The sequence below is a fragment of the Sciurus vulgaris genome (assembly GCF_902686455.1).
Source record: "Sciurus vulgaris genome assembly, chromosome: 3".
Lineage (NCBI taxonomy): Eukaryota > Metazoa > Chordata > Mammalia > Rodentia > Sciuridae > Sciurus > Sciurus vulgaris.
In genome coordinates this window covers 121,529,159-121,673,337 of record NC_136463.1, presented here as the reverse complement: position 1 = coordinate 121,673,337, position 144,179 = coordinate 121,529,159, and the positions used below count along the sequence as shown (strand labels likewise).

The window sequence follows — 144,179 nt, the reverse complement described above, 5'->3', positions numbered from 1 at the left end:
TTTCATTTCTTAAAAATTTATCTATTAAATATTTCAATTAAGGTTCAAAAGAGGTATATCACACTATCATAACAGAGTTCTTCATGAATGTGCATAATGTATTCTAATAATATTCAAGAGATATAATTTATTAAGTGTTCATGTTTTGGAGAGATTTTGCAATTTAATGGACACACTTTACTTGAGCCATGAAAAAGCTCTGTAATTAAAAATGGATAGTCAACATATAACAACCCACTTAGGTAGATTTAAGAGAGTTTTATTAGGATATGAGCTTATATATTCATATAATTTACACAAAATATCTTTTCTATCCTTATTTATGAGAAGGAGGAAGTCCAGAATCTTGAAGGGTTTTAAAATACAAGATATAACTATGATTCAGTCAACATAAATGTCCTACAATATTTCAATAGCCCAAGTTAACAGCTTTGTCACTCAGGAAAAAAGCCAGGTGCAGTGACGCAAGCCTAAAACCCAGCTACTCCAGAAGCTAAGAAGGAGGATTGTAAGTCTGGGCAATTTAGTAAGACCCTGTCTTGAAATGAAAAAAATGAAAGGGCTGGGGATGTAGCTCAGTGGCAACGCCCCCTGAGTTCCATTCTCAGTATTAAAAAATACTTTTTTTTTCCATAGAAAAATATTTCCTATTTACATGCAAGCTGAGACAACATATGAATTTTAATAAAAGTGATAATTTAAAATAGTAAATAAATGGTTATTCACAGTTTTGAGTATTTTGGCTTTTGAAAATAACAAAATAAATCCATAGTTTGATTCCATGCAAACAATTAATTTGGCAAAACCATGAGTAGTACATCAACTCCTGAACAAATTATGTCTTTATTAGAAGAGCTAGTGAACATATACAACCAGAGGAAGATTTGTTACAGAACAGAGTGGCACATACCAATTAGTTACAATGTTCATACAAGTCAAAGTAAAATTGCATATGCTAGTCACAGTGACTGGTTAAGTCTGCTGCTGGTAGGAAACCAGGTTAAATTATTACAGGGCAAAGATATTGTTTGAGCAATTTTCTCTCCCCTCTCAAGACACTCTTCAATTTCTTAGCAGCTAGCCAAATTTCCCCAAACTTTCTTTTTAAAAATTTCATTTTTCAATATTTTAAATCTGGAAATAAATACCAAGCAGCATTTATATATACACAAGTACAGAACATTTTAAAACGTTCATTGTTAAGCTCAGTTCGAAAGTCCCTCGCTCTAATATTGTTGACAATGTTTCTTGTGCATGAAGAATTAAGACCCTCCAATCTCCCAGCCTGTGAAGTTCATAATACAATATGATCTGGCTGAGGATGTTAACCTAATGACAAAGCCACGTTTCCATTAGTGGGTGTAGAGTGAGAAAAGATACTCTAATACTGCAGGATTCAAACACTGCAATCAGGAGAGTCAAGTGCACTTTTCTTTGTTCAAGGAGGAAAACTGGTAAAAGAAAATCTAAGTGGGGACAAGTAACCTGGGCTTTGGCAGGTCTGCATAAGAAGGACATTTTTTGTTAGGAAAGCTAACTTGCTTTGCATCCATCAGGGTCACAGTGATAGAAAAGATAACTGATAAACAGAAATAGGACCAAAGATCACAGATAAGACAGTCCCAAATCAAGTTAGGCCATATAACAGTATCCAAACAGTGGACTGAGAACCTGCTTTAATCAGGTCAAAAAACAAACTGGATTGTAGGCAAGACAGGGACACTCTACCTGACCCCTTAGACTAGGGTCTTCGAATAACCAGAATCCCCAGAGTCCTCTTGAAATGGAAGATTCAGCTTGGATTTAGATACCTAAAATACCCTTAGTCTTTCTATATAGATAGTGATAGATTTATGTTTAAATTAAAACTGTTTTATTAATCATTAACCATGTTGATCACAGTCAAGAACAGTCTGTTATTTATTTTTTTTTTTTTGGTAAGGTTATTTAAAACATGCTTAGTCATTTACTTAATGATGGATTAAGAATTGAGATATGGACATCAAAATATGTCCATTGTTTTCACTTATTCAAAAGGTGGGAAAAGGTAGGCAAAAATGCATAGCAGGTCAGTCGAAAGGGAGGGTTAGTTCCAGAAGATAACCATAGAAAAGAGACAAAGTGATGGTAACTGGCTTTTCATGAAAGAGAGGAAAATCAGAATGTGATAAAGCCAAGACACTAGCAAATGAAATACTCTGCCAAATCATCATACTGGGACATTTAAACAAGAGCATTTAATAAGTTTACATTTTATGTCATTATCAACATAGTTGGTTATGCTTGTACCACCTCTGATTTCTATTTGTCTCTGTGGTTCTGTGTTATTGTTTCTCTCATAATTTTGGTCTATTTTTAGACTGAATATTATCTTTAATTATCATTTCACTTTATCTCTGACATTATGCAGTTTTCTATTCTCTTCAATTTAGTCTAGAAATTATAGCATGCATCCTTAACTTATCAAATACTTATATCCCTGTTCAGACAATTCAAGGACCAAAGAACCAATTTAACTTCATTTAGTTTCTCTTTGACTCATATTATTTTTGTTGTATATTTTAGTTCCTTCAATTAAATTCATTCCAGTTCAACATTATTTTATGAGATCAAATTTCATTTAGATGTATCCACAATTCTATCACCCTCTTTGCTCTTTATTGCTTCCTGTCTGTCTGGGATAATAGTCCTATAAAGTAGCTAGTTAGCATAGGTTCACCAGTGACAAACAGGAGTGTTTTATTTTTTCTTTTTGTCTAAGATGGATCATATTCTTTTTTTGTTTTGCTGTTGTTGTACTGCTTTAAGAACATTTCTACTGATTATAAATGTACAGTTTCCTAGTCATTTTTATTCAGTACACTGAACATAACATTTCACTGTATCCTGGCTTCCACTAATATTCTTGATGTCAAAATCTAACTGTTGGAGAAAATTTGTTTTTCTGTTGTATTTCTGGTTTTGCAGTGTAAGTATGATGTGCCTCAGCATAGTCTGCTTTCACTTCCTTTTTTTCTTTTCTTTTTAAATGAACTCTGATTCCACGTACTTGTTAAATCTTTGGGTTTTTTAAAACTGTTCTGGTCAGTCATTATTCTATTACATATTGCTTCTTTCTTCCTCTCCTTCTGAAATTCCAATTAAATGCATGTAAGTTCCTCTCACTGTTTCTTTTCTTACTTTTGTTTTAGATCTTCATGCTACAATCATTGTTGTTCTGTCTATTCCTCTTCAGCTAATTCTCTCTGCTGTTGTGTCTAATTTGCTGTTATAATCATTCAATGAAATCTTAGTTTCAATTATTGTATTTAAATTTGAAATTTCAATATGATTATTTTACAAATCTGCTTGTCACCTTTACATATCAAGTTTGGGTTTAACTCTCAATAAAAATAATAAATACGTACTTTTATAATAGTTTATTATAGCTTACATCTGATCATTTCAATGTTTTAAGTCCTAATGGGTCTATTTTTTCTTTTTAATTTGTTTTGAAAAAAAAAAAAAATCTTTAAATGATGATTTTTTTTAAGAGAACAGTAGATAGGACACCTACTTAACCTTTCCTTGATTCAAATACTGTTAACACTTTCCCTTTTTGCATTAGCATTCTATCTATAGACATTATATAGTAGATATTATGTGGCAGATAATACACAACTGAGAATTAAGTCAACCAGAAACAAAAAGAATACAAAAATTCAGGGTGAGAGAGATACTGCTTCATCATTAGATTCTGATGATAGATACCTGAACCTTTGATCCGTGCTTCAATGGACTCTGTGGATTGCCCAGCTTTGCAAACCAATACATTCTTCTAAGTTATTTTGAATTAGACTTCTATTTTTTGTCACTCAGATTCTGTACTGATTCAAAAGTTTAAAACTCTGTACACAAAAAGCTTTTGTGTATAACCTACAGTGTTTCTCTCCTTTCAATATTTGCAGGTGAGCAAACAATAATCAAATGAAGAAGAGAAGGCATACTAAATGATAATCAGTAAAGTCAGAATTAATTCTATGGAGAAAAGATGGAAATGCTAATCAGCACATTTAATTTTTATGTAGTCAAATCTTTTAACATTTTAATTATTGATAAGTAGCCTTTGGAAAAGTAAAATGCACATACACGATAAACGCATGAAACTGCTTTTAAATGAGTCTACAGCACCTTGGTATCTGCATTGTCCTTACATAAAGTGTTGTGTCAAAAGTGAGACATTAGCCAACAAAATAAATAACTTCCATTAGTACTTGAACACAGCTGAGAAGTTTTTAGTCTAAGCCTCCAAAGCTGCCATATCTCTCACCAATGTCTCTGAAATAAACTGTTTCTAGAGGGCTCTTCTTTCCTTGTTTCTGATTATCAGTTCTACACATGACAGTCACCTTCTACCTTCCCATTCAAAACCATTAACAGAACAAACACTAAAATCCTTTCTACAGCCTACAAAGGGCTCAGTAGTGGGTTCAGGCTATCCCCAACCTCACTTCCTGTCACTATTCCTCACTCATTCCATTCCAGGGATACTGGATGACTTGAAGTGCCTCTGACATGCCAGAATGATTTCTTCTCAGCAACTGTCTGTAGAATTCATTCTCGGACATTCACATGGCTTGGCCCTCTTTTAACCCAGGTCTCTACTCAAAGCTCATATCTTCCAGTAACTGTTGTTAACCCTAATGAAAATATACTGCCCAGCCATCCTCCAGGCTCTTGGGCCTTCCTCTGTCTTCCTTCACTCACAGCAAACACCCTCTCTGAGGTGTGGTCTCGTTTATATGTTGGTCATCTCTCTCTGTCCCAGAATGTGCGTCTCAGAAGAGCACAAGAGGACTTTTTTTTCTCACTGCTATTTTCCCAGACCCTGGAGTAGTACCTGATGTCCAAGGCACCAAACAAATGATAGTTGAGTATTTAACTGTAATTAATTGAATTACAATAACAACTCCAAAGTACTGAATTCAAAAGGCAATGTTTTGACTTGTTTTGTTTTTGCTTATGTTGTTAGGGATGGAACCAGAGTCTTCTGCATACTGGTCAAGTGCTCTACCACTGGGCTAACTCCCTAGCCCTTTTTCATTTTATTTTAAGACAGCATCTCACCAAGTTGCCTAGTCTTCTCACAAACTTGCCATCCTCCTGCTTTAGCCTCCTGAGTAGCTGGGATTATAGGCAGGTATATGTCACTACTCTCAACTTAAATTACTTACTCTTCAGATAGACAAATAAATAAATAAATAAAATAAAAATAAAACAACGCTCTACAAGTGAAATACAGATTCAGAAGTACAAATACATTACTCAGATAAAATCCCATTAAAATATATATCATAAACAATATTACTTGCTAAAAGGAATTAATTTGATTTTGATCTCTACTCAGAAAATCTTTCATATGTTTTTCTATTTTTTTCTATACTGCTTTTGTAGTAGGTATACGACATTTCTTTTTAAATTTAGTAATGTATTGCATGCATGGAGTATACAAATATTTGGTCTGATAATTATTAATTTAGTTGAGTTGTGACTTTTGCCTATTTTGGACAGTTATGAAAAATAACATTGAATAAAAAAATGAGCATTTTTAAATTGTGAAGGCCTATTTAAAAATAAAAATGTGTCATATTACTAGGTTTACTAAATATGTATTTTCCTACTTAAATTTTTCAAAACCATCCCTGTAATTTTTTTACAAATTGTTTTTATCATTTTACCCTTTACTGTTACTGAAATGGGTTCTTGGATAACAACATAATTTCACAGATATAAGAGAATAGATGCTAAGTATTTTCTAACTCATTAGATATCCAAAATTACCAAATGCCCTAAATAATTATTAAACGTGAGATTAATGTAGCTATGGAACTCCACAAGGACATATGATTATATGATGATCTTGGCAGTGATGTCTGTGAAGGGCACAGCAGAGGAGAAAGAAGTTTAGCACCACATAAGCAAAATGGATTAACTAAATTGCATGTGTTCTCTGATGATAGTGTTGGTAACATACACTGATTCTGCCACACAGAGAAAAGTGTGTTCATGAATATAAAATAATACCAAAGAAGTATGTAATTTTAAGGCTCATAAACTCTTTTTATCTTTTCTATACTCATATACTATTTCTTTATTCTCAGAAATTCTCAACTCTTGCTAATTTTTTCAAATTTTGCAGTCCATTAATTTAGCTTAGAACTAGCAGTCAATCTATAAAAAGTAACTGGAAGAATGCAAAGCAAATGTAGGGAAAGAAAAATTGAGCAATAATGATTAATGCCAAATCTAACCTTTCTGCTCTACAGCATCTAATGTCAAATTTAGATGAAGTAACTTTTAATAGTTTCTGCTATGATTTCCTTTAATCATAAGCTATGAGAAGTCAATTTCTTGAATTAAATCACTAATATATTAGTAAAAAACCCAAAAGAACTCATAATTGAGATTTATGCTGCCCTGTTAAACCAGATATTACTGGCTAAATTAGTTTTGTAACTGGTAAAGTTGAAGATAAAAATATGACAATGAATACAATTTTAAAATAACTAGGAACAAGTTTCTAGTATGTCTCCAGTTCAAATAAGTTAATCACCGAGTTTCTGAATTTTGAAATCCTGGCTTTAGACAATTTTAGTTATTTTTCAATATTTCACACAGATGGAAAACATCTATCATCATAAAAATAATTAAGAGGAAAAATTATCAACATAAAATGAGCCACTCCCCCTGCCAATCTATTAGTAGAAATGAACTCAGCTCCTCACCACTCATTTATCCAAAACAGCTTTGGTTTGCACCCAAACCTCTCAATTTCATTTTTAAACTGATGATATGGAAGGAATCTCTTTGGAAGGTTTGTCAATTTGACTTTAAAATGTCGGTTACTTTATTTCCATGATTTTAAATTGAAATGTAAAATAATAGAATAGCATAGCATATGACAGAAGATGAACATAGGAAAGAAGACATGAATAACAGAAATTACAGCCAATGCCTAAGGGAGATGAGGCAATCTCATTAATTGTTATATTGTGGGTCTGTGCTTTACAGTGACAGACATAGATATACATACATCTAATCATACACATATGTGATCATGAGGAGTATGTGTTTGTATTTGAAATATCTCCTTCTTTATCAGGTTTGTTTAGCAGAGTGGAAAAGAATGAAAATCAATCACTATTCCAAAAGCAAACAAATGAAAGCAGTGCACTTTTTGATTGGGGTTCTGGTATTGGATTTTTGGAAATGTTATGTAACCTATTTCTTGTTCTCCATTTCAATACCTGTAAAATGTAGTTATTAATAGTATTCACCTCTACATGTGTTGCTACATGTTGATAATATAACACCTGTAAAATGATTAGCAATTCTATATCTAATACATGACACTCCAAAAATTACTGTTATTCTTACTATTTTCCTATTTACTAAAATGACATTTGAACTTCATTTTTAATTCTTTTGTAGTGCTAGGTATTAATCCTAGGGCCTTGCACATGCTGGGCAAATGCTCTACCACTGAGCCACATCCTCATCCCTCATCAAACTTTGTTATATCATCCCTACTCCTTATAATGGACTGAATGCTGAACTATAAATGGAATTTTAAATGAATATGTTTCTATAACTTGGAAAGCTGTTACAAGTCTTTTCTGTGAGACAGAGGGGTAGTGGAAATTGAACCAAGGGGTGCTGAGTCACATTCCCAGCCCCTTTTTTAAAATTTTGTTTAGCACCTCACTCAATTGTTGAGGCTGGCTTTGAAATTGCAATCCTCCTGGCTGGGATTACAGGTATGCAACATGACACCAGACTTGTTTAAAGTATTTTTAATGAAGAGATTCATAACTATTTTAACTATCAACTGGTGTTGATGCAGAATTTGGAACAGCAAACAATGAAATTTCTGAGTTTGAATAAGAAAAGAAGAAGGGAAGATGATATTGGCAGTGATGTCCCTGGAGGGCACATCAGAGAGAGAAAGAAGTTTAGCACCACATAAGCAAAATGGATTTTCTAAATTGCATGTGTTCTCTGATGATAGTCCTGGTAAACTATGGAAAAGGGATGGGAAAAGCAAGTATTTGGACCACAACCCCCAACTCCCAACATGACTTCAAAATGAGCCCATTTACTCGTTAGTGCTCTGACTTGGAAAATAACATCTTTATTATGGAGAAATTCAAAATTAATTCATTTGACAGGAAAGATAAGTACATAACACTGTAAAATATAGTGCTTCAAATAAGAAATGACACTCTTATTCTCATTGTATTCTCTTGGAAATTAACTGTGAACTTAATACTTTGAAGATAATGTGATAATCAACTGGAAAAGATAACAAGATAGACTATGCTATAAAATGCATTTCAATAAAAAGATATAATGTCACATTCATTTCCCAGAATAAGAGGGGAAAGATACATATTTCACACCGTTTCTCCCTATTTTCCTGTAAGTTAACTAATTCATATATAAAAAGGAAACCTTTATTATATTTTAATTATTTGCTTTCTTTCTTTCTTTTTTTTACATATACTGTTAAAGAGGAGACCCTCTGGTGGAGATACAGAGGTCCCTGCCCCAGATTCTTGTCTTCTTGCTTGAAAGGGCTCCAAACAAGACACAAGACTTAGTAAAGAATAGCAAAATTTATCAGAAGGAACAGGAAAAGGGAACACTCTTAAGGGAGAGAGTGGGTCCTCTCAGAAAGGAGATGGATGGCTTGCTCTTCCTGCCTTCCAGCTTTATTGGAGGTCCCAGAGAATTTTTAAGAGTCCTACCAAGTTGACCTCAACTTCTGACTAACAGTAGCATTACTTCAACTTCCAAGTCCCTACTACTCATGGTTAAGGTCCAGGACAACTCTAGGTCACTTTGGCTGATGCTCATGGGTTCTAATTGGAACTGGTACTTACAGATTTTATAGTTATCTTTATCTTTATCTACCTGAGTGTTGAGATCTGGTCTGGGTAAGGATCACAAAAATCACTCCCTTAAGGGTAACTGTTCTTATAAGGCCTGCACTTCTGCAGATTATAGCTTGTTTGCTGGGGAATGTAACTTATCCTATTGATTTAAGCCAGGCAGAGCTTCAGGCAAATTGTTTTTTAAAAGGAAGCATGCGGGGATCAGCACAGTGGGCACAGTTTATAGAATTATTCCCTTAACTCAATGTCCCCACCACTTAAGTCTGTCTCCCCTATTATTACCACTACCACAGGTAATCTTATCTACTAAGTATCTGTTCTACCAGATAGGTATATTTGTATACATGGTATTTTTCTACTTTATTAATTTCCCCAAGTTTAAATTAATGTAATATGTAGAACTAAATAATTGGAAGACAGTCAAATTGGGTAATTGGGTAAACTTTTTTTTTTTTTAATTCATCATAGTTGTCTTTTTTTCCAACTAGTTTTTTTTAATAAGAGATTACCACTTATAAGAGATAGGATATCTCTTTAAAACATTAAAAAAAAATCATGAGATTCTGTTTTTGAGGAAATGAAAACTCAGCATGATAAGAGCTTAGAACACAAGGGAAGAACGCTAGAGTAATTTGAGAAGCGGGTAGGACGTAAACTCAAGAATGTTGGAAATATTTGAGTTTGTTCTTCTAAAAAAAATGGATATCATGAGGAATGTGATTAACAGGAAGTTCATGATTAAGATGTCCTTTGATATACAGAAAGAGGTGAGAGAACACTTCTGAAAAACTTGGTTAGGTTGCAAATTCTGGAATGAACTTGCCTGTACAAAAAAAGATAAGATGAAAAACCTCATGCTATTAAATAGTGGCAAAGAAGTTGGAACTACCAAGAGCTGATACCAATATTCAGTACAAAAGCATTAAGGACCAAAGGGAAAATCAAGTGTGGGTTTTGTTTCCATTTTCAAAATTCAAAAAGTCATAAAATATAGAAGACAGGAACTAGACAGATAAGGAAGAAATAATCTGTTTTCCTACCATTTCAGAGAACATTATCATAGTTTTTATGTGTTTTACCTAGTTATAAAACTTGCATACTTTTCTACCACATTTCCCCTAAGAAACATTATAGCTTACGTTTTTTACTTATTTTAATTCTCATATTTACTTGCAATGATTGTATATAATCCTCAAATGTATGTGCATAAGTGTATTGTTGGCCATTTGAGTTACTTCTGATATTTTATTATACATAATATATCCATCAACATCTTCAAACATATGACCTTTTTTACATTTTGTACTATTTCTTTAGGATAGATTCCCAGAAGTGATACTAATAGATCAGACAGTACGAATACTTTTATAGGTTTTTTTTTTTCTCTCCATGCTGCCAAATTGCTTTCCAAAAGGGCTGTGCCAATTTTAATTGCAATGAACAGTGTCTGATAGCACCAGATTCATATATCCTTGCCAACATGGGACATGATTATTTTTAATATTATCATTTTTAGTAGGTGTATAACTAGCACTCACATCTTTCAAACTAGTAAATCACAGAATGGGAAAAGAGAATATTCAAAATTTAAAAAAAATACTATTTGACAACAGCTTTCTATTCAAGTGGCTACATTTGTAGTCAAGATGGTTAAATAGATGCTGGAAGATCACCACATGATTTTATTTCATAATAAATTACATACACAGAAGGAATATTCATTCATAGATCAATGCTGTCTTGGGCAGGGGTTTCTAGGGAAATGCCATCAAACCAGGTTTTTGGTCCTATTCACACTATTTACTACTGTGACTAAAGAACCCGACCAGAACACCTTTTTTTTTTTTTTTTTTTTTTTCCTGCAGTGCTGGGGATTGAACTCAGGGCATTGTGCTTGGGAGGCAAGCACTCTACCAACTGAGCTATCTCTCCAGCCCCTATTCACACTATTAATCATGCAACTGAAGTTAAAGAAGACAAGATAAGCAAATGTGAAAATGAACAAATGTACATTTCCATGTAAAGAAGCACATATACATTTTAAATGAGCAATTCCTTTGCTAGGTCCTACAGATTTTCATACAAGATTAGTCATTACACAATTTGAATTTGTTCTTCTGAGAGAGAAGACTATGTTTAAAAAATACAATTGTTCATCAAGAACACCTAATAAATAAATTTTGGTATTTTAACAAATGTTATATTATAGAGTTGTAAAAATAAATGAGTAAGCTCTTTATAAATGTGGATATTTCTCCTAGGTTGTTGAGTTTTAAAAGCAAGAAGCAAAGTATACATATATGTTGCCATTTGTATGAAAAATTGGGGGGAAAGGAAAAAATTAGTGTTTGGTATGTGAAAAGACAATCTCTGGAAAGATACTGTAATGCTTAATTTCCTGTGTCAACTTCTGACTGAGCTGAAGGATGTCCAAATAGCTGGTAAAATATTACTTACTACTCAGTGTGTTTTTGAGGTAACTCTGTAAGAGATTGCATTTAATTAGTATAATGAGTAAAGATAACCTTTACCAGTGTCAATAGCACTATCCAATTCTTAGAGGGCCAGAATAGAAAATAAAGATGTAGAAAGGGTGAATTTGTTTTCCTCTTGAGTTAGACTCAGACCTAGACTTATGCCACTGACTCTCAGACCTTCGACTCAAATCTGGATTACACCACTAGTTTTCCTGGTTGTCCAGATTGCAGATGGAAGATCATCAGCCTCCATATTCATATAAGCCAACTCTCAAAATAATATCTATACCTATATCTATCTTTTATAAATATCCCTTACTTATACAGATTTGGTTACTAAGAGTAGATCTAGAGGAACAGAATTTTAAGGATGAGTTATCTAAATTGGTTCTTAGATTTTTAGAATTGGTTCTAAAATCTGATTTGATTTTAAAATGATATTCACTATTTCAAGAAGTAAAGAGAGTACTGATGTTTATGGCATGAAAGGCAAGAGAGATAATATCAAATATTTGTATTAGATACTCCTAATTAATCACTTATAGAAAGCAAGGAGCTAAATGGCTCTGTATATGATACTTCCACACAATTCTTATAAAACTAAGGAATATAATGATGTTGGTTGGTTAGTCTTAAGATGTTTCTGGGTGAATTAGTGAAAGAAAAGAATGAGCTTCTAGATTCGAATTCTGGATCAAACCCCATACCTAAGAGCTTTTAGGTATGCCCTAAAGTAAAACTTATTTCCTGTGACTGCAGAGTTGAAATTGCTGAAAATCAAACACAGAACTTCATCTTGGGATTGGCTGAGCTACAATACAATTTGAATTTCTAAACTTGCCTGATGTCTGCTGATAGAGTGAGGTTATTGATTGGGAAAAGGATGGAGTTGTAATTTGGGATGAGTAAGTGTAGGAAGACCCTGAAGAAACTGTAATACTGAGTTTCTAAAGTCTGAGGCGTCTTCTTTCCCAACGGTATTTCAACACCAGAGGTATCTGAGAGAATTAACCCTGCATTGCCTGAGATAGTGATGAACTCTGTATACACACACACACACACACACACACACACACACACACACACACACACACACATATATGAGATTCATTACAGGTTAAGCTTATGCAGTTATTGAGGCATGAAAAGTCCCATGATCTGCAACTCACAACCTAGAAAACTACAAAAAAAAGTCAATTATATAACTCACTGAGGGCCCAAAGTCCTGAGAATTGAAAAAGAGAGAGGACAATGCTTGAAGTTCCTGAGTTCCAAAGCCTCAAATCCAGGAAAGCTTATGTCCAAGCATCAGAGAAAACGGACTGTCTCAGCTCAAGCAGAGTGAATTTCCCCTTTCCTACATTTTTGTTCTGCTCCAGCTCTCAAGGGATCCCAGTGAGCTCACCCACTGGATGGTCTGGGTGGTCTTCTTTACTCAGTCTATCAATTCAAATGTTAATCTCTTCTGGAGATACCTCACACCCTTAGTCAAATCAGACTGACACATAAAATGAATCAAGAAAAATACCAAGAAATTATAGCAGTGGTTGCCTATTTGAGGGGATGATACTGGGTATATGGTAGAGGGATAAAGGAAAAAGAAATTTTGCTGTGTATTTTTGGTACCATGTTTGTATTACCTATTAAAAATTAAATCAATCAATTTAACAAAGGAAAACGTTAACAACACAATTTGCCCTACCTTATACATTAAAATAGAATTAGCTGTTGGATTGCACGTTCCAATGAATTACAGGAAGACAATGACTGTAACAATGAACCAGTGATCAACCAATTTCCTTTTTCTTGTTCTATTCATTTCCAATAATTTCATTATTTACTCAAGAACAGTTCATGAGATCATCAAAATTATCCTGTGCAGAGTTGGGTCAATCTACATAAGTAAATTGTTGCTCAAAAGTACATTACATGAGAATCATGATAAACAGCTAAAGACACAGCAAAAATTGTTGAGTGTTAATTACATGGTCACACAGACAACTGGCCCATATAAATCTGACTTTAACTTAAGAACAAATTTTAAATTAGGTGCTATTATTAACTATATACCTGTGACAATAGTAAAATATTTCATATGTCGATTTTCTATAGACATTTAGGCTGTAAATAAACTCACATGAGCAACATAAAAATTAAATTACAAGAACAACACACTCGTGCTCCTCAAATAATTCCACTCATCCCTATATCCAGACCCCTTTGTTGTTCTTTAGAAGTTATAATTTATGATCTGTAGGTTTGAACTAAGAGTAAAGAATATTCAAAATCTTAACATACTCAAAATCTATTTTTATTTTTTGACCTATATAAAAACATGGTTTTCAGTCTTATTATAATCAAATTTAATGGAATCTTTAATTGCACTTCATAGAGAACAGACCTAGACTATAGCTTATGCTCTTAAGATATAATAGGTACTGGGAGTGACGGTGCATGCCTGTAATTCCAGTGGCAAGGGAGGCTGAAGCAGAAGGATGGTGAGTTCAGAGCCAGCCTCAGCAACTTAGCGAGTCCCTAAGCAACTCAGTGAGGCCCTAAGCAACTCGGAAAGACCCAGGGTAATGATAAAACATGTGTAATTATTTTTATTATTTTGCAAAAATAATTCTTTCCATCCACAAAATGAAAATACATTTTAATTTGAGATAGATTTGAAAAGCAAACTCCAAAATTACTCCTGAAAAATTACCCAACTAGGAAACTAGTCAAATTTCACTTGATATATATTTATTTAATGTGGAAAAAAAGAATTACTATTAATTCTCTTTTTTCCTAAATTAAGTTTATCGGCCTGTCTGAAAGCCCCAACCCACAATTATTTTTCTACCTATTCTTTTGTTTGTTTTAGTATAGATTTTTATTGGCTATTAAAGTAATGTCTGTTCTGAGCAAAAGCATTTATATACTTGGGCTGGGACGCAGCTCAGCGGTAGAGCACCTCACACACACCAGGCCTTGGGCTCAGTCCCAGTTCTGAAAAATAAAATGACATTTATATACATATTTGGTATTTTTATTTTGTAAATTTCTCCACTTATTGACATTTATTGTAAATGTCCCTGAGTAAAATTTTGAGTTTTAATATCTTGGCTATGATAAAATTAGAAGAGTATTTTAGGCAGCATTGAAATAATTGTAACATTTAAAATGTAAAGTTTATATATATGTGTGTGTGTGTGTGTGTGTGTGTGTGTGTGTGTGTGTGCGCGTATGTGGCTATATCTCCATATATATATGGAGAGAGGGAAGGAACCAACAAAGAAAGACTATTTTTAGCTGACTTAAAGCAATTTTAAGATTGGCCTATTTTGTATTTTAGTCAGCAACTTTAGAAACTGAGGATTGTCTTTTTTTTTGATAAAGGAAATTAGGCCAAAATAATGACTAAAATAATTTTATCTATACCATCCATTGTGTGTTAGTTGTTGCTTATTTTAAATATAGCACCTCTCCTGTCTATAATTAGGTAAGCTGTGTTCACTTGGGGAAATAACATATTATTTATATTTGATTCATCTAACTCCTCAAAAATTGGAAGTCAATCAATCAGCGATGCTACCGGTATTTCACAGACATGAACCTAAAGCAGTGATACGCTGTGATGCTTAATCTCTAGACTACTACTGGCATGGATACATGCAGAATCCAGGAAGCCTATTCACAAAGCCATGGCAACTTGTATACATTTAACGTAATTTTTTCAAGTCTAGTAGCAACTAAATTTATAATTAATTGTATACAAAGAAACTGCCTCTGGCAACTGAGTGCTAGAACCCTGGAAAAAGTTGCCTGCATGTCTTGTTCAGTGAAGAACTGGTATAGCCCTGATGTTATAAAAGCACTCCATAGCTGAAGAATAAACAAAATGCTAATTACTCAGAACTAAGTGCAGTACATCATTTTTAAAACATCTCTTCAGTTAAAAATTTACATTTTATGACAATGATTTGCCTCTTCATATCTATGCAGGAGGAGTCTTCTGATGGAATGTAGCAATAGTTTTTCTTTTCTTTGACTACCAAAAGAAAGGCTCAAGTTCTTTAAAATCTTTTAATCATCTATATAGGTTTTCCCTCTCTATTCTGATGATTCTTGTTCTCTCTGTGTGTGTGTGTGTGTGTGTGTGTGTGTGTGTGTCTGTATGTTTGTGTTGTTTTATAGAACCAACTTAGAGCAGTAACTTTTAAACTTTTCTTAACCATATTTCCTTATTCTAGAGCATTCAAGAACTATTAAAGCTTGTAAATAATTTGGGAATTTCTGGAGTCCCTGAAGCTCATTATCATTCTCTTTGAATTAATTCTGTATACCTTAGGAATTAGAAAATTCTGGTTTAAAGATTTTAGTCTATAAACTAGATTCTATAGAATATATAGATATACCTCTATGGAGTATATATGTCTATATTCTATAGACATAAGAAAGGAATTAAATACAAGTGTTTTACTTGCAAAGTTACCCCAGTCATATAAATCTTAGCATTTCTAAATGCATCCCTATTTATCTTTCTTTGGCTTTTGTTCCAACATAATATTAATGCAGTATAACATTATGTTAAATATTAAAATAGTACATGCACAAATAGATGCAGTCATTTCTCCTTACATGACTATTTTACAAAATATAGATCCATGTAATGAGTAACTGGCAGGGGGTAAACATATGTACTTAGCAGTAACAAACAGTGTTTTTAGACCTGTTCCACATTCAACTAACTTTCGGCAACTGATTCAACTTCCTAGAGTAGTAGTCTTCCTTATGCATAGAAGTTGGGCTAATGACCTGATTCTTCCCAGCTCAGAACATCAGATTCTGTTTAGCTCTTGTCAATTTCATAATCAAACATGGTTGTCCTTGTATACTTTTGCTTACTTTAGTTGTCATTTTTTTTTAATTCTTTTCCTAAAATTTTGCACTGGGATCAGAAAAGAGAAAAATCAAGAAAAAAAATGGCAAAAGTTTAAGTGAGTGATTTATTTATTCTCAACTCTGGAGAAATGAATTATTGAGATGACAATCTCAGAATGATTTCTTCATTTCCTAAACCTGGATTGTATCACAGAAATCTTGAATCCTATCTAGGATGATAGAAATTCATTCAGAAATGAGTCAGCATTGTGTGCCCTGTACTAATAATCCTAGCACATTAGAATGTAAGAAGTGGTTGGCATTAAATGATTATGTAGTAGAGCTTCTAGTTAGTATAATTTCAGCTTTCCTCTAATATGAAAATATTATTCACAAACTAGTTTTTAAAAATCAAACTAGGCTCTCATTCTTCATATGAGGTGGAGTAATAATTTTCTTCTTCTTCTTCTTCTTTTGTAATGGGGATTGAACCCAGTGTTGCTTTACCACTGAACTAAGTCCCCAGTACTTTTTAATTTTTTTGAGACAAGTTCTCTAAGTTGCTAAGGCTGACCTCAAACTTGTGTTCCTCCTGTCTCAGCCTTTATAGTTGCTGGGATTATAAGCAGGCATGCAAGACTGCACCTCAGTAATAATTCTTTTGATATGCAAGCTAAAGATGATAAAGAAAATAATGAAATGGAAGAAAAATTTAAAAATTGAAATCATAATTGCCAACTTTTATACCTAAGGGAACAGAACCTAGATAAATTTTACCAAGTTTTATTCATAATTGGACTGTCTGGATAACCATATTGATTTGTTTGTTTTTGGTTTTTGCTTTGTTTTGTTTTTGTGATACTGGCTATCTGACCCATAGACTCCTGCAATCTACCACTAAACTACATCTCTATTCCCTCAAATTAATATTTAACTAAAGGCAAACTTAGTCGGAAAAATTTTAGAAAAACTCTGACCTGAAACACTAGGGTTTTTGATCAATTTTTACAGAGGTACATGAATGTGAGGCTTTTAATGCAGAAAATGAAAATATTTCTCACCTGAATTATGCTTTTGAATTCATCCTTATCAATACCAACTCACTTATCTCCTTTGGATGAGGTTACATAGACTTGACTTTGGATAGTCATAATCATAAATGCCTTTTAATATGTTGTTTATTTGAAATGGATATGTTAAAGGATAAACATTTTCACCCTAGTTTCTCTGAACAAAATTTTGGTTTGATTTTGAAGATATTTTAAAGGACAGATACATTTTCTTTCATTGTTTAATCATCTTGGAATCCCTCCCTTTTGCCTGTAACCCTCATATCAAATGCAGTGTTTTTGTGTCCTCCTGCAGAGGTTCAGGAGCAACATGCTTTGGATTATCATTGTGATTACTTTTGAGTGCTTACATTAATTTGAGCATATTTGTGTAGCCATATATACATTAGCTGGAGAGAAAATGAAATGCAAAGAGATTGAGCCATGGAATAGAAGGTTTAGAAATAGATTATTGATAGGAGATAATTATTTTATATTCGTTATAATTCCATTTTTATTATCTATTTTATCTTCAATAGAACATAAATCTCATGAGGGCAGGGTTCTTTTTCAGAGTTATTCTGTGATATATAATAAGCAACTAGAACAGAGGCCTACACAGAATAGGAACACAGTACAAATTATTGTATTTTAATTGAATAAACCAGTATCATAATTAATTAATTGATTACTAAGGACAATGAAATATTCCCCTATTATGGACACTCACCATTCAGAGTGGGCTTTGGAATTCATTTCTGGTTATATTCTGTGCCTCTGTGCTTGTATGTATGTGTGTGTGTGAGAGAGAGAGAGAGAGAGAGAGAGAGAGAGAGAGAGAGAGAGAGAGAGAGAGGCGGACAGACACAGGTAAGCAGGCAGACAGAAGAGATAGGGAGATATTGAGAATGAATTTCTGATTTAATACTGGGTGAGGGCTGTAATTCCCTTAAAATTGTTCCTTTTAGAAAAAGAATGACTTCAACATGAATAAAAACAAATTGCTATAAAAGAAAAACAAACCTCATCATCTTAATTATCCACATACGAACTCTAATTTGACAAGTACTATTTCCAAAGATAATGTTATCTATTGCATTGCCTTTTATATGAAGTATGATCTTTTTAGAAAAGTTGATCAGTAAGTGCTGAAATTAAAATTTGGTATAGGTCAAAAAGTGAATTTCGGGGCCTAGAGCTTTGACAAGTTGACATTTACTTGAGTTACTAAAATCCATCCAGAATATATGGCACTCTAAGTTGATGGGCTACCCTGCAGCAAAACAAGTCAAAATTGAAGTGCATTAGCAGAACCAGCAGAACTTTAATTGCTTGTATAAACTAAGTAACTAGCACTACACATTACCACCCATAAACCTGTGCCCCACCCTGACCCTCACACCCTGAATTATTTCTGCTTACACTTAGACATACCCCCTGTTTGATCCCAATATTTAGGCCAATTGACACATTTATCTATACTTCATTATATATGAAAAATACATTTAATTATCTGCAAAATTATTTCTCAAAGTCCCTCCTTAAAAAAAGACCACCTTAAAATGAGTACAAAGACCCATTTCCTTTTAAGATATGTGGTTTACCCCAATACATAATGTAGTAGATTTATAAGATGTTCCCTGATATCAAAGTGAAAAGCACTTCCTTAGTCAATTAGTTACAATTTTCTTTAGAAGCAACATTTTTAGTATTGGCTGTTATTGGTAACTTAGTTTTAATTTAAGCTTATCTACAAATTATTTATTAATAACATATAGCACATTTTAATCCAATTTCCATCATAAAAACCCATGAGGGGATACAGTTTTTACCAGCCCACAGGACTGCATAAATGAAACACAAAACCAAAACCAACAGCTTAATGTGCTTAATAACCTTAACAATGTCCTGAACAAATGTTTCAATTGCTACAATAGCAGTATCATGTGAAGGGAGATCAATGTTGTATTGAAACCTAACAACCTCTATACTTTAATTATATCAGAAAAACAGACTTTTTAGCCAGATATGATAAATTCTAAGAAGAAATATTTAGCACCTATTTTCTACTAACCTAAATGCAATATGCGGTTAACTAAGATCATACAAAAATTACATTTACAGCTCATCAAATAAGTGAGTAAAAAGAAGAAAAGAACACTCAACAGTTTTCAGACACCAAACAAACATCACTGCTAGTTTACTGTAAGTTATTTATCTGCTTTAGAATAACTTAGTTACTAAATTGGGGGAAACAGACTCTTTGCAATTAAACAAACAAACAAAAAACATCAAAACAGCCTGACGTTTTGGACAGCTCCCTCCTGACTTTCTACAGTATTTCTATTAGGTGCCTTACTTTCATTTTCTCTGTTTTCTCAAATAAAAAATGATCCTAGCCAAAGTGGTTCCTACGGTTTAGATTTGGGTCTTTTTGTGTCGAGATTTGTTTTGGTTTTTGAACAAATGTTTCCTCCAGTGAAAGAAATTATGAAGCGACGTAGGTAAAGTATAGTTCCCAGTTCAGAATCTGGCCGATTTTCGTTTTACAAGAGCTGCCAGGGAGGGAGCTGCCCTCTCCACCTCCATTCCTTCCTGAAACCCCCATCGCCTCTGTGAAAGACCTAAGCTTCCCATCTGAGCCAGGAAGGGGTCAGCTTCTTAGTACCAAGATACCGCAAAAAGTTTTTCTAGCAAAGATTTCTACGGAGACAAAAGGGTCACATAGGAAATAATCGCCAAGACTAAGTTTGTACGTCCTGAACAGGGATGGAGAAACCACTGCACTAAGCCACCGAGATCTGGACTTAGCCCTACAGCATGATTCGTTAGGAGCAGCGCATAAACGTCGCCTTCTGCGGAAAGGGTTGCAGCGTACATGGAATTCCTAGTGGCTTTATAAGATAAAATAATGTGATGGGAAATAAAAGCAAAATATCTCTGGAGGAAGCTAGGTACATAAACCAGGTTACCTTTGGTGGTTAACGTGCTCAAGGTCTGGGTTGCGGGTTTGAACTTTCTTGGAGGGCGGAGCCTCCCACCTGGCATTTGACAGCTGCAGAAGCACTTCGGGCTGGTCCCAACACCGGAGGGCACTCGGGTTAAGGCGGCCTGGGGAGGCAGTGGGTTCACCTGGACACCTGGTTATCGCGCACCAGAGCCCCACTCCGCCTCTGCTGACTTGTCGGGTCTCGGACACCTGCACCCTACGGCGCCACCGGGCGGGAGGAGCCTCTGCCAGTCCCTCAGAGCTGAATTCTTTCCACTTTCAAATCTGCACTCCAGAAAGTGTAGTGAGCATCCTACAAGGAGCTTCAGACACCTAAAAGTCGCCACTCCCCAAGTCTACACTGCCCCCCGCCCCGATTTCTCTTTCCTCCTTTTCTTCAGCGAGACGAACCAACCGTTACTTTCCTTTTCTCCTCCCAAGTCCCCGGCGCAAAGTGGGACTTTGGGGAGCCTCAGTGAACGCGCCTCTTCCCTGGCGCGCTAGATCCACAGCTCATTTTCATTAAGGCAATAAAGTTCAATTTGCCCGGCTTTTTACGAGCCACGGCAGACTTTTCTGTGGGCTCTGTGAATTATCTCTCCTGCTGAGCCAAGAGCATCCTATTCACTCCACCCCAGCCTGGATCCCTGAAGGACATTGGTCCAAGAAAGGGGACCCATCGCTCTCCCTGCAAAGTGCCCCGAACCGCGTGCGTGCGCGCGCATACACACATACACATACATACACTCACACACAATGCCAGCCACGCGCTGTCAAAGTCTGTCAACGCGGAACGGAGAACACACAAGCTGGAGCCGCAAGAGCACCGGCATCAGCCTTGCCTGGCGTCGGGACTCGCTGTCCGGGTCCCAAACACCCTTGTATGATGCCCCGGCCACTGAGAGCCTCATAACCCTCAAAGATCACAGAAGCGGTCCTGGGGGCCGCACCTTACCCGCCCGGCGCGTGGTCTTTGGCGGCTGGACTGGCCCACGGGCCACAGGGACGCTGCAGCCAGGGTCCCGAAGATGCTGCTGCTCCGCTGCCTTTGCCCGGATCCCCGGCGCCAGCATCACTTCTCCGCCGCCTCCGCCTCCTCGTGCTCAGCTCTCTCGGCCGCCCCTCCCCGGTGGCCTCCTGCAAGACCGGCAGCGACGGCGGCGCGGCGGGGTGGGCAGCAGCGGAGGCGGCGGTGGAAGAGCCCGCGCGAGCTCGCTCAGCTGCACCAGTCGTGCAGCCGCGGCGGCAGCCGGAGCACCCGAGCCCGGCTGCGCTTCCCCGGCGATGGCTCTGGCCTCGGCGACTGACAACGCCCGGCAGCCAATCGCAGCCTCGCCCCGCGCGGCTAGGGGAGACCAATCAGAGCGGAAGGCCCAAGGTTTTCCTCCGCCTTTGCTCAGCAGGCTTGTTTCCGGGAGTGGCGGCGTTGTGCTGCTGGGGCTTGGAATGGGGGAGGAGCGGGAGAGGGGCGTTGTGAGGGGCTTTTGGCACCAGATCCTTAGGTGCGGTAAGAAAGCCCTGTCCACCGAGCTGGGCCTGGGGCGCTTTCTGACATCCAGCAGCGCGCGTCCTGTGGCAGGAAAGGGCGTCCCGGGGTGACACTGTCCCCAGAGCCTCGGCCCGGAGGTTCAGAGCTTTGGCATCGCCATGTGGCGGTCGTGGGACTCAAGCACCAAAGGCACTCTTGGAGAGCGAATCCCAGGGGGTGGTCGCCTCCTTGAAGGAATCGCGCAGTCACTAGACAGCGCCCCCGTCCTCCCTTCGGCAGCTGAAAAGAGTGGTACTTCTCAACCTTCCTCCTAGTAATAAGCCCAGAAGTGTGCCCGAGCTTTGAAAGAAACCCAAGGCAGCAATGTTCTTAAAAGTTGTAGGTAGAGCAGCGGACCTTCCTCATCTTCGCTCCAAATAAACTTCCGCCAACTGCACCCCCCTCCAACCAAACAAAAATAAATTAATAAATAAGAGGTTTTATTTATTTATTTTTGGCTTTTATTTTGTTTTTAGTGTGTATCTTTGACTCAACAGCAGCAAAGTGATGTTATTTAGCAAGAAAAGATAAAGTGACAAACTCTTCTCCCATGCCACTCTCCTCAAAACGGTAATGATTTTTCCTTGTGGATCATTTTAAGTCCCTTCAGTGCAAATACGTGTGAATGGTCCAAAGTTCCAGTAAGTCTATGCACCACATTCTAGGGGAAAAAAATAAATAAAAATCCAGTTCCTCTGAAGGTGTTAATAGGCAAGGGGTCTTCCCCAAGAGACCTCACTATCTGAAGAGAAGAGTCATATCCACCTTACCAGGTTGTCCTGAGGGTCAACAATCAAGTATATAAATCAGCTACGTAGTAGTCTGACAAGTACTTGGAATTTACTATGTTTTAGCTATGCGCTGCAGCTATTACCAATTATATTTTAAGTGATCTTTTTGTAATAATCACCTCTTTTTCACTTAGCTTCCTTTAAACACAAAGAACCCTCATGTATACTGTGATTTCCAAAACAAACCGCTGAATAAATTTTATTAGCAGTAGGAAAAAAAAATGTTATTGTGGTATATACTTGTATATTGCCATTTTTTCATAGAATAGGAAATACATGCATATCTTCATTGTTCTTCCCAGTTTTCTTGTGCTTTTCACTCTTTCAGTCAGACTGAATCTAACTTAGGAACCTGACCTACTCTTCTAAAAAAATTGGCTCTACTATACAGATAATAAGTTCATTTTTAAACGCTAAAAATAGAGATGTGGACCACATCTCTTTGAATTTTTAAAGTGAAGAAGGTTTTACTGTTGTTTGTTGAGTTTTTCAAAATTACTTATGTAGTTCTTGCTAATATTGTGTAACTTGAAATAAAATCAACACCCTCAATGACCCTATGAGGAAATCAATAAAGAAATGAAGTTTAAGTCTGGGAGAGAAAGACAAATGTGTGCTTTATTCAAACTTCAAAGGGGAAGCTGTAGAAGTTTGTAAAATGTACAAATCTAAAAATTTAAACCTAATTACATTAATTAAAATGCAATGACAATCTAGAAATATCCCTGATAAAAGATAAATTTGATACAATCTTCAAAGAAAAGCTAATCTTGATTTTAGAGTTGGAAGAAACTTGCAGAGATGTCCATACACAAATATCTATATAATTTTTACCCAATATGTTATTTTCCAGTATTTTATAATACTTTTCCATGTTATCTAATATTTTGCAAGTTATCCCTGAAAATAGATAGTACTATTACAAACCTTATTCCTTAGTGATTAAGATAAACGCTACTTACAGAATAAAGAACCTAATAAAAATCAACAGCTGATATGTAGGTATAATGCTAATATTCACACCACTGGCCCTATTTATGAGCAGCTCTGAGCAAAACGAATCTGTACAGTTAACACCCAACTTACTGACAGTGAAAATGTTGAAATATTTAAAAGTCAATGAAGATGAAAACAAAGAAAAAATTTTTAGAAGTAACTGAAAAGATTTCACATATTGATGCTAGGTGATCATGCATGTTATGAATTTCATGGAATGGACAGAAAATCCAGTGTTAGTTAATTATATGGCTGTTTAACAGCCATATAACTTAATTAAATTAACAATTGTATTCAATTAAATAACTGTTTTATGTTTTTTGTTTTTGTTTCCTACTTAGACATGTCTCTTTTTCCTCCCTGTGCAGTGACAGAACTCACTCCCCTTATTAGTAGAAGAAGAAATTTGCTTGGTCACTGTTTTTATCAATAATAACTAATCATGAAAATGTCAAATAATTTTACATTAACTGATAAGAAAAATCTATATTTATTAAGAATAGGAACTGTATTACTTCTCTGGAGTCAGTTATGACAAAAGTTACATCCAGTGGACAGAAAAGTAAATAAGCGAGAGAAACCAGCCAAATTCCACTTCTGGTTATGTCTGAGTGAGTAATCTTAGGCCGGTCATTTAAACTTTCACAGGATGCCTTATCTGTAAAATAGAGATTAAAAACAAAATCAAACCTATACCTGCCTTTCTCAGATGTGAGGATTAACTTATAATTGGAACTGTAAGCCACAATGGGCTCTGGCAGCAAAGCCCTTCTAAAAAGGTGGAGAACTGGAATTTAATGATAATATTACCTTCTCTTGACTGTGAATTAATTTAATTCTCTCAATAGCCCTGTTCATTATGGGCAGATAATACCTATTTCTAAAGATGAATGTAGTTCTTTTGCCAATTTTATGATAAATTTACTACCTGGTATGCTTTATCCGTTTATGTTGTCCAGCTAGGAATTTTACGCTCTTAGTTCCTTTCCTGTGCCACTTCTAATATGATTGAAATATGCAAGTTTAAAGGTTTGCATCTTACTTTAAATGAAGTGCAAAAACTTAAAAATTTCGTGTCAGTTACACCTTCAATAAATCTGTTTGCCCAAATAATGTAATAACTCCAAACAGAAAACTTTATATTTAAAACTCTAAAGTCATCTGTAACAATGGGTATTATTTGTGCTTATATTAAAAGATTGCTACTTAAGTTTGTGTGTGTGTGTGTGTATGTGTGTGTGTGTGCAAAGAGTAAAGCAAAATCAGTAAAAGAAAACAACAGAAACTAGCAGATAGAATTGAATTCTTCAGGTTACATCATAACTAGTGTTCTTTAAAATGTACTTCATTACTAGAACATATGCACACACATTCACACTTAATGACTAACAAAAGTTGCTCACCAAAACTTTACAGGAAACAAGATTCCCAAAAGGCAGGTGTTCAGACTCCTCTCTCTCAAAGCTCTTGTCACATCATACTTGAGATTTGGGAACCATCAACAGAGAGAAATCACAGAATCCAAGCTATCGTAAAAGAATCCAAGGACAAAATGGAGCAGAGAACAGGCCTGGGAGACCATTTATATTTGGGAGAAAGCAGGGATAGTGTTAATTTTTGTGTGGAGGGGGGAGGGATTAATCTGAAATCTAATGAAAAGTAATTTTGTATTGCAAAATATAAAAAAAGGGAAATAAGATTGTTGAAGCTCTGGAAGGTGAACAATATTAACTTAACAATATTAACTTAATTAACTATATTGACTGTAAGTATTGACAAGAGCTCATGAGACTGGTGAGAAGACCTTTGGTCTCTTTTGAAAGGAGAATTGTGGTAGAGAGATTAGGGCAAAAAGCGTTTGATCCACATAGAATGAAGAAAGGCTAATTCAAGGGGGATTTAATTTCATATCAGAAAAAAGTGAGGTTATTTTAAGTTCAATGTTTTGAAACAGAGGTGGACTAATGATTTATGCAGTAGAACGTATACTGTACAAGAACTTTGACCTAAAGTCTGTCATTCCTGGCAGTCTTTACTGCTGATATCGTTAATGTAATATTTCAATAAGTGTTTGTTTATAATGTTATAGAAATCACACCATTACCAATATTGCAACAAAGATACTTCTTTGCCTTATTAGATTCCATTTTCTATTTTTATAATTAAGAATTAGGTTATTTGTTTAACTAAAAGAATTCAAACTTGCTTTTTTCCTTTTAACCTTGATTGCTAAAAGCACCTGCTCATTACACTGGTCCAACATGAAGTGGGACAGTGAAAGGAGGCTGTGCATACAAGTGTGTTTGTGTGTGTTACAGGGGAAGTAAGAGAGGAGAAGGAGTATGAGAAAGAGAAAAGTTTTCAAATTATTTGTGCAGCCATTCTTTATGTTTCATTTAATCAATCCTTGCTTCAGGAGCCACTTAAAACATTTATTTTAAAAAATAATTTTAAAAAATTAATGACTTCTGTATTACCATAACAGAATGCTATTTAAGTGCCTAGTATTGTGCTAGAAGCTCAATAAATGTTTGATCAAGGAAAAATGAATTCATAAATGTTACATGGGGTTTTAGAGCAAGGAGAGAAGTAAATGCCGCTACAAGTTAAAACCAGCTGATAGCACTTAAACATATTTTTTGTACCTATGGCTATTTTAACTTTACCTAACTCAAATTTTAACATGTAAATTGTTTTCCAGGGTTTCCAGGACTGCTAACCAGACTAACAATCAGGTGCTTTCTCCCCTTAGACTGAATCTTCACTTTCCCTTAGCATACTAGCCCCTCACCCTGACTTTTAACTGATTCTCCAAGTGTTTTAGGGTGATTAGGAAGTATGCCTAGAGAATGATCCTACTTGCCTTGGGAGAGAAGTGCTAATGAAAGGTCAAAGCTGAGTTCCTAGGGACCAGGCCTGTTGAAGCCAATAGCATGAATCATCATTAGCTTTTACTGATGCCAAGTCATGCAAGTCTGTGAAGTTCATACAGAAAGAGAAATTTGGATCAATAGGACTTTATGCTGCCATGCAGCTTGATAATTACTTTCTAGAAATAAAGTTTGCAAAGCTCTTTTTTTTTTTAAAATCTTTCTTTGCTCTAAAAGCCTGCCTTAATATTTGTACCTGTAGTGCAAGATAAACCTGAAGTATTATCTTTTAGCAATTTCTTTTTGTTATTGTTTGTCATATTGTGATGGAGGTTGGCTGCATGTATATGTTATATTCCATTCATAAACTGTGCTATTTATCAATGGACTGATATTTTATAACAGTATATATTTTAAATCCATGTCTCTAAATGGTTATAACACCAAGTTGCAAAAAATTATTTCAGTATATTTTTGCAGTCTGCTAGTGTACTAACTAACTGTTGACCTGGTGATGTTAGTGGGAGGTAAGCTACGCTGTTTAGTTGGTAAGTGAAGCATGCAAAGCCATTGCTGCTTTTGTTTTATTGCATGTTGACTACACAGAGAGCCAGTGAGCACCATGGAACACTTTTACATTCACTGAGAAAAATGTAATAGACTTGCACATCTCCCTGTTGAAGCCCTAAAATAAAAACACCCAACAAAATATTTTATGCCCCTGCTATGTCAAGAATCTTTGAGGCTTTAAAATAAACTAGGAAGTTGAGAGCATGTTTATGAGCTTAATACCATATAATGTACCATTTGCCTCTAGCTGCTAGCAGAAAGGACTTATAACTGTGATTAGAAGCAAAAGTGGAAGTAAATTTTTTAAAAGTGGTAGTAAAATCTAATTTCCTTAGTAATATTCATTTAATCATAAAGTGAAAATCTGCTTTCCCATTTCAGAATTTTTAAAAAATCTGACTTATGTGAATTAGAATATTGTAAATTTTATCACCCAGATCCTCATGTTCCAGTCTTACAATCCTGTCTGAAATTACTTACAAATCTATTCTTTTACAGATGATCTTTCTTTCTTAAGAGATGAGAATTATTAATGGTTTCACAAGAATATCTCCAAACACAAAACCCATTATTTCACAATTTTTAAAATTTTTTTGAAATTGCAGTTATAACAACTTTTATTTTTTATTATTCAATGTTTTGATTAAAATATGTTATGAGTATTCACTGTATTCAGTTTTTTCTTAATTATACTCACCATTTAGACCTATATAGTACTTGATTCAAGTCAAGTACTTCATTCTTAGAAAAGCAATTCAGGTTCTCATCAAGCACTTTTCAATTGAGACATTAATTATAAATATTTATAACAAGAACATTGAGAAACATGGCTGCATAGGGTAAGATAAGTCAGATTCTCAACATGATACATTTTAAACATCTTTATTAGGTTTTAGGTACTCTAGAAATGTCACATTATAATTAATCTTATTTTGTATGAGAAAACTAGATGTCAATGTATTTTCCTTGCATTTGACTATTTATCTTGCCCCACCATGTCCTGCTTGATCAGCTCTCATTGAGCCACTGCCCTATAGTTTTTAAGTCTTCAGTGGAAATCTCTCTGAGAAATCCAGTGCCAAGCCACATGTCATCTTAAGTCCTTCTAACAGCACCCTAGGGTCACAGCACCTGGTCAAGTAAAAATGTTGTGGCAACTTGGAAATCCCTTAATAGTACACACTCAGAAATTTTAATGGAACTAATTAATGTCATTTTAGCCTTTGAAAAAAATCGTTGTTTCTAGGAATGGAACCAGAACCCCTGAAATCTAAAAACAACAGACCGAATTTGAGCTGGAAGATAATTTCCAACAGCTGGTATTGGCATTAGACCATAGATTCTCCTTGTTGGGCTTTAGCCTCTGGGGGCAAGAACATCATAATTTTCTAGAGAGTAACAAAATAATTACATGAAGCACAATTTCAGATTGGCCAAAAGAAGTGGGGGAGGGCTTAAAATGTGTGCAGGTATGTTTCTGTGCTTGATTTTCTCAAGAGACAAATGAAAATTAGTCATGTGTTATGTCTATATTCACTGAAGTACAGTGGTTAGTGTAAACTGACAAACATAGATGAGATATGTATTTTATGGGTTTTTCTGTTATTAACTGACTGATAATGGTGCATTAAGATGAGTGTTGTTTTTAGTGATCAACTAAAAATATATTTAATGGAAGTACGATTTGGATCATTTTGGAACATTCAACCTCAAGACTTCAATCATCATATGTACATTTTCATTCATATCTAATGGGTAATAGCAGGGAAATTTTAAACTGTTTAGCTTTCTAAATGTTGAAATGAAATAAGCATTATGAATTTAGTTTACTCTCTGTATATCAGTTGAAAATTTTAAAAATATAAAAAATAAAAAGTATGGATTTGAGGGACAGATATGAGTTACAATTTTAAGTCTACATCATAGGAGATGTTAAATAAAGGCAAGTTACTTATATCTCTATGTCTTAATTTCCTCACTGGTAAAATGGGTATAACAATAAAGTTACTAGAGTATCTTGAAGATAAATGCTCAACTTATACTTGCCATGTAGGCAATCATCATTATTATTAACTAATATATTAGATCATGAATCATCATAAAGTTGAACTTGTTGACTTGACACCATGTCCTTACATGCTTTTAAAGCTCAATCCTGTCTCAAGATTTTTGCTCATTTTTCATGGTAATATACATATGTTTCTTCATTGCAAGAGAAATTCGGGTTCCATTTCATTTTTTTTTTTTCTTTTTCTGGAAAGTTTTTCCTGAAGTATTTAATAGGGTAACTACCTTGCAACAGAAGAATCCCAATATATCAATGTTTTAATACTATAGAAAATTTGCTTTCTTGTTTTGTTGGTGTAGTGAGAAGGCAATGAAGTGGTTTGCTCCATGCTGTCATTCAGGCTCTTTCATTTTCAATACATAGATTTTAAACTCATTCTGAGAATCAAAATACAGAGGAATGCAAGAAGGATCACTCGTGTGTCATTTACACTAACATTTTATTGGCTAGAACTCAATGATATATGCATATCAACTGGACAGGAATCTGGAAATAGCAATCTAGCCATGTACCCAGGAGGAAAGAGAGATGCTTTCAATGAACATCTCATCAGTTTCTACTATAGCTCGCCCCTTTCTTTTTTATTCCACTCAAAATCAAGATGTGCTGCACATTATTCTCCATCAGATTTGATTTGCCTCCTCATAAACTATAACTAAAAGACAATTTCCTGCACCTGCATACCCAACACACAACAGTATGCATTGCAGTAATTAAAAATGGCCTTCTTAGAAGTGGCCATAGTGGGAGACACCAAGGAAATACTGTTCCATAATAACTGAGAAAGCATTATTTTAATCCCAGCAGCTCAGAAGACTGAAGTAGGAGGATTGTGAGTTCAAAACCAGTGTCAGCAAAAGCAAGGCACTAAGCAACTCAGTGAGACCATCTCTAAATAAAATACAAAATATAAATAGGGCTGGGGATGTAACTTGGTGGTTGAGTGCCCCTGAGTTCAATCCCCACTACCTCCCACCAAAAAAAGAAAACATTATTGTGGAGTGAAGAAACCTCCCATTCTGGGTGAGGGGAAGATCCTTTATGAGACTCTATTCCACTTTCTGGGAGGAATTTTCTTGTACCCTTCTTCCACTGCAGGAACTTCTTCCTTGTAAACTATCCTCAGTGATGCTATGTGAGGCTGGTGATGAGGCATAAGCCATCTTTGTATAGCCTTTTTCTTGCTGGTGGAAATTTGGGAATTTGATGGTTGTTTAAGTCCTGAACTTTTGTTGTTGTCATGGTTGTTCTAAAAACCAGAACGTCTGATTTTCTGACAATGTAAGTTATCAAACATACAATATGCTTTTGTCTTGTTTCTACATGGTCAGGTGTGTCAGTCTTCAGTCTTGAAGTTCTCCTCAGACATAATTCTTAAACCTTATTTATTTGTTTTTAATCTTTGCCCTTCTGGTCCTGACTTTCAACCCAGTGGAAACTTCTTTGACATCAACAGAAATGGGGAGGGTAGATACACTTACAATTCAATTTAATTAACCAAGGTGCGCAATGTGTTTTCAAATTATAATTCTTAATATGTATGAACTAGAACCAACATGAATGATTAAAGAAAAGATGGTGTTTATATGCAATGGAGTTTTATTCAGCCACAAAGAATAACAAAATTATATCATATGCAAGAAAATGAATGCAACTTGAGAACATTATTTGGAACTAAGCCAAACTCAGAAAGTGGAGGATCATATGTTTTCTCTCATGTTGAAGCTAGAGAAAAAAATGGAAAAAAAAAAAAAGTAGGGAATATTATCAAAACAGAGTAAAGGAAGGGGATCATTACAGTGGATGAAGGGATGGGGGCTGGGAGAGGAGAGGAGGGAAAGAGGAGGTAAATGGGAATGAAAGTAGCTAAATTTTGTTGCATGTATGTATGAATACATAACAATGAATCCTGTTATTAGGTATAATTATAATGCACCAATAAAAATTTATTTTAAAAAGAGTAAAAAAATATCTTGCTAAATTTAACTATTAAAAATATTGCACACTATTAATAATTGCATTTCACAACTTCTCCTGTTTCTAAAGGCTTGGTAGGTACTTGGTATTATTCATTTGATTGCAGACAACAATTTTTCCAAACATTTTGGCTTTTATGTTATCATTATAAAATTTACTAACTCATGATACTAATTTTCTTGCAGTCTCCTGTCCAATATATTTTATTTTTTATGTCTGTCCACATATTTTAGGTTTTTGTTTGTAGCAACCCACTTCTCGTTTCAATTTATGTGTTAGTCAAGGTAAGGTAACAGTAACAGATGTGACAGACAAATTTGGAAATATTACTAGCTTGGCAGAGTGGAGTGGAAAGTCCCTTTTTTGTACTGATGAAGTCTGATCAGGGGTAGGCAGCACTTACTACTAAGTATTCAAGAATACAGTCTGACAGAAGCACAGAGAAAGAAAGAGAGAGATCATCTAGGTGTTTTTTATGGATCAGGCCTGGAAATGATATGCAGTCATGGTCAGAATAACTATAAGAGGCTGAGAAGTGTAGTCCAGCTGTCCAGAAGGAAAGGAAATCAGCTTATTAAACAGATTACTACTTCTTCCTCCCCATTTATTTCAGTTCTGCCTGGCTTCTCCTTACACTTGCTATCATATCATATGAGGTGTTTCCTCCCATATCAAGAGCTATATGTGTGTCCCACCCAAATGAGGAGTATTCATGTCAGCATATGACACACTTGGTTCTGCGTGATAATATTTCTGTACGGTTTGTTGAGAAAGCACATGCTTTTCTATCAGTCAGGCCTTCATTCGAAACCCAGCTCCACCATATTAGCTATTACATCAGATCCCTGAATTTTCTGTAGCATCCATTTTTCTCATTTATAAAGTGGAATAATATTAGTTCCTCTGAAGGGAAATCGTGAAAATTATAGGAGGTAATGGCACAAGGCAAGGTATCTTTTTTTTTGGGGGGGGGGTGCATATTTCATACTAATTTACTTGATTAACATTACCAGAAATGAAAGACAGTTTGTGTGCAAATTCTAGAGTGGAATAATAAATGCAAGGCTTTAATTAGTAGTAAGACTCCTTGTCCTGATTATTATCAATCAAGAGTGATCCAAAAGGCTCAAACAATCCATAGTCTTGAATTTGATTTTAAATTTCATCTTTAAATTCAGTAATTCTATCACTCAGATCCACTTCCACACTGTCATTTCCTCTCTGAAGTCTCATTGTTAGATTTAAAAGCTTTTTATTTTGTATCAGAGAACTGGGCTATCCTTTAAGAAGCCTAACCAAAGACATGGTGAAATTCTGATTATCTTTAAACATCTGCATTGACATTGTAACAAGAGTAATAGCAGATTAGAAATTAACTTAAGGAGAAATAATTAGAAAAATAGGAAAAATGTAAATTGTGTTTGAAATAACATTTATTTATAAAATTGATATTTTATAAAATTATATTTTATAGAATAGTTTTTCCACTTTTATACTAGATGAACTTAGAAAGCACTCCTTTCTCATTTTTCACTGTGCTTGGAAGTATTTTTTATGTTTTTTTGAAAGTAAAAATGTATATTTATTACAAGACTTATGTTTGAAACACATTAAGAGGAAATATCAGGTTAAATAAACGAACTTGATCCATGAAAGAGAAACACTGATAAGTTGAACTTCACTAAAATTAAAATTTATGCTCTATAAAACATCCAGTAGAGAAAATGAGAAGACAAGCCATGTACTCAGAGAGAAGATTGCCAAAGACATATTTGATAAAGGGTTTGTATCTGAACTATGCAAAGAACTCTTAAAACTGAATAGGAAAACAGCTCAATTTTCAAATGAACAAAAGTTCCAAACAAAAGATCTCACCAAAGAAGATACATAGAGGACAAACAAGCCCCTGAAACATGTTCAGCGTCATATGTCCTGAGGGAATTATGAATTAAAACAGCAATGAGATGTCATTACACTCATATTACAGTGACTTGAAATCCCAAACCCGACAGCACTGAGGATGGATGAAGAAGATGTACTATGGCCCTCCCACTCACTGTTGATGGGAATGCAATGGTGTTGCCTCTGTGCAAGGCAGTGTGGCCATTTCTTATAAGGCTAAGCATAGTCTGAAAATTTGATCTAGCAATTACACTCCTTGGCATCTATTATTCACCATGATCAAGTGGAATTCATCCCAGGGATATGAGGTGGTTCAACATACACAAATCAATCAACATGACACAGCATATCAGCAGAATGAAGGACAAAAGCCACCAATAGCTGCACAAAAGATGCTTGATAAAATGCATCATTCCTTTCTGATTAAAACACTGAAAAAACTGATTTGAAAAGTCATGCCTACACACAAATATCTGTAGTAATTTTATTCACAATCAGAAACTTAAAGTGACCCAAATGGTCTTAAATAAATGAGTGGATAAAAAGACTATAATATCCCTAGAATGGAATGCTATTCAGAGATGAAAAATAAAGACAATAAGCTAACAACCTACAGAAAGATATAAATGAAACTTAAATTCATGTTGCTAACTAAAAGAAGCCAGTCTTCAAAGGTTACATACTGTGTTATTCCATATTTATGACATTCTAGAAAAGGCAAAAGTATAGAAATAGTAAACAAACAGTGGTTGCCAGGGATTTAGTTTGGGATTGCTCAATATGGTAGTATTTTTTAGGGCAGTGAAACTATTCTCTATGAAATTACAATGGTGGTTACATGACACATTTCTTAAAACTCACAGAGATATTTACAACAGAAACAGAGAGATTTAATCTATGCAAGCTAGAATGAAATCATTTATGAGTTTGGTCCATCTCTGCAAATATGTGCACGTGTGTGCATGTGTGTATGTGTCTATGTTTATGAAAAATATATAAAAATTTTATTTATGCATTATATGTAAATCTGTAGTTTTATGTATATATTACATATATAAAACTGCACAGCATGTTATGCAATATATATAAACTATACACAAGATATGTGTATATAATTTATATATTCTTTACATATTCTGAAAATGGCACCAAGTATCACTTGATGATGAGATTACATTGACTTTTTTTGAAAATAGTTCTAATTATTTCAAAACAAGAAAAACAAGAAAAGTAAGCATCCTTATCAAAATTCTAAATCCTGTTTGAAGCATTTCTTGGCTGATACAACTTCTACTACTCAAAATTCAGGAAGATTTTCCCCAACCCTCAAACACTCAAGTCTACTTTTAACACCACTTCTTACCAGGATTGACACACTCAAAGTGACACTCACCATCAGCACAGCACACCTCTCATTTCTGTCCATATCTTCTAAGTGACAAACAGGAAGTGGACTCCCTCTTCTCTGTTGCCCACTCCCCCTGCCTAATACTACTGTCCCTCCCTCCAGTCTCCCAAGTACAATCTTATTTGACTCCCAGCTTTCTCCTACTGTACAGCAGCAAACTGCAACTGCCAAGGCCGTCTACACTTTTGCTGGTGCCAGAGCTGCTGGATATCTCTCTGCTCTGATTTGTCCTGACTGCCCAGCAGCTTCTGGCAGAGGAGATCCTCACTTAATACTAAATGTCCTCTTAGCTTGGCTATAGGATACTGGACTCTATTGGCTTTTTGACTATCTTTTTATTTTTTATTTTTTTGACTTCTTAAAAATGATGCAGATCTTGTCTTGGAATGTTAGACTACCTGCCACTATATTGAGGGATCTGTTACCCCAGAATCTCTCAATACCTCTTTAAGACTAAATATTTTGGTGATTTTGACATATTTTGTGTCTATACTTCTAGAAAATAAATCACAAAGGTATATTTTTCTTACTGCTGCACCTAAATCCTCAATCTTTCTTCCTTCCATTTGTTTGTTTTGTTCTTAAATAATTATTAATGCTAAAAATAATTGAAGTTTCCAATAATAAAATAAGAGAGGGAGATTTAATGAACGTTTGTCAGTTTTCAAATGTAAAACTAGTCCAAACAATATTCCTCTCTCTACCTCTCCTTGACTAGCTGTCAAAATCTGCTCATTGCTTTAATTTCATACCTTTTTTGGATGGATATGTCTAGTACTATCAATATCCTTATGCTAGAAATCACAGCTTTCTTTTGGGTCTTAATACATGTTTTCTCTAGCCATTCAGTGCTTTACGACTACTTAAAATGCTGTTAGCAATATAAAAATTTAAATTTCTGGCTTATTGCTTTATAAAGTTGATTGTCTGCCAACAATGGGTCCACTTTCTAGAAAGTAACAGAAATCTAGCACTGAGAAGAGCTTCCCCTTTACAATGACTTCACACTCCCCTCTACCCGTCTCCTGAAAGATGAGCATTAGTGACCATTTAGGACTAAGCTTACACTCTTCTACCAAATCTTGTATTATTCAGAAGCCCTGATTGAGTTCATGGGCATTTGTATTTCCTCCCCCACAATGTGTATTTTCAAACATGAAAGGGAGATTAAAGCAGTGAGTGACACCTATAGCAGTCTATACATTCTTTGCATCCTAGGACTCTCTATACTGAAGTCTTAGATCCAAAATTTGAAATGAATGAAAATGTGTTCAAATTTCTCACTTTCATCCAAAATGAAGAATATATTTATAAAAGGCATAATGATGGAGTAATATATAAGCTATCTGTTTGATTTTCTTTCTGCTGAGAAAATTCCTGAAAACTCAGAATATTTTCCCCTTTTTAATCAAAAGAAAGTGTAACAGAGTAGTGGAAAGAACACTTGCTTTATATTTAGGAAACATGAACAGACCAATAACAAGTAATGAGACTGAATTAGTAATAAATTCTTCCATCAAAGTAAAAGCCCAGGATCAGATGACTTCAGGATTGAATTCTACTAAATATCTGAAAAAGAAACAATACCAATTCTTTTTAAGTTATTCCAAAACATAGAAAAGGAAGGAATAGTTACAAACACATTTTAGGAGCATAACTATGTTGATACAAAACTAGGTAAAGGCACAAAAATAAATAAGGAAAGAAAAGAAAGAGAGAGAGAGAGAGGGAGAGAGAGAGAGAGGAAGGGAGGTAGGGAGGGAGGGAGGGAGGGAGGAAGGAAGGAAGGAAGGAAAAAACCCTGAAAATTACAGGCCAATATTCTTTATTAATATAGATACAAAATTTGTCAATAAAATACTACCAGACTGAATCTATCAGCACATCAGAAAGGTTGTCATGGTCAAGTAGGATTTATCTGAGGGATATAAAGATGATTCAATATACACAAATTAATACAGCAGATCAACAAACTGAAGGAAAAAACCATAGGTCATCTCAATACATGCAGAGAAGACATCTATTGAATTGATAAAATTCAAATCTTTTCATGAAAAAAACATTGAACAAATTAGGAACAAATTAGGTATAGAAGGAATGTGCCTCAACATAACAAAGGCTATTTATGAGAAGCCAATATCTAACATTATACTGAATGCATAAAAGCTACAAACTTTCCTTCAAAGATGTGAACCACGATGAGGATGCCCACTTTCATCACTCTTATTTAATGCAGTGCTGGAAGTCCCAGCTAGCTCTAACTTCTATTCTGCTACATTGATTCTCATAGTTGTTTTGGTATAGCTGAAATATAATTTAAGGTCCGGTATTGTGATGCTTCTTGCTTCATTTTTCTTACTGAGGATTAATTTGATTATTTTGGGCCTCTTATTTTTCCAAGTGAATTTTATGACTGCTTTTTCTATTTCTATGAAGAACATCATCAGATCTTTAGTAGGAATTGCATTAATTCTGTATAGCACTTTTGGAAATTTGGCCATTTTGACAATATTAATTCTGCCTATCCAAGAACATAGATGATCTTTCCATTTTCCAGGATCTTCTTCAATTTCTTTCTTTAATGTTCTGTAGTTTTCATTGTAGAGGTCTTTCACATCTTTTGTTAGATTGATTCCTCAAGTTTTTTTGAGACTATCGTGAATGGGATAGTTTTCCTAATTTCTCTTTCAGTTGATTCATCACTGGGATATAGGAATGCGATTGACTTATGGATGTTAGTTTTATATCCTGCTACTTTGCTGGATTCATTTATGAGTTCTAGAAGTTTTCTGGTGGAGTTTTTTTGGGTCTTCTAAATATAGAATCATGTCATTGGCAAATAGGGATAGTTTGAGTTCTTCTTTTCCTATTCATATTCCCTAAATTTCTATCTATGTCTAACTGCTCTGGCTAGAGTTTCCAGGGATATGTCGAATAGAAGTGGTGAAAGAGGGCATCCCTGTCTTTTTCTAGATCTTAGAGGTAATGCTTTCAATTTTTCTCCATTTAGAATGATGTTGGCCTTGAGTTTAGCATGCTTTTACAATGTTGAGGTATGTTCCTGCTATCCCTAGTTTTTCTAGTATCTTTTGACATGAATGGATGCTGTACTTTGTCAAATGTCTTTTCTGCATCTATTGGGATAATCATGTGATTCTTGTCTTTAAGTCTATTGATGTGATGAATTGTGTTTATTGATTTCCCAGTGTTGACCCAACATTGCATCCCTGGGATGAACTGCATTTGATTGTGGTGCACTGTCTTTTTAATATGCTTTTGTATGTGATTTGCCAGTATTTTATTAAGAATTTTTGCATCTATGTTCATCATGGATATTGGTCTGAAGTTTTCTTTCTTTGATGTATCTTTATCTAGTTTTGGTATCAGGGTGATAGTAGCTTCACAGACTCAGCTTGGAAGGGTTCTCATCTTTTATATTTCATGGAATAATTTGAGGAAGATTGGCATTAGTTCTTTGAAAGTCTGGCAGAATTCTGCTGAGAATCAATCTGTTTCTGGACTTTTCTTTGTTGGTAGGCTTTTAATGACATCTTCTATTTTATTGCTTAAAACTGATCTGTGTACATTTTCTGTCTTCCTCATTCAATTTGGGTATGTTTTATGTCTCTAGAAATTTGTCAATGGACCCACCTTTTGACCCAGTTATCCCACTCCTCGGTTTATACCCAAAGAACTTAACATTAGCAGACCACAGTAACAAAGCCACATCAATGCTTACAGCAGCTCAATTCACAATAGTTAGATTGTGGAACAAACCTAGATGCCCTTCAATAGACGAATGGATAAAAAAACTGTGGTATATATACACAATGGAATTTTATTCAACCATAAAGAAGAATAATGTTATGGCATTTGCAAATCAATGGGTGAAATTGGAGAATATCACGCTTAGTGTGATAAGCCAAACCCAAAAAACCAAAGGCCAAATGCTTTTCCTGAATGATTATTTATAATAGGGATGGGAGGATGGGAGTGAGAGGAGAATGGAGGAACTTTATGTAGAAGAAAATGGGAGGGATTGGGGTATGAAAAATGGTGGAATGAGACAGACATCATTACCCTATGTACACATATAATTACACAAATGGTGTGAATCTGCATCATGTACAACCATAGAAATGAAATGATGTACCCCATTCGTGTACAATGAATCAAAATACAGTCTGTAAAAAATAAAAAATAAAAAAATAATTTAAAAAATATAAAGTAAAAATTCAAAATATAAAAATAAAAGAATAAAAAACAAACCTGAAATGTATTAATCATTCATTCTGATTCTATAAAAACTGATTCAATGAAAATAACTGGCTTTAAAAAAATGCTAGAAATGAGAAAAAAAGTAATATGAGTATGTATAAATGTCCATGAACCACTAAGGTCACAATTAAACAGATAAAAGAACAAAAGAAAAAGAAAAGAGAGAGGAAAAATAAAATCTTGATGAAAAGTTAAAGAATTGTTTCCACTGGAGTTTGAAAGATTCTCAGCTTCCCCTCTCAGCAGTTTTAGGTGGGGTCTTCTGGAGCCTGATGCTCTATCCTCTGGATTGCTGGAATAAGAGAGGTAATCCCCTACGTGGAGTTTCTGGAGGCAGGGTTTAGGCTTAGGTGGACTCCAGCCCCTTCACTAAATGCCATTTGGTCTGGAAATTTTAAATAAGTGCACCTCCAAGGCCCGGCGATAGCTGGTCAGTCTTGGAAGACTGCACCCCAGGGATCTCCCCTGGGTTCCACTCATGTGGTGGAGGAGCCAATTCTTAGTCCACATGCCCCTGCAGATCCCATGTTTCCTGGTCTTGTGTTCCTTCTCCAAACTCAATCTCTTCCTCCCCTTCCCTTTTGACTTCCGGGTCAGCTTGTCTCTCTCAGCAGGTCCTGCAAGCAGCCGGATCTGAGAATGGATGGGGAGAGTTGGGTGAGTTTCCATGTTGAATATTCCCCTTTGCAAACCTCTCTCCACATTTGATTTTCTCCTGGTCCCTTAGGCACACTCTATGCTGTGCAGTGTGGGTTTTCTAGGCCCTTATTTTGGGCCCAACTCAGGTTTGTCAGAAAGCAGCGCCTTCAGCTGCTGTCCCAGTTTCCGTGAATGCAAAATGGTTCCTTCCTTTCTCTATGCTCCACAAGCCACAGTAGGAGAGATTCAGCTTCTTTGCCACCTGAGGTTTTTGTGCAGTGCGCCTTTCGGTTTAGTCAGGCAGTGTCTTTGATTTCTAATTTCCCTGTATCCAGACACAGCTCGGGTTTTCTAAAACTGTGGCTGCCTTTAATTCCCTTATCCCTCCACTTCGCTCCTGGAGGGACTGCTCGTGGTGATGCCTCTGACTGTGGCAGTGGCTGTGGCACTGGGGATTTCTTCCTTATTGTATTATATCCCACCTCTTGAGTCCCTAATCTGCTTTGAACGTCCAGTTTTTAAAGGCTCCCCCACTTTTTCTGTTTCACTCACCTTACTGAGAAGCTGCCTAATTGCTTTCTTGGTTTCATGGTAGGAAGGAGCCAGGAAAGCAACCTTTTCTATTCCGTCATCTTGAAACCTCCCAAGTAACTTTTTTTTTTTTTTTATATGAAAGACTCTCAAATTTTAACAAATGAATAAAATTCAGAAATCGATCTAATTTTTATTATCCTTTTGTCTCTCTCTGATAGATTAATCCTCTCCCCAATGACACACATGTTCTCATCCTTAGAACCTATTAGTATAGTATTTATATGACTAAAGGGAGAAGTAATTGAGTTAAAGATATTGAAATCATGAGATTACCCTTGATTGCTATTCTGATGCACACCCAAGTCAAACTTTGCAAGAGACCTTTAGAAGCTGCAAAGAGCAGCTTCCCTCCTAGAACCAACAGGAAGAACACAACTCTGTGGATATCTTGATTTGGAAGCTTCTGACCTCCAGAAATGTAAAATCATAAATTTGTGCTATTTTAAGCCACAAAGTTTTTGGTAAATTGGTTAAAGTAGCAATAGGAATCTAAGATATCTGAATAAATCCTCAGAGTCTAAAAATTAATAATGAGAAGAGAACATGCCATAAACAATGTCTTATTTTCTTTATTATTTGAGAATTTGATTACTGTTTTCTTACTCTCAGACCCACCTGACTCTGGCATGTTTACTTTAGCACATTTATTCTTTCTCTGATTATCCTACTCTAATTTGTATAAGTACTATCCTCTTCCTGGCACTACATATCCCTTCCCCAGTATCTTAACTAAATCATTTTTTCTTATTATCTGAATATTTCTTAAAACTTTGCTTCTTATTTTGTCAGCATGAACTAGAGTAATCTCTAAAAGCCTTTTGGGCTGTTCTTATTGTTTTAGACTTATGTTTCTTGTTGAGCATGTATTTTCATGTTTGTTTTATTTGCTCATATTGTATATTTGTTTTTCAGCGTTAAGTGATGCTTGTCTTAAATCCAATGCTCATAAGTACCACATACAAAGTTCAGTACTTTACCTTTCAAACTCAACATATTGCTGTGCTGATATACTCTTCTGATGGTTTCAATCACCAGCCCTTGTGTGTTCTGGATAGGCAGTTTCCTCCACGTCCATACTGATTTTGTTTGGATGAATCCTAGTTCTATGTCCCTTGTTTTCTATCCTTGACCTCCTTTAGTCGTGTAAGTGAAGATACAGACATGGTAAATATACATGTGGAGACCTGGAAATATTTGACTGTTAAGAAGCATAGCAGACAGTCAACTAAGTCAGTCTAGGGTGGGGAAAAATGTTTTCAAATTGAAGTGATGCTTTAATTGATGTTGAGAAACACATGGGTTTAAGTTAATTTAGTCAAAGAAAGAAAAGGGCCTCCATAGAGAAAGGACAGTACAACAGCAGCAGCTGCAGAGAGAGAGAGAGAGAGAGAGAGAGAGAGAGAGAGAGAGAGAGAGAGAGAGAGAGAGAGAGAGAGAGAGAGAGAGAGAGAGAGAGAGAGAGAGAGAGAAGAAGAAGGAGGAGGAAAAGGAGGAGAAGAAGGAAGAGGAGGAGGAGGAAGGGAGGAAGGGAGGAGCAAGAACAATAGAGTCTGTGACTGTCCCATTCAATGAAAACACTTTACTGCGCAGACACACAAACTCACAAGAGAGGAATGTCTATGGAGAATACTTCAACATGCTGTTTTTGAAGTCTTTATGGAAGAGTAAATGATTAGAAACAAAGAATCAGAGCTCAGGAGGAAGGTCCAGTCCTTACAACTGGAGACGGGTCCATGGGATTTATCCACACAAGGTGAATATGGATGTAGATAAATTGTGGAGGCAGAATGTACCGTGACTGAAGGGGAGAGAGAGCTGAACAGAAAAGTCTGTAGAATAGACATTCCACGGAGAGGTAAAAGAGGAGGAGCACGTGGGAAAGGCAGAGAATGAATATCTAAAAAGGAAACAGAACCCTAGATTTCTGTGTGTATCAAAGAAACCAACATAGAAAATTTTTCAATGTGGGAACAGCAAGGATGTCAGATATTGCATAAAATAGGAATGAAGGAACTGGTCCTCCTATTCAGGGGCTGTTTCCATGAATCTAGCTTTGGGAAGAATGTCCACAGTTTGAGGGACCTGTCAGGGATTCCTGCATGAAGAAATATGCCCTAGACAAATGGAGAGGTAAAGTCGAAAAATGAAAAACAAATACCAGGTCCAGGGAATGACTGTATGAAAATAGAGTCCCAGAGCCAGGAGGACAAGGAAAAGCACTTTAGATGACCTGAGTGGTGGTGTTGTAACTTGCAGGGTCAGAGCCAACAGGTTAAAATAGGATTGCTAGGTTCAGTAACTAGGAGGTCATTGGTAAACTGTTTTTTCCCAGTTAACAGTTGGTGAAGCTATGTATGGACAATGAAGCGGAATGAACTGTAACTAAAAATATGTTTTCAGGCAGCTTCATGGTGAAGGAGAGAGCTGTGAGTAGTTGAAGGGAAAAGCCTAAACCAGAGAGTGTGCTTTTTGTTTAAGAAACAAGTAAAGAGAACATGACAGAAAAAGGGAACAGGTCAAAGTTCCAGGAGGCAGGAAGCACAACTGATGAAGTAAAATCCAGGAAAAAGCAGGTTGATGGAAAGGCAAAGAGATGAAGAAAGTTTAGTCACAACTTAGCTCCAGAGACTTTTAACTGAGGGAAAAGAGAAACTTTCATTTGCTCCATTTTGTTCATAATATGATGAAACAAAGTGAAATTTCACAGCACAGTATAAAGGCCTTGCCTCATCATTTAGAGCAGTTTATGCGAAACACATATATATGTCTAAATACAGTGCAATAAAATGTTCAAAATAATAAGCTCATTTAGTGTGACAGATCAACAGTGCACTTTTAAAATCAGCACTGAAGAAGTCAACTCTATAAGGTAAGAACTGAATCTATTAATTTTATCCCTGTTTGGTGCATCATAAATCACTTATTTATTTGATAGGGAAAATTAAAGCTCCCAATCCTCTTCCACAGGCAGAATTTTTTCATTTATTTTCCCTAAACTCTTTCAACTTACTATTCATAATACGTTCTAGTCATTTTATATCTAATAGAATTGAATTAACTTGTTCGTTAATACGTTTGAAGTGTATTTCAACAATTAGAATTCAAATAGGCTTTAGAAAACATCTGTGTCTGACTAGGCATCAAAGCCAGGTATCTCTATAAATATAACTACATTTTAATACTTGAAAGAAAAAAATAATGTAGTCATTTGTATATTAACAATATCTTCTGCTCTGTGTTTCCCAGGCTCTGAAAGAACATTTTTCTATTGTTTTTGCAGGAACAGAATATGCATCTTTCAACATGCATGAAGACATGGATTGAAAGTAAAAACACACCTGCCAAAACATTCCTAGATTTTTCTATTTATAAAACTTAAATAGGCAGAATATTTGAATAAATGGAAGGAAAAAATAAGGGTATACACAGAGTAAAGTATAGGACTAAAGTAAACTGTCTTAGCAAAATATCCAGAGGTGCTCCTGAAGATGGAGGAGGGTTAGATGCAGCAGAAGTGGTAATGCAACAACAACCTAATGTGACCCATGGATCTGTCACATGTCATCGCCTGGTTCCAAATATGTGCCATTGTTCCAACATCTGCTGCAGCCAGTGACAAAGGTCACAGATAATGCAAAGCAGTAGCTAATGCCAGTGTTAGCCCATTCATACTCAGGTTTAGAATGCTTTGCTCCCCAGCACATTTATCTAAAAACACTAGTAACTAACTTTGAAACTTGTCCCTTTTCCCCTTAGAATTTGAGGCTAGAGCTGGAGCTTTGTCAACCCATCCATAAGCTCTATTCTTATCACTGTTCAGTTTTCTGTGTTCTTCCAGGTTTAGCAGTAGTCCTCCAGGCAGTATCAGGACATTTTGAAAAATTCCTGGGTAAGGGGAGTAGCCAGCTCAGTCACATCCCCAGGTCTCATATTGGGATGTTGACTTATTCCAAGTTGCTAATACTCATGCCTTGGACAGCTTGCCCTTTGTGTCCCACCAGGGAGCCTTCTAAACTTTCCAGACACTCAGGTTTTATTGAAATTCCCCTTCCTGATCACCTAGCTTTGATTCTCCAGGTTAAAGGATCCATGCGCCTGGTCTATACTGCACAAATTGTAACTCCTAAAGCTGTGTTCTGTTAGTCTTCTAGAAGATCCTCCAGGTGCCTATTGCCCAACCTCCCAGATGTCTGCTTTGAGTTCACTTCATCTATCCATTTAAAGATATTTATGGAGGTTTGCTAAATTAGACTCTGAACCATAGTTATAAACTTTAAACAATAATATTCAGTTAAAAGCTACCCAAAGATAAATGTGATTGGATTGTCTAGGCACCCATTTCATTGTGGCAGAGGTTCACCCATGTGAATGTTTTATTTTCTTTCTGGACCCAAGATGGAGCACATTTCCCAGTTTCATGTACAGACAGGTGTTCCATGTCATTCTGGTCAATGAAACGTAGGCCACAATGATAAGCACTACCTGTGGCCTGGCTCATAGAAGCCTCACTCAGGTAAGCTTTATTCGTTTTCCTCATGCCTATTCATTTGATGACTTCAGGGCCTCAGGGGAGGGCAGAGCCACTACATGGAAGGACTGAGTTCCTGAAGGATTGTATGAGGCAGTCTCTTTCTGACCAATCCATCCTGGACCAGGCCCTGTGAGAGAATGAAAACTGTCCTAACTTAAACCACAGGGATTTAGGGTTTATCTGTTACACCTTCAGTTACTGCCTCTATTCAGTACATTCCTTTAACTGCCTTTGTTTCTGGGGTTTCAATCTGAGCATCTGAACTTTTTTTTTTTTTTTTTTTTTTTTTTTGCACTTGTTCTCACTGATAAAGTCACAGTAATCTTGTTGCTGCTTTACTTTCCCCCATTCATTACCTCTTTTAAATGAAAAACAAACGTATACTTTAAAAAATGTCTACTTTAAAGCTGTTTCACTGGATGACTTTTTCTTTAATATTTCCCATATAGCTATCTTCCCAAATACCTAAGATTAGGTTCAAGCTTATTAATTTTTACCCAGTGTCCCCATGGTCTCCCACAGCTCACTGTGATCTGCCACAATCTTGGCAGGTGACCTTGGGAAGGCAGTTCTTCAACACTTCAAATTTTGGCAGGATATAATGTCTCAGAAGTATCTTGTCAAAACTAAATGAACATCAGTTACCTCAATTAAAAAATGATAGTAAAATGTATCCTACATATTTTAATATAAGCATCAAATAAATATTGTTTTAGCCAACTGTTTTGCTGCTCTTTCTAAAAGACCCAAGCAGAACAATTGTAGAGGAGGAAAAGTTGATTTGAGGGCTCACAGTTTCAGAGGTCTTAGTCTATAGAAGGCCAGCTCCTTTCCTCTAGTCTCCAGGTGAGGCTGAACATCATCAGGAAGCAGTGAGAATCCATTGGCCAGATACAAATATAGACCCCAAAGTCACACTCCCAAAGCCCCACATTTTCCAGCCATACCCCACCTGCCTCCAGTTAGCACTCAGTTAATCCCATTAGAGATTAATTCGCAGATTAGTTTAAGGCTCTCACAACCTAATCATTCCCTCTCTGAACCCTCTTGCAATGTTTCATATGTGAGTTTTTTGGGGATGCCTCACATACAAGCATAACAAATATGAATAGATTATTATTTTAAACATTTTGAGCTTTGGCGAAATGTAAACATTCTGAAATTATTGCTTCCTTCCCTTCCTTCTTTATTCCCTTACTTTCTATTATTATCTGTATTGAGGGAGAAAGGACTGAAGATTCTTTGGCAAGGTGCTGCCATTTGCTTCCCACAAGAACATAAGACATTCGTTCATCCATTAATATTCATTGAGTACTTGTCATATGCTAGTGTTCAGGTAGACAGAGGTAGAATGCTGGAACTAACGAGAAAAGCTGGAAAAGCTGGCATGGGAATAAGTGACCCCAGGGTCAGCAGAAAGCCGAAAAGGGGGACCATGGGGAAAGCATTTCTCTGGATCTTATAAAAGACTACTGTTGACAGCAGGAGCCGCAGAAATCCAGGTGTGCCAGTTATTCTCACAACTTCCTTCCTTCTGCCTTGGAATAAAAATATCAGTGGAAATTATTCCATAAATGTGGCCATTATGTTTTACTTCTGTTAATACTGAAGTTCATTCTTATTCCCTGAGGACACCAGTGAAGGCAGAGGGAAGCAGTGGTCTGAGCAGGATGGAGATGCCAACCTGGAATTGAACATTTTCTGTAGGCAGTCTTTCCATGGTAATTGAAAGTAGGTTCCTTGAAAACCTAGCGATTTAATAATTTTCTTATGAATTAAAAAAGGCACATTCTCTTCCTTTCTTCTTTAAAAAGTAGCCATTTAAACATTTTCTGGTGTTGGAAGTATTTCTTGCTTAAATATTTTATAACTTTTAAAATGAAAAGGTTTAGTATTTAGGGCAAATAGTTCTGTCCTGTTTCACGTAACCAGGGCTGAAACCTTTAAAGTCCTGACATTTCCTGGCACGGGGACAAATGCTGCCATGTTTTACAGCCTCATGGAGAGTGAGGTAATCACTAGCAGTGGAGGCATTGATGTCTTTCTCTAAGTTATTCACAGTCTTCAGGTCCAACCTCTGCTGCTTCCTACCTGACATCTCTCTGCCACATTCAATTGCTGTTGCTAATTTCATTGATTTTAAAAGAGCAGTTCTGCTTTCTGCTTGTCTTTACGGTAGACAGGAAGACTGATGTATTTCCTTCACATTCATTCTCCGTAGTTGATGACATTCTGAATAAATGCTTTTTTTGTTCTCTGCTTTGCATTCATTATAAGTATATCTCTGGAATATATAGGCATAGGTATCAGGCTGTGTCCACGGTCTATTAGGTTTGCATGGGCATGTGTGCATGTCCAAATACACATATACACACAGATACAATTTCACATATATGGAAATGCACAAAATGCAATGTATACATGCATTATGTATGTCTTCAGTATACTACATAAATATATATATACATATATATATTTATAGGGACCCTACTTATTGGTATTTATATTTATGCATAATGTGAATATTTTGTTTATATAAGAGTTTAATATGCTCAATAAAATGTTAAGAGATCATTTGTATGTGGAAAAGCCTTATTTAGTGGATTTTTGGTCAGTTAGTCTGTGTCTTAGCACTTACAAGTTGAGTAAACTTGTTAAGTAACTTAACCTACCAAATCTAAAGACACTCCACTAGTAATAATAAAACCTATCTCGTACTACTCTAGGAATAATAAAACCTATCTCATATTACACCATGATGCTTTGTCCTTGCTTTGTGCTTGGAACATAGCAAAAGATGAATACATGCTACTGATATATATCAGTGTGTGTGTGTGTGTGTGCAGCTGTATACCATAGTACATATGTTTGTGTATGTACTGGTGTGTGTGTGTGTGTGTATAAGTATATATGTGAATGTGTATATGTGTGTGTGTGTGATTATTTTTGTGAAGCTAGGTATTGAACCCAGAACCTTATGTATGCTAAGCAAGAATTCTATCACTCTACTACCTTATTAGTTGACTTAATATTATTTTTATATAGAAACAGATAGTCATTTTCTAACTGCAATTGGTTCCCTGCTTGTTTGAAATCTCTGGCTAAACAATAGTTAATCCAGACCTCTTATTTTCCTTTTAAATACTTGTTAGAAATCTTCCTAAACCTATGTGGTGCACAGGTTTTCTAATTTTATTTAAATGATTATGGAAATTTCATATATACATTTCTATGGTCAACAAAATAGTGGTGGTATTACCAAATAAATCCTTGTACTTTAGAAAAGGTGAAAGAAGTTACTTCAAAATTCCATCTATAACAGTATTTTATTTATATGTAGGTGTAGTTTTTCAAATGTAGTCTCCAAGTCAAAACTTACTATTCATCTAATATTTGGTTACTCAGCTGAATGTTTTATACAAGTTAGTGTCAAAAAATATTCATGTCAAATTCATGGGAAATGTATACTTTAAGAACTATTATAATAGATATGAACACACATTTCATACATGTTCTTGTGTATATTGTTTATTCTTAAACATTGTATTTAGTTTGGCAACCTTACACATATTTTTCTATAAAATCTGTCTATCCCTATTTGAAATCATAAAATCTACCCATTCATCCACTGTTCTATGTATTATGTGTACTACTTAGATTTATATGGTAAATTCTTCAACAAAATTTGTAAAGGCCTACCATATGCCAAAATATGTAGGAATTGGGGAAATGTGGAGAGTAAAACTAGACCAAATCCTTATCCTGGTAAAGCTTCCAGTTAGTATGGAGGTAGGGGGAGTGTAACTGGCATTAATCAAACAATTTACAAAAATATGCAAAAGGGCAAAAGTGATGTGTGTCAGAATTGAAAAGTGAGATGTAATAAATATCAAGTGGATTTGGCAACAGATTTTAGTTAAGTGTGAACGAAGGAAATTAGGGTGTAAAATATGGCTCCTGGCTTTCTTGTTACAGCAATTGGATGGATAATAGGGCCTGAGACAGGAAATGTTGGAAAATGAAAAACCTTGATGTTGGGAGTGAGTGATGCCTTGATTTTGACATGTTGGACTTAAGGTGCCATCGAAACATTCAAGAGAAACTATCAAGCAGGTGGTTGTCTAAATGATTCAGATGAACTCAGAGAAGAGTCAGAGAGGGTAATTTATATTTGTGAGCCACTGATATTAAGAATTTTCCATATGTATACATATGGGAGCCCAGGGCACAGACAAAAGGGGTAGGAATAGCACAGGTGAGAAATTAAACAGATTAGGAAGAGAGTTTGAGCATATAGTATGGCTATAAGAAATTATGTTAATGGATACACATTTGCTTATAAGCCCAATAACTACAATTAAGAGCAGCAAATCAATGCAGGTATTATCTGAATTGAGGGGAGTAAAATGAATAAACTAAATATTAGCAATGGTAACACAAAAATATTATCCACTTGATCACATATATTTACCCAACTAATGTTTTTATTAATTTATAACAAATTTGTATTCACAGTTACTGACTTTGATGGCATTAAGATTGAATGCCTTGACTAGAAACAGGCTGTACAGCATTGAAAATTGCTGATATTGATATTTTCATAATTGGGATATTAACTATTAAACATACACACATTCACACTTATAAACATACACAGAGTATTATAGCTCAGGGATGAGGCTTTTAAAAGATCATGAGCTAGGGCATGGCATTTAATAAATTTTTTTCATTATTTGTTCTTAGAGATTGTCAGTGTTAATTATGTTTTATATATCATCTCAATTACAAAATCATTGAAGCTTTTATTGAGCAATAAATATTTTAGGTTAGGTAGAGTTCAGGAAATAATGAATTATCTTAGGATTTGCTTTTTAACTAATTTGTTTTAGGAAATCTCTTTATGTGCAAATAAAGACAATGAGAAAGGTGTTTTCACCAGACAATCCTTTTACCAGCCTGCTCTTCTCTTGAAGCAAATGATTTAATAGGAATGATAGGAACAGCATGAAATTTACAAATGAACATCTGCCACCACTTTACAATGCAGGGAATTAGAGTAGAGACAGTAGTGGTCATTACCAATGAGTGTCTGTTTGAACTTTTCAAATCTTCATTTATCGGAAAAGATGCTAATTTAAAATAAAACTTTGAGGGAAGGGTCTAGTACAGCCGAATAACAGCCCCTCATTGCCAAGAAGAACCTTGTGCTGGGTACAGGACTAGCTGGCAAGATCAGGAAGTGCACTGCATACAAAGAGCTTATCCCAGTTCCCTCTGTATCTGTCACATGCAAACCTGTCTCTGAACTGCTTAGCTATGGTGTATCAGTTGCCTTCTGGCACTATCCTCTGCCCACCCCTGTTAGGGTTCTGTATTTTACATATCACAGATTGGGACATCCATTGCAGCAGGAAGAATGTGTGAAATTATACTGCCAGAGTCACCTTTGGAATGATTTTACTGACCATGGGGAACAGACCCATTGTGTGGCCCAGATCTTGTGTATTCTTCCTCCTCTTATTGTAAGTAAATGTTCTAGTACCTAACTAGGTGCCTGTGCTGTGTGTTCTCAATCACCTGGAACTATGCACTGGTCTCTTCCATAGATGGCCCTTACCTGCCTTTTAATCTTAGTTATGCTCATCTTATATTCTATCCTGCAAAACAACCTGACCACCCAATGAAACAAGGTCAATTACACATGAAGAACTAGGCATGTCGTTATTTATAATAAAATGTATTTACTTTTGAATATTTATTGTAATAAATTGCACTAGTGGCCTCCATTCTTTGACCCTCCCTGTATTCACACATTTTGCAATGCTTTCTCACTTTGATTCTTTGAGTACAAGACTTATTTCAACCACCAGGATAAGGCAGCAGCAGTAAATTTTGTGCCAGTTCTGAGCCTGGAATATTTCCCCTTCTCCCTTTCTTCTGCCATTGCTATGGAAAGAGCATGCTCAGAAAAGCTCACTGGTTGCAGGGGGAGGATAAAACTCACCTAGTGTAGAGCAGTCCCAGCTACAGAGCTCCTGTCAAGCACAGCCGAGACACAGACAGCTCTCAACAGACTAGCTGATGCATATAGGTGATAACCCTTAACAAGGAGGAATGGGTCACTTTTGCAAGCTCAGAGGATTCAGAGGACTTTGTGGTTTCTTGGTTGTATTGGTCAACTTATCTCCATTCATGTTTTGGATCCCATTTTTTTTCCCAAAAAATGTCCCTAATTTTGGCCAATAGTTTAACCTGCTGTGAGGCTCAGCTATTCTTACAACAAAATTGTACTCAGCTTTTAATTGTTGATTAATCATGCTCAGCTTTGTTTTCATTTCTCCCCCATTGTTAAATAGGGTTTAACAATGTCCCCCCCAATTCCATTTTCCATGTAATTGCTATTTCCTCTACATGCCCCAAATATTTGATTCATGGAACCAGCTGGACATTTGTTTCGACCAGTGTAGCCATCCTGATGTACTGCTGCTAAGGATTTTAACAATTGCACTGCCACCTTGTGCCCATTTTCAGCCAGGCAGAAAATAATCCAGCTCCAAAAAGTTTCTACTTGTCTTGGGTCACTCCTAAACTAGCTGGTCCAGGATATGTTCTCCAAGAAGTAGATTCTGAGCTAGAGACTAATATGAAGAAGGTTTATCAGGGTGTGCTCTTGATATCAAGGGAATGAAAAGGATGGAAAAGAAGCAGGATTGAACTGAAGTGGAGTTGATATGAAATTTCAAGGGAGGTCTCAGGCAACTCTACAGGGAGTTTGGAACTGGAGTAGCTTTTAATGTGCTCAGTTATCCTTCACTAATCACATAGAATGTATAGTCCACCACAGAGAGGCAGCTAAAGCAATCCTTGTAGGGGCTGACAGTTGAGTTTCCTCTAGGCAGCATTTGTGCAAATAAATCCTTCATTCTTGAAGAGGAATCTTGGATGTGTATCTGAGTCCATAACAGAATTACAACTAAGTAAATTATGAGAAAATGAAGACTTCATTCAGTCAAACACTTTCCACCTGTTTACAATCTTTCAATTTAATAGAATTCTGTGGTTCACATTTTTCTGGGTATCTTGAGTCATATGGAATACTAAAAAGTTTATTTTTTAAATTTTTTGAATGCCTCTTTCTAGTTGGAGAATTTTATATGGAAGACACCATGATTTACCCATATTTTTCTTATTCACTCTGCTACATATACCTTGTAGCTCCATAAATGTTTGTGGATGGCTATTCACTGGGTGATGCCATAGTGTTTATTTTCAGGCCTTTTATCCATTTTCCATTGATTTTACCTTCTAGAAAAGGTACTATGTTAAGGAAAATGACCATCCTGTGGATATTCTACTAGTATTTTCTCTTCAGTACTTCATTTGCATGTGAACATCTACAAATTTTTAAATTTCTTATAAATTTTAGGGTAAGAACATCCACAGCAAATGGACTTTTTAGGTGGCTTAAATAAGCCTTTCCTGTACCCACGTTGAGTTTAAATTACTTTTAGATTATATTTATTCAAAAATATTTTTTGTCCTCTGATTGAGTTAATTTTTAGAGGATTGAGGCTCAGCACTCCTCAGGAATTCTCCAATGTTCTCATGGCTTTTATTTTGAATCCAAGCATCACATCTGTATCCTATTTTTAATCTCTATGTAAGTTGTTTTTCGAAGATGAGATTTCATATTATTGTTAATGCCTGCAGAATTCAAAATTTTTACATTAGATTTGGAAATCATCCTGTTCCTCAGAAACATTTCCAGAGAGAGAGAGAGAGAGAGAGAGAGAGAGAGAGAGAAATATCACATTTCTCTTTTGCTTCAACATCTGTGATTATCTTTTAAAGTTCATTTTCTTCAATTGCATAGTAACCAGCAGTCAGTAACTATCAAAACACAGCAGAGAAAATAATCTTTCCTATTCCAGTTCCTTGAAAAATTAATGTGCCTTTAGAAATTACTCTAGAGATGTTTGTAGAAAATGGTTAGTTTTGGGGAAAATATGCCAGATCCACACTTTGGTTGTACATTTGGGAATGGGTGGCAGGTTTGCATTCTTCGGTTTTACTGCACTGTGGGGAAACCATTGTCCCAATCCATAGAATGTGTTGCCTTGAGCCCCAAATCTGTCACAAGGATTGATTGTGTAGAAGCTGCAAAAGACAATTCAGCACAATATTCTGGGATACAGAATGCTTTACAAGAATCACTGGAAGATCCAGTCTTGAATAAATAATGCAAAATCCTTTATGTGCCAAACTCTACCATGACAGTCTCCTCTGGTATAGTATTTGGTCTATACATGGGCCCGTCTTGATTGCTTTGTAAGAGAATTTTGTTCCTGGAAATAGAATTTTTTACAGCATAAATCTATCTATTATGTATTTCTGTGATGTAAATTGTAAGTGAAAATTATTAGGAGTTATTTCAAAAGAGTAATAGTAATGTATTTAAAACCCTAAAGATTGAATGTGGTTAATGCCTCTTATGGGCTGAACTGTGTTCTTTAAGATTTGTATGCTTAAGTCCTAACCCATGGTATCTCAGAATGTGACTTCATTTGGAAATGGGATCTTTAAAGTTGTAATTAAGATAAAATGAACTCATGAGGGATGGTACTAACCTAATAAGACTGACATCATCATAAGCAGAAAGTTGGACACAGACACAAGGGAAGACCTGTGAAAATACAGGGGGAGGGTGGCATCTAGGCAAAGAGAGGCCTCAGAACAAACTGACCCTGTTGACACCTTGATCTTGTACTTCTAGTCTCCAGAATTGTGAGAAAGTAGATTTCTCTTGATTTAGTCATTCACTGTTCTAATTCCTAAAGCTTGCTACTTAGCTGGAATATTTGTCATAATTAGAGTTAACTCATTACTAAATGCAATGTATTTGAATATTTAAAGCAGTTTTGAATTTTTATAAAACCCTACATGTCATTTAAAAAATATGATGCAACCAACAATTATAATATTGTTTCTGACTTAAAAGATTAAGAAAAATATTTTGCTCTTAAATAAAAGGTAAACAGAAGAACAACTGATATTTTCATTGTTTTCCCTGATGTTGATATTAGCTTATTTTAATGCTAAGTTTTAACATAATTGAACAAAGAACTGGACGCCTAAGATTTAAATGAGCTGAGTCCCAAGAGAGGATTTTTGTAAAGCAATAGTCACTTTAGTAAAAGGATCACTGACGTTAAGAAACTATACTTTAGAATGTTATGTCATGAGCTTTCATAAATTATTCCTTCCTCTATAGAAACCTTTGTGTTGTCTTAGCATAAATGATTGTAGAAATAATGCTGTGTCATTAAGAATACTGAAGAGTAGATCAAGGTGTAGTAATTCCATTTAAATAAAAAATCTGCTGTTGTAGGCCCACGGTTTGCTATTTTTTTGGCAGACTTTCACAGTATTCAATTACATTGGATAAAAATGTGTGTTATGAACTGAACTGAGTTCCTATAAAACTTTTAAGTTGACGCTTTAATACTCAGTATGACTATTGGGAAATAGGGTCTTTAAGAGGTAATTAAAACTAAATGATGTAATACGGGAGGTGTTATGATTTTGATATGAGGTATCTCCCAAAAGGTCATGTATGAGACAATACTAGAATCTTCAGAGGTGAAATGATTATCAGAGCTTCAACCTAATCAAGGCACTAATCCACTAGTGCCTTGATGTGGATTAACTGAGTGGTAACTGAAGTCATGTAGGGTGTGGCTGGAGGAAAATGGTTACTGGGAGCCTGTCTTTGGGATTTCCTTTGGGATTTCTGTTTTGTCCCTGTTGAACAGGGTTCTCTCTGTTTCCTGGTGGCCATGTCCTGAGCTGCTTTCCTCCACCATGCACTTCTGCCATAATGTTCTGCCTCACCTCCAGCCCAGAGCTATGGAGTCAGCCAACCCTGGCCTGAACCTCTGAATCCATGAGCCAAAATAAACTTTTTGTCTTCTACGTTGTTCTTGTCAGGTATGTTGGTCACAGCTAAGCAAAAGTTGACTAGGACAGGTGTTCCATAATCAAATACAAGGGGTCCTTTCAAGAAGAGGAAGAGAAGCCATGATGTGAGTGCAGAGATTAAAGAGCAGAGCATGTGAGATCACAAGGACAGGATAGCCACCTGCGAGTCCAGAAAGCGACCTCAGGGATGACCAACGCCGCCTCCACCTGGACCTTGGACTTCTAGCTTACAAAGCCATGATGAAATACTCTCTTTAGTTTGAACTATCCATTCTGTGGTGTTTTGTTATGACAGCCTTAGTGAACAAATACAATGTAGGTCTTAGATATCCATTGAGAATATTCTAACTCAAAAGAAGAAATTTATTATACTTTCTGTAAAGAAAGAGTTTTCAACACTGCATTTTGTTTTCATATTTATAGAAAGTAAACTGTGTTTATGCAGGAGAATATGGGAGAGGGCCTGTTTTATATATGTATACTTTTAATTTATGAAAACTTACATTCATGAAGTTTTTTTCCTATTAGAATCATCAAATGTATTTGAGGAAAGACAAAGTCAGCAGATAATTTGGGAGCCAAATTTTCAAAAGAATGTTTTCTAAGAAAAAAACATTTATCAAATATGATTTTTAAACATTTGACAAAGGGTCATATGATTTTATACTAATTTATCCCATAGAGTAAGCAATAACATTGTTATATGTATAATTTATTTGAGCAAATTCTGAAAACTTTTCAGTGCAGTTAATTTCTGAGTATGGATTCCATATTCTTCTAGGGGAAAACATATTTTTCTTTGTTTATAGACATATTCTTTGATAGTTTCATATAGTTAATTATTTAAACCATGACAACCCTCTGTAAAATATAGAACACAAAAGAATGAAAATTTTGCATTTCCTATTAATGTCATGGCTTTGGTTTAGTATTTTATTTTTTTCAAGACTATTATGTGTGGGGGGAGGGCATAAATCCTTGCCCCAAGACAAATACTTTTTAAATTTGGAAGAAAACGTAATACTTAGAATGACAGCATGTATTATGGAAAAGTCACAGAAGTATCTTGGTTTGCACCTCAGGTGATTCAGTTTTATTTCAACAGAAATCATAGAGAAGGTATAGGAACTGTGATAAATCTCAGCAGTATAGACTCTCACCCACGACGTAACAGAGGAAATCAGAGTGATATACAAAAGTGATATACAAAGTGCCATTTGAGAGGAAAACAGAGCCATATTGTTTTATCTCTTCATTTCATTCAGAACAAACATGGAGTCAAATGAATTATGAAAAAAATTATGAAGTGTAATACAAGAAATATTCCATTGTGAAGCACATGAGATTTTTGAACATTATGTTGATGATGACAAGCTTTTCGAAGTCCATCAAGTCTTATTTCAGAATGCCAATGTCTCTCCGCACCTGAGTGTGGAAGGCAAAGGACCAGTGCTATTTTACTCGGTGTCACTGTAGCACCTGTTCCTTTTAATCTGCTCTTCCACTGTCAGCTGTTCAGACTGGCCCTCCTTGCTGGGGAGCGAAGACTGCGCTGCATATTCACAGCTCAGAGCATCCAAACTTGTGCTTCTATTACTATGGGCTGCTCCTACTGTTTCACCATGCCAATGATTAGCATTGTTTCCAAATTCCCTTAAATACATGTTTTTAAACGGATCCACAGAATCTATTAAATCACACTCAAAAATATTTTCAGTTTTCTTGGAAAAAGCCGTGATTTTCACAGTGTTAGAAAAGAAAAAGTGTAAATTCTTGTTATGTGAATGGTTACCTTTAATGTTTAAGAGATGTGCATCGGAAGAGACCATTGAACTTTTCCCCTTTGCTATTAAGCGCCTCTGTAGGCCTGGGGTTGGAGCAGACTGTACAGGACTGCCAGCAGTCTCTCTGTCAGTCTGTTTCTGGAGAGCCAGCGCTAGTACATTCCTTGAATATGTCTTTTCAGATTCAAATATCCCAAGTAACTCTGAGATTCTAGACACATTTTCTAACTTTTTAATTTGGTAGTCACTTGTGGTGTCATTTGAGAGTGGTAACAGATTAGAAAATTCTAAAATAGATGTCTTCTGCCTGCAGTCATTCAGATATGGGACTGCAACATAATTGTTATTATTATTCTTATTCAAATTCTCTTTGTGATATTCTGGCACCACCTCATCATCAGTGTTAGCAACCTGTAAAACTTCTCCACTGTCAGGTTCGTTAGTTTTTTCATTTTTCTCCTTTTCAGCCCTCTGCACAACCACATTATTGCTGTCATTAAGATCCATTTCACTTTTTCTCTTATCCCTTGCTTCTTCAGCCTCATTCAGCTTATCTTGCACATTCTGATTTCCTTCCTTCTTCTCATCTTTTCTTGCTTCATTCATTTTCTTTTCTTTGATTCCTGTACCCTCCTCTTTCAGACACATATGGGTGGACTGCAGAAATGGCTGCAGTAAAGAAAGGTTATTTTGTTCTTGTCCCTTATTTTCCAGAGTTTTAACATGTTCCATCAGCGATTCACCTCCAAATTCAGAGGATTCAGACGCTGTAGCCTCTGGTGGCCATTTAGGTTTACTCATTTTGAGCTCTTCCTCAAGGGGGAAGATTTTCTTAGGCATCTCCCTGGAAGGAGGCCAGATTATTTTTAATTTTCCTCTCTCCTCCAACTTTCTCAAATCATCCCTTTGCCATTCATCTTTAGCAGTATCTAAATGTTTAGTCAGATCTCCAAGTCTGATGGTGTTTGCTGTAGTCATTTTACATATGTTTGGTTCTTCATTGGAAATAAAGTCCACTGAGCTGCTCTGATTTTTGCAATTCCATCGGTCTTTATGCTGTTTGTGTCCAAAACCTTCATCGTAATTTCCTTTAGATTTAAAAAGTTGCTTAAAGTGAGGTTTGCAGTATATTTGTCCATGAAGTGATGCATAATTTCCCAAACTGCCAAAAAACAAAAATAAAAAAAAAGAAACACTTAATGTTCTGTATACTTACTATTCATAGCAAATTAGGGAATTATTTAACAGTGAATCAGAGACTTAATAAAATTAATTTGCTAGCAATAGAAATGACCCTATTAATTGAACACATGGCTATTAGATAATAGTGATCACTGATACTCCTCATAATATATAATCAACACTATTTAGAATTTCATGATGTACATCAGGTTTTGGTAATTCACATGCAGTTATTGAATGACAGTACCAAGCCTGTGTTAACTCAATGATTTATGTGAGGGGTTATGATTCTCAATAACAATTGAGGATCATACACATAAAATGAATCAACTATGTGAACTTCCTCGCTAGCTAGATTTTGAGTGAATTGGAAAGCTTACTTATGCCATCTTTTTAATCAGGTCTCTTTAGGGAGATAAACAAATAGAGTGCTTGATAAAATTAGAATTGAATTTAGTTTGAGGCAATAGCATAGATTTAACTATCTCTGAACTTACACATAAAAGCGGATACATAAACTAGACAAAAAAAATTTACATCTGCCAATGTTCAAAACAAAACTAAGTGACAATATAGGGGTTTTGAATGAATCACCCTTAGGCAGGAGACCAGCATGAGAGTCTCATCTGTATGGGTGACAGCAGAGGGGCAAGGAAGGTGTCCAAAGGCCTGAAAATATGAGACTACAAAGTAACCAAGCAGGACTTCTCGTAAAGTGTCACAGCCAATGAGAGAATGGTAGCTGAAGCAGGGAGCCAGTGTCTATGAAGGCCCTGTAGTAAGAAAGACTGCAGAGACTAGTGAAGCTGAACTCTGAAAACTGACCACTAGAGTTCACTTTTAGAACAGAACCCCAAACTGAGAAAGAAAATATGGGAGTAGGATTAAAACTGAGTGGAATAATGACAACAGATATGAAGATGAAGGTCTGGGCCAAGAACGAGCAGAGGAAAGAAGTTAGGCCCAGAAGTTCGGTCGCCTAGGTGTAGTGGTATGAAGCCAGAAAAGCTGTCCTGAATTTCATCTCCTTCTAAGCATGGAAAACTAGTTCTCACAAAAGTGAACCATAAAAATCTATTGAGATAAAATTTTATGTAGTTATTATAAGAAAATAAAGTGGTAATGAGTATTATATTACTCCTTTAGACAAGGAAAACATGCCATAAGAACATGCTACAAAGAGATATTAAAAAATTAACCTAGTATTTCAAAATAATTTAAGACATTAAGAATATGGAAAAAAGACCGGAAAGAACAGCATACATCAGAATTAGAAAAACTCATAAATGATCTAAGAAATCAGAAAAAATAGAAATTAGGAAAATAACAGAGTTTTAAAAAATTCTCAGCAATAAAAGCCAAACAAATAGAAAAGCAAATAAATAGAACAGAAAGTGACTTGAGAAATGAAAGAGTAAAATGGTGAAAATTTTATCACTCAAAGAGAAATAAAGAAAGAGATAAAAAAGGATTTCAGAGAAGGAGACAAATGTAGAAAAAGGAAAGAAAAATTGCCAATGTAAAGTTGGGGATGTAGCTCAGTGGTAGATTGTTTCTAGTGTGGGGAAGGCCCTGGGTTTAATCCCTAGCACTGACAACAAACAAACAAACAAAAAACCATGTAGCCAATGTATACACAATGGGAATTCCTTCAGAAGAAGCTAAATTAATTTTCTTGATATAGAAAATATGATATGTTGAAAGAGCACATTAGGTAATTGACACTATTGACCCAGAATGACCAAATTATTCTAGTAAAATTACTGAACTTTAAATAAAAATGAAAAGAACTTTGTATCTTAAAAAGAAGAATATGTCTTATAAAGAAAAACACTGGATTGTTAACAGATTATTTTAGCACTTTATGCCAGAAAAATGAAAAAAAAATGCAATTAAGATACTCAATGAAAGTAATTGTAAGTCAAGCATTTAATGTCAACAAAACTAGCTTTCTAATAAAGATCACAAACTGCTATCAGTAGATAAAATCTTAGGGCAACTCTTTCCACAATTTCCACAAGCCTTTTCTGAAGAAATGGCTTGAAAACAAGCTTCAGTAACCAGAATAATTATAGAAATATCAATGTCAGGATTGCTGGTGGGCATCAGTATTCTCTTACTATCCAAGAGGAAGTGAGGGCAAAGAGGAAAATAATATGGTATGCAGTGACTTGTGATCTGACCGTGAAGATGTACTACGACAATGTAATAAAAAATGGAGAGTAGGTGAATGAGAAAATCAATTGTAATTTTAAAAAATATTTGGAATATAAAGTAGTGTACTAATATTTTTTCTTATTCTTAAGACTGCCATATGAATGAATGTGTGATATCTTAATTCTCCATTGTCTTTGAAAAGTAGGAGTCTTGAAGTGGAAGAAAGGAGATACAGAGGTAGTAGAGAAAAGTCTAAGTAGATGAGTGCAATTTTGAATTTGGGTTAGAAATATCACTATGAATTTCTTATATATGGTATATGTAAGTATTTACTAGCTCTTTCCACTAAAAGAATTGTTTAGAAACAATGACTAACCCAGTAGAATGAGCATCAAGATTGTTGTCCTACAATACCATTTCTCACTAAAATAAACCAGGACTTGCAGCAATAACTAAATCCAGGCCTGGGACAGTGCATTTTCCAGATATCCTGGAATATCTGGTTTTATCAGATGAGGAAGATCTCATAGACAGCTTGTTAAGCTCGTATAAAATGACTCAGGAATAAGTTGTGAGGCAGTGTCAGCTGCAGTAATGGTAATTCTTGTATTTGATTGAACAGTTCCATATCAATGTTGAATAGATGATCAATATATTAATTGATAATAAGGAAAAAGACTCATGAATTTATTGTCTTTCTTCCACCAAATGTACCTCTGTATAACCAAATAGCAGATGACAGAAAGTGTTTCCTTGTAAAAGTAATCTAAAAAGTGAAAAAGAACAGAATTAAAAATCAACATTTTGTAAACATCAAAGAATGAATATAGGTATTAATTCTTAATGTTTACTATGATCACAGAAGAAGAGGTAGTCAGACATTATGTGCTCAATGTACTCTTGGCAACACTACCTATGTTCTTGTGAAAGGTGTCAAAAGTAAGCCTAATCTAGAATCTACACTGGCTGATCTTGTGGGGACCCAGAGGTGGAGGCTGATGTTGAACTGCATGAATCAGCAGTTTCAGACTGGACAAGTCTACAGGTTGAATGTCCTGGGCTCTTCACAAATTCTTTAAGAAAAGGAATGAAGGGGAAACCTACATATTACAAAAAAGAAAAAAAAATTAAAAATTTTAAAAAAGACTTAAAAGACATTAAAGTTTGAAAAACTGGTGTCTAGGAAAGCACATTTGGATAACAAAACTATCAAAATGCAAGAAGTGATTATTAAGGAGAGTGCTGTTTACTCATGGGAGAGAGTGAGTGAGTGAGCAGTTTGTGTTCAGAACAGAGGACGTGAAAGGGGCTACTGGAGGGGCTGGAAAAGCTGTATTTCTTGACCTTGATAGTGACTACAAAGTGCTCACTTTATAACAATTTATTAACCATAGATTTATGAAAATCTTTGATTTATGAAAATCTTTGTGTCATTTTTGTACAATGTATATTTTAAAAAATATTAGTTATTGAATCAATATTTTTGAGTATAATGTCAACCTTTACTAGATGTTGGAAAGGCAAACAAGCATTTACACAACTAATATTGGGAGTGATTACATTAGATGTGTCAAGTGTGAGGCAAGCACAGGAGACATTATGGCAGCTAATGGGAAGCTTACCTGACCCATAAGTGAGGTCAAGGCAAGCTTCATAGATGATACAATCTTGACTGAGGTCTGAAGAACATGTGAACATTAGCCTGGTAGAGAGCCAAAGGAGGGGTGTGGGAAACTTCCCGCAAGAAGTCGGAATGACAATTTGGGGGAAACGAAATAAATTCAGTCTATATGAAAGAGTAATATATAAATGGGATAGAAAGAAGTAGGGACCAAATTCTGGATAGCTTTATAATTGATGTTTCAATGTTAGATTTTTTTTTTTTTGACAGAGAAACCATTATATGTTTTAAATAGTAAAGTGACATCAGAGTAGCATTTTAGGAAAATCATTTTGCTATACTATGGAACGTGGCATTAGGATAAGTTGTTGTTCTTGGTAAGAAATACTGGAGGTAGGAATACCAACTAGCTGGGAAGGGTGTTGCATTAGTCCAGGTGAGAGATGACACTCACTTGAAGAATAGCTGTGCTGTGAGGATGGAGTAAAGTATATACAAGAGGTACTTTTGAGACAGGAGTTGGCGATGGCTTGGATGTGGCAAATGAAGGATAGGAAGGAGTCAAAAATAATTTTATGTACTGGTCACTGAGTTTTAATGTCATTTACTAATACAGTGGAAGACAGACCCTAGAGTTGAAGAAGGAATTTTGATAGAAAAAAAAAGTGAATTACTGAATTTGCTGTTCTTATGGAGAAATACCCTAATCATTGAGATAGAAGCATATGAGGCATAGAGAAGAGATCTGGGCTACTGTTGTAAATTTCAGAACCATTACCACATGGATGGATAATCATTTAAGTGATGGGAATGGATGTGATTCACCAGAAAGAAACAGTGAAAAGAGCAAATTTCTATAACAGAATTTCTGAAGAACCCTAACATATTGTTGATAGACAAAGAGTGAATCACCCACACATGTGGCTGAGAAGGAACACCCAGGAGGTGGGGGTAAAACCATTATACTGAGATTTCATGGAAGCCAAGGGGAAAGAATATTACAATGAGTGTGTTTGACATTGACATTGTCAATTAATGTCAGGAAAGCTATAATCTGAGAGATGCACATTAGATTCAGCAAAATAAACTCCATTTCAGCATCTTTAATGAAAGTCTTAACAAATGTCACATTCATTTAACTGCATTAATTTCAAGAGTGTTGGAAAATGAGTGCATTTGTGACTGTGTCAATGAGGCATTTCTATTGCTACAGAGACTAAACAGAGTTTTTCTCTGACCTGTCACTGGTATTATTCTAAATTCCATTTTTAAACTTGTATAGACTTGCTTAATCATAAGCAAACTCTAACCCGCCATCTGTTTTGATATATGGAATTTTTTTGGAACGCAGTCAGGCCCATACAATTACAGACACACCCATTTGTTCAGCTACCAATGGTTGCTCTTGCCTTCCAATAATATTTGAACAGAATGAAAACAGTATGGTCTGAGAAATTGAAAATATTTACTATCAGGCCCTCTACAGGAAAAGTTTACTGATCTAGAGTCTAGATTTTAAAGTACTAACTTGAAAATCTTGACTTGCACACTAACTTTTGGTATTTCTTTACCCATGTGATTTCCACCTTTGAATCAAAGGGTTCTTTCTGATTTGATTTGGAAGGCAAAATTCCTAAAGGAAAAAGGTCAAAGCCTACCTGAGCACTACATAAAGATCATGAGCACATCCCTTGGGGTGTTCACTGATGCAGAAAGATCTGGAAAAATCTGCATCTTCCCAGAGACACGTGGTATATGTGTACTACAGGTTTTTTGAATATCTGCACCACAGAGCACAAAGCATCTTACCTCAGTTTACTGTTGCAATGACAACATCGGAAGCAGGACTTATGAAAACTCTGCTTGTCTGCCACTAAGCACTCCATTGGATATACTGTCTTTTGACAAAGTATACATATTTCCTTGTCTTGGAGTAGCAGCTTCTAAAAATAAAAATGTACAAAGGCTTAAAAAGTGTTGCTTTCAATCAACTGTAGAAACAACAAAATAAACAACAACGTATTTATTGACCATGCAGTTAAAGTGGACAGCTATAAGACTTGTCTTTACATTGCTTCTGAGCATATTCTATGCTATCAACAGGTTCTGGGCTTTGGTGCACTGAGCACCATCATTCTAAAGTCTCCACTATTCATACGTGATGCAAATTGACTTCTAGTATTTAATCATACATGTAAAAGTGTTCATTAACTTGAATATATTAGATATATGTAGTAAGCCGTCATGGGGAGCCCTGAGAAAACTTATCATTGCAGATAACTGAGCTTTCCATATATATAGAAGTTTATATCTAATTTGATCCAAAGGTTTTATTTTATTTTATTATTTTTGTGTGTAAGTGAGTGTGTGTGTGTGTGTGTGTGTGTGTGTGTGTTTGTGTGTGTGTATTAGTTACTGGGGATTGAACCCCGGGTTGCCCTACCACTAAGCTACCCCCCCAGCCCTTTTTTATTTTGGAATAGAGTCTTGCTAAATTACTGAGTCTGACCTTGAACTTGTGAACCTCCTACCTCAGACTACCCAGTTGCCGGGATTACATGTGAGCACCTCTTTGAGCATGGTTTAACATTTTTATTTTTTAAAGCATTCTGCATAGATTTCTTAAAAACACATATGTATTTCTTAAGCCAAGGATACCTTACAGTATTTTTTTTAAATATTTTTTTAACAACTCGGGGTTGACACTATGACTCCAACTCTTAACTGTAATGTAGTGGGACTTAGATTATTGAGATGTTCAGGGACATTTGTTCTTATATGGCTTTAGATTTTAGAGGCTTTTGAATTTCATGTCTACTTCTTGAAAATTTCCTTCTTCTCTTATTCATTTCCTACAGTCACTTCCTGCTGCTTTCATGCAAATGTTAATCCTTATAAATAAAATTGACTAACTAGTACATTACTAACTAGTGTTTATATAGTGGTTCAAAATTGACACAGAAATTTCATTCTAGTGTTGCTTTTAATCCTCATAACAATCCTATGAAGATAACTTTCACTCTAGTTACATATAAGAGCAAATATGTTCAAGTTCCTTTATACAAAAAATAAATAAATAAATAAATAAATAAACAAATAAATAAATAAATAATAAACACTTTGGCACTTGGTTGCTCAATGTGGGCTACTGACTGAAAGGACTCCTTTGCCTACTTGATTTTAGTTGGGTCATATTTCTATGTACAACATTAGTATCCTTATATTTACTGTGTTTTTGAACTGTAGTAACAGAAACTGAGCATCTGAAATTAATTAGACAGCTTTTCTTAGTTATACCAGAAGCAAGCACATTAAGAAACCATATTAGCCTGATAAACTAGACACATATGTTACAAATATGATAGAGGCATAATTATTAGTTTCAACAGTTTTTATTTTTAAGCTTGCTATTTTTTTGATCTGTCTAAAAGAATGGACTATATTTATGATGCATATTAATTATGTCAAATTCTTTTATCATGAAACCTCATTAACTGTGAAAAGTATGGAAACTATAATGAAATGAGCTGTTCTCTGATGTTAGAAAACATGCATTAAGTTCATATGATTTAAATCTCCCTTCTTCCAAATGTAATCAATTTTTAAAAATGTATTGTTCATGAACATCTGTGAATGAGGTCAGTTGAATACTTTTTCAGAAAGGTGAATAAGCAGTTATAGAAAAATATGGCATTATAGAAAGCTAACTCTTAAAAATGCAATAACAATAAATATATGAAAGCTTTAATCCCACTCTTCCACTTTTATCAGATTCATGAAAATCCTTAAAACCCATGTGAAGAGTCTAAGTTCTCCTGGATTATTACCAGGCTAATTTGAATTCATGGTAAAGACTTAAGTATGCTATTAAGGATTCATTAACATTAGTCCAAAGTTGCTATCTAATATATTTTAAAACAATTGGATAAAATAATAACTTTAGATAAATATTAATAATGCACTATGTTCTATATATAATTAACAAATATATAGCTATATAATTACTAATATGATCACAATATTGATCATTATTGTATCTATCGATTCATACAAAGCCTTATTTACTTTGACAAAGATAGGTTTCAGTAATCAATATAGTTCTTATTCTTACACAATGCAGGAATATCACACTAGATTCTTCTGCAAACAAAAATTAGTAAATAGCAAGCATAGTATGAAAGACTGAAGCAGACAGTTACAGTTGTTAGTTTTAGATTATATTATTTGGTTATAGCTCTTTTAACTTTAAATCATGTTGGTACACGTGCCTTTAAACAGGTTATCTTTCACACTTTTCAAGCTCATTTACCACTTATAAATGCAGATCCCTCCTGGAAGGTGGTCTCAGTTGCAGAAGTATCTGAGGTTGCATATCCCAGACTTTGAAAAACTCTTTCACTCTCCTGCCATGTTTTTTGAAAATTCCTCCTGAGTTCCTTAGGTGAATCAGAGATGTCTAAAATATGGCCAGCAATAACATCTTCATAGGTGGGTGGGGCATGCTTGAAGTCAAAGCCAGATTTGCCAGCTTCAGAGCTATGTGAGGATGAAGCCATCACCTTTGATCCAACAACTTGACTCTCAAATGTATCCATGCCTGAGAAATGTTCACTCAGAGACCTTGTTTCTGAGCGTACTTTGGGCTGTTTAACAGAGATTTTTTCTTGGAATTCTATGGGATATTTGTAAGAAAAGTCTGCAAAATTAGTGTTTTCTAAAGATGTTACTCCAAATTCCTCCTTACAAAATGTACGACTCTCTTGTTTTATATTACGGTTAGCTTCTCCATTTGCATAGACTCTTCTATCTGACTTAGCTTCAAAAACTGGGCCTTCCTCAAATTCCCTGAACCACCTGTTTATTTCATTTTCATGGTCATTCACAAACTTTTCAGCCATTTGAACCGTTCGATTGGCCGCTTCATATCTCTGTGTGTGCTCTGACAGGCGAGGCACTTCCACCTTGCGGATGACTTCGACTGCATCATAACTCTCAGTGTCGGGCACGATGCCGTTGATGGAATTCACTCCATCTTTATGAACATATGTCGCCCTTTTCTCCACTTTCCTAACTTCCTCTTGAGCTTCCATGGATTCTCTGAAGGAAGCACCACCAACGTGATTCACATGCACAGGTATTGTGATTGTCGGTGGAGAGACCCTGTCACGACTCTCTATCTTTATTTGACGACGAAGTGTTGCTGGGGACCTGATGATTTCTGTCCTCTTCTCTACAATTGGAACTGGGGTTGCTGGCGGACACGGAACGGTTCCTCTGGATAACTTTGCCGTTGTGTCTTTGAGTTTGATAAGTTGTTCAGAGCGGCTCCTGGGTGGAGAAGGGGAGGTGTTTGCTCTGTGAATTCTAGATGATTGTGGCATTGGCCCTCTTGGTGGAGGTTCAGCACAACTGTCCTTTTTAGGGGACTGAGAAAGCTCATCCTTAGCTGAGGTTTCTGTTCGTCGGGCAGTAGATTCAATTGTTATAAAAGTAGGTGATGGCGGACGAGTTTTTAAAGAGGGAGGAGAAATCTTGCTGTCATCCAGCTTAATTTCCTCATGGGTTTTTGTGCAATTATGAACAGTAGCTTCATGATGAGTTGCTTCTTGGTGGTGCACTATTTTTTCTTCTACAATTTTATTTTCTTTTTGTTCCATGTTTTTATTATAGCTGGCTTTAGTATTAGACACTTTTGAGGATGCTTCCTTAAGACTAATAGGTTTATTTTCTTGCAATCCGGTTTTGGAGGTGATCATGGCTGTTTGAATTTTATTTTCACAGTACACAAGCATATCCTCAGCTTGTGTTTTAATATGTGCTATTTCTTCTTTGACTTTTTCTAAATTATTCTCCATGGCAATGTGAACTCCGTATTCTCTTTTTTCTTCACTTATCAGCCATACCGGAATAATATTTAACAGTGTCTGAAACGTTTTAAGGCCACTTTTATTTGGCTCTGCTTCAAACTGTTTTACTCTAGACAAAATCTGTTGTAGTTCTTCACGTTTTCTCAAGAATTCCAATATATTTACAGCACATTTTCCATTATCCTGCTGGGATTCTTTCACAGAGGAAAATGAAGATTTGTTCTGTGTAATCTCTTGCTTTGAATCTTTCGTATTGGAGGAGACTTGCTTCTGTTGGATGCCCTTGTCTCTGAGGCATTTTTTTTTCCTGCAGAATATCACATGGCTGGGACAATATTTTATGTTCAACTGTACTTTCAGAAGTCTGTATTTGTGTTTGCTGAAAATTCTGAGTCTGTGACTCACAATGTGCATCAATAATCTTCTGTTTGACTGCCTTCGGTGCTGACCTATTACTCGGATGTTCTTGTTGTCCTTCAACTATCAATCTCTCTTCTTTTGAGCTAATCATTGACGTTCCCCTATTTTTTTCTTCAGTTTCTAGAAACTTCCCTCTCACAGGTTCCCTAAAATCTCTTTGTTTCTCAGGAACAATTTTGAACGTACTTTCCTGGCTTTTCTCTGAAAATTCTGAAGGCAGTTGAATTGTCACTCTTTTTTCTTTTTTGGGTATTTGGTCACATTGTTCAGTCACAGCTTGCCTATTACTGTATTCTGTACTTGCTTCAGTTTTCTTGGTTTCCTGATGCTGCTCTTTGGTAATGGCTTGAACGTCTACTTGAGATTGCTTTAGGTGACTTTTATAGTTGACGTCTACATGATCTACAGTAGGAAGCTTGATGGTTTTCACTTTGAAACTTGGAGAACCTGATTTGCTCTGGGGCGCGTGCAACTGCCCGAGGCACTTCTGCTGTGTTTGCTGTATACTACATTCTTGGTGACTCTGGTTAATTTCACAAGCCGATTTAGATTGTGTAATATCCCTAGAGCTCTGTAAGACTTCTTTTTTCACTTTAGTCTTCTCTTCTGAGGCTGCTTGAGCATGCTGGAGCCTTGTGACTGCGACTGTCACTGCTGATGCAGTTGAAAGCTGGTCATCAGAGCGCACTCCTGCAACTTGAACATTACTTTCAGAGTCTGGGCTGGGCTGGGCCACAGGGAGCACTGAATCAGTTTTGGGTAGGGGGACCTCTTTATTTGTTTTTTGCAAGAGGGTTTCCTTTTCCAACTCTGATAGTTCTTGATTTTGGTTTTCCGTTCTGACAATGTGGCGATAAGACATCTCTTTTCTCTGTTTTTCAAGCTCTTCCCTTTGTTGCCTGTATTTTTCTTCAGCAATCATTAAAGGTGTCTTAAATTTTCTCATATAAGGTTTTGGACTTTGTTGTCCTGAAACTGCTGGAAATGAGTGGGATTTTATGAGAGGTACCATCTGCTTTCCTTTGAGTGCAGAAGTTTCAGGAACTGTCTGTGAGAGAGACTTTGCAGAGTCAACAGATAGCTGTTTTCTCTCATCAAGGCTCTTTCTGAATGCGTTCTGCTTTGTCTCTGTGTGTTCACTGCTCATAGCCATCTCTACTTTTTTCTCATACTTTAAGGGAATAGTTTTACATTCCATGTTTGATGGGGAATCTTCCAGCTCAACCTTTGGGAAAAGCTGGTTCTTTTTATCTTCCATTCTCTTGGGAAATTTGGGCTTGGGTAATGTGGGAGGTGGTGATTTTCCTGTTGTGATTTTAGACTGAGAATGAATTTGCTGAGAGCTCAAGGCTTCTTTTTGGGAATACTGCTGTATGAATGCTTCACTACGTTTTTCTGGAACTGAGGAGGACAGGGAATCTTCCAGTTCAACTTTTGGGAGAAGCTGGTTCTTTTTATCTTCAATTCTCTTGGGAAATTTGGGCTTGGGTAAGGTGGGAGGTGGTGATTTTCCTGTAATGACTTTAGATTGAGAATGAGTTTCCTGAGAGCTCAAGGCTTCTTTCTGGGAATACTGTTGTATGAACGCTTCACTGTGCTTTTCTGGAACTGAGGAGGAAAGAAGATGTGCTGGTATTTGAGACTGAGCTGGAGGAAGGGGAGGTGGAAGGAATATTGACAGAGATTCTTTCTCAGATTTCTCATCTGCAGGTGGTGGAGGAAGAGGGAGGCCTGGGAAGCTTTCAAATTCAGCCCTTATCTTCTCTGTTGAAAGTGAGGGAGGAAACTCATTTTTTTCAGGCAATAGTATTAAAGGAGGTGGAGGAGGAAGAGGGAATTCAATTTCAGATGATGCATTGGAAGGTGGAGGAGGAGGTGGAGATGGAGGTGGAAGGGAGCCCTCACTTTCTTTTCCATTATTCTCAGGGTTAAAGTTGATTGGATTAAAGGACCTTTCCATTGCCATCTTTAAGTCTTTGGAAGTATTTGTCTTCATTAGAAAGTCCTGGCTTTCCAGATGAATATCACTTTTCTGCTTTTTGTCAGTTGCCTTGAATTTATTGTGGTTTTTCTCAGAGACTTTCACTCCTGTTATATTGGATATGTCTTCATCTACAGGCAAAGGCTGGAGGTTCATACTATTTTTCTTTATATCCTTATTAGAATTCTGCATCTCTTGCTTTAACAGAGTTTGCTTCTGAAAGTCCCTTGTGACTTCATACATTTCTCCAATTTGCATGTGGCCTGGATGCTGGGTGGGACCAGGTGTGAATCTTTGTGTCTCTGTTGGTATTTTAATGTTTTTAGTCTTTTTAGGACTCTTTTCATGGAAAGCCTCAGTCTTCTGGTGGCCATTCTTCAGTTCACAGGTTTGAGCCTGTTGCTTCTCAATTGTTCTGTCAGTTGATCCAGTGGAGTTGAAGACTTCATCCTTCTTGAGCTTCCTCATTGTCTCTGATTCTGTAGATTTTAGGTTTTCCTTCACAGACACAGTGGAGGTTAATTGTCTGCTCATGTGCTTGTCACTGAGCTGCTGTTCTTTTGTGGTATCGGTCTGCACACCCATTCTAATGCCTGTTTCCAACACATTTGTCATAGCTTGGTGGTGTGAATTAGATAGTCTTCTGAGGCTTTTCTCAAGAGCATCATTGTTCTGTTCACGATCTATGACAATCTTTACTGTGCCTTTTGGGGCCTTTGGGAGAGTAACCTCAGATCTTTCTTCTGTTAAAGTCCCATGACACAATTCACCTGTCATTGCACTGAGAGCTTCTGCCCTCCCTTGCCAGCTGGCTTTTGGTTCAAATGCTCCTGGCCTTGGCTGAAGAACACTTTTCTTGTCCCTCTGCACAGCCACCTGATTGACTTCTGTTTCCTGCCTTTCTGAAGATCCAACCATCCCAGTTTGGCCATCTTTTCTGATTATACTTTCTTTGTTGACTTCTTTAAAACCTCTCTGTACTTCTTTCAAAGACCTCAAGGATTTTTCAAGATCATCTCGAATAAGCTCCTTTTTCAAGATTTCCGTCTTTGTGTTAGTAGCCTTTTCAAGGCACTCAATAGCTTGCTCAATATCGCACGGGATGGCACTTGGCTGTTTAGATCCTTTCCATCGGTGGGTTGACTCCTGAAGTGACTTGAGTGTGGCTAGCATGTCACCTTTTATAATTTCTTCTGTTTTAGCCACTGCTTTCTGATTTATGGCCTGGCTGAGGGAATTCAGAGTTGATTTCAAGTCTCCTTTTATGATTTCTTCTTTGTGTGTCTCATGAGATGAACTCTGAGGCTCTGCCATAAACATTTTAACAGTGTTGTGCACATCTCCTGGAATGATGTCAGCTTCACTAACAGTGCGTTCCACCTGAGACTGCCTTCTCTTTAGTAACAGTTTTGTGCCCTCAACGTCACCACCGATTATCTCTTCCTCTTCTGGTTTCTGAGCCATTAGTGTTTCATCAGACCCTGTCTGGAGTTGTTTGAGATAATCCAGAGCTCCAGTTTCTATGCACGTTGTAAAAAACTGAACATTTCCCCTCTCAGAAGCATCGATTTTAGCCCTTTCAGATATTTTACTGTTTGATGAGGAAGACAACAGATTATGAATGGCACGTCTCACGTCCCCTCCTATGACTTCCTCACGCTCAATTGTGTCACTGGCATTTTCATGAAGAAGACAATAGATAGTCATGTTAACATCTCCTCTTTCATCTTCCTGAATTACAATGCCTCTCTTTGCAGGTCTTTCCTCTGACAACAGGTTTTTTATTGCTTGCTGTACATCACCTCTCACTATCTCTTCCTTTTCAGTATGAACTTCAGTTGACCTGTTTAATAATTGAGTTTTAGTGAAATTGACATTTCCCTTCTCCTCTTCACTAACCCAAATCTCTCTTTTGGTACAGTCTCTTTTGGAGAGTAAGTTCATCATTATACTTCTGAGATCCACCCTGATAATTTCTTCTTTCTGTATCTCAGGAGATGATTGGTTCATTAGCTTGTATTTTGCCATCCGGACATCTCCGACTTCATCAGCTTCAATGATAATTCCAGGAGCCTCAATAACTTTTTGAGAGTAGAGATCTTGCAAGGTTTCTTTAATGCTCTTGCCAATAATTTCTACTTTTTCTATTCTAGTTTCATTAAATTCATGAAGAGGTGTTGTTTCAAAGAGCCATGTAGTTGTTTTGACATCAGAAGGAGGGATTTCTTCCTTAGTCATTTTGGAGGGGCTTTCATCTGCCTCCTTAAGAGAATCCAAAGTTTGATTTTCAAATAGCCACACTGCCTGCTTAACATCACCTTTCTGCACATCTTCTTGGGTGACTGTCTTGATATTTTCATAATCTGACCCTTCTCCTCTTAGCTCGTCTATTGTGTGAGTTTCAAATAGCCAAGTGGATATTTTCACGTTGCCCTTCTGTATTTCGTTGACACTTACTGTCCTTACGTAATTGCTCTTACCAATATTTTCAGACTCAAAGAACTGCTTACTCGTCTTCACATTGCCGCCTTGAATGCAGTCAACAGTGGGCACGATATTATGTGACTCTTCTGAAATCTGGTCCAGTGGCTGAGTTTCAAATCTGTATCTGACAGAACTAACATCTCCCTTGTGAATGTCTTCTTGTGTGACAGATTTAATAACATACACAGTTTGTGGTTCATTAATTGAGTCTAATGGTTTTGTTTCAAAAAGCCACCTTGTTCCTCGCACATCTCCATGAATTACTTCTTCCTTTTTAACCGTTGTCACTTCATGAAAATAACCTTCTCGATCCTGAATTGCGTAGAGTGGTTGGGTTTCAAAGAGCATTCTGTAGCTTTTTACGTCACCCTTTATTACTTCTTCAGTAATTGTCTTCTTGGTGCTGGTAGAGTCAGATTCCTCTTTAATCTCATCTAAAGAAAAAGTCTCAAAAATGAAGCACCCTTTCCTTACATCCCCACCTTGTATGTCTGTCACTGTCTTAACTGATCCATTGTGATCTTGGCTTGCTTTTATCATATCAATTGGTTGGTTTTCAAACAGCCACCTACAGTTTAAAACATTGCCTTTCTGAATGTCTTCACTTTTTAGGGTTTTGATCTTTTTCAAAACTTCCTCTGAACTGGAACTTATAGAATCTAAGGATTGATTTTCAAATTTATGCCTCATGCTGGAGACATCCCCAGCTTGGATCTCCATTTCCACAGGCTTGGTTTCCTTCCCCTCCTCTCCTTGTATGCTGTCCAGATTTTCTGTCTCAAAAAGAAAACATGCTGAACGAACATCCCCACCTTGGATCTCCTCCTGTTTGACAGTTTGTAACTTGACTGTTGTTTCAGAGTCGTCTCTTATGGTATCAAGTGGCTGGGTTTCAAAAAGCCAAGTACAGGTTTTGACATCTCCCTTATGAATTTCTTCACTGCCACTCGTTAATGAAACCTTTTCATAAAGAGACTCCATTGGCTGGGTTTCAAATAGCCATTTACAGGTTTTGACATCGCCTTTAACAATGTCTGTAGTTTGTTCAGTTTTAGTTTCTGTTTCTTCCACATTACTGAAATATTTAATTGAATCAAGAGGTTGGGTTTCGAACAACCATTTAGCAGATTTCACATTTCCAGTCTGTATTTCTTGAGCAGATATTCCTCTAATTATCTGAAATTTATGAAGACTTTCATCAAACTGGTCAATGGGCCTTGTTTCAAAAAGCCATCTGCAGCTTCTTACGTCACCTCTTAGGATTTCTTCTTGCTGGACTGTTTTTACTTGATGGTACTTTCCAAGGTGATCTTGAATAGCATACAGTGGTGTTGTCTCAAAAAGAGATTTGTTTAACTCCACAGCACCCCTTGTGACTCCTTCCACTTCTATTTTATGTGATGCATCAAATTTGATTAGATTGTTTGATTCAAAGATATGCGTGTAATTTCTGACATCTCCTCTGTCGACTTCTTCAAGCTTCACTGTTCGTGTGTACTCTTTTTTACCTTCTCTTATCTCTTCCAGAGGTTGAGTTTCAAAAATCCATTTCTGGTGCCTGACATCACCTTTTTCTTCTTCAGAGGCAGTGATTTTTTGAAGCTTTCCAACATCAGGACTATCTTTTAAAGCCTCCATTGGAAGTGTTTCAAATAGGTGCTTGGTGGTTTGTACATCGCCCCCTATGATCTCTTCAGGTGACACAGGATCTGCATCAGGAACTTCTTTTAGAATGTCTAATGGCTGCGTTTCAAACATCCAACACTTTTTGGACACATCTGTGCCTATGATTGTTTCCTTTTCAGTGATGACCTCTTCTGACTCTTCTTTGATTTTTTCCAGTGGTTGGGTTTCAAATAACCACTTTGCCCTACTCACTCCACCTTTGACATTTTCCTCCATGGATATTCCCCGGACAACTTTAATTTCTGTAATATCCTTGTTAATTGTGTCTAAAGGCTGTGTTTCAAACATCCAACGTGCTGTTCTCACATCCCCCTTTTCTACATCTTCTCTGTGAACAGTTTTAATTTCTAGCATTTGACCCAGACCATCTCTAATAACATATAATGGTTGAGTTTCAAAACATTTTATACTTCTCTTGACATTTCCCTTAATTTCTTTGAGCTCAGACCTGAGTTGCAGTAAGTTAGCCTCATCCACTGAATGAAGCTGTCCAAGTTGATCCAGATGTTGAGTTTCAAACATATATCTCACAGTCTTGACATCTCCCCCTGTTATATCCTTAATAATAGCTAATGCTGATTCTTCTTGACTTTGATGAATTTTATTCATTGAGTCTAATGGCCTTGTTTCAAACATCCACCGGGCTGTGTGGACATCTCCTCTGGCTAGCTCAGGTACTTTCTCAGCATTTACTTCAGTGACAGAAGAATGAACCCCCAGCATATCCATGGGTTGGGTTTCAAACATCCATGTAGTATACTTCACATCGCCACCAGCAATAATTTCTTGATCAGCAATGCCTTTAGAAGTGTTATCTCCATCTGGAGAGCCATGGTTGATAGAATCTAATGGTTGATTCTCAAAGATCCATCTTATGGACTGCACCTCTCCTTTCAGAATTTCATCCCATTCCAAGCACTCTCTTTCTGAGTTCAGATCTTTATGAGAACTGTCATTCGTATTTTCAAAAACATACCGAGCTTGCTGCACATCTGCTGAAACTGAGCTCCCTGAGTTTATTTGACTAGAAACAATCTCAGAAACCTCACTGATATAATCTTTTTCTAAATTTTTCCTTAACTCAGGATGAATGTGTTTATATAAGCGGTTTAATTCATACAAATTTCTTTGCTTGGAATACAAATCTTTGGGGACTGGTAGTCTCTTAGGAGGACTGGGGACTTCAGGGGACTGGGAAAATGCTGTTGCATCTATCGGAGTTTGAAGTACATCAGGTGGTGGAGGAGGAAATTCTTCCATCTTTCCTGAAGAAGTACCATTAACTTGTGCCAGAGTTGAGGAAGTAATACTGTGATCACTATATCTTGAAGCAGATGTTTCCTTTCTCTGACTAGTTGAAGTATAAGTAGAGGAAGAGGAACCCACAACAGATGATGGCTTTATAGTGTCTTCATATTTATGCTCAATCTTTAGGGGAGAGAAAATCAAAGCTCATAAAGATTATTGTGGTGATGGAAGCTCCCGTGGTGCTGCCCTTCACCCATCTACAACCAGGACTCTGCTGTGACATCTTCAGCAAGAAAAACAGGTGATCTACTCCCCTTAAAGACACCCTTAAGAGTGATATTCAGTGCTTGTTCCTATCTTTCCTAGAACATGCTTTTACTTAGAAAACTTCATGTATCAATGATCAAAATATCAATGATCAAGTATTTTAATATTTACACATACTCTTGATTTTTCACTCTTTACTTAATGTGTTATGCAGAGCAATCCACAGGGAAATAGTAAAAGTCTTGAAGTACTTTTGAGAGTTGTTTTGTTTTCCTTGGAATTTTAAACAGAAGAGAGTAAGTATCTGACATTTAAAATTGACTTAATTACTTTATCTGCTCTTAGTTATAGACTTTAGAGCTTAATGTAATTTTTCTTCCCTCATTTGCTCTACTGGGAAAAGTTTTTACTCTGTCTCTTTTCTTATGTAGATCAATATTCTTCTTCTGGGACAGAATAAGTGCTAGTTCAAGATTTTTTTGTTATTCTTGAAAAAAACACCTCAAATAGCCAATAATTTGAAAATTTTACACACTTAAATCTGATTTTACATTTAATATATTTCCATGTAGAGAAATTACCTTACCTTAATCTGCTTGGCTGGGGTTGTTGTCTCTTTGTCAGAATAAAGGACCTTTTCCTGGGCAGATTTTTCAAATTGCTCTTTCAGAAACTTAGTTGAAACCTTAGGAACTTCTTCATCCTCAGGTGTATCAATAACTACAAACAGATAAGAATATCAGGGATATTATATAATGAATAAAATTATGTTAAAGAAAAATGTAAGATAAATAAAAAGATTCAAGGGATACATTTATTCATATGCTATTGGTTCATTTTGTAATTTAGGCATATAGCAAGAAATATAGGGAAAAAATGCAGGAAGAAAAATTTTGGTGGTTATATGTGGGAAGGAATATTTTCCAAATATTTTTCAAGAATGTTCCACTTCTCTTCTTAGGAAAAAAAATATTAACAGTTAGAAACAAAAGAAAGAAGAGTAGACGATTTCTTAAACAAAATAAAAATAGTCAAATCATTTGAGTAATGTTTTGGTCATGATTGGATTACATTTTCACTTTCACCTCTTCAGGGCTGCAAAAATCTTTCCCCTAGTATAAGCTGAACAACAGTACCTTGTCTTATACAAACATAAGATTATTCTAATCTCCTATTTGTACTTTGTAGAACTAGGTTTAGTAGTACTTAAATCTGTCACTAAAATTAACATAACACAGATAATTCTATTACCAGGGAATTTGATACCATCAAGTTGTATTCTAGGTCCCTGAGGCAAAAAAGGAATTCAGAAGTGGGAATTCAAAAGTGACTACCTTGTCACCTTCTGCCTTTAAGGATGAACCTCATAGGGGTAATGAGCAGTGAACTACTTTAAAAACATATTTCATCTATTACCACAGGCAAAATCTAATTATATGTAGAAACACTACCCTGCCCTCTTTGGGACCATGAGTCATAGTTACTAAAGTTACTTAGTGGGAAGAATTGGGCTTTGGAATTTCTCCATTCAAACTCACACACACACATCAATAAGAGAAAGATAGTGGCCCAGTAATAACAGGCTCTTACCTGTTTCTTGAACATACTGATGGAACTGAGAAGCTTGGTTTAGTTCCTGGGTGTGCTTTTCAAGATGAGACACCTGTGTTTAAAGATAATTTTTACAAAGTAATTGTTTTTCAGAAGTCAGTGCTTTGAACACTACAAATAATATTCTTCATTTTAGTGATTTTCATCTAAGACTTCAGTATAAATTGAAAGATGCTAATTAAGTTTCTATCATTTATTTTAATGCAAGAACTTGAGATAGAAAAAATCTGATTCACTATCTAAAGTGCAATCATTTTCTTAGGGTACCTTTTATCTTTAAAAGAATTTCAACTTTAAAATAGAGACACTGATATATATATATGTATATATATACATATATATATAGAGAGATATTAAATATGTAAAGGACAATAAAAACAAAACTTACAACAAAAACAACAAAGTCAAAACTTGCACAAAGTTTTGGAAACTGTTTGCCAAGTATTGTATCTCTAACTAGTTACCATTTCTTTTTGGAGAATATCAATTCCATGTGATTTGGAAACTTCTTGCTCATTTCTTCTCATTTCCTGACTGCTGTGGATTACCTCCTGAAAATAAGAATGCAAACAAAAACAGACAAAGCCTTAAGAAAAGTTTGAACATCTAAACTAATGAGATTTCACAGAGGATTCTAAAAAAATGAAATGTCTGGGCTGGGTTTGTGGTTCAATGGTAGTGTGCTTGCCTAGCCCATGTGAGGCCCTGGGTTCGATCTTCAGCACCACATAAAAATAAAATAAAGGTATTGTGTGCACGTACAACTAAAATATATATTTAAAAAAATGAAGTTTCTGAAATTGCTTGGGTGCTATAACAAAGTAGTGAAAATTTAGTTGCTTAAAATTGCATAATGTTACTATTTTGTATTACTGTGCTTCAGAAGTCCTGACAGATGTCAGAAGGTACGTATTCCTTTCTGTAGACTCTGCGGCAGAATCCATTCCCTTGCCTTTCACAGCTTCTGGAAGCTTCCCACCTTCCTAGGCTTTTGTCCCCTCTTCTCAGGTTGAGACCTTCTCCCACTGCCACCTGTCTGATCCTCTCTTCTAGTTTTCAGGGCATTTATGATTACATTGGACCAACCCAGATAATCAAGGATTATATCCTTGTCATAATATCAATTAATTAGCAGTTTTATTCCTTCTGCAATTATAATTCCCTTTGCAAATAATTTTACATATTCACATTTTGGGGATTAGGACATAGATCCCAAATGTTAGTGGTGCATCTTGTATTTGTTATGAGAAAGATGGACTTCAAAAAGAATATGCAAATTCTTGAAAAAGAAATATATTTTGTTGTTCATAAGTCACATTTTCATTATCAAAACCACATTCTGGTCTTCAATTTGGCCATCCAATATTATGATTATTTAGAGTTCAATTAAAACTGATCTCTAAATATAACCAATACACATAGGCCATATTATGATACTATGCATTCCTTATCTTTGTTTTATGGAAACTACTTTTGACTTTGGTCAGGTTAAAACAGGTGACTGTAACTGAATTGGAAACATAGAGCTCCTGAAAATTTTGTGATCCAGCCTTGCTTTCATTACAGAATATTGTGACATGATTATAATATTGGTTGATATCAAAAACTACTTAGAATGCTGGTTAAAAATCCTAACATCAAAAATAAAGATATGGATACCCTCTCTCTTTAAGAACATATGTATTTGAATGTATTTGAACTTAGAACTTTAGTTTTATCTTGATATCCAGATGACAAATAGTATTTTTTGACATCTGATTTTTAAAAATGTGCTTTAGTAAAGAATAGTCAAGTGAGCAAAGGTATATTATCATTAAGAATTAATTAGGATCACTATTTTTTTTTACAGTTAGTTAAATAGTTTTAAACTATCACATTTTTATTCCTTAAACCAAGAGTAACTGTAAAATTAATTAATGAGATCGCAACTGGTCCTTTCCTTGCTACTAGACTTACAAGTATGTGATGTTTGCCCCACAGGTGTTTGGAATACAAAGTTAAGGTTCTAATTAATCAAGGAGCAGTTGATTATTTAGAGATGTATAATATAATCTGGGTTTATTGTACTTTCCTAGAAAGGAGAATTAAGAAGCATAAGTTGAGACAATCCTGAAAGTTTTATAAGCAAATAAAGTGAAAATGTGGGCTTACACTTTAAATTTAGGTTATATAACTCATTAAAGTACACTAAAGGTTTTTTTTTTTCTGAATATAATGTTTTCCTATCCCTGTTTTATGATCTATATATTTCAAATGATATTTGATAATATGTTTGATCCAAAACTTTACTAAGAAAAAGGTTCACATTGTTATGGTCCAGGCTAGAGGGGCAGTAACCAAACAGTCCCTGAGACTCCATGTCATGTAGGAAAAGCTTCACCCATGGGAACACTCTGCCTCTGTACCCATCAACAGTTGCTCAGCATGGCATGTTTGGCAACACAAAATGGCAATTCTTATACAATGTAAGATTGTTCTCCCTCTGGGTTCCATTTTTCTTGGGCAGTGTACCCTAACCACATAAAATGTTAACATTTGTTTAAATGTCAGTAACCATTCTCTGATTGTCATACCAACAGCCACTTACGATTAATGTACTGACTTGATTTACTTATGGTATAAAAGTACACTCTAAACCCTGGAGGGGGTTGAAGGGTGCAGACTTGCAGCCTGCCCCTCTGTCCTGCCAGCTGATCAATAAAGATGGTTCCAGTTCCTCCTTTAAGATCAACTCTGTGATTTATTGTGATCTTGCCATTACAACATAAGGAAAAAATGAGTGAATGAAATAGAACCTTCAATTAGTAAATTAATTCTGCTGAAACTTATACTTTTCAAGAGTGGTCTAGAAACTGGGGATAGGACAATATACAAAATACTTTCTCAAGAAAGATTATAGAAAGAAACTAACAATCCATGTTCTTTCCTTTCAGTTCAAAGGATCAGAATTCCACATAAGATGCCTTACATAATCCAGTCTTATTTAAGGGTGTTAATAGCATTGGGCTGGAGGGAACATAGTAGTCATTGAATAAGGCAGATAGAAAAAAATGCTTGAGTAGAAAGGACAACTCCTTACAACAGTGACAATCTGTCTGCCTACCTACAGAGATGGGGTGTAAATCTCTCATGATTCTTATGTTCCTATGTACACACTCAGAAGTTGGAAGTGGTAATGAACAGACTGCGAAGCAGCAAAGAAGAATAAAAGAACCTGAACAGAGGCGAGGTCTTTACTGAGGGGCACCATAGATATTTCATTGAGTCATGTCTCTGCCCAGAAGTCTATATGCCATCTGTGTTCTAATGACATCCTGTAAATGATCCCTGCTGTCATTTTTAAACTTGGATTAGTTAACACCTACAGAAATCAATGTTTCTTCCTGTTTTGAAAACTCTGAAGATCTCACAACTGTCGGTCCATATTCCAACATGAAAGTACCTGGCTGACACAAAGAGGGGCTGGCATTTTGGTCAGGCGTATAGTTTTCAGGCCACTGTCCCTATTACTTCCTAATGTTTAACAGCAAGCTGGTGTTTTTCTAAACCCTTTTTCATATTCATAGAGATTTTAGGTTTCAGGTACCTTCTACCAATTGTCATACTGAGAGTAAAGTGACATGAATCTCTGTGGAGAAAAAATGTAAACTATTCTAAGTAGGAAAACTGTATAGAAATGTATTTTTTGTCATGTAGTTCAAAAGTTATCATCTTCTGGAGCAAACACTTTATAGTTAGTGTGCATCTATTCAAGTGAAAACCATCTATGCCTATCATCTCTAAATATATTTTCTTGTAAGAAATGGCACAACATTAGCAGTACAAACATACGTAAATTTTGTTTATAGTTGTAAGTTTCTACTTCAGCATTTACGTACTATTACTAAATAGAACTGTAATTGCTACAGTAGTTTGGTATGTTAGAATCATTGCATCAATTTTAGAGCCCCCCGGTTGCTGTAACTTACATAAAATCTGTCTTAAATATCCCAAGATTTTGTTTCCATCATTTTTTTCTGTTTCCCATTTTGTAAACTACTTTAATTTGGATTTTACATCTGACTTTCTTTCCCAATTTTTGGTATCTATAGAGTGTAGAGTTAGGTAAAGAATGAATCATTATAATGCTAAGGCAGAAATCAAATTACACAAATAAATATAATAAAGAATTCTAGTCAGAACACCATAGATAAACTCACATGAAATGATTCATGAAATTGGTTGCTGAAAATGAAATTCCAAATATAGACCAGGCTGCAAGAGACCAAAATGCTATTTGTTCACAGGTGGATTAACATAACCAGATTCAGGGATTATTACTAACTCCTTCCTCTATTAGGTTCATTGTAATCAAAGACAAATCACTAAATCACACTTTAAATTCAGTTCTTTCATTTCAAGCAGTCACTACAGGAAAGAAAAGAAGTAATATATACACACACACACACACACACACACACACACACACACATATATATTCTAACTTTGGAGTATAAAAAATAAATTGTAACAATTACAAAGCACTCGTAAAATGTTTGCATGGCTCACATCAATCTGTTCATGTATTAGCCAAGTATATTACAAAAAATCTATTGTTGATATACACATCTTCTAAGGAGATTTTTCCAGCACAGACAATAGTTCACATTCTGCCTACCCAACTTGTCATTGTCATAATAATTATAGGAAAAGACATTGTCAACTTTTACCAACAAAAATACAAATTCGTTTGGATGCAATGAATGAGAAAAAAGACCTATTTTATGGTGACTGACAATGATTCTTAGGAATATACCCAGTACAAAAAGCATATGAGGAAAGACTGGAAGAATAGTAGATATCTGTCTCACCAGAGTAGAAAAAATAGAAATTCAACATTTTTTCCTGTAACTAATCTTATTTTTAATAGAACTAGAAAGGGATATGATATTTTATCATCATTTGCATTTTTGTGCAAGACAGACCTAAACTACAAAAACATGCTAGTTATCATAGCCAAATTGGGAATATAGGCAAGGTTTGAAAGGGCTGTCAGTTCTTTTAAGTGATGAGGACAAAAATTTGTGGTGGATACATTATGCTTGTCCTGATTTGCGTATATCAAATTGAAGCATACTTTGCTTGAGTTTTATCTCTTTATTTTTTGGGAACACTACACAAAAAGTTACTAAACACCTTCTGACATCCTTTGTGCTTGAGTTTTTCACATTCACTATACCCTTTTGAAAACTTGGTTCAAAAATTATTTTCTTCTTGAAATGTTCCCTGACTTCTTTACAGGGTTGGCTGTTCGCACTTCTCCCTCTTCTTCTTTCTTTCTCTTCCTATGACTGTCAGTACACATTTCTATTATTTACCCCTCATGTTTCACAGTCATCACTTTCTCATATGACCCTCTCCTTTAACTGAACTGTGAGTTTCACTCTGGTTCTCAAATCCCAATGTTTAGCTTCTCAGTGCACAGGAGAAGTGAAATAGAATGTCAAGGATTGATGCATGGGGAAATTGTCACTTTTCCCCCTTAGTGTGTGAAAATTTTATAATTGTTTTGGTCTTGCTTTAAAATTTGAGATTCTGGATTTTTCTACATAGTCCTATGATTATTTTTGGGTCTTTTGGCTTATTGTCTTGATACTGAATATTTTCATAATTGGTAGGTGAAGTTACTAAAGCTGATGTGTATAAAAATAATGGTCAACCACTTTACAGAGTGTACACAAAATGAGGGGCACTTGATGATAGTTCAAGTGATCAGAACATCTATGGAAAAACATGGGCAGTGCAATGATGCTGTAAAAGGTAGTCAGCATCATCAGAGGAGAAGGCTGTCCAAGAAAATAATAAGTACACAGGCAACAGCCACATACACAAAGGTAGAGGATCTTTTAAAATAAGAATATAAATTTTTAAAAAAACCTTTAGAATATTCATGGCACTAAACAAACTAATTTTATGTCCTTTCTGTAGTGAATTGTTATTATTCCTTGAGCTGATAAATCATATAAACAGCAATAGATTGCATTTGGCAGAATTACTATGATGTCAAAAAACTAAGTCGAGATATTTATGATGACAATGAAAAGCAATGCTATCCTCATTTTACATTTATATGAATGGACCCAGAATAACTAATCCTGAGCAATAAGAGCAATGCTGGTAGCATCACAGTACCTTATCTCCAATTAGACTCAGTTATAGTAACAATACAGCATGATATTGGCATAAAACGGACACTGGAGACCAATGGAATAGAAGAAAAAACACACAGACAAACCCACATAGATATTATCTTCTGATCCTTGATAAGGTATTAAAAACATACACTAGAGAAAAGATAGTTTTTTTAGCAATTGATGCTGGGAAACTGGATGACCATATATATAGAAGAATGAAACTAGACCCCTAACTCTCAAACCACATAAAAAATCAACTGAAAGGAGATCAAAGAATTAGAATTAGGCCAGAAATACTGTAACTGCTTGAAGATAACACAGAGTTAACAGGCCAACATGTTTGTGAAGGCACTGACTTCCTTAATATGACTCCTAATGCTCAAGAAATAAAACCAAGGACCAATAAGTGGGATGACCTCAAGTTAAAAACCTCCTGCACACCAAAGAAAAGACTTAAGAACTTGAAGAGAGAAGCTGCCCGATGGGAGAAGATCTTTGCCAACTATTTTTATAAGAGGGGAATTAATATCTGAGATCCATAAACATCTCAAAAATCACCACCCAAAACCCCTCAAATAACCCAATCAATAAAAGGGCAAATGAACTAAACAGATGTTTCTCGAAAGAAGAAATGCAAATGGCCAATGAGTATATGAAAAAAATGTTCAACATCCTTAGCAATTAGAGAAATGAAAATCAAAACTACATTGAGAGTTCTCCTCACTCCAGTCAGAATGTCAATCATTAAGAATACAAATAATACTCAGTTCTGGTGAGGGATGTGGGGAAAAGATACACTCATAAATTTTTTGGTGGGGCTGCAAATTAGTACACTTTGAAGATCAATTGTGGAGTTAGCTCAAAAGACTAGAAATGAAATCCCACAATGACCCAGGTATCCCATTCGTTGGTATTTATCCCCAAAGAACTAAATTCCAATGTACTATAGTGATATATGTGAAGCATGTTTATAGCAGTACAAGACCACAATAGGCAAATTATGAAACTAGCCTAGGTACCTGTTAACAAATAAATGGATAAAGAAAATGTGGTATAAATGCATGATGGAGTTCTACTCCATTATTAGAAGTAATTATGTTATTTGCTGGCAAATGGATGGAACTAGACAACATCATGCTAAGTACAAGTCAGACTCAGAAAATCAAGGGTTGAATGTTTTCCCTTGTGTGCAGAATCTAGAGAGAAATGAGAAATCTTTAATTTTTTAAAGGTAGATATCTTAAAAATATAATAGAGAATAGTGAAGTAGAAGAAGAGGATCTAGGGCAAAGAGAGAGAGAAGGGAAGGTGGAGGAACCGTGGAAAAATATTGAACAATTTTGCACATGCATATATGAATATAACACAATGATTTCCACTTTTATGTATAACTATCATATACCAATTAAAAAGCAATAAATTTATATAGGTGTGACCAGCATAGTAAAGGAAGGGTATTGGGACAGAGAGGAAGGGAGGGAAAGGGGAAGTACTGGGAATTGAAATGAAGCGTTACGCTATATGCATTTATGAATATGTCAAAATGAACCCCACTATTATGCATAGCCATAATGCTGCAATAGTAAAAAGCATTTTTAAAAAAATCAAGGGCATGACTAATTTCTTGACAATTAGGATTTGGTCTATTTAACTTAAAGAGAATATGTCACTTTAATAAATCTACTTAGTAATATATTTTAGTCAGCCTTTTCACTGTTGTGACCAAAAGATCTGATAAGAACAATTTTGGAGGAGGAAAACTTATTGGTGCTCAGTTTCAGAAGTCTCACTCTATAGATAGTCAACTCCATAACTCTGGGACCCAAGGGAGGCAGAACATCGTGGTGGAAGGGTTGTGGAGGAGGAAAGTAGTTCAGGACAGGGTTAGTCAGGAAGCATGAGAGAGCATTCTTCACCCGGGGCCAAAATATATACCACAAAGGCACATCCCAGTGACTTACTTCCTTCAGTCACACACCCTGCCTGCCTACAGTTACCATCCAGTTAATACCTATCAGTGAATTAACGCACTGATTAGGTAAAGACTCTCGTAACCCACTCATTTCACCTGTGAATGTTCTAGCACTGTCTCACACATGAACTTTTTGGAGATTCCTCATATTTGAATCATAACAGTTTAAAGTAAAAAAAAAAAAATGTGTCTTCTAGAAGGGAGAATTCAATAGAAGCAAAAATCAGTTTTAACTACTAGAACCCTGACTATTCTCTTCTTATCTAAAAGTATCATTTAAGGAACCATATCCCAGAGTCCAATACAGATGAAGATTCACAAAAATAAAGATGCACTCTTGATCACGTTCTCAAACGTATTTGTTACATAAATGACAACATTTATTTGATGAATTAAAAAAGAAACTTACATTAAAGCATTCAATTTACAATAAATAAAATACCTTCTGGAAATTTTATGTTGGTGTATGTTAATGGTATATATATATATATATATATATATATATATATATATAACTAGGATATAAACATAAAAGTACAATAAATGGGAGCAAAATTTTAAGAGTACACCTTTACTACCTAATGCTGTTTATATTGAACCAGAAGCCCTAGAGCTTCTGACCTTTTGAAGTACTCAGATGTTTAATCTGGACTATTTAGTAGTCTCCTAATTTATTCTTCTTCCATCTAATCTTAACTTCCTTGTGTCAACTCTATAGAGTCAGAATGATTTTTACTTAAAAGTTTATCTATTTGGTTTAGTTCTGTATTTCTTCAATGGCTCTTGATTTCCTGAGAACACAGTAAGGAAATTCTTTTTTAACATGGCATATACTTTTCTCTAGAATCTGGTCTTTGCCTATATTTCTACCTTCATGCTTCAATTATTTCTAAGTATATTCACAAATAAATCATGGTATGTATGTCTGGAAAATTATTTTGAGTTTCAACTGAAGCATTCTCTGCCCTCAGATGTCCTTCTTGACCATCTTTCACCCCAGACTAAAGTTTATCACAGTGTCCATGTTTCCACTTTCCCTGTGTGCCTCTTTATATTTTCCTATCCACAGCATCTACCATACTTCATTTGCAATTATTTTTTATGTCGTCCTTTTCGAATAGAGTGAGCTCCCTGAAGGGCAAAAAATAATGTCATATTAATTATTAAATTTTCTTTTTCAGTACCTGACATATGGTGGGTCCTTAGTGATTACCAGCTGAATTAAAAATAAATAAGTAAATGTACAGGGACAGACTGGCGAGCCAGACTTTCTTTGGATAAGTATCATATTTGTTTCATTTCCTTGGAAAACATTATCTAGACGATCACATGTGGTTTGTTTCTTGCTGAACCAAAACTATAAAACAAAACAAAACAAACCCAGAAAGAAAATAAAAGTACCTATCTCAGAAGGTTATTGTGAGGAGTAAATAAGTAAGTATTTGCAAAACCCTGGGCTCATATAATGCCCACACCAGTGTTTAATATCTTTACTTATTTATTGCACACTTACTTATGTCAGACATTTTCTAATGGTTCACTATTCAGTAGTAAACAGATCAAAAGTGGGGGGGGGCAGAGATTGAATGAAAATGCTTTGGTGTCAATGAATTTTAACCAGATAATCTCATGATATAATTAAGTCCAGAAACTAAAAGAGACGCACCTCCCAATGCATACATTTTTTTCCTGTGCTAAAAAAAGTAGTGGATCAGGGATTTAACTAAAAGAAGCAAAAGACACCTGTACATATTATGAACCATTCCAAACCGATTCTGCTCCTTAGCAGCATGGAAGTATTCCCTGGAGCATGGCTGAATGTGGATTCATGATCCCCTATTCAGTTTTCTATGGTTCTTTTATGAACTAACACCTTGTGAATGGTCAGTTCATAGTGATTTAAATCTACTATTATATAATCTTCTTTCTACACTTATTCTTTTCCTAAAGGAAGCTGTTGCATGACCCTCATCTTCAACAATGAAGAATGTTAACTTCGGTAGATTATGTCTTTTATCAGTCACAAACTTCCAGTTTCAAGCATTGGAGTTTGACTGATTAAAATGAAAAAGGGAATTTATTGAAGAGATATTGGTGGCAGGGATGGTGAGTGTAGAGCCTCTAAGGAAGACCCAGGATTTTGAGGGGTTTGTAACCAGTAACAGTGCAGAATACAATTGCAGAACTATGTGGTGAACCCACCCTTGCTGCTGCCACGTGATCCAGACAGGCTCACTGCTAGCAACATCGGTAGTGCATGCTGTGTCTTGTTTCTGGAATCGTTATTTCTTGTTATTGTGATATTGTGATTCTCTGCCACAGTCATCACCAAAATTGATTCTGTAGGGTCCCAGTGCCTAATCTCACTAACTCTTATGCACATTCTTAGCTGGAGGTGCCCTATCAATGCAGTCCAGTTCACAGATCTGGAATCCCAGGAAGGCTAGGAGAGGAAGTGCCTATTTTATAGCTTCTAGTGGTGACTGGTTCTGCCTCATTGGGGTGGTGGAACAGAAGGAAGTTCAGACATCAAAAGTTAACCCTTGTTAAGAAAGTATTAGTCACGAACACTGACGTCTTCTGAACCAAATGGAAACCATTTTAAAACACAAAATTATTTCCCCTCATTTTCAACAACAGAGAGTGCAGCAGAAAGCACTTTCAATCAACTCTTATAATGAAACTAATATGGGCTTTTTTATTTTTATTAGGGCAATATTTGTTTCATGTGACTGTACAAAGATGCATAGGAAGACTTTGAGTCAACACATTGTGCCTGCCAAGTGTCATGAGTTTTTATTATATAAGTCTGCCTCCTGTTTCTCACTATCTCTCTGGGTCTTTATGGCCATCAGTGTTTTTTGTTGGGAGGAATGACATTTTTAATCCTTATATAAAACCCAAACAAGGAGGAAGAATGAATTAGATTTGGCTTTGATCTAAGCATTACAATGCTGTCTGTGCAAACAAGACATTTTAGGGAAAATCATAATTATGATTAAAAGCGAATTAGTTCAATCAGTTTTTTAAAAAAACAAGGAAATACGGGGAGATCTATAAGGGTACTGAGTTGTAATTTTGTTGGTGAATGTATTTACAAGGAATTTGGGGAATGCGTAGTGATTAGGGAGGCAGGAGTGTTGGGTTATGGCTAGAATTTGTCATCAATTAAATTGAGAAATCAGGTAGACGAGTCATAACTAATTTCAATCAGTATCTTCATTGGTAAGGTGCTGAGACAGAGGTTGGGGACGCACTGAAAGAAGCCAAAAGGACCACATTGGTTGTTCATAATTATTGGAAAATGTACAAGGCCCGTTGCACTGAATAACACAAAATTTATTTAAAATTCCACAACTCTAGCTTTCTACACATTGATTACACATCAACATAACCAGTAAAAGTGGTTTAAGGAGGAATGCTACCCACAATTTTAAAAATACCATAATATATTACTAGAATACCATCAACCAGATATTTGAACCAAGTTTTTTTTTTAAATAATTAAAAGCAGTAAGGGAGGTATTCAACGTGCATTTGTAAGGATGCGGAATATATACTTGATGATTTGCTTCTTCATAATCATAATCCTCCACAGTAACGAAATGTGAGGACAAGAAGGTATTAGACTCAAGGGAGAAAAAGGAAAACTCTCTTGAGTTTCAAATTAGAAGGGAAGAAAGAAGGAAAGGAAGGAAGGAAAGGAAAGGAAAGGAAAGGAAAGGAAAGGAAAGGAAAGGAAAGGAAAGGAAAGGAAAGGAAAGGAAAGGAAAGGAAAGGAAAGGAAAGGAAAGGAAAGGAAAGGAAAGGAGTGGAGTTAATATTTGGTTGGCTTCTATTTGTTTTTATTTTCAGAATGATGATATAAAATGTTTAAGATAAAAGACTCATGAATGGAACCCCTGCCTAACACACTCCCTCAAATGTTTCTAAACATTGCAATATGTTGAATTGCTGCCTTAGATTATTGTAATTTGTACCCTAAGGACAAGAAATAAATTGCAGTGCTGTCGCAGGATGTACTATGTCTCTAGAGGGCACTGGTATTTACCTCAGGATAAGAAAGGTCGATTGAGCGCTTGGCTTCCCCTGTTGGTATCGATCTAGTGACTGGTATATAAAGTGCCCTGCTCTCCTGATGGGGTGGGAAATGAAGTCACCTCCACTCATTCATCATTCCTAAGGAGATGAACAACTCTCTCTTTACTATGTCCAGGTAGATCACTCAGGAGAAAGGGAGAAAGAATAAGCTCTAGGAAAGGCAGTTAGAAGATATAATCTTGCTCATTGCCCTGTGGTGTTTTGTGAAGAAGTTGGAAAAAAATAAAGAATTTCTCAAACATCTCTCTACAACAGTGTAGTTCTAAGGACAGAACCTCTTAGTGCTGCTTCCTTTTCTCAGGCCTTGTGTTCTTTCAGTTTTTTTTTTAGCATGATAATTTGTTTGTAATTATGCAAATTAATAACCAAATGAACATCCAAAAGAATAGATTGAGCTTGACTCATCCAATCATTTTCAAAGACCCATGAGGATGGATTTAGTTTGAGAAATACAGACCCGAAGAAGCGGAAAGAGCTAATAATATCCTCTGATGTCAAGTACTTAGAGAAAACATCCATTTTCAAAAGAGTAACTATGTGGAAAAGACATTTTACAGATTTCACTAAGTTTTACTAGTGTTATGATTATATAGTGTTAATACTTTCTTCTTTTATATTTCCTTGCTTTTCACAAAATAACAAAATCTAAGAATTGAAAATTATGTAGCTAGTTATTTGATTATAAAAACTTGAAAATACTTGAATTTAATTAGTAAATTGGTAAGTATTATCTATCAACTTGAGAATTATGTTCATGTAATTATACAAAAAGATCACCCATATTTCTAAGTTATTATGAGCTTTTAGATAGAAAGGCCAATACAAAATTATTTCTTCTATTTCAGTCAACTTTTCCTAAATGGTCCACTGCCTCTCATAAATATAAAAAATTCCATTATGTAAAAAAAATCTGTATTTCATTCACCTCTTTAATCAACATGAAATTTTCTTTCTGAGATCATCTTTACAAGTATGGAGAACTACTCTTCTCTGGTCTTATTTCTTTCGGAAAGGAGTTTGTTATCACTTCCTCAACACTTGGCCCTGGTGGAGACACACCACTCGGTTCCTAAGCAATCTCCAGTCATTTTACTTTAAAAGGAATGAGGCTATAAATGGTAAGTGTATTGTCCTTCTCTAAATGAAATTGAAAAGGTATTTTCTAAGAACAAATAGGTCTATAGAAATAGCAGACCCAAAATGCCTTTAAGAAGAAGAGAAGCTGTTGTAATAGAGCTCCAATAACTAGGGTAAACCTTACTCCCACAAATTCTATTTTGGGGAATAAATAAGATGAATTGTAGGAAAAAAAAAAAAAAAAAAAAGCAACCAATTCAGGATGTTTTAAAAGCACTTGAAATAAGTCTTACTTATTGGTATTAGTACCATCCACTGAGGCCCTGAATTCCTGAGAAATAGGACCAGGACACTCTTCCTATGTTAATATTCCTAACCCATTGAAAGACACGAAGAACAGTAGTTCACTTAGTTTTATATGAAAGCAGAAAAAGGAACTGATGTTCCATCAATGTACTATACAGACTACCTTATTAACCAAGAAGATGAAATTTTCACAAAGACCCAGGACCATGTTTGCCCTTGTCTGCACAGTGTGGGGTGAAAATGAGTTTCCCTTTATGATGATGTACTAGAATGGCCTGTGGTGTTCCTACTTGAGAGGGAGGAGTGAATCCTGTATGCACCAGCAGAGTAACTCATATGCCAACAGGTTCTGTAGCAAGAAGCTGAAAGGGCACATTGCAAAGGGACATGACTGAGACTTTATAGTCACACCTTAGCAGGCAGTAAGCAATTATCACTAACCTCATTTGAGGACAGAAGAGGTTGAGATTACAGTGTGTGACCATAGAGTAACATGATTGATGTTAGCGGATCACTGAAGACAGTCTTATATTTCATGAGCACACCTTATAACCCAGGGAAAGATCACACATTGGCTTAGTTATGTAAAGAACCAGGCAACTATGAGAATCTGTCATTTAATATGGTTTTTCACTTTACAATTAAGTAAAACTCTTCATCTATCACAAAATATCATTGATTAGAAATATCAAAGGTAAAAACTTGAGACATTAAGTATATAGATTGCATAATCCTATTAAGATAATTTTTAATAAAATATTGCAAAAATGAATTTAATTCCTGGAGTATCAATGTAATAACTGAAATTTAATAATTTCATTGGTTATTTCTAATCTAATTAGGTAGTTTATTATGTTTTAACATATACCTAGATAATTTTAAGCATTTGGGGTTGGGGAAATAGCTCAGTCGGTAGAGTGCTTGCCTTGCAAGCACAAGGCCCTGGGTTCGATCCCCAGCACCCCAAAAAAAAAAAAAAAAAAAAAAAAAAAAATTTTAAGCATTTAACTATTTATTTTTAGTCTCCTAATATATCATATATATGCACAAGTTCACTATTTCAATATATCTACCATTAACAAAAGTGTCAAATGGAGTTGGGTACCCATGAATTGATTATTTGACCCATGAATTGATTGCTGATATTCATGATTTTCACCATTTCTTTAAAACCCTGTATTCTTCCCAGTCTTGTGTTCTATTCTTGGGTTGCAATACACATCTCAAGAGAAATGATCACATGAACAGAGAAGCCCTGTGGTGAGAAGGACAGAGGGAGGTGGACAGGGGACAGGCCTTAGACCTGAACTAAGAGGGAAGTGGTCAATTCTGGGATAACAAATCTTAGCCCAGATTTGCATTGCCATGTTCACTGCTGAATATTAGAATCACCTGAAGAGCTTTAAAATTCCCTGATCTCTGACCATACTACAGAACAATTAAACTAGAACTACCCAGGCTGCCCTCATGGAAACAGACTTAGATACCCAGAGCTCCCACCCAGATTCCATGACCCACCCCAACAGTAAGAAGAAGATTCTAAATCCTTTCAGGGTTAGAGTAGGGGTAGGAGGAGATGTGTCAGACAGTCTGAAAAGATGCCCTGTTTCTGGCCCTGAGAGATGTGGGAACCCAAAGACAGAACTTACTGGGACCCACTACCAACTTCCCTGGGCTTCAATCTGCAGAGAGAGCCTGCAGTAAAGGAGGTAGAAGGGTTTTGTAAGGAGGATGGGCTGCATTTCTAGACAGATTAGTTCCATGTAGGCTAAGGGAGGCAAGGGAAGAGCCTGTGGTTTTTTGAGTTTGTAGAGAACATCTTTTTACCTTTCATCCTGAGAATTACAAGCTCTCATGTGGTTAGGTTTGTGGTTTTGCTTTTGTTTTCTCCATAGTAAGTGCAGTTAATTTGTTTCACAGCTCCAGCAAGGAAAAATTTCACAAAACATAATTTGATGTATTCAGTTTCTGTAAAAATAGTATGGGATTCTGCCATGACCTGCAAAGCTACAGGAAGATGGATATGGGTAAGAAGGAGGAGCCCAGAGATGGAGAAGCTGGAGAACCAGCCTCAAAGGATTCAGACAGGAGGAACATGAACACAGATTAGAGAAGCAGTAGTGACGTGGGCATCCATGATCACGATAGGGACAGTTCTGAAGGCAAAAGTGGAGGAAAAAAGTCAATTTACTTAACATGCATCTACAAATCCAAAATGGGATCAGAATTTACATGTTCACTTCTTTCTAAATTGAAAGAAATCTGAGTTAGAATGTAGAGCAAGGCTGGTTAACTCTGTGGCATAGTCAGGAACTGAGATGCTCAGTTAATAAACAACTTCAGTCAACCAAATTCTGCAAAAAGCAACCCCTACCAACCCAGTCACGTGCCGATAATCATTGGCTGAGGCTATTGTGCTTTATTTAGCAAACTCTTTGAGTTCTGACTCTGAGTCAATATTAAAAGTTAATCTTATTGTGTTCTTCTCATTGCCAAGGTCCACTCAGCCACAGGCACTGAGAAAGAGCTGTGGTGGATAAACAGATTAAAGGACTGGGTCTGGAAGAAAAAATAGTGGAAGATTTGGTATTAGAGTTTTAATTTTTCACATAGTGAACCTGTTATATCTAGCCTGTCGATGAGACTTATTTATGTGCCTCTTGAGGACAAGGGGTGTGCTGTTTCGGTTTTTCTGAGACAGAGCTCTGTCTCAGAAAGAGCTTTGACTTGCTCTGGCCATGTAGCCTGTGGAAGGTTAGTGTATTCTCTGGCCTATCTGGAGAAAGGTTGGGAAGATTTCCTCACTTGTGTCAAATGAAAAGAAATGATTCTCTGGTAAATAGAAACCCTTATATCTTAGCATTTGTACATAATGGTCTTGTATATTGAACAAACACTTGCTGTATTTTTTGAAGACAATTGTAGAAATATATCTATCTTGACTATTCCAACTGCACATACCATAAAATGTCATGAGGTAGTTTCTTCCCCTTACAAATTCTTTTCTTTTTCTTCCATACACCAACTAAAATGTGCTGAGAAACCACAATTTCCAAGACACTAGCTTCAACACTAGTAGAAATGAAAAACAAAACAAACAAACAAAAAAAAACAAAAACCAATACCCTCAACTCTTCCTCTTTCCCTCATTTATTCAAGTAGTATAGCCTCTTCTGCTTGATTCAATTTATATATTAATTATAGTATTTTCTTCTCAGTACATTTTGTTACAATTCTGTGAATAAAGCAGTCTTCAAAAGTAAACTCTACGTAATTCATATACTTACACTTAAAAAACACAAAATTGCCTTCACAGTGGCAAACAGGACCCCATATACCTGTGCAGAGTATGTTTATGTGTGTTCCTGTCCTCAACCTTCTTAGAGGTCCAACTCATCTTCTTATTCTCAGAGATGAGGTTAAGCACATTTTCTCAAAAGACCCCATTATCATAATTTTAAAAATATGCACTATATTGCTGACTACTCCAGGGTAACCTATGTCCAAAGCATATATAGGTATGTTCATTTTAAGCAAATTTCTAATTATTTATGAAGTTTCTAAGAAATTATCATTTCCCAGAGCTAAAGAAAGAATTGGAAAGAATACTAAGGTGTGAGGCTCAGAACAATGCAGACCTTCTTTGTCTTTTTACATATATCTAAAGTTCCTGTGAATCATATTCTAAACTGAGAGTAGGTAGCACTTGATTATGCTCTCTCTTGATTTTAATGGCAATACTATTGATGACAATAGCCAATGTTTACTGAATAATTAATACATGCCAGATGTTATACCAAGATTTTCATGGACCATATCGTTTTATTAGTAAAGTGACCCCGTTTCATCATTTTACAGAAGAGAGTAGGTTGTGCCCTTGTTCGAATACTTGTCCCCCTCCAAACGCATGTTGAATTTAACTGCCAGCATAATGGTATTGGCAGATGGAACCTCCATGAAGTGTTTGGATCATGAAGGATCTCTCTCTCTCTCTCTCTCTCTCTCTCTCTCTCTCTCTCTTCCATCTCTCTCTCCTCTCTCTCGTCCTCTCTCTCTCCTCAACCCTCCTCCTTTCTGCCAATGTTAAATGATATAGTATGAAGGCCCTAGTCAGATGCTGGAAGCTTCACACTGGATTTTCCCACTGCCATAACTGTAAGCCAAAACATTTTTTGTTCATTATAAATTACCCAGCCTGTACTATTCTGTTATAACATAACAAAAGTACTAAGATAGGTAACTAACTCAGGGGTTGATAACTCAGGCTATCTGACTCTGGAACCAGAGGGCTAACCATTACTCTAGACTGCTTCATTTATAATGTAAGTTATAATGGTAATCTGAAAATAGTGCACACAATTAATATACAATACAATCCACAAGACACTAGCTTGTGAATTAGTCACATTCTTGGTTGTAACCTTGTGTGCTGATAGCAATCTAGGTCAGATTGGAGCTGTTAATAGCAATCTGTGACCTTGAACAGAGAAGTATGTGGCAGAACCTAAAGGTAGGTTTAAAGCACATATAAGAAACACTTTGCAATGTGGATTTAGTTGATAAAAATATATTTAGTTTGCTAGAAAATAATTATAGGTCACCTTTAAAGTGTCTAAAACACACAGATGTCAGATTATATCTGTCACAAGCTGTCGAAAATGTTTTTCTATCGACCTAAATTGTCCAGGGATTGTTCCAAATCCACATAATCTTTCAGAGTACGAATGGTTTACATTTGGATTTTTGTAACGGCAGATGCAGGTGGAAAGATATATACTGTCACCCAGCACATCAGAGTGGGCGGCAGGGTGAAGGTCAGGGATGCTTTCAACTCTTGACATGGATTCAGTGCAGCAATTTCTTATGAAAGCAATTACCTAAGCGCTGGATTGCACTGATTACTTCCAAAATGTTTGGAGCTCCATCTGCTCTTTCCTACTTAAGCCACTTAAAAGAAAAAAAAAAAAAAAAAAAAAAAGCAACTTCAGAAAAGAAGAGCCTGCCAGGGCTTCACAATTAATACGCAAAAGAGCTCCTCAGTATTGCATAAGGATGGGGGGAAGGAAAATCAAGAGGAAATTCACATAAGAAGATGAAAGTCAAAACTTGTGTGTGAGGAAAAAGGCACAAAGAAAGTCTTAGACTGCTAATGGGTTCAAAGTTTCTTTTGAGGGGGGGATAGAAATGTCTTAAAAGTAGATTGTGATGACCTTGCAATCTAGTATGTAAATCTTAGTATGCAAACGTACTAAGCAGTCAAGTTGTAGTGATAAAGGAGGTGCATTTTATGGTGTGTAAATTGTATCTTCACAATGCTGCTAAATAAGGAAAACGAAGAAGGGAAAAAATAAAAATAAAAAAGGAAAAAAAGTCCTAAATATACCAGAGAGAAGCCACAGAATGAGCAAGTGAAAATGAACTCAGGAGAGAGACAATGGCAGTTTCACACGCATAACACATTTATTCTAATATCTGCTCTAGGATATTTCAAGACCTCTGTTGAGGCTGGGAGGACAGATTACTAAATGTTCCTGCCAAATGGAGTCTGCCATAGTGAGTGGATTAAGAACATCCCTCTCAAGTGATCCTTTGCATAGTCTAGCTTTAAAAGTCTACTGGTTTTCACTGGCACAGAACAGTGAGAATTCAATCCTAAGACAAAATAAAAAGCAATGCTAGTATGATATTTCTAATCTAAATATCAACAGGAGACATATTGAGTGGCTTAAAATAGCTTAGAAATAGTTGGATGTCATCCCTATCTTCTGGAAGCAGTGACAGCTGTTTTGAAAAGCAGAGTTTAAATTACTAATACCAAGAAGTGCTAGTACTAACCAGTAGGGTAACCTAGTCAAGAGTCCCCACCCTATTCTTTTAAGAAACTTAATTTATCTCCCCACTTCCCCACCACCCCAGGGATTCCAGAATGTTTCCTATGTCTAACTTTCATACAGAAGCTTCACAGGCCAGCAAATGACCTGCTAGCTGTTAAAAGAGGCAGAGCCATAAAGTATAAATCTAGATGAATATAAATGGGACATCGGTCTGCTTAAAGCACCTGGCATAAGTGAATGTGCCTATATCTTATATCCCCTTCTTTTAAAACCCTCTTTTCAGTAAGTATAAAACATTCTGAACCATCAACAAACAGAAAGGGCTTTTAATCTCAGAGCTAGCTTAATTTTCAAAACTTGTTTAGGCCAATTTCTGATTTTCCAGACAAACTGTAACCAAATAGTCATCTAATTACCTTGAAACACCTGATTCTAATAAGTTAGAAAGGAATGAGACAGATTGGATTTAATTATTACACTTTATGAAATTATTACTATGTGACATTAAATGTCAGAAATCCAAAACAATGTTCTTTGAACTCAAAACTTGACTTCCAAAATTAATATTGGTTACTGTATGTCAACAAAATTAGTATAGTATATATTTTTGTCCAGGGACAGAGTTAGAGAGATAGAACACAAGTACTTGGAAAAAGCAAAGAGATTGAAAACACCGAGTCAATAGCATCTGAACAGAATTTAACTACCTGTCTTTACTAGCAAAACATCATTCCTCAATACCTGCTAATAAAAACAAGTAATTTTTAGAATGCATTTATATAGCTTAAAAGTTTAAACAAATATGTAAGGACAATTATTTTTACACTCACCCCTAAAATTTGGCATTTATCTCAAATTTTTCAATGAGGATTATAAGTTAAAGTCTTTTCTTTAAAAGTTGTGACGTATTTTCTTTCATTTTCTCACAGACTTCTGCATACAGTGGGCATTCAATAAATGGTGTTTACCAGTTCAGGTGTAGCTATGATTCCTTATGTCATATTATTAAATTGCATTGCAGTATGGTTTTAAGTTCATTCATTCCTCAGGAAATTACCAGGTAAAATTTCCTGGTAAAAATATATGTATATATTTTTTGTTTGGTTTGTTTTCCCCCCATCATATATTCTTTGTGACAAACATATGTGGAAAACTTCCTCTTAGGTAAATAAGATGCAGAAGTCTAACCAGTCAGCTTGCTCTGGTCCTAGCAATTTGTTCAAGAATGAGCATGTATGTTCCATTCAGAGCCTGTTAGCTCTAGCTTTTCCCGTGAAAGGACACAGTCTTTCTTTGTGTACCACTATTTCAAGAAAGCTGGATGAGAACAGGGTCAACCCAGGGGAAGTAAGACTGGGTAGTTAAGAAGAAGAAATCATGGGGTTTGCAAAAATTCTCCAAAATTTAATAATTGAAGAGTTGGTCCAAGACAGCTGATACACCACTGGAAATTCAATCCAATCTCCTGTAAGATTGCAGTTTATGAACTTTTGTTCACACTACATTGTCTGCTGACATTGTGAACAATGTTTTCTTTTTAACTTAAGACACTTTCCCTGGAATTTTCTGTCTTTTGCACTATTAAAGAGTCTTAATTAATAATAAGCTTCAAAGATAATGAGATACTTTTACATAAGTTGCTCTTTCTCATATTAGTTCCTGCAACAGACCATGAGATAGGCACATCACTTATCAGTTTCCTTTTCTTACTTATCTGAAATTGAGGCCTTGAGGGGGTTATGAATTTGGTCCATGTAGTACTGGTTACATAATTTGCCCGATTCCAGTGCAAATGAACACGTGGGATCCTCTGTTTCGAAAGTTTTTGAGATTTCAGGATGGAGACAGTTGAGTGTTAAATTAAGGCAAGGCCTTCTAACACATGGAAGCCAGTAGGCAACTGCAAATAACCCACATCCATAAGTGGCATGGATCTATGTACTTTGCAAGTAGCACGAGATGTTGTGTGAACACAAATTCCAAAGACCATAGTCCTGGTGTTTCTCACCCTGCTTCCCTACACAGTAAAGGATCTGTCAATACATTTACTGATATTTTCTATGGAGAATTTGTTAGTTAAATTGTGAACATAATTATATTTTGTACTGTTGGACAGATTTAAAGTAAACCACACATCTTTACACTTGATCACTCCTATGTTGTAGATTACAGGGAGAACACTCTGATTTTTCTTATGGATATTCTGTTTCCTTAGGCAACATTAGAAAAGAAATATGGCCACAAATTATTGGACTAGCTATATTGCATGTATTTCACTTGCCAAAAAAGCTAAAACAAGAAAACAAATACTAGTTTACATGTTAAGTTCTTGATTATTCTATCTGAAGCACTCTTCTCCCTCTCCACACACACCACCCAACTTTATCACTTTAAACATTTAAGCAATTCTATATTCCTGTGGATTTTAAAAGGAGAACACAACCATTACAAAATTTCATACCCAAGTTACTTTCTCCTCATGGAAAATGAGGCCTGAGTACAGCTGTTTATGGTGAAATTATGATTTTTCCAAGTGCTGAGCTCTGTCTGATGAGTTTTATTATTTAGATTCTCACATTCAAAAATCATTATGTCTCATGAAAATATTTGGTGATATATGATAATGAAGTAATGAAATGGGTAAAAATTTATATAACATTTAGAAGTAGCATTATGAGGTTTTATGTAACATCTGGGTTCAAACTACTCAATTTTTGATAATTTTAAAGAAAACAAAAAATATTTCCCACAACAAATAGCTGAATAATGCTTCACTTTTAATCTATGCAAACAACTGGCAGATAGTTTGTCGTGAATTATAACCTAGAAGCAGGAGCTCAATATAAACACTGTTCTCAACATTTCTGTTTACTTGTTGACTAACCTGGGCTGTTTAATCTTCATTTATGTCTGAGATGTGAGAGTCTAAGAGGGAATATTTCAGCATGGCTCATGTGGCAAAATGATCCAAGTAAATAAATCAATACATTGACACATGTTAAAGATGATTTTTTTCTAAAACTTTTTAAAATAACAATTTTAAAAAATGAGTTATGAAGATAAACCTACCGTCAAGAATACAGGATTCCTGCCTTGGTGAGAACAGTTCAAGCACACATGATGTACCCACCACCCACAGTGGCCTTACCTGCTCAGATCTGTTCTGGTGTTGATACTGGTACTGAGAAAAGGTATTACAGGAAGAAGAAATTTTGTCCTTCTCAAATTGTTTCTTCACCTTGGCCAAACCCACCAGGCCACTGTGCACATTCTGATTCCTCCATCATCTAGGATGATTTAAGAAAAAGGCAAATTCAGCTTTTTATCTGCATGGATGAGATTCTTGGGGTACTTTATATTTTTTAACAGTTGACAAGTATTGATGGGTGGTATATTAAAAAGATATTAGTACACAGTTATTTCAGCAGGCTTTTACTTAAAACTTCAATACAAATAGTCACTCTCTAAGTTGTTATCTCATTGATCAGTCCTGATATATCCTTGGAAGACTTCAAAATATGGAGTTAATTCTCCTTCTTTCAGATAAATTTTAACGTCTGGAGGTTAGACCTATTTTTTTTTTTTTTTTTTTCTCTAGGGATAGAATTAGGCTTTGTGCATGCTAGGTAAGTGCTCTACCACTAAGCTACACACCTAACCACTTGGCCTATGAGAATGTCTTTCATTAATAATATACAATGTAGTGGACATGAGAATAATGAATTCAATTTTGACCAAAATAAGATTTTCATTAAAATCCCAAATACCTCTATATTATTCAGAAAAATTATGAAAATCATTTTTACTTCAGTTCAAATTTTTTAAAATTATCAATAGGAACCAAAGAACTTTAGATTATCCTTTATGTAAAAATATTAATTGGTAATAATAAAAACTGCTAAGTCACAGCATTAGAATGATTTTTCTGTATCTTCATGTGTATTCTGTCAGTTAATGCTTTTCAGTATTCTGTGAGATATGGACACCTATTATCCATATTTTAAAGTAAGGAAATTGTGGTTTGGGAAATAATATAGCTTGTTTAAATCTTTCAGCTAGGACAAGAGGTGTTAGCATTGTCGTTTGCATCACATCAGCCTGTCTTAATCACTAGCTTAAAGAATGGGCAGGGAAAACAGCAGCTTCACCATGTCAGGGTTGGCACATCCCAGGTCTCATCTCTGAGCATTGGCATGTCAGGATCAGGGGGCTTTCACAGTAGAAGGGTCCTGGTGTATCCTTGCCATTCGACAGATGAGTAAATAGATTCCAATACATATCACTGAACGAAACTTGAAGAGCCCTAATGGGTCCTGTTGGGTCTTCAGCCCCATCAGGAAGTGTAGAAGTAGATCAGGGCCTTTGGTTTTGATGATTCAACACATTCCAGAGCCCAGAAGGCACTTAAACCCAGATGGGATGACTACTTTCCAGCAAACAGACTTCATGCCAACCCTCCTCCAGGAAGCTTCCAGTTCTGCTTGCAGCTGGGAGGAGACTCAGCAACACTTCAAACTAGAGTGGGTCTCCTGAGGTCTGGTCCAGTCCTGACATAACCCTGAAAGCCCTGAGACCTTGAAATTGAACCCTGACTAGTTGAGGTTCCCATACTATGGACTGTGGACTCCTACATTTCTGGGTTCCTGGAATCTTTACCCAAATATATAATTTCTCAATACTAAAAATACTGCATCTATCTTGGGGTTTGAGTTTCCCATATGCCAGAATGTTGGATAATTAATATTCATCATTATCTGAATTAGTAGCAAATACTCAAGTGGTTGCATTGCTGAGTTAATACCTTTCCCCACTTTTGTGGACTATTATGTATTTCAGAGTACTGTGGGAAGAAGAGATATGATTATATATTTCTATGTACTAGATATATATGCTATCGAATTCTGTGACACATTGTTAGTCCTAATCAATTACTGCTGTTTGAAATACACATGAAGGTAGTAAAAGATATGGCATCTCTTTTGAAATTTAAGAGAAATAGAAGAGTCAAAGTCACAATATTTCTTTTACCCCACTGCTATTTAATTTACATAAATGACTGCATAGATCATATACAAGTAATATATCAGTATTATAGAAATTCAGGTAATTATTGTGAAGAAGGACTTCACTGTTTCAAATAACTATAAACAGTGTACAAATCATGTGCAAATTATTCTGACTTCAGTAATTATGTCAATGACTGGATACTCTCCCACTAAATGCATTTTCAAAAAAAATTCAGTTCCTAACCAGACAGGTTGCCTCCTATCTGCCAAATAGATTAAAGGTTTGTATGTTCTCATTCCTTTCCTTTCAGCATTGTGCATTGACCTTAGACCATGCAAAGTTCGAACAGTTGATTATTTTTTATAGCTGTATTCACCCTACCCCTGCTGGTCCAGGTACTCATATGACAACTGCAGCTGCTCATCCACTCAAGTGAGATAAAACCTCCAAGATGTGGGTAGTGTGGTGCTAAGGTTTCCTTGATCTTAGCATATGGAGGAAAGTCTACACATGTGAGCAGTTGATTTGCTCAAGTAACGGTCTGTGGTCAGAGGTGGAGTGGCACTTCTTGCTCAGCTGAGGATCACTCCTGTGACTTTTACCTTGCTCAGCACCATGTTCTAAATGTCCTCTCTAACCCATGTTAATATTAATGACCACATAACTGAGACTGCTCTGTGATGAAATTTTTTAGGTTTACTATTATTCTACGTTTCTTATTCTTTGGCTTGGATATCAAATGTGGAAATAATAGCTATGTCAATAATAAGAAGTTCATTTAAATATGTAATGCTCAAACCTGGGGAAATATACTAGATAGCTATGAATTTTTTTTTACAAAGAACTGCCCACAGGTTATAGAACATGATAAAAATAACATCATTTTGGGATTGGACAGTGAGTCTAATTCTAATTCTGACAAAACTTGGAGTTAAAGTTCCCTGAATCTTCTTTATTTTTAAAATAACTGGAAATAGCAGTATCTTTCTCACAGATTTGTTTTGAGTGTTAAAATAGAAAAAAGAAATAAAATCACACAGCACAGAATCTAGCATTTTAACCCATTGCTGAACAAACATTACTTCCTCTTTTTCTTCAAAGGGTTTCTGCAGACCACACGTGACTTTCATCTAAGACCCAGCAAATGCCATCTGACTTAGTGTAAGACAAAGGGAAGCAAAGGGAAACCAATCTTTGGCAGCTAACTATGAACGAGTGAAATGCATAGGATTCGTTTTGGATCTCAATTTGACTTTCAGATTTTATACTTGAAATATTTGAGTTAATTGTGTAGACATCAGTTATGGGCAGTTTCCATGATTTTTTCTTTTTCTGGTGTGTGTAAAGGATTGAACAAGCCTTTGATGCAACTGACTAAACAAGGTAGTTATTTTACCTTGCTTTACATATTTATCAGGATTCCTATAAGATTATGTATGTACTATTCTTATCACAAAATTTGCTAATAGGGTATTTTAGGGGCAAAGAATATTTTTTTTTTTTTGTATGAAAGGAGAAAGTTGAATCCAATGAAAAGATTACCAGATTCAAAAAATAACAAATTGACCTTGGTTTCCTTACTACCTAATTGCATAGTCTCCTCAAAGTAATTTTCAGTCAGTGTTTTGGCATGTAAAATTGGCATAAAGGAGGACTATTAAATTCCTTATGCATAGACAACTTTCAGATTATGGTTAAATTTTTCATTGTTGTATTAAATAATAGACTAATTTACCTATGTGCTCCTTTTATCCTCACAATCCCAGAGTGCTGGGGACTGGAACCCAGGCCTCCAGCATGAGAGGCAGGAACTCTACGAGATGAGCTAAATGGCCAGCACCATATGTGCTCCTTTTAAACACTCTTTTTTTTTTTTTTTTTTGCACCAGAAAGATACAAATCATACATGATACCAAATTATTTTATGACATATTATCTGAGTACCTGGAAGGATTAAAATCATCATAAATAAAAGGTTGATTACTAAACAATCAGTCTTTAATCAGGTGCTTTCAAGACCCACTGTTTCCCCAAGAATCATTTCTCCAATTTAAACTATTTGTATGGAAGTTCTGAATATCCAGCAGGGGGCGCTCTCTAAGAAGACTGGTAGGAGGCATCGTAATGCTACTATTTGTTTTGGAAGCCAACTAGTTACTTATGTCACTTCTGAACATTCATTCCAAATATATGCTGTATCTAAAATGTATTTTAATGACTATGTAAAAACTTAAATGCCATCTAGAATTGCAATATTGTTAATGAGCTTGGCACAGTCAGCCTTGTATCTAAATAATTTGTAAAGAATGTTAAGAACAGCTATTTTAAAATACTACTTTTGGGACTAATTCTCTCTCTCTCTCTCTCTCTCTCTCTCTCTCTCTTTCACATAAACACACACACACACACACACACACACAACTTGGCTAATTTGGAAATTGTAATTATAAAAGAAATTCTTATATTCCATTAAGCTGAAGGGCAAAAAATACAGAATTCAACAAATTCTTTTGACTATGGCTTTTTTATGTGTTGGCTCTAAAAATTGGTGGTCTTACTAAATCTTGCAGTTTCTTATAATCATAATTGGTTTAGCAGAGTGCCTACATTGCTAATCTCTCTCATTTCTATGTTGATTAAGCCTCTCCTAATGGATTTAGTGCATACAGAGAAAGCAAAAGAATTATACAGCCGGAGAATTTAAATGAACCGTATATGAGACCAAGGAGGGCAGCAATACAAACCCACATTATTAAAATTTGAAATTAATTCCCAACCTTCCTGAGGAGAATAGCTATAGGTTAAGTGATAATGATGACAATAATAACACATTTATACCGTGCCTTCTGGCTTACACATAAATTATCTCCTTGATTTCTCACCAAGACCTATGTGATAGATGATTATTCCCATTTTCCAGTTAAGGAAACTGAAGCTTAAAAATGGGTTAAGATAGTAGTTCAAGTTCATGCAACCAATATGTAGCAGAACTGAAGATTTAATTCAGATGATCTGAATTTGATGTGCACTGTTTTTGTCCTCTTTGGACTTCATTCCAATGCCTAATAGTATTCTTGTCTTGCAAATATAAGGAGGGGGTCTGGACCTACAGCAAGCACATTGTCTAATACAGAATCATCAAAAGCAGCTTACGTTAGCTGAGAAGCTGCGGCAGTCCCCCCTGGAAACAGCTGCCTGGTACCTTGCCATTCGCTCCTTCAGGGAGACCACCTGCTGCAGATCCGAAACACCCTCACTCCCCGAAGCACTGTCTTCTGCAGGCTTAGTAGGGCCAACAGTTCCTGAAAGCAAAAGTAGCATTCTTACTTATGTGTCAGGCTTGAAAAGAGCATAGCGTTACCTTACTTAAAATACTTGGCTTCACAAAACAAACTGCAATGTCACAATATTTTTGATGTTTCATGGTCACCCTCTTCAAGTTTTGAAGCAATGCTAACAAATGCTTAAATAGGAGTATGTGCTTATATAACATAAAGAAATCTGTCCTCCCTCCTACTCCCATATTTATTTTGAAGACAAGTAGCTATTTATTAATAGGTATATAATGTTTATAATGTTAATAATTAACATTCCTTAAGCACTGTGTTGTATTTATGCTACTATAAGAGTATTATCTCATTTACTCCTCTAACAACCTGGTGAGGTAGGTGCTATTATTTTCTAAAATTTATATATGAGAAAACAGAATTTTATAGCAGTTAAAAAAACTTTCCTAGGATCTCATTATTCATAAGGGGCAGATTTGAATATGGTTAGACTAAATCCTTAGCAAGTCTAAAAATTGCTCTTTGCTTCTCTCCTCACCCCTCAACCCTCAAGGAGATACATCTAGCTAAAATATGCACGTGCTGTGAGAATTGTAGACTGTAGGCTTTTGCTTTTATTCATAGAGAACTGTGTTATGTAAGAAAGAAGTAATAGCATCATTAGAAGCAGCTTTGTCTGTCACCCATTTCAGAGTCTGATATTTTCCCATTAAACCATCCTCCTGACAATGCAGTGTAGTAGCAATCACACACCTGGAATCAGTAAATGACGGATGGCAGGATCACAGAATGACGGTTGAGAGAAACAGAAAGATGTAGAGATCAGCTGGTCTAACTGAATCTAACCAAATCCTTTTAGGCATAAGGAAACACCTGCCTAAATATTTCCTTAAGTGAAAGGCACATTAAGATCCTCATGGTAATGTGATTCTTTAACATTATTTAGCATATATGCCAGAGCTGGTCTCCAAGTAGGCTTTCTTACTGGATCTAGTGCTCTTGGCTATGTGGACACTCTGCTTGATGGTTTACTATTCACCCTTAGGTGATTTTGATTCCAAAATCATTTCAAGGGCTCTTTCTGAGACCAGTGAACTGAATGAGGTACATACAGTGTAGAAGCCCATATGTGTACATATATTATATATATAAATGTATGTACATGTATGGGTGTGTGTCTATATTTATGTACATTCATCTTTCATTCATGCATCCCTTCCTTTCACTTTTAGGGTTGAGAACTTCTGGGACTCAGCAGGTGGGGCGCTTTGGTATACTTTATTATTTTGATTAGTTTGATGTCATAGTGAACCTCGGTCCAAACAACCTCGAATAACAGCCAAGTCATTCCATCCTTTCCCTGTTTCTACTTAGCTTTTAGCCTTCCACACTAACCCATCTTTTTGAATTGTTAACCCTTTTAATTGGTGTCTTCAAGATTTACATAAACAATGGTAGTTGAAATCGCTTCATGACTCAGAAAAAATGAAAAATCATTTGTGTTTTGTCCCCCTCCCTGAGTATTTGGAGATCTATAGAGACTTCTTAGTTAAATAAGCATTTTCATATGTTTTAATTAAAGTTGTAGAAATATATTAGCATGCTATAAAAAATATAAAATATAAAAGAATAACGAGTTGCATTAAATCAACACCATGATTATATAAAACTAATATGTTAACAAAAAGGTCAGATGTCTTTGAAATTTACCTGTTACTGAAAACATATTCACACAGAAGTCCCTTCCTCCAGTCAATTCTGATTAAAAAGCAATTTCTGTAAATTGCTGAAAGTCTTTCACATACTAAAGAAAAGGTATCTTTATTTTCCCCATGTGAATTATTTGTCTGCACAGATGAATTCAGTTTATGAATTGTACTGTACTATTTTTTTTAATTTGTTTTAGTTGTCAATGGATCCTTTATTTTATTTTATTTATATGAGGTGCTGAGTATTGAACCCAGGGCCTCACACATGCCAGGCAAGCGTTGTACCATTGAGCCACAATTACAGGCCCTGTACTGTTTTTACTTGGTTGTGAATGGACACTATGTAGTTTCTATTGAACATGATGCTTAAATTTTTTTCACTTTATATATAAATCTTTTTGTATACTATGTACATATATTATCATTCTTTTATTGTTCTTAATAGAAACTCAAGCTGTTTATTTTTGGTAAAACTTACAGATAGTACTTACTTTTCAAGTATTTAATTCTTATCACATTTCAACCTACTGGAACATTCCCAACGTAATTATTTAAGAAAACAGTGGCCTGAGTATTAAGAGATCTAGATTTCATTGTTTCATAACTTTTAAGCATCTTTTTCATAGCTTTTTAGTAACTTTTTAAAGAAAAAATTACATTTTTTTATTTCTCTCTTTCTTTTTCCCACATCAGTAACAACATACTCAGGTAGGATCATAGAGTAGAAAAATCACCTTGAGCCAAATGATTGTATTCCTTATTGTTTTCTGAATTTCCTCAGTCAATGTCTGCCAATATTTTATCGGCAAAACAAGGCAATACTTCTTGCTTAGTCCATGACAATACATTGTACCCATGTGTTCTTAACTTGGTGCTGATAACACCTGATATAAATTTTCAGGGCTGACAAGACAGCCCAATCCTTAGGGATGTGTGGGAAAGAAGAGAGTGTCAGGAAGCACCTGAACTCATAATACCTTATTTCAGAAAACTTGATGCAATTGAGTTTGGAGAGCAGTACAAAATGAGTTTTGAATATTTTTTAGGGAGAAAGGAGACAGATGAACAAATAAAGATGCTTGCTGTCAGATAATACTCCTGGAAAAATAGGCAATGAGGAAACTGATCAGTATGCAGATAAGACAGGGAAGGAACAACCCAAAAGGCTAAAGTGATCTATGACAAAGAGAAAGGGAAAAATAAAATTTCAGATGTCTATTTCCATTAGAAAGCATTATAAATATTAATATCACAAAATGATTTTGTTAGAAGTTTCCTGTCCCTGGGATTTATAGGTAATTCATTGTGCAGATGAGTAAACAAAAATACAAGAAGTATAGTGAATCTTCCTGAATCTCTAGAGTTAAGGGGATAACTGTGCTTGGAATGGATCACACGCTAAATAAAGCTTTCATTTGTTTGCATATACAAATATAATTGTCAATCCACAAAAATATTAATTTTTGTGTAATAAAACAAATACCATAAAGGAGAAATAACATAAAGAGAGGTACTTGGAAAGAGGTACTGAATGAGGTATATACATATCTACATACTAAAAGTACAATCTGTTATGATGACTACTATTAAATAACAAATATAGCAATGTCTTCTATAAAGGTTCTGAGATTTTTAGGGAAATACTTTACATTGTAATTTTTGTAGTGTAAGAAGTTATATAACAGATATATCCCACTTATGTTTATTATTTTCTGAAATCACAAGACACTGCAGGACTAGAATTGGGTTTTCTGTAATACCACACATAAGATTTTCTTCTACAGTTTTTGAAAACAAACTAAATCAGTCAATCAATAAATTTGGTCAAGATTGCAGAAATTTCTTATGCCTTCCTGTTTTTTAGTTTGTATGGAGAGTTCATGTTTAAAGCATCTTAAAAAATGCACAGTGGTACAATATTTATAAGCAATATCCTCTCTTTCTTAACCAATTGTTTACATATCTTCAGTCTGTCACAGAGGAGACTGTGTGGTCACCCTTCTATGTTTCCTTTTAAGTGATAAAGCAATAGCTCTTAGATGTCAGAGACAGAAAATAATGAGGAATAACCAATGTAATCAATGCACCCTGAGATTTTCTTCTGCTTTTATAAGTTCTATTGTCAAAGAAAGAAAATTTAGAAATATGCAACGATGAATATTAGGAGACATTTCAAAAGGGACATTGATATATCTATTATTAACCATCCTAATCTAGCTGTTCAGGAATTTCAGATTTGGAATTCAGTGGTTTATAAAACTGATATGTTCATACCACATTACCTAGTGACAAGACTATTCTCATATCACATTTAACGGCTATCTAAAATTTTGAAATAAGTTATAAATATGATTTAAAAATCTTCAGAGTCACAATTTGGAAATAAAAATCAACAGCTTGATACATGGAGACAAGGTCAGTGTATTGGCCAGATTTTCAGTCGGAGGCATAAAAATGCCCATGCAAATGATACCTATTGTGGCAAGGTTCATGAAACCAAGTGCTTTGTCACTCTCTAACTTTAAAGTTTTAAAGTTTCCACCTCAGCACATTTTCTAGTTGCAAATATTTCTTATTGCTTTCAGACTGTGAGAGATACATTCCCAAACCATAGACTTAGATAAAGTTACATGAAAAGGATAACCATATAACAACACAATGGATGTTATTAGTTGAAAGATAAATACTAAATACTAGGTGGCTTAAAACCAGCTTACTCAGTAGTGTTCAAATTTGTGTGAATAACCTCATTTCTTTTCCCTTTTTCCTTCTACATGTTGCCTATGTAAAAGTCTAAAGTAGAAAGTACTTTGAACTTTTAATTTTATTAATAGACTACTTGCAGTGTCTGAGTGAGGAAGTTGATGTTAATGTCTCTTACTTACAGTACAGAACTAGCTGAGGTATATTCAGAAGACAAGAGAGCTGTGGAACTAGGGCTAGGAAGATATTTACAAGAATTAAAATGCACATTGAAGGTAGAGAACAGAACAAAGTCTAAGCTACAAGCTTTTCACTGTGACAGGAAATGGAAAGAATAAATATGATTATGATAAAAGAACTATATTGTTGAAAATGATTCTTCATAGATTGAAATTATTTACCTTAACCCAAAAATAAAACTCAAACACACCATTACCTAACAAATGAATAGTTCTATGATGGTGAAAAAAAATCCAGACATTCCTAGATACTTCCTTTACAATACTGCACACTAAAGGTAATTAGAGAACCAGGTATCAGTTACTTAAATGTTAGTTCTGTGATCCAAAGAGTTTATGTGAATCCACACTGACATCCATAAGAGAAGGCAGCATAAAGTCAAACACAGGCTATTGAATAGCAAAAACACCAAAAAGAAAACAAAGGCTCTTAAAATATAATACTTCAACATGAAGGTAGACATTTAAGCAAATGGGTTTGCTATCAAAATGATCCTAGGCCAAACTTCACATTGAAAGACAAAGATAAATGAACACAACCTGATGATACAGGCAAGAAATAAGTCTAAAACATAACAGAATTTAAAAAGAAAATATTGGGTGAAATTACCAGGCAAACTCTCTCTGCTTCCTGATTGGCATGCCGTGAGCTGCCTTCCTCCATAACACCCTTCCACCATGATATTCTCTCACCTCTGGCACAGAGCAATGGAGTTGCCTATCTGTGAACTCAGACCTCTGAAAATGTGAGCACTCAATAAACTTTTCTTCCTCTAAAATTCTTCTTTTCAGGTCTTTTGGTTGAAGCAATGATAAAGTTGACTAAAATAATTACAACTTTCCAGGGGAAAGTTCCCCAAATAGTTTTTTATTCATGTAGAAAATCATCCCAAAGAAGCTCAAGTACCATGACTGTTACTATGTGTGACCCTAGCTCCAAGTGTTGATTTAAAACCAATTAATTACTGGCTTGTGCTGCTACTGAAAATATAAATGAAGCAAATAAAATTAGGAAGTTAAAAAATTATCAGGAAAATATAAATGAAGAAAAGTTATTGTGGTAATATTCTTTTCAGGCAAACTGTTCATAAAAAAGAATTTTACTAAATGACATAGGAGGCCATTCTACTGGTAAAAAATACTGTTCCACCATACAGATGTAGCAATGATAGACCACTACATGCAGATTAGTGCAGTACAGAAACATAGAATGACCATTAGCAATAAAAGAAGAAATTTGGGGGTAACTAACATCTCATTCCATCTTTCCTGAAAAGTTTTCTAAAATAAATGATGAGGATAGTATAATTAATGTGATTTATTTAATGTAGTTATTCAGTATAATTAAGTGAACACTGTCAAAAAAAGCATACAACATATTCAATATCCTCCAGAGCTTATAACCTAACTGGAGAGAGACAGGCAATTACAGGTCAATATGTTCCTGGGTTCAGATCAGGTGGGTTGGGAGTCCATAGGGAGAACACAATTCCTCTGGGATATCCATGGGGCAGATGTCAGGGAAAGCATCCTGAAAGATGGGACATCTGCACTGAATTATGGACTTGGTCATGTGAATATGTATGTGTAAGAGTAAAAGATGAAGAAAGGATGAAATTGCAGCATTACCAAGAAATTGGATAGTGATAATTGAGTAATGATTTTGAGGAAAACATTAAGAGATGCTCACCTCATAGCATATTGCAAATGTAGAGCAGGTTGAGAGAAAGTGATGAAAATCCTACGGAAATATGAACAGTATTTATACTCAGAAATATGAGTAATTTATAAAACTATTTCAATTAGATTATCTAACTATATTAAAATTCAGAGTAGGAGTTTTTTAAACAAAATTTATAGGAGAAAAGGAGAATTGGAAGGGGACAATTATAAAAGTCTTAAGTGTTAATTTTCCATGCACATGGACAGATTAGAAAAAACACTAACATTTTAGAAATATGGATAATGGACTTGAAAGAATGATTTGTAAGTGAAAAATAATAGCAAATACGTTTAAAGTTCTTTTTATGCATCGGACATTAATCCATTTAATGATCTCAATCGCCCTATGAGGGAGGGACTATTTTGACTTTTCATCTTCTCTTTGCTGCTCCAAGTCAGGTGACTGCTGAACTTCAGAGCTGGGAAGGAAAGCCAGGCAGTTTGGCTGGAGGTCCTATGACTTACCCACAATTCTATGCTACCTCTAAAGAAGCACAAGTGCCCCATCCCCCCCAAAAAATCACCCTCCACAGTTAACAAATGAAGGAAAATTCAGACAACCAAGATGCCTTTTTTGTTGTTGTTGTGAACTGACTCAAATTATATATGCAATAAAAATTTAAAATTCCTAAATGGCTAATACAGTGCATAATTATGACTTAAGAGAAATTCTAAGTTTTGATGGCAATGTAGGCTGTTTGACAGAAAAAAACTATGATTTATTTTTTTTTCTTTCAAATTTGCTAAAAGCAATTCCAGAAACCTTTATTTAATCCCAACTAAGAAACAGGCAGAATGCACTGGCGAGCCCTATGGGAGCCTGCAAAGCTGAAGAAAGCCTAGATATCACTTTCAGGAAGGCAAGCCCATTTTTAGTGACACAGCAACAGCCTTGCTATTTTATTCTGGATGTGTTATAAAGAAGTAAACTGTTTAGTACTCAGAAAATTGATTTAAAATTAAATTGAGAGAGCAAAGAATTAAATTTTATCAAACCTAAATATATGACCTATGTTGGATTTGTGTGCAGGCTATCATACCAATAGACATATCATAGGCTCAGAGTCATTAGCAGGAATAAATTTTTCTATAATTCTTAATATTTGCATATCCCTCAGCTAATAAGAAGATTCATCGAGTTTAAACATTCAAAGTGTTGCTGCCAAGTCAAATTTGTAATCAATTTGAGTTTTATATATTCTTATCCTCATTTGAATATTATAAAACCAAGATATAGATGGAGAATAAAATGAAAGAGCAAATGTACAGCACAGTCCTGCATAATTCACAAACCTTAAGAACATGGAGAGGAGGGACACAGGAATGAAAGGGTGGAAGGGAATGCCATCACAGAGCAAGAGCTATCTGTGGTGTCCTCCAGCATCAGATCAGAGTCTGTTTCTTAAAGTGACCTCTCCATAATCCTGTTCCCCACAAAGCATTGTGTTATCACCTGTCACTCTCCCCACAAATCCATCCATTCATCTGATTACTGTGCTATGCTTTCTTCATTACAAAAGCATATCTCTTATGGTTAAAGAAAAAGAAGAATTAGTTGTTGCTTCCTTACTAACTCTTTCCTAACAGGTACTCTTCTAGTTAAGCAGATACTAGAAGAGATTCTGCAAATGCTGTTGATTAGATTCAGTATTGTGGTAGACAGAAAATCAGTTGAATATATCCTAATTCTCAGAACCTATGAGTATATTACCTTATATGGCAAAAGGGATTTTGAAGAGGTGAAGAATTTTGAGATGGGAGATTAGCCTGGATTCTCCAGGTGGGTTCACTATAATCACGAACAGGGAAGTGATGACAGAAAAAGAGGAGAGAGGCATATTCTATATTGCTGGATTAAAGGTGAAAGTAATCCTGGAGGCTTCTGGGAGCTAGAAAAGGCAAGGGGACAGATTCTTCTCTAGAGCTGAAAAGAGCATGGCCTGGCCAGCATCTTAATTTTGGTGTGGGGAAACCTAGATTTGACTTTGAACCCCCAAAACTGTAATATAAATTGTGTTGATTTAATCTTTTGTGTTTGTGGTGAATTGCTGCAGCCACAATAGGAAACTGACATAAGCATTAACTGTACACATATAGTATCTGCTCAAGTCAGAAATTATGACCCACTAGATTCTTCTTAAGGCACATTTCAGTTCCAGCTCTTCAAATCACACAGATACATGTATAGTAACTACTGAAGTTACTCTTTGTGCCTGAAAGAAGAAATATCCACCTATTTATAAATAATATTAAGGTTAAGTGTCCATTTAGGTCCTAATCTAACAGAACTGCCATTCCGAATTGTAATTACTTCTTGTTGTATAGACTTGTCATCTGTTATCTTCTCAAGGGAAGTACTTCTGGTGGTAGTGCAGTAATGAATGAACAGAATTTAATCAGAAATTTGATTATCATTAATATAAAAATATTGCCAATTTGGACATCCTTGAAAATTTAATCAGACTGCTTTTAAACAGTTTTATTAATTGCTTAGGCTGGAGAATTGGCCAGTTTTAAAAAAATCAATATTTGAATAAAATGATTTAAGTTTCTTTGAAATGGTCAAATAAATTAGAATCATTAAATGCCTGTAGGTGATGCATATTTTTATAGCATAAGTCTCTTCTTGACCATTTCCATAGTACAATCAGGAATATCACACTATAATAATTATAGCTATCAGTTAATGAGTAACTATTATGTATTAATAATTTTACATGCATTATGCCATTAATTCTCGTAACATCCATATCTGGTAGGTGGTTTATTCCCATTTTACTGATGATGAAGTAATGATCAAAAGATAAAATGAAATAGAAAGTGTCTATAAAGCACTAATTAAAATACTATAAATAAAAGGAAGATGGGTACAATAGAGGAAGGTGAACAGGGAGAAGGCGGAGGAGAGGAAAAGGGAAAGTACTGGGGACTGATGTAGAGCAAATTATAGTCCATGCTTGTATGATTATGTCAAAATGAATCCCAATATTATCTAAATATAGTTCACTAATAAAAACATAAGAAAAAGTGATAGCCCGCAGGTATTTCTGCATACAAGTTTATTTAGCTCCACAAGTCTCATATATATATATTTTTTTCACTAAAATATAACATTTTTATTTATGAGTAAAATTTTAATTAAGGGCATGAATTCTCCTTTCTGCTTCCTGAATATCTGTACATAAATTCTTCCTAGACATTGATTTCAGTGAAATCTAGTGATAAATCAAGTGGAAACCAATTTAGTGAATTTCTACAGCTCTAAGTGGTCCTTTTTTTAGTCTTATAAGCTTGAGTTTAGAATTAGAAATCAAAGAAAATTGTTCAGCTCTACTGCTTTGGTCATTATAGAGATCACACTTTAAAAAGGGTAAAGTTATAGATCCAAGTGAACAGAGAAAGAAATGAACTTTACTGCACGAGATGGAAAATGCAAGGTCAGGGCTACTGCTCTCATTTGCTAGTGATCTCTTCTGCTCAACAACTTGGGAGGTGGTAAGATGCTTCCATAGTTCCCTTGGCGTAAATCTGCCCCTGGTACACACTCTCCTCTTAAGGTTTTAGTCATACATTCAGCAAACTTTCCACTTACTGTTGGATAGTGACAGTGGTCAGAGCCATGGACAATTTAATCACCATTATAATAATCCAGTCATGTTCCACTTTAAAAGAGAAGGAAAAAAAAAAAAAAAAAAAAAAAGCACCAGAGATCCTCAAGAAATATTGTATCCTAAGAAGTATTGATCTGGCCTTATCTCTAAAACCAGAATCAAAACAAATTTTTGTGGTTTCAATTCTGACTTCCCCCCAAAATCAGTTCCCAGATGATTGCTGCTCTGAGGTAGCCAGCTAGTCTGAAGGCACTGCAAGTGGGACTCTCCACTTGTGGGGTGTCGTTAGCAACTTGGTGGCACACATCTCTCCACTGTCCCCTCAAGCCTCACTTATTTGCATAAGGATGAAAACAGGTTAAATGAATAAAGCCCCATCATACACTAAGGAACTGAAATGTCACATGTGGCTCAATTTTTTTCTCCAGTTTTCCCCACTTACTCCTGGCAGTGAATAGTTCCCTCTGCTATTTCCCCCAACATTTAAAAATTATTTTATTTTAAAAAATATCTTAAATTTCAGATTTTTGAAAATTATTTTAAAATTAAATATTATAATTTCTAATTAGAAATTGTAAGTAACATAATTTCTAACACTGTTATGCAGATAAAAATTCATGTATCGGGAATCTGAAAATAAGAAAAGTTATGATATTACTCCAAATCTCAAAATTATTAAGCAGAGATAGGATTTGATTCTGATCCATCTGAATCTAGAGCTTTCTCTCCTCTAAAGAGGATATTCTATTTCTCTTCCTGAGACAACTTTCTACCATGATGTCTGAAAGAAGAATAATTTCTAAATGTGATGGTAACAAGGAAGATGGCGTAGTCCTACCTATGTGGCGGTGGTGGGAAAAAGAATAGAAAGGAGAAAAAAATTCTAAGTCAATATATTTGATATTCAAAGTGTTGTTTTAATGGTGGTTGGGCACTTGACAATAAACCACCAGTTTTTTACTAGCAAGCAACATGAAAGTCCTCTGAAATTGTGAAGCATGAAATTACCTTATGACACCATACTTTAGGGACAGATCTTCTCTTTTTTACTCCAAATAGTTCTTCATGTTTTCTCTTCCTTTATGTACTTTAGGTACAAACATTAAACTATCACTCAAAAAAACCATTCATTTTTTTTCCTACAGAGCCTCTGAGCAGGGTCTTGGCACAATAAGCCTTTTCCTGAACCTGCTCAGGTGTTGGTGACTGGGCACCTCTCCAAATCCCTGCTGCCCTCCTGAATACAAAGAGAAAGAGAAAGAATCTGCATCCCTTGTTTATGATCCTGAGCACTGTTGCTGTACTGGTGACCCATGAGCTGCAAACTTCACGTGGTGAAGAAAGAATATACCCCTAAAAAAGGAGGTGATAAATTAGCTAGTTTAAAACCTCTTTCTATTTAAGGTTTTTAAATATAAATTGATTTATATCATGTTTTTATAAAGTCTCTAATTCTAGAAATCCCAAAATTTCATATCAGTCTATATTAGTCCACTGTTTGTTGAATTGCTACCCTTTGGTATAACTTGTTTGTATCTCCTTTGGTTTCTAAAAGTATTGCTTACCTTCCTTCCTTCCTTCCTTCCTTCCTTCCTTCCTTCCTTCCTTCCTTCCTTCCTTCCTTCCTCCCTCCCTCCCTCCCTTCCTTCCTTCCTTCCTTCCCCAGTGTTTCATCTGATCCTCAGACATCCAAATCTTCCTTTTTGTATGACATAGTTTCTAAGAGGAATTGCCCTACGTGGAGAATTTCATCTTCTTTCTGTTTCCCAAGCTTGGCTGTGAAGACTTGAGAAACTGGCAGCAAACATGCTCACTCCCTCAGCAGTGGAGACCATCAGCAAGGTCAATCTAAGACTAACAGAATGGCTGGGTTTGTGGCTCAGTGGTAGAGCACTTTCCTGGCATGTGTGAGGCACTGGGTTCAATTGTAGCACCACATATAAACACATAAAAAATAAAGGTCCATTGACAACTAAAAACAATTTAAAAAAGGAAAGAAAAAGAAGACTAACAGAAGATGTACATGCATCTGAAAGACTGCTTAAAATGTTTGCCAGCATGCCTAAAGCTCCCAGGGCTTCCAGAATACACAAAAAGTGATGTCATTATGGAACAGAAACAGGTCATTGACAGATGGGGATGACCCATGTATATTAGCTTATAGAACTTTAGCTCTGTCTTTTCCTAGAATGGTCTGCTTTTGTCTTTCATAAGCTTTGTCAAGTTTCATATGAAGCTAGTTCATGTATACTGAACTGCTTTGTTCAGTTTCAAGCATGCTGTTAGTATTTAACAGATCAAAAATAAGTATTAGTTATATAATAGAGAGGAACCTTTAATAATTAGCAGCTTTGAAAAATATCTTCCTGGCATGCCCATCTTTAAGTTGTATGAGCGTAGGCAGAGGTAGGAAAGCTAATTATTTACTGATATTACCTTAAATAATTTCTCCTCTGGAAGTATTCTGGAGCAGCCAGAATCTGAGTCTGTTTTTCAGTTTCCCAGTTCTTTACTCTCTTCCGAACTTTCACCTCTCTGTTAGCATCAGAAATTTATTCTGACAAAGGATATTAAAAGAAAGCCGAAGTCCTCTGATTCTCTCGCCAACTTAGACATAGAGGCAGCAGCAGCTTTTCTTCTCCTGATCACACTTTTCTTTTGGATAATAAGTGTATTTAAATCAATGCAATTTTGTCTTAGAGAAACCTACTTCCTGAATTTGAAAAAATTCTTTTTAATGATCTTAAGTACATCTTTACTTAAAATGCTTTCTCTACCTAAGTCCACAAACTATATTTTACTTTGATATTTTCTTTCTTTTGAACTTAATAGCTGATAGGCTTAGTCAAAGAAGGGAAATCACATGAATTTCACGTACTTTACCTAACACTCTCTGGAAAAACTAAGCTAATCAAGGAGAAAAGTAAAGATTTTTAAATAATGCATATTACTTGGCAAATAACCTATTCTTTTGGAAGAAAATTCATTCTTTCAAAGTGGTGATAAATTTTGAAAAAACATACACAAAGCCTTGAAAACATTCAAACCAATATCATCTTTAATCATTCAATTTCAGGTGGGAAGATGAAACTACTAATGGCAAGAAGAAATATTAAGAATCCTTGTGGGACACTATTTTTCTTACCAAAACTAGGTTTCCTCTCTTGTGTTCTAAAATAAAAGATACTTGACATCTTGTTTAAATGTTCATATGGTCAAGAGTGTCTTCTGATTACTGTCCCCAGTCATTAGAAGAGACACTGGGTAACATTGTATACCTTCCAAATAAGACTTTTACAGTTTAGAACAAGGACTTTTATATAGTAAACCTATAATAATTTAAATGTATCAAAACTGAACAAATTTGTTCTGGGTGACTCTCCTCTGTCACCATTAACATGACCTAAATACCCTTTTCATAAAAATGCAACATGTTATTTCAAAGGAAAGACATGATGTCAGATTCCTAATGATATCTTATACTATGAAAAGTCCAAAGAGTGGAGATAATTTAATAGTCTTCCCTGCTTATGATATCCATGGATGGACAGTTAGTGAGCATCATCCCTTAATGTACTTAAAGTTATTTATCTTTAAAAATTTGGCATTGGCATTTGTTTCTTTTGCCTCAACTTCAAAACCCAATCCTATAAGTTTATGTTGCTTATTTCACTCTTGTTTTTAAAGGGTGAAATGTAAAAATCAGCCTTTAAAGTTAAGCATCTCTTTGTTTTTGATTTTTTTTTTGAAGTTTACACATTTAATTATAATTATAGATTGTTGGCCACTTGCCAGTAATTCAGCATCAGTGAGTTTCTACCTCCAGATCAAGGAGTCTTCACAACAATATGAACCATGATTTCAGACAAAATGTCTCTCAGGATCATTCTTCCACGTGATGCCAACACACACACAAGTGGCCAACACACACATAAGTGGCCAGAAAGGCTCCTATGGGCTCTTAAGTGAGGGTGGGAGAAGTAAAGTATTTCTAAGAACTACATGCATGCGTTTGCCCTACTAGTGAGAGGTAGAACCTTTCCTGACATTTTTGCAGAACTGGTTATTAAATTTTTATTATTACCTGGAACTAAAATGCCTAAATTGCCAAGAAGCAAATTGATGTTTTAGATTAAAATGGCCAGATTCAAGGGTATTTAACATTTAACAAAATGATGACTTATACACATTGGGTGCCCATTAAACATTTATTGAATGAATTTGTCTTCAAATAATATTACAAAATCCAAAACCCATCTTTTAATGGTTCCTGTTGACATATTTTCTTACCTTCTCTCTTCTAGCTATTTTTAAAGAGTAGAAAACAAGTTTTAAATTCTGCAACAGAATTTATTAAGGAACAGAGAAGTTATGTGAAAGTTGGAATTAGAGCTTCTAGGAGACAGCAAAAATAAATGCCTGACTGTGAACCTGTGAGTCTCCCACAATGAAAACCAGCTCATCACCCAAAAATGCTCAGCAGGGCACCACATGAGCAGGTGAAAATTAGAACTGTGTAAAAATGTTTGCTTGGAAAGTGAAACCAGTCAACTTTAGGCTTTCTGCCAAATATAATTTCTGCCAGAAATTCTCCTGTTATTACATAACTACAGAATTCAATTAGAAAAGTTTTATAGGTAAAAAATTTCACATATATTCATGCCCTCATCACATTTCAGTCCAGAGGAAGTTCAGCAGCCTCCTCAACCCAGTTTTCCAATACACGCAGAAAATGCAAGCACTAATACATGTACAGAAGCGCACACCACACACACACACACCACACACACACACACACACACACACTTTTTTCTTTGGAAGACTGTGCAGTCAGAAGCAGTGTCCCTCTTGTTTTGTGAGACCTTAGTAGCAGTAGGTTTTCAGGGTTTCCCAGTGCACTCTTGAGTTGGAAGCCTGCCAAGGAGAGCAGATGTGGTACAAAGCGCTAGATCCAGTTTGCCAACAGTGAAGGGCCCAGGAAAACGTCATAAACCTCACCAAGTCTGACACTTGGTTGCCAGAAGACAGGGTATCACAGAGGGAGGAATTCAAAATGCAATGCTTTGCAGCACTGTCTGCACAGATCCTTAAAATATCTTTACCCTGAGCATGGAGTTGGTGAGTGGCTGAGACCAGACACAACACACATCTATTGCAACTTATCTCCTGAATCACACAAATACTGGCATCCAACCATGAATAGTCTCTGGGGCTCCATCCCCAGTGTTCCTTTACATTTTATAGCACACACTCCATCAGCTGTGTTTCATCCACGCTACACCCAGTATATATTTCTGGTAACTTGGTGTTAATCTTATGGTGTGAGAACTTTTAAAATTCAACATGGGTTGTTTTCCTTAATATAGCCTGCAAACACATTTTCATTCTCAAATTTCTCATTTGTCTATTAAAATAGAGAACATCTGGGGTTGACAGGAATAATGAGAATGTTATAATACAGAGTCACTTCAAAGGGAAGAAAATGATTGCTGAGTGCCCAATGTACACATATATGCAAACCTGTGAAACTATCCAACACACATGCACAAAGCAGCGTAGAATGGAACAACAATAGCACATCATGGGAAAAGACTGAACTGGTGTTCGGTGAGGTGAATTTAGCCCAAAATGTGAGGACAGTGAAGACAGAGGGTCAATGGAAGTGTTGCTGCTAGTGCTGACATTAGGGTCCAGGCTGAGTGGGCACTGGGAATAGCACAGCTCTTTTAAGTTCCCAGAATAACCCCTGAAATCTGCAGTAAGAAATTTTCAAGACATGTGGATTGATTTTGGCTTCCTCTAGGAGATGGATGCCTTAGTCTACTGCAGGCTCCAGCAAACCTTGTTCCTTTATTTGGGATCATGTGTTTTACTTTCCTGTTTATGGTTTATCTTCACCCTTGAACCTGATGCACTATACCTTCTCAATGGCTCATTATCTTTTGCTTTCTGTTCAACTTGTGGACTCTTCTTCGCCTTTTCTACTTTAGATTCTCATGATAAAGTCTGGTCCAAGAGCCCCTATGTCAGAGCCTGCCTCCTAGTGAGAGTCAACTCCATGTTCACTGGGCCACTGAGAGTAGATCCAAGATGGAGGGAGATGAGGCAGACAATGGTGGAGGGGATTGTGGGTCCATGCTGAGGGTGTAGAGAGGGCCCTGAGGGCTGGGAGCACTCTCCATTCAAAAGGAAGAATGGAAGACAAATCAAGAAGGAAAGCTGAGATAAGAGGGCATACATCAAGTCCAAGAACTAGGTCAAATTAGGTCCAAACGTGGCTGTGAGCAGAGACAAGAGACTGGAGTCATTAGGGCTGAGGTGGTTGAAGAATTCAGCTTCTCGAGGTAACATGATGCAAACAACACCAAGAAGAACTGAAAGTTTACATGCTTAAAGTGCTGAAATAATTTTAATAGAAAGAGAGCACTTAAAGGCTTTCTACTATGTCAAAAAGGACAGAAATTTAGCATGAACTGAGGAGTGAATCTATGAAAGGTAAAGATGCCTTTAACAACAGAACAACTTATTAAATCAGAATTGCAATTTTCTTTCTTAAATAGTTTTTCGTGTGTTGCTATTTTGAATGTTCAGCATATAGAGTAACTTTGCATTTTGTATTCTTATCTTGTGCCTGGCAATGTATTAGTAATGATTACCAGGTCACCTTAACCTCATATATTAAATAATATGAGTGATATTAAAAGCAAAATCTTATACAGCACTTACTATGTGCCAGGTACTAAAGTTTAGTCACCTTACAAATACCAATATATTTCATCCTCAGAACAACCCTATGAGATAAATACTATTAGTATTTCTATTTTCAGATGAGGAAATGAGGCAGAGTTTTTCATTTTCCTAAGGCCAACAAGTAGGGAAGTGTAAGAGCCAGAATTCAGACCTATACAGCTGTTTCCAAAGTCCGTTCCACCCATTAACGTTGACCTGACAGCATCACTGGCTTCCCAGTGGAGTGTATGTGGAGCTCATCTGGAACTTCTTCTGGATCTTGGAGATGATCTTTTTGTGATTCTGGTAAACTAAGAACCCTTCACATCTTTCAAACATGGTTATATTTCTGGGCTCAGGGAAGATATTCCAGAGGTCTTTCATAGAAATGAAATAAAAATGAAGGAAGTTTTAGAAAGAAAGGGAGGGAGGGAGAAAGGGAAGTAGGGAGGGAAAGAGAGAGGTGGAGGGAGGAGGAAAAATTTTATGAAATTTTTCAAATTTCAAGGATTTCTCCAAATGTAAAGATGGCACCAATAATGAAACTTTATACTTCAATCCTGGAGTTCCTTTTATAATCTACCCCTAGAAGATTAATCCTATAGGAAACATTTTACTATTAATATTATTAAGATTTAGCTTTACATGTTCTCAATACAGATATTTACAAAATTTTGTGTCAAGCTTTCTATTTATAATTACATAAAAGAATAAAAGCAGGGTCACTCTGGATGATATTGTGGATACTGGTTGTTATCTGAGGACTACCCATCTTTCTTTGAATATATAAATGAACTTCAAGAATAGGAAATGATATGGACTTTAGTCATACTATGCTTTCCAGGAAAGCAGATGTACATGTACATGGAAGCACACTTAAACATACATATCTGGGTGTATAGGTGAGGACAATTGAGCATGACTTAAATAAATGGTAAGAACATAGCATGATGACATGGTCTAGTATCTGCACCCAGTTAGACTGAAATGATGAGGTGAGTGAAAGCGGTAAGAATTAAAGCTTGAGTTTTGTACTGCTTCTGTTTAGAGGGTACAGAATTGGGAATTATAGAGTAGTTTTGAATTGACAAGTGCAATAGACTGACTGGATCTTTTGAGAAACAAAAGAGTGTAACTTGGATGCAACAACATGATATATTATCCCTAAAGAAAGTGGGCACAGTAAAATATCATGTTCCTGATTGCCCATCTTTCCGTGTCTAAAAATATAGCCTAGTTAAGAGAACAATGACAGCAGGCCAGGGCCAGAGAATCCAGATACACATTAGCTTGTATGTTTCCTCCATGCACACTGGGCATAAGGGCAAGTCAGTGGTATCTATAGAAAGCTACTTCCTTGCATGTACAATAGTTGCTTCTCAGGATGTTGGTCATATAAGCAAACTAAGCAAGCTGGTGCTGATGATGTCTGCTCCTGCAGCCTAACATAAAATCCCTCTCTAAGTGGGGAAGGGTGCAGAGCTGAGGGCAAAGTGGAAAGATTATGTGTCACTTGTTCAGCCCATCACCAGTGGACAAAACGCCTTGAGGGAGAGAAGGCAATATTTGGCAAAGCATCTTGAGGGACAGAGGTACTATCTGATCAGCTTATTGCCACTGAACTCTTCTTGGAGTACTCTCTGATATCTTGTAAGCTTTACCCAGTAAATCATAACTTGCATGCTGTTTCCAGGCACTTTCTTTGGACTTTTTGCAACCTGCAATATTACCTTGTCATAACTGGGCTGTGGATGTGACATATACTTTCCAAATTTCATCTTTCTGAAATTTACAGAGGCAAAATATGGCTGTTGTCCAACTCTGGATGATGAGGGAATGATGAATCTTGAAATTATTTCCACTCCCAATGAGTCAGTGACTGACAGCACACTAGTACAGTTCCATTCCTAAAAATAAATGTTTCTGAGTCCTCCTAGGGCCCAGAGGAGTAGCATACTTCCTACTAAAGAAGTCTAGCCCTAATGAAGTCTTGTTTCCACTCTGGCACCCTAGGATGGTGCAGAGGAAAGAAGGAAGTGACTGATGCCAGTTGCTTTCCTCCATAAGTCCCTTGCTGTGTTCCCTGTGGTCCTGTTGGAGATTGCTGCTGGACTTTATCCTAGGAGAAAAACAGCTGACTTCTTTCCTATATAGTGACCAGGAAAATGGAGGCAAAATAAGCAAAGGCAATGGATTTTAAATAAATCTTGTTGTTGAAATCAACACCCTTGAATAATGTCAACAAACTTACTTCATTCTGTCCCTTTCCCAGAACATTCCAAATTGATACTATAATCTTAGGTCAACATTCAGAAATTATAACATACAACACAGATAAATCAATGGGTGATCCTTAACTTTACAAAAAGATTTTTCACTCTTTCTCTGGAGCACTTAATTATTGTAGTTGCTTACAAACTTCTAATTATTTATCTAAATGACTTAATAGTTAGGTAACATAAATCTGAATTCTTATTATGACAGTGCTGACTAAAAATAAAAAACCAACAACAAAGTTATTGATAAATTACCCATGAAATTATAATGCAATTAAATTCTTTAAATGTGAATATACTTATCAAAATTCAATGTTTATAACACAAGTTTAAAAAACCCAAGTGCTTTAATGTGAGGTCTACCTTCAATTTATTGCAATACAATTAAGTTCCTTATAAATTAAAATATGAAATCATTACTATTGAACATTATTTTATGTTCAGTCCACAATTTATGAAAAATACTGAGCATGTGATTTGAAATCATTTGTAATGTCAAATGTCAAATTGTGTTTTGTTTTTGAGCACATTTACAAAGATTGTTTTTTTCTTTCAGTTTTTCTACACTGGTAACTACCCAGTTAATTCATTTAGAAATACACATGCCGGGGCTGGGGTTGCCTAGCATGGGTGAGGCCCTGGTTTAATCCTCAGTACCACATAAAAACAAATAAATAAACTAAAGGTTAAATTCTTTAAAAATAATTAAATTAAAAAAAAAAAGAAATACACATGCTGATACATTCAGATTTTGCCATTGGATCTTTGACTAAGAAATAAATTTCTCAAAATGAGTTATTTTAGCGTTGCACTTATTTTAAGTCATATGTATGCCTAGAGCAATTTGGCAATTATTTTCTTTGGTACAATCAGACATAGCTAAAGTATTTGGTTCTCTAGGCAACAAGGAAATATCCTGTACACAACTAGAAAAACTGGAAGGCAAATATCTACTGGAAAATCTGCCAAAAAGAGCAGTGAAAAATGACAAATGACCAGTGGCCAGACACTGGGGCTGAGGGGCAGATCGAATCTAACAGAAGATAAACACTAATGTATAGTGAAATTAAAAAAACGATTATTGCCTTTTGAGTTTTAAAAGACTATGTGGATCAGGTTTCTTCTCACGCAGTTTGTTCTGATTTTAAGAGACGCATCAAATGCAAAATAAATAGCAAGAAAAGGCTGCTGTTGGAAAAACAAAGCTTTGTTAAGATACAACTGGACCAGGGTTCTAGGTCCTAGGCATGGGGTGGGTGTTATGGCACAAAGACTCACAGAACAATAGTAACACTGAAATGTCAGCCAAGGGACTTGGTTCCTAGTTCCTATGCTTAAACGCTGTATAAGTTACTAGTTGGAGTTCTGGTGCCTGTTTTCTTACTTAAAGGAGGTAAGCCACACAGTCACTGAGGTTCTATGTCTTATCTACATAATAAGTTCCTTTTATCTTTGACAGTATTTTAAGAAGTATAACTACTATAGCAAGAATTTGGATTATCCACTGTGCTATTCACTGCCAGATTATTTTTGTGCCATCATTTAGGCCCACAAAATCCCAAGAGTCATTAAATATAGACTTATTGTCACTTGATGAATCGCAGCTAAGACAATCAATTGATTGAATTTGCTGATCTTGTTTTGACAAAATAAAATCTTTTGCTTCTTGACTAATTGTCACAGCATGTTCTTTAAAATATTCTTACTGATGGTGTTATACAAATGGAAGAATGTTCAGGTTAATTAAATTTGCAAAGATGAATTCCAAGGATTAGGAAAATAAATAGTACCAAAGTTTTAGGCAGGGATTTATAGGCGGTGTTTCAGAGAAGAAAGCCACATTGCAAACAAGTGATATATCAGAAAACAAATATGTGGTCTGTGTCCCCAGTTCCTGGTGCAGACAGCCTGCAGTTTCCTGAGTGACAGTTTTTCTTGTATTAACGGGGTGACTCATGGCAAGTAGGGGTGGTCAGGGGGACAGGGCGTTAGCTTCAGAATGGAGGCTGGTTGCCAGAAAATCCAGTCAAGAGATGAGAGGATTAAACCCTCAGCTCCACTCCCCACCTCTGAGAAGGGGAGAAGGGCTGCCGGGTGAACTCTTCCATAAAAAGCCTTAAAATGACAGAGCTCAATGAGTTTCCGGGTAGGTGATAATAAGAGAAAAATTCTGAGGTATCTTAAATTAAAAGTGCCAGAAGATGAAAGATGGGACAGAAAAGGAAAGGTTGTCAGTTGACAGCTATGGTTAAACCAACGGAGGACTCTTCTACATTCCTGAATGCATGTTAAAATCTTGACTCAAAAACCCAGGCTGCTGATTCCCTAGATGCCATTCACCCGGCCTGCAGCCCCAACCAATCCAGAACGGGCAAGCACTTCTTAGGAGTTGACCTCCTATCCCAAAGTTTTCTCTGCTCCATGTCATTCTACTTTTATCTATAGTCAATTCAGGCTCGCTGTAAGCGACTTATGCTTCCTGTTCCCTAAATTTTCATTATAAAATTGTTCTAGATCCAAGGGACATTTTTTCCAGTTGATATTTAGCCTGTGGCTGGTAGTGGAGGAACTTATCCTAGGACTTGATCTTTTTTCTAGCATCTGGAGCAACTCAATAGACCCTTTCATTTCAGAGATCCCTGAGTTCCAAGAGGTTTAGTTTAATAGTGAACACATGGCAGAGGCTCAGAGGGGGCACACTGTGAAGGAAGCTCTGCTTCTGCCCTTCCCCCATGCTTTGTCCCATGCATTTCTTCCATTTTGCTTTTGCTGAATTGTACCCTTTATAATGCAGCAGTAATGGTAAACAGGGCACCCTGCTGAGTGAGTCCTGTGAGCTACTTTACTGAATTATCAAACTGGAGGAGGGGGTGATAAGAACCCCTGAATCAGTGGTAATCTGGGCTGAGGTGTTGGTGGCCTGGTCCTCCATTTGTGGCTGGTTCCTAAACTGGAGGTAGATTTGTGTGACAGAGACAATAACCCATGATGTCTTTGCTATGTTTGAGAATTAGTGTCAGAATTGAATTGGATGGTGGGACACCTGTTGGTGTTAGAGAATTGAATTGCTTGTTGTCAGCAAAGACACAATCTCTGGTGTCAGAAGTAGTGTCAGGAAACATGCAATACAACAAACTGCGTGGTCTTATAAAGACTGAAGACCTAGGAGGAATAGAGCTGCACTCTAAAAACATCATTTCTGAATTAGAAAAGGCTGAAGCTAGGACTTTGCAAGGAATGACACTGTGATTTGAATGCACAAGTGTTTGCTTCAGAAATAGGAAAAAAACAAATTACAATTTAATTAAATTTCAAAGTGTAACTTGAGTACTTTAAAAAGAGGGCATGGGAAGCAAATAAAAAGGACAACTTATTGCCAATTAAGTTCTGTCCCCCCACAGCTTCTATCAAAAATCATTCAATTATATTGTCAGGCACTTATTAAGTGTCTCCCCTGCTCTATAAATTACAGAATCTAGACATGACTCCTAATCTGCAGTCGGGAATTACAAGATGATCTCCTTAAATACCTAAGTTGTGAGTGTGTCTATGAGAGAGAGAGCGAGAGAGCGAGAGAGTGAAGGAGAGAGAGAGAAAGAGAGAGAGACAGAGAAAGAGAGAGAGCACCAGGGACAGAGATTGGAAATATCAGTTCACAGAACTGAAGTTGTCGGAAGACTTTGGCTTCAAATTATGCCATCTAAGTAGTGTTTTCCCAGTAACTGAAAAGAGTACTGATGTCGTTTATTGAATGTGGCAAATGTAGAGAGAGAGGTAGAATGCTGGAGTAGACTGACTGGTGAGCAGTTTTCTCGGTAAATCATCCATGAACTTTGTGGGGTCTTGCCCAAAAGCAGCCCTGAAGAAAGACTTCCTTTGCAACCCCGGGCTGGTGTTTGTGCAGAACATGTTCTAAAGTAAAGCTCCTCCATGATCGTCAAAGAATGCCTACTCTCATTTTCCAGGTGTGTGAGGAAACCTGTACCGTAAAATTTCCCAGCTCTAGATGAAACAGAAGCAGTCAGTCAAACTACAGACTACATTGTCCCCATGTTGGTGGCACTTTGTCATTGTGTAGACATCCGAAATGTTGACTTTTAAGAATGGATCTAGTTGTTAGTTTACATGTTGATTAGAAAGAAGGAAAAAATATTCAAAGACTAGGCAGAGGAGCAGGAAAATACTCAAGCACAAAATTTGGGACTTTCTAGCTTTCTCCCCGACATGTTTTGCCAGGCACTAGCAATATCATTCTGACTCTAAACAGGTGCTCTTTCATATTAAAATTCATGACTCTGAGTGTAGTTGAGGTAAATATTTTACTTGTCCTTTGGCACCTTGTACATAAAATTTTAAAATAATTCAAACAACCTACAGCTCGTCAGTGACCAAATAGAGCTCTGGTAAAAATAAAATAGCTTTCAGTTCAGCACCAGCTGGCTAAATTTAAACCCAGCATTATGTAATCTTAAAGTGTCCTTGCTGTTAGATGGTGTCTTAGGTGATTCCGTTATAATGTCTCTCCCAAATCACTTCTGTCTCTTAACATCTAAACACTTAAATCAAAACAGAACCAAATTAAGGTGTTCACAGGCGATTGGAGACAGAAAAAATCCATTTGAAATAGTTTATAAGGCACGATACCTTTAAAGTACAATCTCAGTCTTCTCTATTTAAGTTTGTAGTTACTATAATTAGGGCTGGCGGATCCAACTGGCAGTGCTTTTCTTAATTCTGCAAAACATGTAAGAACCTGATTCTTTAATCCTTACTCCAGTAAAACTCCCAGAGGAGATAGTCCATGGCTGAAACAAGAACTACATAATCAAACTAAGACTGGAAAAGAATAATTTTCCTACATTTCTCTAAGCAAACGGCAACAGTTGAAAATATCTCAGACTCTTCCTTTCTCTCACCAAATTCCAAGAAACACAGTTTCTATTTCTTAATGTCCTCATTAGATCCACACACATAAAAGACAACCTAAGTTTTCCCCATTTTTCTTTTCACTGTAAGTTGTGGTAGAATTCTAACTCATGGCTGTTTATTTAGATGGGCTCATTATTCTTCATTATTAATTTAAAAAATCCTTTTTCTGCAAAGATGTTAATATGTGAGATCCTAAATTTCATAATATAAAGCAATGCTAAATATTATCATAAAATCCAGCTGCATATTTTCTTTTGGGTTGATTGCAACTTGACTTATGGTCTTCATTGATCTTTAGGAACCAGCAAGAACTTTGCCCAACCTTGGAAGCACACACGTATCAATGACTCTATTACACGTACCTTTTGTGACAGTTGGACTTAACCCCAAGTTCGTGGAAATGTCGTCTTTCTAGTTCTTCGCTGAGTAATTTCCTCCCTTGTTCCAAGTACAGCAAATTTCCCAGTCCCCTGAAGGCAACCAGCAGAGTGGAGGCCAGCTCCACTGAGGGTCTATCAAGCAAGTGGATGGGACGGCTGAATTTATTTTAGCCGGGAGTCTAAAGGATGCAACTTAGCACCTATTTTTAGGAACTGAGCTCTGTATAGGTGGGGCCTGAGTCAAGTACTCTTTTCAGAACTATGTCTCTGAGGGCATGCTGCCTCATAGTGTCCCTGGTAATGTATGCACGGCTCTAACACATGTGCAGTCAATCAAAATCCCTTGCCCAGCCATGTCCACCAGCCAACTCAGAACTTCCCAACGAAGTCTAAAACATGATCAGCATGGAAGAGGAAATGGAGGGGTTAAGACCTTGAATTACTTGCACACTTTAAATAATTGTAATCATTTAAAAGTAAGGAATATGAAAATAAAGCACGTAGAAAACAGTTCCAACTTATTCTGGTGGAATAGTTAACATGGGTACTTGGGAAGATGAAACATTTCTTTCATTTCACAAAATGTTCTTACATATGTAAAACAGTTTGCTTTCTGAGACTTCACTTATAAAGTGAAACACTAGTAAAGAAAGTACTTTTTTGCTTAAAAAAAGACAAGGAAGAGGGGTGAGAAGACATTCTAGGGAGAATAAAGAACACACTTAAATCCTGATCCCTGCCTGTTAATATTAGCTTTAAATCCTTCTAGATGAGGAAGAGCAGGCAGGGAAAAGGAGTCACCTCATATGCTCCTGAGAGAATCATATTAAATACCCTTTGCTGCCACCCTCCTTACTCAGCACTCAGCCATCCTGACTCGGAAGAAGGGAGGGGACCTCAGCTAGGATTGCCAGTCAGCTTTATAAGCCAACATGGAACACCTTCTAGGTAGATAAAAAGTAGCCAGCTCCCTCCACCCTCTGCTTCTATGATCTTCCTAATGGGTGTATACCTGCCTTAAACCCAGATAAAGAGGAAATTGTCCTTCAATATAAGAGAAACACCTAGTTTACATACTCTTTATTTTATACAAAGTACTTACAAGTAAGCTATTTACCATACTATTTACTAATAAAAACCAGCATAAGCTGGGTGCTTTGGTGCATGCCTGTACTCCAGAGACTTGGGAGGCTGAAGCATGAGGCAAGTGTGAAGCCAGCTTCAGCAATGGAGGGAAACTCTGTCTCAAAATAAAGAATAGAAAGTACTTGGGATGTGTAGCTCAGTGGTGGAGCACAAGTGGGCTCAATTCCCAGTATTGCAAAAAACAAAACAAAACAAAAAAATCAGTAGATACATTTTCCATATGTAATTTGGTTTCTATTAAAAAGTAGATCAAAGAGTGATATTCCACCCTACTGAGCATGAAAAAGTTTCTGAAATAGTCTTCCTGAATATTCCACAAAGTTTTTCAGTGCCAGGAATTGGTAACATCGAATAATCTAATGATAAGATGCCAAGTATGGTAGCTATTAGGCACATGTGACTGTTTAAATTTTAATTGATTAAAATAAAATAAAACATTCAATCCCTCGGTTTTGGTAACCACATTAGGAGTGTGCATAAGACAGGGCAGATGCAGAGCACCATTGCTGGGAGTCTGGTTGGACAATGCTGATTTAGTACTGGGTGTCAATGCAGCCTTGGCACCAACTGTCCTCTGTGACCTGTGCAAGTTTCCTATGTTGTTGAAGCTCTGCTCTACTCATCTGTGACTGAATGGGACTAAGTTTACTAACTTTAAATGGTGGTTGTTAAGATTAAATAAGATAGTGGACATAAAATAATTATTAGGTTGTAGTAGCTACTCCAATATAATATTTACTTAGTAAATTATTATTTTACTTTGTTGCAAACACAAGAAAATGGCACATTATAGATTATGAGGTTCATCTTATAAATAAGGTTCACTTTATTCTTGTATTTGCATATGGTTGCTGGTGACACTTATGGTAGTTTTGCTCTTTCAGAATTTGACTTATGACTCAAAGATCTGAATTCTGGCTTCCTTATATTTTCTACTATTTCAAAATCCCTGATTTCTCTTTTCCTGTTAGTGATTTGTTTTTAACTTGTTTCTTAAATTTCACTCATGATAATCTTTCTTCAAACTTTGTATTTTGACTTTTCAGGAAGAAAATGTCTTTGATTTAGACATATATACATGAAAAATCATTTTTCCACATTTTCTAATGTTGATAGTAGTCCAAAAAACCCAATGATTATACACTGAAAAAAGTAAAACATAATGTCTACTAAAAAATACCCTTGATTGTAACATTATGAAATAATTGATAGTGGAGTAAGAGCAATAAATATGTCTATTGTCATGCATACAAATTAATCTAAGGTCAAGAAAAAATTAATTTTAAAGTTATTAGTTATCACATAATTTGGTTTATTCAGCTCAGCCATGAAGACAATAAGAATATTATCACCTAGATCCAGACCACACATTATTCCACTGTTTTCAGACACTGAATTTCAGTTTTCATTTAATAACAATTTAATCCACTACCATGAAATTACTATAAAAGCAAGGTGAACAGATGGTAAACAGAGAAATAAATACACAGGTAGAGAGATTCATAAGGTGGTGGTGTATCAAATATCTTAGCCCTCAAGTGAAAACCCTTGCTCCCAATTCAAATCATAAACATGCTTCAATCTGATGGTACCTAGATGACTCACTTCTACAAGTAAAACCTGAGTTGTATACAACTGAAACCCACATGAGATTCTATTGTAGTATGGAGTAATAAGATAGTGGACATAAAATAATTATTAGTATTATTAGTATCAGGCTGATGATCTCACAGAGAATAATTAGAGACCCTGGATCCCTCACAAAGACAATACACAAAAGGTATCAGAGATCAGTCAAACCAATCAGGAATACATACACTTCCAAAAAGATAAGAGCCTAATGAATATTATGAATATTAGCTAAGGATTCGAGGCTGAACCTGGAAATATTTGTCAATTTTGTTTGTAACTAGAAGCTGGGAATCTGGTATTGGCCTAGGGAGAGTTTTGCTGGTAGGGGACAGAAAAACTAGAACTTTGGGCAGTTATGTGGGACTGAAGTGATAAAATTGGAAAGTAGAGGGAGCTTGAATTCTTTTTTCTCTCCAACATATTCACTATGTTCTAAAATTTCACTGGATAGCAGGATGCAATTGTAAGCCCAAACACAGAATGTGGACTGACCCACATTTTTATGATACTTAGCAAATAAGTATGTGTAAGGAGGATAGGTCACAAAAATTCCTCACATGAAAGGGGAAGTCACTCAGAAAACATTTTCAACAGCCACTTGGTCCCTGGAGGCACCACAGTTTGGGTTTGCGGAGGCAGATAAACCAGCAAAGATTTTGGCCCTTCATCAAGTCAATATCCCCATCCAGACAAGTGCCAAGATTTGAATCTTCACTGAATATGAGATCAAATATCTAAGCTGAGGACCTTGAAAATGTTGAGCATGGATTCCTATAGTATCAGTGCTAGGGAGAAAATGATCTCACAGATTTTTAGTAAAAAACTAAATTAAGATGGTCAACCCCTCTATCTACCTAGCAGGTGAAAGAACTTTCCTAATGAAGTTGATATCATTTGGAGCTTTCTTAGTTTTGTTTTTGAATATGCAATACTTGACTTTCAAGTATAAAAATAGTAATCATTCAAAGCAAAGAACATTGTCATGATAACCAACAAAAACAGAGACTGGAAGCAAGTACTGTGCATATTTAAATTAGCAATTTAAAAATGATCATGATTAATATGCAGTATTTAAGAGAATACAGGAAACACACACACATATGAAAAGAGAATTTCATGAGAAAATTAAAATCACAAAATAAGAAAGAAATGGATATTCTACAATTGAAAAAGACATCAGAAATTAAAGACTCAAATGAAGGTTTAACAGCAGATAAGAGACAGGAAAAGGTAAGATTACTAATTTGAAAGATAGATAAGAAATAGATTTGCTTTGAATATTTTATATTGAATATTGAAACGTGTTTACTCAATCTTCTAGCAGAATGACATTATAACCATATATCTATAACACATTAAAATTCAAGTCATTTGGAAAATGATACTGATAATCCATATCTACATTCTTTTGTATTTGTGCAATTTATGCCTAAGTGAATGACAATAGTGACGTTCATCATTACAACTTGCCTTTGCAATCTAGTATAACATAGTTGCTTTCTTCACAAGTTGCAATCAATACCTTATCTAAGTCTATAATAATAAATATTTAACAGCATGGAGCTCTTACCATGTAAAAGTCATATTATTGCTAAAGACCTCCTTCTAAGAAAAAACTGAGATATGATTTTAGTTCCATGTTTATAGCTATTTTTGATAACCTGAAATAAAATTTAACTTATCAAGGAATTTCAAAATTCTGTGTCTTTAATAAGTAATTATTTAATATGAACTTATTCCATTTTCTACTTTTCTTGGTGCTACCATTTGCAGGCTGAAGACTATTTTCCCGACACAAAAGTCGGCCAGGTGAGGCAGTGCACACCTGCAATCAATATGGGAGGCTGACGAGAAGGATTGCAAGTTTGAGGCCAGCCTCAGTAACTTAGAAAGAAAGACCCTCAGCAACTTAGTGAGAGCTTGTACCAAGATAAAATAAAAAGAACTGGAAATGTAGCTCAGTGGTAGAGTGTTCATTGGTTCAATCCCAGTACATTAAAAAAAAAAAAAAGTAGTCACCTTCTAGGAATTCACTAGGTTTACTTTCTTTTGTTGTCATTCATTAATGTATATGTATGCCAAACCATTTATATACTAAATGTAGTAATTTTTATTTTTTAATTATAAATTAATTATAAAATTAAAATTTTAAATTAATTTTAAATTAATTATAAAATTTAATTATAAAATAAATCAAAAAAATTTTAAATTATAAATTAATTATTAAATTATTAATTTAATAAATTATAGTTTATTTTTTAATTATTAAACTCCAGGTGCAGAAACACAAAATATAAAACTTTCCTCTTTTCAACAAGAGATGCTAGAATAACTGGGCATCTAGATTCAAAAACATGAAGCTAGATACAGATCTTACACCCTTCACAAAATGACTTAAAATGAATTGCTGCTCTAAATGAAAAACACAAAACTAACTCCTAGCAGATAATGTAGGAGAAAATCTGTAGTGTTTGATCATGTCTTTTCAGGTAAAGCACCAACGGTATTGATTATGAAAGAAAGAATTGATATGCCAGACTTCATTAAAATTAAAAATTTCTTTTTTTAAATTAATTTTATTCATTGTACACAAATGGGGTACTTTTCATTTCCCTGGTTGTAAATGATGTAGAGTCCCACTGTGTAATCATACATGTACATAGGGTAACGATGTTTGTCTCATTCCATTATCTTTCTGCTCCCTCCCCACACCTCAATCCCTCTACACAATCCAACCTTCCTCCATTCTTCCCTGACCCCCTCCCCACACCATTATGTATCATCATCCACTTATCAGAGAAAACATTTTGCCTTTGGTTTTTGGGGATTGGCTTATTTTATTTAGCATGATATTCTCCAACTCCATCCATACACTTGCAAATGTCATAATTTTATTCTTCCTTATGACTGAATAATATTCCATTATGTATATATACCATAGTTTCTTTATCCATTCATCTATTGAAGGACATCTAGGTTGATTTCACAATCTAGCTATTGTGAATTGAGCTGCTATAAACATTGATGTGACTGCATTACTGTAGTATGCTAATTTTAAGTCTTTTGAATATAAACCAAGGAGTGGGACAGCTGGGTCAAATGGTGGGTCCATTCCAAGTTTTCTAAGGAACCTCCATACTGCTTTCCAGAATGACTTCACCAATTTGCAATCCTACCAGAAATATATGAGTGCGCCTTTTTCCCCACATTCCCACCAACACCTATTATTACTTGTATTCTTGATAATAGCTATTCTAATTGGAGTGTGATGAAGTCTTAGGGTGGTTTGATTTGCTTTTCTCTAATTACTAGAGATGTTGAAAACTTTTTCATATATCTGTTGATCGCTTGTATATCTTCTTCTGTGAAGTGTCTGCTCAGTTCCTTAGCCCATTTATTAATTAGGTTATTTGTATTTTGGTGTAAAGTTTTTTGAGTTCTTTATAAATTCTGGAAATTAGTGCTGTATCTGAAGTGCATATGGAAAAGTTTTTCTTCCACTCTGTGGGCTCTCTTTTCACATTATTGATTGTTTCCTTTGCTGAGAAAAAGCTTTTTAGCTTGAATCTATCCCATTTATTGATTCTTGCTTTCATTTCTTGTTCTCTAGGAGTCTGATTCTATATTTAGAGGATCCAAAAATTTCTACCAGAAAATTTCTAGAACTAATTAATGAATTCAGCAAAGTAGCAGGATATAAAATCAACACTCATAAATCAAGTGCATTTCTATTCATAAGTGAAGAATCCTCTGAAAGAGAAATTAGGGAAACTACTCCATTCACAATAGCCCCCCAAAAAATATTTGGGGGTCAATCTAACAAAAGAGGTGAAAAGACTTCTACAATGAGAACTACAGAACACTAAAGAAAGAAATTAAAGAAAACCTTAGAAGATGGAAAGATCTACCATGTTCTTGGATAGGCAGAATTAATATTGTCAAAATGGCCATACTACCAAAAGCGCTATACAAATTCAATGCAATTCCAATTAAAATCCCAATGATGTACCTCATAGAAATAGAGAAAGCAATCATGAAATTCATTTGGAAAAATTAGACATCCAGAATAGTCAAAGCAATCCTTAGCAGGAAGAGCAAAGCAGTTGGTATCACAATACCAGACCTTCAACTATACTACTGAGCAATAGTAACAAAAATGGCATGGGGGGAAGGGAAAAAATAACAGAATGAATCAAACAACATTACTCTATGTAAATTTATGATTACACAAATGGTATGCCTTTACGCCATGTACAAACAGAGAAACAACATGTATCCCATTTGTTTACAATAAAAAAAAAATTAAAAAAAAAATGGCATGGTATGGGCACCAAAAAAGACAGGCAGACCAGTGATACAGAATAGAAGATATAGAGACAAACCCACATAGATACAGTTATCTAATACTAGACAAAGGTGCCAGAAACATTCAATGGAGAAAAGATAGTCTCTTGAACAAATGGTTCTGGGAAAATTAGAAATCCATATGCAGCAAAATGAAACTGAACCCTTATCTCTCACCTTGCACAAATCTCAACTCAAAATGGATCAAGGACCTAGGAATTGGACCAGAGACACTGTACCAAGTAGAAGAAAAAGTAGGTCCAAATCTTCATCATGTTGGCTTAGGGCCAGACTTTCTTAAAAATTTCTTTTCTATGAAAGGAATGACAAAAGAATAAAAAAGCTAAGCTACAGACTAGGAGAAAGCATTGAAAAACACAAATTTGATAAATGGCTGTTATCCAAAATTATACAAAGATGTCTCAATATTGAACAATAAGAAAACAAGCACCCTATTTTGAAAATGGGCTAGTTAACAAGGGTGTGGAAAATGGGAACAACTGCTTACTGTTGGGAAAGTAAATTAGTAAATCCATTATGGAAAACAGTATGGAGTTTCTTCAAACAATTAAAAATAGAACTGTCATCCTAGTAGCATCCTACTCCTGGGTATATGTGCAAATGAAACTAAATCTGTATTTTTAAGAGACATCTGCACTAGCATGCTATTTACAACAGCTAATATTTAAAACAACCTAACTGCCCATAAACTGCTGAATGGATAAAGAATATAGGGTACATACACACAATGAAACTCTATTGATCCATAGAAAGAATGAAATCTTGTCATTTGTAATAACCTGGGTTGGAATTGGAGTCAAGTGAAATAAGCCAGCCCAGAAAGACAATAACCACATGATCTCATTCATACTCACAATCTAAAAAAGTTAATTTCATAGAATTGAGAGTAGAATGGATGTTATTAGAAGCTGAGAAATGTGATAGGGACAAATGGAGAAAAGGTTCATCAATGGGTACTTTGTTTTAGTTGGATAGAAGCAAGACATTTTAGTGTGCTGTTGTACAGTTGGGTGACTATAGGTGCCAATTTTCTGTGATTTCAGAAAGTTAGAATAAAGACTTTTGAGTTTTCACCATAAAGAAATGATAGATGATTGAGGAGATAGATATGTTTGACATGGTTTAAACATTATGCAATGTATATATGAATGGAAACATCACATGGTACCCCATTAGTATGTATACTTTATGTTTTCATTTATAAATTAAAAATAAATTTAACTAAAAATAAAAAATAGGTCAAAGATCTTAATAAACATCTCACTGAAGAAGGTACACAGATGACTAATGAGCATTTGAAAAGATGTTCCACATCAAATGTCATCAGGGAAATGCAAATTAAAACAAGAGTGTGGTACTAGGACAACCTGTTAGACTGACATTCAGGACCTTGACAATACCAAGTGCTGACAAGGATGTAGTGCAACAGAAGCACTCATTCATTGCTGGTGGGAATGCAAAATCGCCACCCATTTGGTGTTTGCTAATAAAACCAAACATATTTTTACTATATGATGCATCAATCAAGTGCTTTGGTATTTATGCAAAGGAACTGAAAACTTTTGTCCACAGAAACACCTGCACATGTATGTACAGAGCACTTTTATTCACAATTTCCATAACTTTATTTACCCAAAGGAACTGAAAACCTTTGTCCACAGAAACTCCTGCATAAGGATATACATAGCAGTTTTATTCATACTTGCCACAACTTAGAATCAACCAAGATATTCTTTAGTACAAAAAAGGGCAAATAAACTGGTAGAATCAGAAAATGGAATATTACTCAGTGAGACAAGGAAGTGAACTATCAAATCATGAAAAGACATGGAGGAATCTTAAATTCATAGTGAAACCAGGTTAATAGTGGCCACTACTACATGATTCCAAGTCTCTGACATTTCGAAAACAGAAAACAATGTGGAAACAGTAAAAAGATAAATGGTTTTCAAGGGTTAAGGAAGAGAAAGGGATGAATATGCAGAACACAGAGGATTTTTAGGGCAGCGAAATGACTCTGTATGGTTGTTTACCATCATGGTAATCCATAATGGTGGATTCATGTGACTATACATTTGCCACATTCATATAAAATACCGTGAAGAGAGTGAACCCTAATGTAAGCTATGGACTGTATGTGATTAATATGGGCCAATGTGGGTTCATGCATTTTAACATATGTGCCATTCTTGTGTGGGCTGTTGATACTGCATGCTGTAAAGCTAAAACTCCTCTAAAGATAAAGTCTATTAAAAGACTTTCTGAGAAAATAAGGGAATCTTTCTTCATCTTTAATTTTCCCTTAATTACATTTGGGCTTTATAAAAGAATTGTACTAAGATTTTATTAGTTGATTTACATTTAGTTTCTCTTACTCTGACAGAAACTCTAAGATATTGGAGCTTTAACTATTTCTTAGAAAGATAACTGAGAATGAGTGAAATTAAGTAACTTTTCTAGAGACAAAATTTAATAATAAGCAAAAATGGTGCTGACTCTAAAGTTTTGGATTCTTTGAGGGATTACTTATTCTGACTCTGATTTAAAAGTTCATCCATGATTATGTGTGTTGGGTGATCAGTTTTGAGAGGAACCAACTCTTCCACATATGAATAAATGCAAAGGTTAAGGCTTTGTGCATGCCTGTGATAGGTAAGCTCTTAGTGCATGGTAGAAAAGTGACTAACTCCTGAGACAGGTGGAGTGGGGGTTTAAAGTCATCCGGTATCTAATCTCTGGACCAAAGGGGCCCATCCAAGATTTTTAGAATTAAAGAACAAATATATAAATACTCCATTTTACACTGTTAGCTAGCATATATAAAATACTGGCCTACTGCTGGGTTTGATGGCACATGCTTATATTCTAGCAACTAGGGAGGCTGAGGGAGAAGTATCAAATTTGAGGCCTGCTTCAGCAACTTAGTGGTGAGACCCTATCTCAGGAAAAAAAAAAAAAAAAAAAAAAAAAGAAAAAAGAAAGAAAGAAAGAAAGAAAAGGAAAAAGACAGGAAAATGTAGTGATAAAGAACCCCTGGATTAAACTCCCAATAAAAAGAAAAAAAAAAAAAAAGTAAAATTAAAAATACAAACACTGGCCTGACAAATAAGATTTAGCAATCTGCTTCTGCTTTGAACATTTGATCCATTTATTTGTCTTTTCAATTGTCACTGAATTTAATTAACTCTTAGTTTCACCTGTTCAAGTTTAATCCCATTAAAATTACCTCACAGTATTAGGAAAGGATGAATAAGGCTATTATACATATATGACTCATTTAAATCATATCTCATAGTACTATGTAGGGTGATGATGTAATTTACTATGCAAACCAAGCAACTTTAGGGAATGAAAGCAGCACTATTAATAACTATGCCAACACACAGCATAGGCAGAGACTGTCAGGAGGGAAGAGGACTGTATAAACACCTGACTAATAAGCTAAAGGCAGACCCTTTCACTCACCCTGGGAATGCATGTTGAAGGGGATTTCAAATGATCTAGTTCTCAATGTGAAAAATATAAAAATGTAAAAATATAAACATCCTTTACAGGATACTTTAGATCATCTCTATCCTATAAATATAAAATAGATTAAACAAGGACCTTATAAGAAAGAATGAGATGAATGAAATAACACTTAACAAATACATAAAATTTCATCCAGAAAAAAATAGGTAACTTCACAACGAGAGAGATTCTTGGTTAAAAAAATAGTAGGAGAAGGGTGGTCATTTCTGATAGGTTCTCATTAATTTCCCATCACATGAGTAAAAATAAAAGCACAAAATGTTGTGGATTGCTCATAATGAGTAAGTGTGTATGTGTGTAGGTGAAGATAAAAAGCACGAAAAGTCTGAAAAAGAGGCCTAAGGGAAGATATGCTGAGATTTGTACAAAATTTCCAATAGTGGATAACACTGGGAGTAACACATGAATTGTACTTTCGGATGATACACTACTCAGAGCATCCTCTGAATCATGATAGGACAAATAGTTTTATTTTATTTTTGTATTATGGTCCGAATATTGGGAATTAAACATAGGATCTTGCACATCCTAGGCAAGTGCTCTATTATTGAGCTACATTCCCAGTTTATTTTATTTTATTTTATTTTATTTTATTTTATTTTATTTTATTTTATTTTATTTTATTTTGAGACAGGTATTCCTAAGTTGCCACAGCTGGCCTTGAACTTGCAATCCTTCTGCATCAATCATGAGTAGCTGAGATTACAGGCATGTGTCACTAAGCCCAGCAGGACAAATAGTTTCCTCAGATAACAGAGAAAGTCTTTGATTTACCCCATTATCTCACAGTTTTACACTGATATAACCAAAATCAAGTGGCATTTCTCCAAATCCATGAGAAATATCTTTTGGACTATTCCAAACTAAATTTCTGATTCATCTACACTCCGACTTCTCTCAGATAAGGAGAGGCTGCATTCTTTAAGAACTGCTTTCGAGAGAGTGCACAGTGGATCTCTATAGTAAATCATGATTTGCACCATACAAAGGAAAGTGTACACATTGTGTCTGACAACCTCAGGTATGGGCTTGAAGTTTCAACTTCTATTAGCAAATTTGTGTAGGATCAAAATATTTTAGTGTAGTTCAAGGAGAAAAAGAAAAATATACATACATATGGGGGGAATTATGGGATGTAAGTATTCAGTGACAGCAGAATAAAAAAAACAAAAACAAAAAACTATTGCCCATCCTATCAGAAAGAAATGCTAGGTCTGAATCAATCTAAATTCAATGAAGTGTAGTAAATCAATGAAGATGTTGTGAAGGCACTGCTGGACAAAGGTAAGGGGTTCTGACCTGGTGAGGTAAAGCAACAGCAAAACTCTTAAAATCAGTTTATGTTGAAATAACTGACAAATCTCAGGTTGAGAGTAGAGTGGTGGTTACCTTAGACGAGGGTAGACAAATGGGGAAATGTTGATTGACAGGTGTCATAGTTAGGAGTAAGAAGTTCTGGTGTGCTGCCCCACAGCAGGCTGACTATGGATGATGATAATGAACTAACCATTTGAAAACGCTAAAAAGAAGTGCATTGAAAGTTTTACCACAAATGCGATAAATGTCTAAGGAAATAATATATTTTCCTGATTTAAACATGATTTAAAAACAAGATTTAAAAACATTACAGGATACCTCACTAATGTGCTCAATTTTTAATAATTATCTATCAGTGAGAATGCATTTAATTTAAATTTAGAAAAGAATGTGAAAGAGCTAAAAAAACCCCTTACAAGTCATAAACATTGATGTACTCAAAGAGATTTGGGAGGAGAAGATAAAAAAATGCAAAATGTGAAGGCTGCAATAGGATTGAGAAAATAAAAATTCTATAGAAAAATTAAAATGGCACTTGAGAAGATGGTCAAGAGCACATATAAAAATTAAGCTCACTCAATGAAATGTGGAAATATTTGAATTTTTTTCCGTATTGCAGGAACAAATATCAAAGAGATGAAAAAGATGACCTAGATAATGATGGTAGGAAGGACAGAAATATGATCAAAGAAGCATAACTGTTTCAGAGGAAGAAAGCAAAAATAGTGAGGAAATAAATAATTAAATCTGAAAGAAAAGAAAGTTTTTGAGCTGAAGAAAGATCTGAGATGAAAAAATGAAAGGTTCATCAACACACCTGGATATGCCCTTATAAATTTTTGAGATTTAAAGATAAAAAATTGTGAATGAGAAAGGAAAAAAACAATAAGCTGTTCTCAGAGTTCTTTACTATGATATCACATACCATGATACTTTGGAATATTGTGCATAAGGTGTTTATATTTTGTTTATATAACAGCTATAGATTTGAAAGGGGAATTAATTCTATTTATAGACAGGCTTCTAATACTTATGTAGGAGGATTTTAAAGACACATATTGCAATATATAAAAAAACTGTCAGGTGAAGAAAATTATTAATGTATTCTTTATGAAGAAACAAATATATTTGCAAGCCTGCAAAAATAATTTGAAATTTAGAACCAAAAGATGGGAAATCTATTGTATAAAAATACCTTATTTGATAAAAATGAATATTTTATTGAGTTTTGTATTGAATTGAGTGCAAAAATGGAAAATGTATGTGAAAAGGAATATATTTTAGTATTTATAACTTTTTGATATATATTAGAAATGCAATCATTCAGGTTTCTAACCACAGATTAAAATAAATTTGGTGACATTAAATGTTATGAGTAGACAACACCAGGAAAACAAAATCAAGATGGATTTTTTTTTTTGGGGGGGGGATTTGATGAAGCTACTTAATCAAGCCTTCATTGATTAAGTCATCAAATATTAATTGAGCACCTGTGTGTCAATTTCTGTGCTAGATAGATATTTATAAGATCAACAGAGCATCTAATGGCCCTATTAAACACATGAATAGATATGTATAAAATGAAATACATTTATGAAAAAGAAATCAATGGCATGAAAAAGAAAACTCTAATTGAATGAGAACATTAAGGTGGTAACTAAATTTTAAACTTTATCAGAAGAATACATTTTAAAAAGTAGTGATAAAAGGAGTGAGATTAAAAAAGAGAGACAGACTCTAATAAAATAATAATACTAGGAGACTTCAATACCACAATCTCATAAATAGGTCGTCTGGATAAAATCAAGAAAGAAACAATAGAGTTAAACTGCACTGTAGACAAAATGCACTCAACAGATGCCACTAGAATACTCCACTCAACAACAATAGAATACACATTCTTTTTAGCAGTTCATGGAGTTTTCTCCAAAATAGTTTTGCATTTTAGGCCATGAAACAAGGCTTACCAAATGCAAAAAGAAACAAACACCCCAAAATAATTTCTCACATCTTAATAGATCATAAAAGAATGAAATTAGGAATCAGTGGTAAGAGAAACTATAGAAACTGTACAAACATATGGAGTTGAACACTTTTGAATGATCACTTTTGAATGATCAATGTGTCACTGAAGAAATTGAAAGCAAGGGGAGTTGTAAAAACTCCATAATCAAATGAAAATGGAAACACAACATACCAGAATCTGTGGGTACAGCAAAAGCAGTTCTAATAGAAAAGTGTATAGTTATGAGTGACTACATTAAAGTCTAGAGATCTTAAATAAATAACCTAATAATACCTTTTAAGATCTTAGTAAGACAAGAACAAACTAAACATGAAACAACTATAAGGGAAGAAATAATAAATATCAGAACTGAAATTAATGTAATAAAGACTAAAAGAACAAAGGATAGATGAAACAAAGAGTTAGTTCTTTGAAAAGATGAACAAGATTTATAAGCCCCTAATCCAAAAAACCAAAAGGAGAGAGAAAATTCAAATTAATAAAACTAGAGACAAAGAAAGGGAGAACAGATATCAGTGAAATACAGAGGATCATTGAGACTTTTTGAAAACCTATATTCCAATAAATTGGAAGATCTAGAAGAAATAGATGAATTTCTGGTCTTATCTGACCTACCAAAATTGAACCAAGAGGATATTAAATGAAACTTGTCAAACCAATAAAAAACAAGGAGATTGAAGCAGTAATAAACAAAGAAAAGCCCAGAACCAGATAGATCCACTGCTGAAATTTTGCCAGAACTTTAAAGAAGAACTAACATCAATGTACTTCAACTATTCCATGAAATTGAAAGGAAAGGAGTGTTCCCAAAGTAATTCTGTAAAGCCAATATCACTCTAATACCAAAAGAGATAAGGACACAGAAAAAGGAAAAACTGTAAACCAATATTCGTGATGACCATAGATTCAAAAATCCTTAATTTTATTGTCTGCAAATTTAATTCAAAACACATTAAAAAAGGTCATCATGCACTATGACCAACTTGGTTTCATTATGAGGATGCAAGAATGGTCAACATTTGCAAACAATAAATATAATACATCACAGATATAGAATCAAGGACAATAATCACATGATCAGCTTGTGGATGCAGAAAAGTACACTAAACAAAATTCAACATCCTCTCATGATAAAAGCCCTGAAAAAAATAGGTACAGAAGTGTCTTACCTTAACATTGTAAGGGCTATGTACGACAAACTCAAAGTCAACATCATACTGAATACTGAAAAACTGAAAGCATTTCCTCTAAAATCAGGTATAAGAGAAAGAGACAAAGTTATCCACTCTCATCACTCTTATTGAATATGGTACTTGAAATTTTAGCTGGAGCAATTGGGCAAGAGAAATAAA

At 35.6% G+C, this 144,179-nt stretch overlaps 2 protein-coding genes across 13 annotated transcripts in view; both read right to left on the bottom strand.

Moving 5' to 3' along the window:
- B3GALT1 (beta-1,3-galactosyltransferase 1) overlaps window positions 1-21,404 on the bottom strand; it is a 644,122-nt gene extending 622,718 nt beyond the window's left edge. For 10 of the 12 annotated variants that reach the window (XM_079131879.1, XM_079131893.1, XM_079131876.1 and 7 more), the window contains exon 1: window positions 21,273-21,404. The gene's annotated coding sequence lies outside the window, so the exon portion shown is untranslated. Of the gene's footprint in view, window positions 1-21,267 lie in introns of all 12 variants that reach the window. The other 2 variants (XM_079131885.1, XM_079131895.1) reach the window with 2 other exon arrangements.
- A 35,850-nt stretch (window positions 21,405-57,254) lies between these two features.
- Window positions 57,255-128,968, bottom strand: XIRP2 (xin actin binding repeat containing 2). The gene is given in 11 exon segments (XM_079131853.1): window positions 57,255-57,393; window positions 63,001-63,134; window positions 65,501-67,361; window positions 67,363-75,057; window positions 75,731-75,864; window positions 76,735-76,807; window positions 77,220-77,306; window positions 99,367-99,468; window positions 99,470-99,505; window positions 104,379-104,527; window positions 128,793-128,968. Coding segments are annotated over 9 exon segments (10,140 nt in total). The 5' UTR covers window positions 104,436-104,527; window positions 128,793-128,968; the 3' UTR covers window positions 57,255-57,393; window positions 63,001-63,039.
- Between the last annotated feature and the right edge of the window lie 15,211 nt (window positions 128,969-144,179).